The sequence below is a fragment of the Dendropsophus ebraccatus genome, chromosome 1, assembly GCF_027789765.1.
Source record: "Dendropsophus ebraccatus isolate aDenEbr1 chromosome 1, aDenEbr1.pat, whole genome shotgun sequence".
Lineage (NCBI taxonomy): Eukaryota > Metazoa > Chordata > Amphibia > Anura > Hylidae > Dendropsophus > Dendropsophus ebraccatus.
The window spans coordinates 55,935,008-56,055,702 of record NC_091454.1 but is presented as its reverse complement, the minus strand read 5'-3'; the positions used below and the strand labels follow the sequence as shown (position 1 = coordinate 56,055,702).

General features: G+C 44.3%; 1 protein-coding gene across 5 annotated transcripts; it reads right to left on the bottom strand.

The window, feature by feature from the left end:
- Window positions 1–40,929: 40,929 nt before the first annotated feature.
- Window positions 40,930–118,846, bottom strand: DBN1 (drebrin 1). 5 transcript variants are annotated; one of them, XM_069971255.1, is made up of 13 exons: window positions 118,688–118,846; window positions 62,422–62,477; window positions 61,760–61,872; window positions 60,338–60,412; window positions 58,418–58,561; window positions 56,958–57,035; window positions 53,540–53,691; window positions 53,003–53,066; window positions 52,845–52,928; window positions 52,480–52,585; window positions 50,581–51,221; window positions 46,622–46,724; window positions 40,930–41,897 (listed from the first exon to the last, which is right to left on the bottom strand). In XM_069971255.1, exons 1-13 carry the CDS (start codon window positions 118,771–118,773, stop codon window positions 41,809–41,811), a joined length of 1,791 nt encoding a protein of 596 aa, XP_069827356.1. In that variant the 5' UTR covers window positions 118,774–118,846; the 3' UTR covers window positions 40,930–41,808. The 5 variants fall into 5 exon arrangements, with proteins under 5 accessions (XP_069827356.1, XP_069827366.1, XP_069827338.1 ...); XM_069971265.1 differs by having other exon boundaries at window positions 52,845–52,904; XM_069971237.1 differs by having other exon boundaries at window positions 52,845–52,904; window positions 53,003–53,063; window positions 118,688–118,842.
- Window positions 118,847–120,695: the final 1,849 nt, after the last annotated feature.

The following is a 120,695-nucleotide window of genomic DNA, read 5'->3' as shown; positions in this document are numbered from 1 at the left end:
CAGATTGTTACCAATTTTGCTACTAGTTTTCCTTTATGGGAAAGCCTCTTTAAGGTCTTGCCACAACATCTCAATGGTAGAAAAGTCTGGACTTAAACTCTAAAACCTTAAATAGTATGCTGGTACTTTTGCTGCCTTTTCTTTTAGCCTATTCTTACCTAACCACTCTCCCCCTGGGTCGTCTTCCTGTGTCTTCAGGTCCCCTGCTTGGTAGTGACTGTCCGCTGAGTCAATCACTGGATGTGGCGCTGTTCTGTCTTAAACAGTCATTGCAAGACTAATCCATCTCAGAGGTGGCAAGAAGTGCGTTCAGCGAGGGACAGCAATATATAAAAAAAATTTAAAAGGCTGGAGTATGTTTTTATTTTTGTTTCTTTTGAGCCATTAAGGAGTCAGCTTACTTCTGTTCTTCAGATCATTGTCCTCCAGAACTGTGCATCAGCTTTAGGTCACAAAATGTGGGTGTACATTCTCTTCCAGGATTAAACGGTAGAGGAGAATTGATGGTTCTATAAGATTTACTCCAGTCTTTCTAAAAGGTTCCACCTTGAGGCTGGGTTTACACTACGTATATTTCAGTCAGTATTGTGGTCCTCATATTGCAACCAAAACCAGGAGTGGATTAAAAACACAGAAAGGATCTGTTCACACAATGTTGAAATTGAGTGGATGACCGCCATATAACAGTAAATAACGGCCATTATTTCAATATAACAGCCGTTGTTCTAAAATAACAGCAAATATTTGCCATTAAATGGCGGCCATCCACTCAATTTCAACATTGTGTGAACAGATCCTTTCTGTGTTTTCAATCCACTCCTGGTTTTGGTTGCAATATGAGGACCACAATACTGACTGAAATATATGTAGTGTGAACCCAGCCTAAGGGTATGTGCACAGTAAGGAATTTGTGCAGATTTTGCCTCTCGTGCCTGAGCGCATCTGCGCCTGTGCCATTCTATGTACAGGTAGATTCTGCCGTCGACCCACAGAATTGACAAGGTTATCCACGCAGATTCCGTAGTGTGCACATACCCCTATATCTCAGGGTCATATAGAGCAATATGGGCCTTTGTGTTTTTTGGGGTCAGTAATGGTTTACATCTTGCTACTCTCCCACAGATACAATTTTTACCCAGTGTGTTTCTAATTATGGAATCATGTACACACAACAGTATCCTAATGTGCACAGACAATACTGCCGGGCTTGCAGCAGAAAGACATACAAAGGCTTTAAGAAGATGCCCAGATTTTGTGACCTCCTGTAGTAATCATCAGTGCACTCTTAGCCACTCCTGGAAAGGTTCATCAGTGTTTCTCCATTTGTGGATAATGACTTTCACTGTGGTTTTCTCAGGAATCCTCAAGCCTTAAGGCCCTATTCCACGGAACGATTATCTTTCGTCGCTACGGACGATAATCGTCCGGTGGAATAGAGTGCAACGATCCGCCGACATCGTTCATGTTGGCTGATCGTTGCAGTCGCTTGTTTTTCAACATGTTGAAAAACAAGCGACTGATATAGCAGCGATCTCCTGCCGTCGCTCCGTTGAATAGGAGCGTCGGCAGCAGACGCTGCTATATTCTATGGGCTGCCCGGATGATCAGCGATCCCCCGGGCAGCCCCCCCCCCGCAGCTCCCCGCCGCCCCCTCCCGCACTCACCCGCTCGCTGCCGCCGCGTTGAATAGCGGCAGCAGCGAGCGGGGAACGAGGAGCAAACGAGCGCTGAGAGCACTCGTTTGCTCCTCTAAACGACCTGTGGAATAGGGGCATTAGTATATGTGCGGAATGTCAAGAGGAATCCGTTTGAAATTCTGCCTGTAAAATATTAACATTTCTATTTTCTGTTGTGCATAATGAGTATTCCGCTCATTTATGCACACCGCAGAATTTCCATCTGAAAAATTCCAATGCAGATCCGTGTTCCGCCTCAAGAATTGACATGTCAATTCTTTGGGCGGATTCCGCTAGATGTCAATGAGGCTTGAACTCTTGCATTCTGCTTGAATTCTGCTCAAGTTTTGCTCAAATTCTGCTATTCTGCCAGAACTGAATAGGTGAGGAATTTCAAGCAGAAAACTCCTCGCCTATTCCTCAGTGTGAACATACCTTTAGGGTGGGTTCACACTGAGGAATTTTCGCGGATGTCAATTCTTTCGGCGGAATGCGGAATCAGCCGGCCCATAGAATGGTGTCTATGGAGCCAGCAGAAAGGCGCACGTCCATGAGCGCGGAGTTTATCCGCGAGAATTCCTCAGTGTGCACCCACCCTTAGGGGGCATTCACACGTTCCATGCATGGCCAGGAATCCTGGACCTCTCAGCATCATGTATCATTAGGATGCTAGGACTTCCAAGACAGCTGCGCGGCTGTATCTGTACAGTAGCATGAACATTTAAACAGTTTCTGGTAATGCTGACAGTGTTAGGAGAGGTAAGTACAGAGGTATTAGTTATGTGGGTAGAGAACAAAGCAAAAGCTTGGTAAAATACTTAACCAGAGTTTGGTACACAGGTGTTAGTATCAGGTCCGTGGAGTAATCTGTTTCAACAAGGCAGGAAGCATAATGATCTCACAAAGAGTAAATGCCCTATTACATGAAACGATTATCGGCCGCTACAGCCGATAATCATCTTGTGTAATAGAAGGCAACGATCAGTCGACATGAACGGTTTCAGCTGATGGTTGTCAGTTGTTGTCTTGCAACATGTTGAAAGACAAACGACCTAGATGGCAGTGATATGCTGCCGTCGCTCTTTGGAAAAGGGGCGGTGGCAGCAGACCGCTGCTATATTCTATGGGCTACCTTGACGATTTAGCGATCAGGCAGCCTCACTCCCGCTCCTTGCACTCACCCGCTCGCTGTAGCCGCGTGTAATAGCGATGGCAGCGAACGCTAAATGAGGAGCAAGCGAGTGCAGACAGAGCTAGTATTCTACTCTGCATCGCCCTATGTAACAGGGCCTTAAGACTCAGTTTACACACACACAGGCCTTATTCATGCGTCCTGTAAAATTGTCAGTGGTCGCAGATCCACAACCACAGACAATTTTAGAGCCCATGAAATCTTATGTGGGCATTCACACCATTCGTGCCATCATCTGTGCCGTGATCCTTGCAGTGAAAATAAGTCAGGTCACCGCTTCTGGCTCCCAATTCCCCCACTGCTGTCCCCCCCTCCTGGCTCCGAACTCCCCCAATGCTCTTCCTCCGCTCCTAGCTCCCATCTCCCCCGCTCCCGGCTCTTTTTTCTGTTTATAGTCTATTTCTGGCTTTGGCTGCAAAAATCTGTGAGATAATCTGTGTGTGTAAAGGGACCTTTAGTGAAAGGCAGTGGTTTTATAGAAAGTCCAGGGGTGGAGCCAGCCAAAAAAGCAAGACTCAGGAGCAGTAACCTAGTAACCATGTTCAGCACAGGGGATGTCCAGTAGCTCAGCAAGAGAAGCTACTGCCTGTAACACGAGTTTTTTGGTTCAAATTATGAAATGGCAGCAGGTAGATGAATTAAGTTACATAATAGCTAACATTGTAGACAGGAGGGATGGAGAGAAACCTTGGAGGACAGCTCACGTAGGCTGCAGAGAGAGAAGAGCAAATAGTACAACATGCAGTGGAGAATCATATTGGCTGTGAACAAGTATAGAGAGAAAATAGAGCCAATAAAGAGAGTAAAAATTGCGCTTGAAAATCACATTTTGTGTTTATCTGGGTTGCCTTCGTGTAATATTAAAAAGTAATTTGATGATCTGAAACATGAAACATTCGAGGAGGCAGGTCTTTTGTGGTGGGAAATAGATAGTACCTACTAAAAGTGTCCCAAAGCATTAAAAATAGCATTATGGCCACCGGTGCCTTAGGATTATTGGTGTACATGGGGAGGAAAGGTTTTATCCCACAAATGTGATACTGTAGGACAGTTTGCTGAAGAACTTGCTGCTGGTTACGATGGACCATGGAGCAGTACAACAATGTGGGCAGGTCTGATGAATCATGTTTTCCTTTATATCATGTGAATCGCATGAGGAAAAAGGCAGGCCTGTAGAGATAGTGGGATCTTCTGGGCAACATCATTCATGTGTAGGTTAATTTACCAGATACCACCTGCTTAAACATTGTTACAGACCAAGTAGCTTCCTTCAGAGGAGCAGTATTCTGTAATGGCTGTGGCCACCCTGTAAAAATAGTTCAGGAATGGCTTGAGAATTACTTTAATGACTTTCAGTTTCCCAGATCTCAGTTTGTTCAAGCATTTGTAGGATATGCTAAAAAAGCAGACTCGACAGGACACCTTCAGAGGTTTTGTGTAGCACATCCCTTTTTAGTGCATCAAGAGTATGCTTGTCTTCAGAATATTCAGAATATTCACTGCTGATAATCAAGCCTCATGTTCTTGTGCACCTCATGTTCTGATCCCTAACACATTATGCTGATCCCCTCACATTAGTTCTTAATCCCCAACCTCTGATGCTTTATAGCAGGGGTGGGGAACCTCCGGCCCGCGGGCCGCATCCGGCCCCTGACACCTCCGGATGCGGCCCGCGGCACCCCTGTGACATGCGCTGCTCTGGAGGAGAAGGAGCCGGCATTCACAGCTTCCTCCTGTGTCTGTGACAGTTACCAGACACAGGAGGATGCTGTGTATGCCGGCTCCTTCTCCTCCAGAGCGGCACACGTCTTCTGCGGTTTGCGGCTCTCCTGTCATGTGCGCCGCGGTGGTGAGGCAGGAGCCGGCATACACAGCATCTTCCTGTGTCTGTGCCGGCTCCTTCCCCAGCAGAGCGGCGCAAGTCTTGTGACTCCTGCTGGCCGCGCGCGATGACGTCATTTCACCGCGCGCCGCCTGCAGGAGAAGACCGGCACAGAAGAGAGGAGGGAGAAGAGGACCTGGACAGCGTGGGAGCGGAGGAAAGGTGAGTGGGATGTTTATTTTTTTTTTTATTTGGGGCAGGCACTGGGGATTAACTAGGCCACCAGGGACATGACTGGGGGGGGGGGGTTAAGAAGGCCACCAGGGACCTGACTGGGGGGTTAAGAAGGCCACCAGGGACCTGACTGGGGGGTTAACTAGGCCACCAGGGACATGACTGAGGGGGTTAAGAAGGCCTCCAGGGACATGACTGAGGGGGTTAAGAAGGCCACCAGGGACATGACTGAGGGGGTTAAGAAGGCCACCAGGGACATGACTGAGGGGGTTAAGAAGGCCACCAGGGACATGACTGAGGGGGTTAAGAAGGCCACCAGGGACATGACTGAGGGGGTTAAGAAGGCCACCAGGGACATGACTGAGGGGGTTAAGAAGGCCACCAGGGACATGACTGGGGGTTAACTAGGCTTCCAGGGACATGACTGGGGGGTTAACTATGCTACCAGGGACATGACTGGGGGGTTAACTAGGCTACCAGGGACATGACGGGGGGCTGACTAAGCTACCAGGGACATGACTGTGGGGTTATCTAGGCTACCACGGACATCACAGAGGGGCTTAACTAGGCTACCAGGGACATGACTGGGGGTATTAACTAGGCTAGCAGGGACATGACTGGGGGTATTAACTAGGCTAGCAGGGACATGACTGGGGGGATTAACTAGGCCTACCAGAGGCATCATTGGGTGGGGGGGGGGGGGGTAATTAGGCTACCAGGGACATGACTGGGGGGTTAACTCAGGCTACAGGGTATCACTAAGGATTCACATCAGGTACAAGGGGCATCACAGAGGGTTAACTACAATAGCAGGGGCATTAGGGGAACAATACTTTGCCTTGCCCCGGGTGCTGCAAACCAACGCTACCCTGCTGTGCACGGTATGCGGCCCTCGAATGATTTTATAAATGCCCGACCGGCCCTCGACATGGAAAAGGTTCCCCACCCCTGCTTTATAGGCAGATCACCCTTCTATAACTCTTTGGAGGACATTTATGAAAAGTACTGCTGTATACGCCTCTTAGTGATTTCGGCTGGGGAAAAGGGGGCGGGCCCAAGTTAAGACCGGCATACGAGTACGCCAGTCTTCATAAATCCCCCCCTTTGTGCTGAAATTGTGCTGAAATTGAGCATGCTTGACCATCATCTGAGGCTGAAATACAGGTCATAACCCAAGTCACAAGCTAAAAATACCACTCTTCGGCCAAATAATTGCTGAACTGCTGAAAAGATTACTATATACTAAAAATTTTTTACTGTTTACCACGTACTGTATATTCCATAAATGCCCTTGGTGGGAATACCTCATTAAGCTGGCCGTTGACATGCAATATCAACCACAACCCTAAACATCAACTTTTTAAGGCTGCTTTGCAGTTTTCGCTTTTCCTAAAGAGGTTAGGGAGTTGCATAAACAGCCTAGCAGAGCTACACCGAGTTATGTGCACAGCATAGCTCATAGTGCAACTACCATTATTTGGATAAAACAGCCTTGAGATAGATGGCCTGCGTGATGGAGATGCACTTTTCAAAGGGGAGACCCACACCTAACAGAGATTTATGAGATATCCTGTGGCTATGCAGTAAGTGTCCCAGATGGCAATTAAGTGGTACTTCCATTAAAATAAGTTGTTATTTCTATGATGCGACTGCAGTTTTATTGTATGGCAAAAGTGAATAGATTGTCTCAAATATTGTATACAGTATATAGTTCAGCATGAAGTGTATTTTCCAACGCACTTGCATCTCCAGATGTACACAGGGCTGAGCGCTATATGTGGCTTAAATTCAGCAAAGCTTTTAGGATTCTGGTTTTGCAGGTTATCACCTGTTTTCCAGCAACAATGCAGCATGTGCCTTGAAGCGACACCACAAACAAGTTGTTTAATGCAAATTCCTATATTCAGAGCTCACACATGAACTGGCCATTAAAGGAAATGTAATATTTCTGTCAAAGGTAACCTCATACATATACATCTAATCAATGTCTTCATACAAGCTGCAGCATTACGTATGTTGAGATGCAATGGTAAATAGAGCGAATCTGAGAAAGTGCCATATATTTTGAGTTATTACGATTGTTCTTAGCAGAAGTCCTTAAAACTGTGCTGTTCCATCACATGACATCCACCACTAATGCCCAACTATCCCTAAAGACTAATAATGGGGTCCACTAGGATAAACTAATATGAACATCACATGGAGCATTACTTTTCCAGGTATTAAAAAATGACAGAATCTGCAAGGGAAGGAGCCTCCGAAGAGAATGTGAATGGAGCCCTAGTGTATTTCTGGATATTATTCATAATAATGATTAGATCATGGTAAGTAGTGACACGCATATAGAAGAATGCTGAAGAACATCCCCACAGTTATTGCAGCATGATTTGTTATATAGCAAAGGTTGCATTTAGCATCTTTAGTGACAGATCTGATCATTGCCAAGACCCATCAGGGTGCATCAGCAACAGTGGAAATTCACTTCAAGCATTGCTCTTTTTGAAATTAGTGGCCTTTAAGGGCCTATGTCTAAGGGTCCTATTACATGGGCTGATGAAGGCCTAATCAATATTGTAAATGAGTGCTGATCTGCTAGATTGGCGCTCGTTTACTGGGCCTATTACACAGTGCAATTGTTTAGCAAGTGCTGCACAGACATCCTTAGCGATGTCCATGCAGCCCCTACCCAAATATGTCCACAAACCAGCTTTAGGTCCATTTACACAGAAAGATTATCTGCCAAACATTTGAAGCCAAAGCCAGAAACAGACTATAAACAGAGATCAGGTCATAAAGGAAAGCCTGACATGTCTCCTCTTTTTAAATCCATTCCTGGCATTGGCTTCAAATCTTTGGCAGATAATCTGTCAGATAATCTTTCTGTGTAAAAGGACCCTAAGGCTGGGTTCACACTACGTTTTTGCAATTCCTTTTATTTTTTATCCTTTTTTTTTTTTTTTTTTTCAAAAAACGAATGAAAAACTGATGAAAAAAAGGGATGCAATTGTGTGCATCCATTTTGATCCGTTTTTCTATTGACTTCCATTGTAAAAAAAAAATGGATCAAAACGGATCAGTTTTTTTAACACAAAAATCGACCACGTTTTTGTGCACGCTAAAAAAAAAGGATCCCTTTTGATCCGTTTTTTTTTTTAATATTGGAAGTCAATGGAAAAGCGGATCAAAACGGATGCACACAAATGCATGTTTATTTCATCAGTTTTTCATCCATTTTTTGCAAAAAACGGATGAAAAAAACACATTGCAAGAACGTTGTGTGAGCCCAGCCTAAGAGACAGTGAACCTAACCCTAGCTATTTCATCTCTTTTTGCTATTAAAAGGTGGCCTGTGTTGGAACAGGGACCTGTCCCTAAGGTGAAGATAAAAACAAGTCAGGCGCCATATTGAGGGGTCCACTGATGGCTCATTGTAATTTTTGGTAGTCCCACATATTTTTGTTGACCACTTTTCTCATGATAAGAATCAGTATACAGCTCGATTTAGATACAACATGGCTGATGGCAAACACATATGGCTATGTATTAGTAATTACTCACAGTCCTTTTGTCTGCTATGATATCTTGTTTAAGGATTAACCATTCAGTGTGACACATATGCAGTGAAATCCAGACTGCTATGACCCATTCTATTGCAGAACCCTATACATGAAAACCAGGGGCAGCAAATACACAGTTAACTGGGGATTCATGGCTTATTTTGCATCTTTATTACTGTGGATTTTAGAAGACTTTGATATGAAACCCACACCATTGCTCAGTGACTCATTACAAAGAAACAAAAATAAAAGACTGTTTTGCCTGCTCATCTTGGAGAACACATCTGAAAGGTCTTTGTGAGCAATTGGTAAGTGGCATAATGTAGAAGATGGGAACAGGAAACTAAATGTCTTTGCGCGAATGTGGCTGACACATCATAGTTTTGGGCTCTCTAAATACATTGTGAGAAGTCATTTGGAGCGCAGCAATAAAAAACATCACAAACTCCCAATCCAAGATTTGTAATAACAACATAATGTGTTTCTCTCTCAAAAACTTCAGTTTCTTACATAAGTTTTCATCTCTATAAAATCAATAAAAAGAAATCTTATATACTGGCAAAAGATTAAATTACTTGAACAACAAAGGTTTGAAGACAAACTGATTAGGGTATGTATCCAAGGGTGTCCAACAAAACTGTGTGTTAAATAATCCTTAGTTGTTTCTTTTATTAAATGTAATATGGAAAAGGATTTAGCATTACTAGATATGTAATCAAAGCAATGGAACATGCAGTTCAATGTTTCCAAATGTAAAATAATGCACTTGGGGAGGAGGAATCCTCTATCCGAATATCATATTGGCAGTTCTCTAATAGCAAGGACTGCAGAAGAGAAGGATTTAGGGGTAGTGATTTCTGATGGTCTTAAGATGAGTGTCCAGTGCAACCAGGCGGTAGGGAAAGCTAATAGTATGCTGGGTGCTCTGTCAGACAAACAGCACACTTAACTTAGAAATAGAAAGAGAGAGACAGAGTGAACACCTGTGGGAGGAGGGAGGCCAAGGGGCGCTCCAGCAGGCAAGTGGCACACTTGACTTAAAAATAGAAGTTTCTAAGTTAGATGTGCTCTCCATCTCCCAGAGTGTCCCTTAACTGGCTGCCTACTCTACTTCCCTAGTGGTTCATTCGGAGCGCTCCAACAGACAGACCGCACATCTAACTTAGAAACTTCTATTTCTAAGTTAAGTGTGCCGCTTGCCTGTCGGAGTGCCCCTGGCCGCCCTCCTCCCACAAGGGTTCACTCTCTCTGCAACTGCACGTTGTCTTCCCCCTGTGTTCCCCTGCGCTCTAGTAAGAACCAATGGGGGCAGGGGCTCAGGTAGTTGTCCGTGGAGCTGAGGAGGGGGGGGTACTTAGCTGAGGGGCTGTTACTGAGCTGGTGGGGGGTTTGCTGGGGTGAGCTGAGGGGCTGTTGGGGAGGTTTGCTGGACTGAGGGGCTGGTTGGGGGGACTGGCTGGGCTGAGGGGCTGGTGGGGGGGAGTTGGGCTGAGGGGCTAGTGGGAGGGGTTGGCTGGGCTGAGCTGAGGGGGGTTGTTTGGCTGGGCTTAGCTGAGGGGCTGATGAAGGGGTGGCTAGGCTGAGCTGAGGGGTTGTTGGGGGGGGGGTTGACTGGTTGGGGGGGGAAATTCATCAAAGTGGCATATGAGTATGATGGTCTAATAAATTTTACTACCCCGTGCACGGCACCAAGACTCTGGCCAGGTGCAAAAAAATCTAGCAGGCATAATTCATGATAAATTAGGCCTTGCCAAATCATATGTGCAAGATTTCACAGCACAAGCACCCATTCATCAGGCTTCCTTTATTCTCCAGCTAGATAAGCCACTGACTCGACATACTGACCCGTGAGACATACTGCCAGTAAATTAGCACAGTACTGCCTGAGATATATTACATACCCAATAGGAAGATCTCTTTTTAGTCACCTTAAAATTCCTATTATTATTTTTCATGAGGTTACTCCATGTAAGTTTATAATGTGGAAACAAGTTAGCGGCACCTTGGAAAACAACCAATAGCCAGCAGGACGCTTCGCTTCCAAGCTGACAGGTGACACAACAATGATCTCACACTGGGAAACTGTTTCGTAACACACTATTAGTCATTTCACATAGATCTCCTATTTGGATACAGCTATATTTGAAACAAGCATTATTTTCTTCTGCAGCTCCAAATAATGCACTACATTTATTTTTTATACGCAGCCCATGATTTTTTTTACAGTTTTTATATACAGTATGTCAGAATAAGTCGTGTCCACCCGGAACAGCTGGTAAACCTTTGTTCTGATGTCGGCCCAGAATTATAAGCCTGCCTGAAGCTAAAACTATCTGGTTTTGTTAACAGCAACCAATCACAGCTCAGCTTTTATAGCCTAACCAGCTCTAGTAAAAGAAAAGCTGAGCTCTGATTAGTTGCTGTCAGGTAAACAAAAATCCGCATAGTTTCATTATCATTATTTTTACTATGTAACAGTTTATTAAAGTGTTACTGTTGTTATAAAAAAAAAACTTTTGACATGTCAAACAAAAAGTTTTCATCGGCCCGGATCTCAGTATTCAGATCCTGAGTGATTGTGAGATAGACTGTCCACCTCATAATGAAAGTCTAAAACAGCAAAAAAATGAAAAACAAAAAAAATGGCTAGCACTCCAAAAAGAGTAGAAAACAAACAGGATGATCCTGTGAGAGAATCAAAACATCCTGTTTGTTTCCTACACCATTTTTCCACCTGAATGCTGGTGTGCTGCCGATTTCCACTCCATGTTCTTGGAATCCCCTGCCAAGGGACATTCTCCTTCAGCAACTGCAACACTACTTTGGAAGTGCACAAAACTGTAAATATGCCCTGACCTTTGGTGACCCCAGCAATCTCCCTGGCTGCAGGTGCTAAATTACTAGGTTTCTTAAAAGGAATCTATCACCAGGGTTATGTTGTATTATTTGAATTACAAAACAGTGATAGCACTTGATGAACCTCTGGCCTGTTATGAGACAAGTGGAGTTGATACTAATGTCTGTTATACTAAGATAAAAGGGATGCAACAGCTCACTGCCAATGGCAAGACATAAACCCCATACAGATATGAAAATCACTAAAAGCAGCCCCCCCCCCCCCCAACTGCTAAAGAAGATCTCTATAAAAATAATGAGGCTCGTTGTTACTATTTGCAAATAGTGTGCACCATCCCACCATGGTAAGGTGGTCTCATGCCCAGGATGGACCCTACACTCTCCATGGCTAATAATAGGCCTATGCTCTAGGCATGCAGGATCTGACCCCCAGAGTGGGATGGGTGGTGTGCATGACCAAGTAGAAGCAGCCACTTCCCCCATCTGGAACTAAGCCCAGAGGATAGGCTTATGGCCCTATTCCACGGGTCGTTTTAGAGGAGCAAACGAGCGCTATTAGCGCTCGTTTGCTCCTCGTTCGCCGCCGCTATTCGACGCGGCTGCAGCGAGCGGGTGAGTGCGGGAGGGGCGGCGGAGAGCTGCGGGGGGGCTGCTCGGAGGATCGCTAATCGTCCGGGCAGCCCATAGGATATAGCAGCGTCTGCTGCCGATGCTCCTATTCAACGGAGCGACGGCAGCAGATCGCTGCTATATCAGTCGCTTGTTTTTCAACATGTTGAATAACAAGCGACTGCAACGATCAGCCGACATGAACGATGTCGGCTGATCGTTGCACTCTATTCCACGGAACGATTATCGTCCGTAGCGGTCGATATCGTCCGAAAACGAACGATAATCGTTCCGTGGAATAGGGCCATTATTATTAGCCAAGAAGATGCCACAGTTAAGAGTAGGGTTCATCCCGGGCATGAGGCCACTTTACCATGGTGATATGGTACACACTATTCGTAAATGGTATGCCATTATTTTATGGAGATTTTTTTAAGCAGTTGGCGGGCTGCTTTTAGTGATTTTCATATCTGTATTGGGTTTATGTCTTGCCATTAGCAGTCAGCTGTTATATTTTTTGTGGGGGTTTTTGTGTCTGCAATATCAGCCATGGCAAAGTGCCCCTGCTTTTTGTACTTTATTTAAAACTAACCCCACACTGATGATGTGCGGATACTCTGTAGTCTGGCATATTTAGGAGCAACCGCTGCATAGAACAACAGAAAGATAGCCGCTCACCACCATCTGCAGGGAGGGTCACACCTGTGCATTGCTGTATGGCAGGATCAGCCCCAATGAACACAATAGAAGAAAGACTGCCGGAGCCTTTCTTCTCATGCAGCCGCTGCCTAGACGCTGTTTATTGCAAGGTTTCTATATTGCCTTTGAAATTGTTAATCCCATATACCGTGATTAGGAAAAGAAACTACAACCTATTAAATTCTAGGGTTTTAGTCATCAGGACCCAGTGAAAAAACATCTGGCCCTTAGAAGGTCTTAAAATGAGGTATGAAGAAAACACAACAGCTTGTATCATGTGATTATTTATTGCACAAATATGAAGAAAAAATGTGGGTATTGGTTTATGCACAGCTCTCTTAAAGGGGTAGTTCAGGAAAAAAAAATATTTTAAATTTCTCCAGTATTTATCAGCTGCTGTATGTCCTGCAGTAAGTGGTATTATTTCCAGTCTGGAGAGCGGTAGAGGTTTTCTATAGGGATTCGCTACTGCTCTGGACAGTTCCTAAGATGAACAGTAGTGGCAGGAGAGAGCACTGTGTCAGACAGGAAAGAATACACCACTTACTGCAGGACATACAGCAGCTGATAAGTCCTAGAAGACTTGAGATTTTTTTCATAGAAGTAAATTACAAATTTCTGGCACTGTCTGGTACCAGTTAATTTAAAATATATATATATTTTTTTGCTGAACTACCCCTTTAAACTATGAGCAGGTGTGACAAATCTAACCCGCTGATATGTCCCTATTGCACAGGAGACGCTGAGGAGGAAGGTATGTCTCTTACCTTTCTTCTCTGGGCTGTTCCGGTACAGATAATCATGCTCCCCTCAGTCTGGTGAGACTGTTAAGAGTACTGTCCGCCCCCCATAGCTCTGATCCGCCCCGGCTGGCCCGCGCCATTCTAATGATAATGAACCCATATTCTCTCCATTTGATTATTGGTGGCTAAAGAAGTTGAACGCAGGCCTAGGGCTGCCTGGAAAACATGGATACAGCCATAGGCTGTATTCATGACTCCCTAGGGCTGCATTCAACTTCTTCAGCCACTAGTAATCAAATGCTGAGAGTTTGGGTTTGGATGAACCCGAACATGCTCGAGGTTAACGCATCTCTAATCAGCATATATGACCACCTTCATAAAAGCAGAAATGTTGGCAGTTTGTCCTATGTTAGACCTTCTAAGGGTGAGATTTTTTTTTATTAATATTATGTCCTGATGTCCTGTCCATAAAATGAGAGAGAATGTAGTTTCTTGTACTCATGACTATAGGTTGCTGTATTTGCAGAGATGCATTCCCTTTTATGCTAAAGATGTTGTGCCTAGATAACAACATGCTGAAGCCCAATTATACTGGTTTGTATACAATGAATGCATTGATTGTCTTTCCTCTACATGTAACATACGTGATTGTTCACCTGCTGTCTGCTAATCAAAACAGTTTTTCTTCCTCTTGGATTCTGCTTAATCCATGATCTGTCCTGCTGATTGCCTGATTTTCATTTCCATTCATTTAAGGGTTTGCTAACATTTCTACAGGCCACAGTGAATTTCATTACATGAAACAAACAACAATCCCTGGGGTTTTTCCCTAGGAATAATTGACTGCACGTGGAATAAAGAGAACAGTATACCACAGATAAAGGATAGGCGACATTATGGGCATATAAAGCAATCACACATATAGAAACAGAGTTGATAGGGTTGAAATAAAGATAAGCGACCATCAGGTCTAAATTATAACTCTACTGTGTTGATCCAGAGAAAAGCAAAAATTGGGTTGGACGTCAAACATGTAGAGGAATTCCTTCCCGACTCCAGGTATATATATGTCTGGATCAACATCCAATCTCCAGAAATCTAGTAGCAACAACTTCTAAAATTAAAGGGGTACTCCGGGCTAGGGGACTTTTCTGGCTATGGCCGGGAAGGAGGTGGGTGAGGCCAACGACATCCACTTACCTCCCCGTGCCAGTCCGCACTGCCCTGCCGCGGGCTTGAGATCTGATGTTTCAAGCCTGCTCAGCCAGTCAGTGGCAGAGGCGGGATCTCTGCCATTGACTGGCTGGCTGGGCTTGAAATGTTACATCTCAAGCCCACATCAGAGACCAGGAAATGGGTAGGAAGTGTCCAGGCAGCGTGGACCGGAGCAACGCATCCAGGACCCAGCGCTGGAAACAGGGAGGTAAGTGGCCGTCGTTGCCTTCATCCACCTCCTCCCCGGCTATAGCCAGAAAAGCCCCCTAGCCCAGAGTACCCCTCGAATGTCAAGAAGAAACCATCATAACATCCCATAATCTTACTGCCCTTACAGTAAAGAACCCCTGTCTGCGATGATGGTAAAACCTTCTTTTCTTTAGACCACAGGATGATTGTCCGTATGTGGAAGTTTTGGCAGAGAAGACAGTTCTATGTTAGTTCCAGTTTCTTTACTTAAGGTGACATTTTCAATAACAGTTGGCAGAACAGTTATCTCTATAGATGAGCAAAGTCTTCAGCTACCTCCAGCCCACTCAGTCAATTATTGACTGCCAAGTCCGGTGATTGGCTGAGCGGGCTGTCCAGAAAGCTTTGCTCATCTCTATTTATCTCTGCTGACCTCCCTATGCCATGGCCTGGGTTGCTGGAACTGATGTTGGGCCTGCTGGAGAGTTAGGTTTTTTGGGGGCTACTTGTCACGGTGGCCAGGAGCGGTAACACCCACTAAGGCGAGGTACAAGGTTTAGGTGCAAGTGCGGTACAAATTACAAATTGTAAACTTTATTTAAAAAAAGGTATCTTAGTGCAAATAATTACAAACAGTGCTCAGGTACATAGTGCAAAAATAATCAATACAATAGTCCAACAGGTAGATAAGTGAGTTGATAGAAGAAAAAAATGATAACAGAAGATAGGGACCGGATAGGAGGGCCCTTGCCTAGTGTACTATGTACTCTGCCGGCATGTGGTGAAGTGTTGAGAAGTGCTTGAAGAAATCCTCGTATACACATATGGATGAGTCTTAGTTATCTCACCTAACCGCCTTTTGCCCCACTGTGTCAGGTTTCTGTCCTATTGGGGTAGTACGAGTCTCAGGTCTCTGCTTGGGTAGAGCTGGCTTGTAGTGTCCTTCCTACAAAGCTGAGCGTCTTGTCAGTAAAGAGTGGTTAAACTTGCACTGTGCTCTACTGCAGATCCAGTCTTGCGTTTGACCGTCAGTTTTCTAAGGTGGTTGACTGTCCTGTTTTAGCTAGTCTGTCCTCAGCGTAGGCAAGGGTGAGGTCTCCCATGTCTCCGGTTTCCCTAGGGGTCTTGTCTAGGAACCCATGAAGGTTGGGAAGCTAGCTGCAGTAACAATTATTTACACGTCCTGCCTGGCCCATAGCCAGACGCTCACTAACTGACTAAAGAAAGTAGTTACTAGAGAAAAAGAAGTGTATGTGTAGCCAGACCTAAGTGTTAGCTGCAGCTGTGCTGTGTGAGAGTGACATCTAGTGGTTGGAGTAAGGAACAGCTGCCAACTTGTCCTAACCTGTGACACTATAGACTAGAGTGATACAGTTTTACTATGGTGTAAGAAGAGAAAAAAAACATGTAGTGGGACACTACACCTATACACATAAACATTCAGTATGACAGTAGTAATAGGCAGGCTAGACAGCCCTTCTTCTGCCACCAATCGCTGTGCCACCAACTGCAGGGCTGTGTCACTATTGCTGCAGATATGGCACAGTAAAGCAGAGAATGTGGTTGACAGTAATGCCAACTCTCTCTGAAATACAATGCTGCAGCGCTACTGACACAGACTGCTTCCCCAACTTTAATGTCTATTTTAACGCTAATATGCATTAAGAAAAAATATAAGGGGAGGCTCAGTATTGGTAATGCTGCATGTGTTTATTTTTTTTTACATTTATACATTAAAAAAATGTTTTCAGATAAACTGGTGTCAGAAAGTTATACATATTAGTAAATTACTTCTATTAAAAAAAACCTCAAGTCTTCCAGTACTTATCAGCTGCTGTACATCCTGCAGGAAGTGGTGTATTCTTTCCAGTCTGACACAATGCTTTCTACTACCACCTCCGTCCATGTAAGGAATTATCCAAAACAGGAGCATATCCCTATAGAAAACCTCTCCTGTTTTTATTAATAGAAGTCATTTACAAGTTTGTATGCCTTTCTGACACGAGTACCCATTTAACGTACGAATGTTAAAAATAAAAAAAAAATACATTTTTCTTGTTAAAAAAGTTATTTAAAATAATATGTAAAATTATGAAAGAACCGTAAAAAATGTAATTGTCAGAATAGCACTTTAATAAGGTAATGAAGGGGAGAATACTGTTTCACCAGTCACACATAACTTAGAATTGACTCTCCTCCATTGATAGTCTTGAAAATTCCTAAATCTTTTCCATGGATTTTTCATGTAGCACAATGTTAATTAATAGAAAGATGCTTACATTACCATGTGATAAATCATTCCCTTAGTAGCCAAATATCATTGTAAGCATTTCAAGAACAGCCATTCTGACAATACAAAGGCATTTGCCTGATAGGAAGTGTAAAGTGTACGACCGATTTTACATGGGAAAATGATTGTGCGTCGCTGGGAAGGTCGAAGGAAGTGATATTGGCAAAGCTACAATAACAGGTGTCTAAACTGAAATACATAAATGTATATGTATTAGAAACCCAGGTATGTCACCTAGGGGTAATATCCCCCCCCCCCCTTTCCCCTTCTTTTTCCATCTCAAGATGTTGACACATCTAAATACTGCCTGAGAACATTCTGTACCAGGAGACACACTGGCACGTACAGCTCTGCTCCGGGATTGGTAGACATAGCAGAGTGACACACACTGGCTCACTGCATGTGGTACTGCTGCTTCGTGACACAGGTCCTGTCCAGCATACGCTCAGAATTAACCTCTGCAGGGAAACAGCACTGCACCCTGCAGCAGCTTGTGAGTGATCATTACAGGAGCATTACATCCATCTCTAGCATACGTATCAAAGCATCCATTATGTTATTTCACCTTAGCTTGTACTGTCCGGCTTGTGCTTCCTATAGTAGTTGAAGAGAATGTCCTGTGTTATAATTAAAATATTGTTAATATCCACAGTAATGCTGCGTTTCCACCGAACGATTGTCGCAATAATTTTCGCAATAATGGTCACATTTGAGCGATAATCGTTCCGTGTAAACACAGCAAACGATCAATCGACGAGCAGGAAATCGTTCATTTTGATCTTTCAACATGTTCCTATTTTTGTTACGAATCTTCTAAGGGTTTTTCTAACAATTTATTTGTCCAAACGCTGTTTGTTATAAAAAATCAAATCGTTGCTTCAAAATCGTTAAACGATCGATATGGCGAATTATCGCTTCGTGTAACGCAGCATTAGGCTTCCATCTTCAGTATAGTTCTCAACGTCAGATACTTAGGTTCTACATTACCAGGACAGATACGCAGTAAACACGATCTAAAATACAGAAATATACAGGAAAACTAACTTACACATTCTAGACTGATACGGGAACTGTCAGTAGAAAATTAGGGGTGTAAATAAGCATAGGCTGGATAGGACTAGTCATCAGTAGTCTTGAATGAACTCACCATTAGTGTCCTGGTGGCTGGAGAAGTTGGATGCAGCCATAGGGCTGCCAGGAAAATGTGGATACAACCTATGGCTGTATCCATGTTTTCCAGGACTCCCTCAAGTTGCATCCAACTTCTCCAGCTGCTGAGCGTTCGGGCTCAGACTAACCCAAATGTTTGGCAAGATTGCTCATCACTGGTCATCAGGATTCCACGCATTAGTTTCATCATTCAATAGAAAATTAGGGGCGTTCCCCAATACAGCAAAAGCCCAGGTAAGTCCAGTCCAGGTCCTCTTTATCACTGCTCACCAGCCCACTTGGTCCACCTTCCCCGTTGGACTCAAACCACTAGATAAACAGGACATGAGCTGGACTCACCTGGGTGCACAGCACAGGTTCATCTTAAATAGCTGACTAATGATGGCACTGCATTAACCCCGACTGCCTAGGGCGTACAGGTACACCCTGGACGCCAGTCACCAGACAAGCCAGGACGTACCCATAGTTGCTGATGTGCTATGTTCATAGTTCATAGCAGGTGAGGGCCGTCTGCAATCAGCAGCTGGGTCCTCACCATTAATGACAGCTCCTGTCACTTACCGATCAGGACCCCTGCAGTGTCATTGTGCTTTCACGCACCGCCGGAGATTTCTTATCTTTCTCCGTGCAGTCCGAACGGTATTCTGCTCATAGAGTCTGCCACAAGTTAAAATCTAATTGCCACCTAATGTACCTATGTGCTAAATTTGAGGTCAAATGGTTGAGGCATTTGGATGTCTAAAGAATACAGACTATAAAAGGACGGATGGACTGTAATAATGACTGATAACAGAGAACAACAATGAGCAAGTGCAGTACTGTAAGGCTCTATTCATACGTCCTGTTCATGTCCTTAATTGCGGATCCGCAATAATATAGGACCAATGTATTTCAATGGACCTATACACACATCCGTGTTGTGTACTGGGCTGCAATCCGTTCCGCAAAAAAAAAAGGACAGACCCTAGTACGGACAGTAACTGACACATCCAATACAACTCTATGGGGTCTGTATTTTACTGAAGCAATACGGATGCAATACGGATGCAATACGGATGCAATACGGACTGAATTTGCGGATTGTATACTGACTGAAATTTGTGGATTGGAAAAATATACTGACGTGTGAATAGACCCTAAATGTCTAGCAAGTTCAGGACCTTTATGACAACCTTCCAGACGCCCATTGTACAGTACCTAAGTGCCAAATTTGGGGTCAATGGTCCTGGTGTGTGAATGCTGGAGAGGTTGTTATAAGGGCCAATAATAGAGCTGTATATGTGTGTCAAGGTGGCACTTTTGTAAAAACCTTCCTGTACACCAAATTTTCCTTCATGTCAAAAATGGGGCCAAAGGGGAAAGTCTATTAACCCATCTTATTACGTAAGATTTTCTTTGTTTCCCATGGAAACCAAACAGTGCTTTGCTTAAAATGTCCTTTCATTCTCATAAAAAACAATGTGTCTTCATGGTAATAGACTACAAACAAATCATGTGTAGATGGATCCTGCAGTCATACTTCTATCCATCCCCTGCTTCTTGCTAAAGCTCTGTTCACATTGACATTACTTAACATTTTCCTGCCAGAATCTCTGATGAAGAAGTTTTACAGCAAAATGAAAAGAGCTTAAAGAGATTTTGTGAGTAGGTATATGCTGTCCTATCTAAAGGTAGCATAAACTAGTGACAGAGAAGCTGAACAGAATGATGTATCACTTACACTGTTCTGTGCAGCTGATGCAGAGATATCTTCCTGAATAACATGGACAATAAATAGTCCTCTCCATTATGTGCATGAGCCCAGTAGTCCTGGATATTCATGAGAAGCAGAAAACTCCACCCACCAGCTGCTGATTGGCAGTTATCTCTCCATGCTATGTATAGGCAGACAGCTGTCAATTAGCAGCTCGAGGGCGGGGGATAGGGGTGTGGCAAGAATCCTATTCTTCTGCATATTAGAAGAACGGCTGAACAGAGTGAGGTAAGAAATACACCGATCTGTTCAGCATTTCTGTCACTAGTTTATGCTGCCCTCATTTATGGCAACATAAATCTAGTGACAGATTCCCTTCAAAGGGGTGAACTGGAGACAAGAGTCGTGTTGTCTCTGGAAGAAAGTGGCCATGTTTTTGTAGTGCTGGATAACCCCTTTAATATGTGTTTAGCAAGATGGCAAAAACTAGTGGACAGATGAAAGCCAGTATAGATGCAGGATCAAACTATGCTGGGTTTGTTTGTTGTCTATGGAGATGCATAGATCTGCTTAGGAAGGGTAGACACACGATGAAAGGGAATCTTTAATGAACATAATATGAAAAGTTTTTTTTTCATATCAGAGACATTACAGCAATAACAAATTCAAATATTCATCTGTCTGTGTTGTACCAGAGGTTAGGAAGGTTACGTTTATAGTGCAGCACAATGTTGGCTTGTTGCCCAATGATGAATTTAAAAGGGAATATGTCATCAGAAAATGTTCTATAGATTAAATCAAAATATTATGTTTTTCATAATTATTCATTGTGCTGTCTATATTTAACCTTCTAGTGACCGGCCTATTTTGGGCTTTAGTGACCAAGCCATTTTTATACCTTTTTTTAATTTTTAGCCGACCTAGTCATACGAAGGCTTGATTTTTGTGGAACAAATTTAACTTTGTATTAGTGTTATTTTTAGAGATGAGCGAACCTGGAGCATGCTTGAGTCGATCCGAACCCGAACTTTCGGCATTTGATTAGCGGTGGCTGCTGAAGTTGGATAAAGCCCTAAGGCTATCTGGAAATCATGGATATAGTCATTGGCTGTATCCATGTTTTCCAGACAACCTTAGAGCTTTATCCAAGTTCAGCAGCCCCAGCTAATCAAATGCCGAAAGTTCAGGTTCGGATCGACTCGAGCATGCTTGAGGTTCGCTTATCTCTAGTTATTTTGGGATTCATGTAACATATTAATTAACTTTTATTAACCCTTTTTGTTGGGGATAAAGGTGAAAAAAAGTCATTTATTTTTCTCTTATTTTTCACTACTATTACAGCGATACTAAATTTGTGTATTTTTTTTCTATTATCACTTTGGCAAATTTTTATTAAAGTATTGTATTGCCCCCCAAAAGTTATACAAATCACCAATATACACTTATTATGGGAAATGCTTATAAAGTGCTTTTTTCCCTGCACTTACTACTGCATCAAGGCTTCACTTCCTGGATAAAATGGTGATGTCACGACCCGACTCCCAGAGCTGTGCGGGCTGTGGCTGCTGGCGAGGATGAAGGCAGAGGGATGCTCAGTGTCCCTCAAATGCCCTGTGTCCCTCAGTGCCCCCCTGCCATCATCCTCTCCAGCAGCCACAGCTCGCACAGCTCTGGGAATCGGGTCGTCACATCAACATGTTATCCAGGAAGTGAAGCCTTGATGCAGTAGTAAGTGCAGGGAAAAAAGCACTTTATAAGCATTTTTCCGTAATAACAGTATATTGGGGATTTGTATAACTTTTGGGGGGGCAATACAATTTTTTTTTTTTTACAATATTGGATTGTGTTGTGTTTTATTGGTGATTGTGACTTAAGTGGGGGTGAGGTAATATGTGTACCCCTAGTCTAAGTAACACTAATACCCTTGCATGGTCGGGGTGCAGATGTAAAAGATTGCTGCCTACTTAGGACCTGTAGATGTCACTGTTGCTTATGCCTCCTGTGATTATATACACTATATGTAATGGTTGCAAAAAGTACAAAGTATAATAAATGCTGCGTCACCCAGTTATAGCCCATCCCAAAAAGGGGACAACAAAGGTTATCATACAATATTATTGGACTTCACTTACCTTGTAGGGATAGAATGAAGATAAGGGAACCGCTAACCCTGAGTATGAAGTTGGTAGCAAGCACGCATTGGAGTAGAAAAGATCATGAAGACCAATATAAGAAATGTATAATATGCACAATGGTTCTGAAGGAATTATGTTATTTCATATGACCAGCACTGAATTTACTGTAGCATCACACAGATTTATATGGATTTGTCTTGAATAACTGAAAGTATTACCACCTGGTGCTTTCTAAACATTGAGCTCCTTTGGGTGTTTCTTCTATTCTGTAGCATTACTTTACATTGTACATATGTCTGAATTGTGCATGTGCAATACAGTTTCCTCCATTACGTTGTTCTCCTTTTAACCAAGCCATTGAGTTTGTTGTTTTTCTAAGCATTTTCATATGCACAGCTCATAAATCCAGCATTAAACCAGATTAGAACATTATTCTTTAATACAGTACATTGAAATATGTTATTTAAAGGGAACCTGTCACCCCCCGTACCGGGGTGACAGGTTCCCGACCCCCCGTTAGAGACCCCTATACTTACCTCATCCCGCCGGGTCCCGCTTCTGGATTCGGTCGGGTCCCGGAGATCTCAGCCGCTGCAGCCCGGCGCGCGCGCTGAGAGATGAGTCCAACACCCATAGAGAATGACGGGAGAGTCCAGCGCTCCGTCATTCTCTATGAGCGTTGGACTCATCTGTCAGCGCGCGCGCCGGGCTGCAGCGGCTGAGATCTCCGGGACCCGACCGAATCCAGAAGCGGGACCCGGCGGGATGAGGTAAGTATAGGGGTCTCTAACCGGGGGTCGGGAGCCTGTCACCCCGGCACGGGGGGTGACAGGTTCCCTTTAAAGGACTGAGCCCTAGGCCTCTCTCTCCGGAGAAGAAAACCAGTGAGGGCACACAATACAAAGCAAGTGAGCCGCCTCCTCAATTTTGTGGTCGCCATAGTAACAGTACAATTTAAGAGCACCACTACATTTATAAATATTTATAGTCATCTGATTTCTTAAAGGTAATCGTCGATTACACCTATTATGTCATTTCATGGGGGCTGGATGCAGGCCAGGACCAAGCTAATCACTCGGAAACCACTTGACAAACTGTGTTTCCTTTATGTCTGTAAATGTTCAAAATTATTATAAAAATAATAAAAAAATAAAGAAATCACAGCAGTTTAGATGGACTGAAAGTCCATGTTGTGTCTTAATGAGCACAAGGACTCCATTTATTTTTTTCTTTAATAGTAGGGTACAACACGCTTTGTTCCTGGTCTGGAAAATAAAGAATCCAAATTCCTGAACATTTTATTCTTTTTTCTTTATCATTTTAGAGAAAAAAAAGTATTATGAATTGTCAATGATTATGCCATCATGTGGCCAATAGAAAGGCAGACACATTACCGGTAATACGTTTGGAGACACCTTTTCATTCCTTGTTTTTGTTTTTTGTTTCTTACATTCTAGATTTATATTATAATGTGAAAACAATGCAAAAACACGCAAAAAAGATTCCAGATTTTTTGTCACACACAAAGGGCACCAAAGAATTGTCCATTGAGGACACTGTAATTTTTAGAAAAGTGGGTGTTCTAGTGGGAAGGAGGAAGAAAACACCAAATGTATGTGTATTTCCCACAAATATTCGCCACATCCACTGGTGGAAAAAAAAACCCCATTCAAAATGGGTATAAAATCATTGTAAGTTTCTCGTTCATTTTTAAATGTACTTTTATGTGGATATTTCAATGCAAACGATATTGAAAATATGTTTAAACCCCTTTACCATTGTGAAAAGTTAATTTTGGTTGAGTGCTGGACTCCCAAATGACCAAGTATTCCAGCCACAAACACCAGAGCCCACCTCCCGTATAACACCCTCAGCACCCCCGGCCACAGCACTTCCCTATACTCGGTCATTGGCTTGTCAGCCTGCTTCCCCTCTGGAAGTTCTCCAGAACTGCATCCAGCTTTTCCAGGCACCCGGAGCAGAGGGGAGCAAAGTGCAAAGGCAGCCGCCTGATAGGCCGATGGCTGTAAATTTGTTCATCTCTAACTCTGTCCCATCTGTGTAATTAGAAAGGGTTGTACTTCTCTCACTATTTGTGCATGCAACTCAGCCACCACATGGGCGACAACCCCACTTAGGGTCCTTAAAATGAAATGCATTCTCAGCACATGGCGGCATACCAAAATATTCCTCAGATTTTTTGATCTCTTATACATATTACATACAATATAGGATTGGTCTGATGAGTCTGGTTTTATCAGCTATATCTCTGTGAGAAGGATGGTGTGGCTCTACATGTGTGGTTCCCACTGTGAAGTGTGGAGGAGGAGGTGTGATGGTGTGGGGTTCCTTTACCGATGACACGGTCGGTGATTTATTCAAAATTAAAAGCACTCTAAACCAGCCTGTCTACCACAGCATTCTTTAATGACATGCAATCCCATCTGGTTTGTGGTTACTGGACCCATAATCTGTTTTTCAACCGGACAATGACCTCATACACCCAGAGGCTATGTATAGGAGAGTAAAGGCCCTATTCCACCAACAGATCTGACGACAGATTATCTGCCAAAGATTTGAAGCCAAACCCAGGAGTGGATTTGAAAAGAAGAGAAATCCAGCCTTTCCTTTATGACCTGTTCTCTGATTATAGTCTGTTCCTGGGTTTGGCTTCAAATCTTTGGCAGATAATCTGTCGTCAGATCTGTTGGTGGAATAGGGCCTTCATGGAGTGCAGCATTAGATTACATGGCCTTCACAATCACTGAGTTAGACCAGAGAGCGAAGGAAACAATAACAAACTCTCAGTACTTTTAGCAACTTCCTCAAGCCTGTTGGAAAACCATTCCAGGTCTCATAAGCTTATTGAGAGAATGACAAGATCGTCCTAAGCTGTTGTCAAAGCAAAATGGGTTAATTTAATCTAAACTCTAATACATATTTGCAAGAATAAAATGTCTGCAGCACTCAACATTCCATTTGTTGTGTTTATTAAAGCCCACAAAATGCTTTTGCTATTGATTACATGAAGTTCCCATCAGTCCGACTATGCACAATCGGTAAAGGGGGGGGGGGGGGGGGGGGGGGGGTTGCTGCAATCATCCAAGCAGTGCCAGCTCACTTTGTACTTTGTGGTTTATAAGACATATTGGCCCAAATTAATTAAGATCATTGCGCCTTTCCATGGTGGAGAAGTGTTTTTTGGAACTATCCCTATGGATTTATTAATGTAGCAAAGAAATGTTTAGGGAGGGCACCAGCTTCAGTACTGCAGTATATATGGGTGCTACAGGTGCCTAAACAATCCAACTATGTACAAAAAAAGGAAAAGAACCATTGATGGAGCACACCAAATAATGTACGTTTAGTAAAGCTAATCTATATTAACACAAACATTTTAAAAACAAACTCAAAGCACAACCTCTATAGTGTGTGCTAAGTAGATCTGCCCACATCTATATGTCATGCACATAAATTGAATTGGTCCCTAGTAATGGGATACAAAGAAGGGGTATACCAAATGAATCAAACATGCTGCACAAAATGCATGATAAGCAGTCATGTATAGTATAAAGCAACGCCCCTCCATATATTGCCCATTCAATGAAGAGTATATACAAAGTACCATACAACCTGCGATGCAAAATCAATATGGATGGGCAGAAATACAGGATGGCCCAAGGCAGCTTTGTCAGGAGAGACTGTATAATGTACATGGATTATATGTTAGTTTACTTACATGGTAACTCGCTTGCCAGCCATGAATTATAATGTTAAGTAAGCTTACAATCCTCCTACATTATACAGTATAATGTGCATTGGCATTGGGCCATTCTGTATCTCTGCCCATCCATATTGACTTTGAATCGCAGGTTGTATGGTTCTCCATATATACTCTTCATTGAATGGGCGATGTATGTAGTGGGTGTTGCTTTATACTGTCCTTACCTAGCTGTTATCATGTGTTTTATGCAGCATGTTTGATTTATTTGGTACACCCCTTCTTTGTATCCCATTACTAGGGACCAATTAAATATCTGTGCATGACATATGGATGTGGGCAGATCTACTTAGCAAACACTATAGAGGATTTATTAATGTGGCACATGGGTGTAATAATTTGGCCCACAGCCACATTTGTGGCTCATTTACTAATATTCATCTGCAGAACACTGACATGAAATAAATCTCTTGAACTAGGGCAAGTGCTTGATTCCCAGTTAATGAGCAAGTGCAAAGTGAATAATAGGAGCAATTGGCTCCCGGCTCTGGGCCCCACTGGAGGACAGGGCCCTGGGAGGTAGCCCATTTTGTCTTTATTATAATCCACCCCTGCAAACATATCTCTCTCTCTCTCTATATATATATATATATATATATATATTATATTAAGGTAGAAATGTACTCAGCTATGATCAGTGTGGAGAATAGTAGAGAAGAAGAAGACTACTTGTACTCATGTATATACAGAGTTATCTGACCGCCTTCTGTTCAACCAGATTAGAGAGTGCCACTTTGGGTAGTACAAACACCAGGCCTAAACACCAGACCAGACCACTGGATGTAGCAGACTTCCCAAGGCCTCCCAGGATAGCCGCGCGAAAACCAGTAAGATACTTCAGCTCAGCTGCGCTTTGTCTTACTGAGAATCAGTCCTGTACCTTCTTTAGACTGTCCTGACTTGTAATGAAGGATCCCTGGCATGGACAAGGTGGTTCCTAGAGAATGGTTACCCCTCCTTTGGGTTTAGCAGTGCACGTCTAGGGTATCTTTGCCCACAGAAAGAATCTGTGGCTTTTCTGTAGTCCCCGACAAGGGCCTTGCCTGGGCCAGGCCCCGCTTTCACTGCAGCAGGAACTCTCTCTCTCTGTCTCACAATCTACTAACCAACTAAGCCCTCCCACCAGGAACCAACTGCGCTTTAATAGGGGTGACCAGGTCTAACCTCCTATTGGTGGGTTGTATCAGAGAAAGGAAAAGGAAGAAATGTAGTTGGTGGAAAGCTGTATGTGACATCTGCACCTATAATTGGTCAAAACAGTAGGCAAAACTGTGCTTTAGTTAACTCTTTACTTTGAGCGGTCCTCATACAAACAGTTTAGGGGAAAGTGAGACACCTAGTGGTGAAGATACAAACAGCAGCTTTATCCCCTCTGTGTGACACCTGACAGAGTTACCTTTTACCTGGGTGATATAAAACTTAGTGGACTACCCGTATCAGGACACTACAGAAGTGCTTCACAAATATTGTAAATTTGCTCTAGACAGAGTACAAGATTACCCATTTAGTCACATGTCAGATACCTGGGGAGATAAACTGTGCCATTAAACCTTAAATATGCTGGCCTTATATGTTAAACAGTGCAGAGTCCTTATATACAGTACCTAGGGGAGAGGAAACAATTGTGTCAGGCAGCCCCTCCCCAGTGTACTGTATACAATAATATACAGTACGAGGCCGGGGGGGGGGGGGGGGGGGGCGTTGGGTAGAGCCATGTGGCAGCATTTGTTTAGAGCAGGGGATTGTGAATTGCAGGTTCACCTAAATCCTCTATTACCTACACCCTTTGTAATAGCTTTATATTCAGGGAATTAAAAAAAAAAGTTTGTATATATTTAATTGCTAATCACAGTTAGGATCCTATTAAAACTTAACCTTTATTACTCAAGTATTAAAATATACCAACACCTATAGCAGTGATGGGCAACCTTTTGAGCTTGGTGTGTCAGTTTTCGGCAAAAAAACGCGTATAACTAGGTTGGTGTGTCACTTCGCGAAAAAACACCATAATTTTGCGATATTTATAGTTTAAATAACTATTATTAATAATTATTACTAATATTATAATAATTACTGTGTGAAATAAACTAAAAAACACAAACACATACTACCCCACCTGACCTCCATCCTTCCACATACACTACCCCACCTGACCTCCATCCTTCCACATACACTACCCCACCTGACCTCCACCCCTCCCCATACACTACCCTACCTGGCCTCCATCCCTCCCCATACACTACCCCACCTGAACCCCATCACTCCCCATACACTACCCCACCTGACCCCCATCCCTCCCCATACACTACCCCACCTGACCCCCATCCCTCCCCATACACTACCCCACCTGACCCCCATCCCTCCCCATACACTACCCCACCTGACCCCCATCCCTCCCCATACACTACCCCACCTGACCCTCATACACTACCCCACCTGACCCCCATCCCTCCCCATACACTACCCCACCTGACCCTCATACACTACCCCACCTGAACCCCATCCCTCCCCATACACTACCCCACCTGACCCCCATCCCTCCCCATACACTACCCCACCTGACCCTCATACACTACCCCACCTGAACCCCATCCCTCCCTATACACTACCCCCCCTGACCCCCATCCCTCCCCATACACTACCCCACCTGACCCCCATCCCTCCCCATACACTACCCCACCTGAACTCCATCCCTCCCCATACACTACCCCACCTGACCCCCATCCCTCCCCATACACTACCCCACCTGAACTCCATCCCTCCCCATACACTACCCCACCTGACCCCCATCCCTCCCCATACACTACCCCACCTGAACTCCATCCCTCCCCATACACTACCCCACCTGACCCCCATCCCTCCCCATACACTACCCCACCTGAACTCCATCCCTCCCCATACACTACCCCACCTGACCCCCATCCCTCCCCATACACTACCCCACCTGAACCCCATCCCTCCCCATACACTACCCCACCTGACCTCCATCCCTCCCCATACACTACACACCTGACCCCCATCCCTCCCCATACACTACCACATCTGACCCCCATCCCCACACACACTACCCCACCTGACCCTCATACCTCCCCATACACTACCCCACCTGACCATTATTACTGTACAGTCTATATGTGTATATAGAGGGGGATGTGATGAGATGTGGGGGGACACTGCAGGGTCTGTGATACATAGATGGAGATCTATCATTAGTTTTATAAGATACAGGGAGGTATAAGGCAGAGATTATGGCGCCTGCAGTGTATGTGGTGCAGCTCATTAGGCATGTTACACACATTTCTCTCCTTACACCTCCTCATGGCTGATATACACACAGACAAGGTATAATAACTGCCCCTCTCCATACTCACTAGAATACACTGCAGACAGGGGAAGGAGAAGCACAATGGGGGGAACATCTTCCTCACCCTGCGGCTGATAGATTGCAGGCTCCGAGGGAGAAGAACAGCAGACATCCCCCAGCAGTAACAGAGGCTCCCAGCCAGTGCTCTGTATACTGGGGGCGGAGCTCAGCTCTGATTGGACACCACTTACAGCTTCCTCCAATAGGAAAATGACTCTGCAGCTGGTCAGCAGTTACCGGGCAGAGTGAGGCTGGAGAAGTTAGACGCAGAGAAATTGAAAGTAAAAGCGGGAGATTTCCTGTATGCGGCCGCGTGTCAGCAACCAAGGGAACGCGTGTCAGCGCTGACACGCGTGTCATAGGTTCGCCATCACTGACCTATAGTGTGCAAGAACAAACCTCCACCATCTAAAACTCTGGACCTGAAGTCCACACGCCTTTATTCACAAAATAATATCAGCTTGCACCGACGCCGGTCAAATTTTTCAAAATAGACAGTTCAGATAATAAATAAATATACCATGTAAACCAACTCCATAAAGTGCATACGTCTGTAAACTCGCCAATAAATAGAGGAGCAGATCAGTGTATATGAATAGGTGGTGGGAGTAACAATCCCTATAGCTCCCTATAGGTGCACCACACTACCCCTGCTCGCTCAGGGTGTAGCGGAGTGATCGCCCTAAGAAGGACGGCCCCTACCCCGTACTACCCCTAACGCCACTCACCCTATAATATCCCTTCCTAAATACACTCCCGACACCAGTGTTTCGTACTGATACTTATCAGGGGGGTCTCAGCATTAGGATAGGGTGGAAACAAACAAATAAATAATGTGGCATACGCAGTGAAGCCCAAATAGGTTAGGGCCACTGCACTCACATGGCCCAATGGCCTCCGGTAACGGGCGGCGAGAAGTATGCGGCTCCTGTCCAACTAACCTTAGTATGGAGATTCAAATCTCCATATTCTCCATACTAAGGTTAGTTGGACAGGAGCCGCATACTTATCGCCGCCCGTTACCGGAGGCCACTGGGCCACGTGAGTGCAGTGGCCCTAACCTATTTGGGCTTCACTGCGTATGCCACATTATTTATTTGTTTGTTTCCACCCTATCCTAATGCTGAGACCCCCCTGATGAGTATCAGTACGAAACACTGGTGTCGGGAGTGTATTTAGAAAGGGATATTATAGGGTGAGTGGCGTTAGGGGTAGTACGGGGTAGGGGCCGTCCTTCTTAGGGTGATCACTCCGCTACACCCTGAGCGAGCAGGGGTAGTGTGGTGCACCTATAGGGATCTATAGGGATTGTTACTCCCACCACCTATTCATATACACTGATCTGCTCCTCTATTTATTGGCGAGTTTACAGACGTTTGCACTTTATGGAGTTGGTTTACATGGTATATTTATTTATTATCTAAACCGTCTATTTTGAAAAATTTGACCGGCGTCGGTGCAAGCTGATATTATTTTGTGAATAAAGGCGTGTGGACTTCAGGTCCAGAGTTTTAGATGGTGGAGGTTTGTTCTTGCACACTATAGGTGTTGGTATATTTTAATACTTGAGTAATAAAGGTTAAGTTTTAATAGGATCCTAACTGTGATTAATGTTTAATTGAGGACTCCCTATTAGTCAGATTGATTATCTGCACTATAGTCTGTGATTATATATATTTAATTGCTATTGAAAGTTTAATTAAAGGATAGTTTTGTACATTATCTATAATTGACAAGCTCTGCTGTGGATTTGGTTGTCACTGTACAAATAAAAGCATTACCGTGTGGAGTGTATAGATTTTATGTAGGTACTATCATCAGACCCAAATACAGTTTCCACTGGTCTAATGTCTTTTTTATGTTTTTCCTTGAGTTAAGAAATTCTCTTTCTTCTTTGCAGCAATTTGATCATTGAGGCCTGAATCTGTAGTCTCTTCTGAACAGTTGATGTTGAGATGGGTCTGGTACTTGATCACTGTGAAGCTAAAATTATTATGTTAATTTGTTTTCCCTAAGACCCATTGGCATCACAACATATGGGGTAAATTCGCCCCTGCGAGCCCCTGGGACGAAGGAATATTTAATGAAAAAATAACAATTAAATTTTAATCCCCTCCTCCATGAGGTATAAATAGGCTCCACCTCCCCCTAGACCTCAGTCTAATTATAAAGAAACATAAAACACAGGGAGGGAGTCTTGTGATGCCAATGGGTCTTAGGGAAAACAAATTAACATAATAATTTTAGCTTCCCTTACGTCCCATTGGCATCACAACATATGGGGAATTAGCAAGCATTATCCCCAATGGGCGGGTTATTTATTACGTCCGCATTAAGAACAGATCTTGCAAAGGTTGTTCTTGACAAGAAAGAAGTATCCAGCCCGAAATATCTCACAAAGGTTGTCAAAGACGACCAGGTAGCTGCCTGGCATATGTCCTCAAGTGGCACAGCGGCACGCTCTGCCCAAGTGGAGGCCACAGCTCTAGTAGAGTGAGCCCTGGTAAATTCTGGTGGATCCAGATCAGCAGAAGAGTAACATAAGGCAATGGAGTCACAGATCCATCTGGATATTAAAGGTTTTGAAGCCTTTCTCCCCTTGTTCTTTCCTGCGAAAGGGATAAAGAAATTCTCGTCTTTACGAAAATCACCTACTCTATGTAGATAGATCTTGATAGCTCTGGATACGTCCAATAAAGAAAGATCCAAGTCTTCTTTAGATGATCCAGTAGGAGAAAATACAGGCAATACTATTGGCTGGTTGATGTTGGCAAATGAAGCCACCATAGGCAGGAATCCTGGAAGGAACCTAAGGATAACTTTGTCTTGGGAAAAAGTCACGTATGGAGGTGCGGAGCCAAGGGCTTGAAGTTCTCCAACTCTCTTAGCAGAGGTAATGGCTAGTAAAAGAGAAACTTTCAATGTTAACTTGAAGTCTACTTCCTCCCAAGGCTTAAAGGGAGGAAGACACAGGCGTCTCAACACAAAGGATAAGTCCCATGGGTCTACCTGCTTTACCAGGTTAGGCCTAGTCTAGCCTTAACAAAATTCTTTACCTCCAAGATCTGAAAGAAACGTGAGTTTAGGTGTGCAGAGAGGGCTGCTATCTGCACCTTGATGGAACTAGGTTTTAATCCTTTATAGAAGCCTTCCTGTAAAAACTCCAATGACTGTGGAGTAGAAGGTTTAAGTCCATCAATACTCCTGCTTACACACCAATCTTGAAAATCTTCCAAATCCGTGCATAAGATTTATTTGTAGTGCAACTACGAGCGTGAGAAAGGGTATACTATACCTTCTCAGAAAAACTAGAGTCCAATACGGTCCTCTCAGTCTCCGAGCTGTCAAGCTGAGGCTGGAAAGATTCCTGCACAGATGTTGACCCTGGAATATTAGATCCGGATGCAGAGGTAATCTCCAAAATTCCCCTCTGCTCATATTCATGGGCAGGATGAACCATGCCCTCTTCGGCCAGAAGGAAGTTATTATTATCACTGACAACTGATCTTCATCAAACTCTGGGAATCATGGCTATGGGAGGAAAGATATACGCCAGCTGGTATGTCCATGGTATTGTCATTGAGTCCACTACCGTGGGATTGTCTGCCCTGTAAAGGGAACAGAAATTCCTCAGTTTGGCATTGCTTGCTGATGCCATGAGGTCTCTCTGAGGAAGCCCCCACCTCTGGGTTAACTGAATGAACACTCTCCTTGAGAGAGACCATTCCCCCGGTAATGTCAGGCCTCGACTCAGTCAATCCGCCAATATATTGTCGACACCCCTGATATGAATCGCAGAGAGTCTGGTTATTCTGGTTTCTGCCCAACAGAAAAATCTTCTCTACTTCCCTGAGGAGAGAAGGGGATCTGGTACCTCCCTGTTTAGGTACGCCACACAGGTCATGTCGTTCATCCGGATTCTGACTGCTCTCTGTAAAATAGGAGGAGAAAAATGAAGAAGAGCTAGGTAAATCGCTCTAAGCTCCCTCACGTTGGAGGGCAGAGCGGATTCCTGTTGACTCCAAGATCCTGCAGTCGTGATGACTGTCAGATGAGCTCCCCAACCTGTTCCTGAAGCATCCGTCGTGATGGTTATCCAGTGTGGTTCTGAAAATAAACTCCATGTTTGACTTGTCTCCACCACATTAGAGAATGTCTTGTTTGAGTCGATAGAACATCATCGCATCCAAGTCCTTCAGTCCTCGGTTCCATACTGTTAGTGCTTCTCTCTGAAGAAATCTCATGTGCCATAACGCCCATGGCACCGCGTCCGCAGCTGAGGCAAGGAGCCCTAAAAAGCGCATTTATGTTCTTATGGATACCTGACGAGGAGGAATTAGGAATTAAGTCTGATTTCTCTATGTTGATAAGCCAACCTAATTGTTGAAGTATGTCCTGGACATAGTTCAACTGAACTCTCAGAAGATCCTGAGTCTGAGTCATAATCAACCAATCATCCAGGTAAGGGATAACTTTATCCCCTGTAAACGGAAGCGAACCATCATGGTGACACTACCTTTGTGAAAACAAAGGGTGCGGAGGTATTCCGGGTGGAAGGACTTTGAATTGTAAGTGTCTTACCTTCCCCTGGATTTGGATGGCGAAGGCTCTCCTGTGAGCCTTCAGAATCGGTACATGAAGATATGCATCCGGTAGATCTATGGTGACCATAAAATCTCCCTCCTGGAGGATAGATTTTACCGATCTTATGTTCTCCATGTGGAAAGTCTTCTTTACGATGCATCTGTTGAGATATCGCAAATCTATAATAAGCCTCCAATTTCCGGATGGCTTCAGCACTAGTAACACTGGGGAGTAAAACTCCCTGACCGATCTCAGATAGAGGAACATCCTCTAGAGCCTCAATGGAAAGGAGGCGAAGAATTTCTGTCTCTAGGACTAAGTGTCTTTCTGGCTTAAGATTTCTTGACAGAAGAAATCTTGGAGGAGGAAGAGATGATAAATGAAGGACATAACCATTTTGAATAATATTTAACACCCAGTGATCTTTTCTTAATTCTTCCCAGGCAGGGAGAAACAAACTCAGACGTGTTCCCACTGGACAGCTTCTGCGTCAGAAGTCTGGTTTCTTGTTGGTGTCCTTATTCTGCTGCTTCCCGGAACCTCTTCTGGAATAGTTTCTTCCTCGACCTCTGTACTGGTATCTCCCTTTGCCTCGCTGAGGAGATTTTGCTCTGCGAAAGGAATCACCGCTCTTATAGGACAATGGTAGGGACTTCCCCTCCTTGTCAGACAATTCCTCCATTAATTTATCCAGCTCAGAGCCAAACAGCCTACCTGGCTGGAACTCCATATTACAGAGCTGAATTTTGGAGTTAGCATCTCCAACCCAGGGTTTTAACCATAGCGCCCTTCGGCAGCGGTTGAGAGCGTACTAGTTTTTTTACGCTAACCTGGTTCCCTGAGATGCATCATCGCAGAGGAAGTCAATGGCCATAATGACCTTTTTTAAGGAGCGAAGGACCTTGTCCCTGCTAGCTCTACCTTCCAATTTTCCTGGACCTTGGTCAGCCATCTTCTTAGGCTTCTAGAAACCTCAAAAGAAGAAATGGAGACTGCCCCTTGGGCTGCCGCTGCCGTATATGATCTCTTGAGGGCTACCTCCACCCTTCTATCCATCGGATCCTTAAGATTGGATCCGTCCTCCGCAGGCAGCACAGTACATTTTGACAGTTTGGCTATGGCCGGGTCCACCTTTGGAGGCTCAATCCAGTCCTTACATTGTTCTTCCTTGAGAACATATAAGGTCTTAAACCTCTTGCTCAAACCCGGAGCCTTTTCCGGTTCCTTCCATTCCGCCTGTAACATAGACACTGAAGTCTTACCCACAGAAAAAGCCCTAGGCTTTTTTGAGGAGGACCAATCCTATCCTCTTCTATTTCCTCAGGGTGTATTTCAGCTTGCACAGCTTAGCAGAGCTTGTGAATTCTATCAGCTGTGAAATACCCCCTGAATAATTCTTTCTCATCTTCAGAAGTAGAAGAGGTTTCAGAAGAAGATGATGAGTTAACTTCATCAATCACAGTAAAACTGAAAATGACCATAATCCTACAGCCATAAAGTAATATACTCAAAGGCTGGGAGTACAGAGAGAAATACTCCGTTTGGTCTTTAACTTAGGACACGGGCGGCGATTCTCATTAGCCGCTAAAGTCTTTTGCACATAGTCCTTGACCCATACAACTACATCCTGAACATCAGGCTCCTCATAGGTTTAGGTCTGCATGAAGGACAGCGTACTTAGGCATTATAAATATTTTTAGGCATTCATAAATATTTTTATGAAAGAAAGGATGAATCTTATCTGGAAAAAATGATCCTCCTACGGTATCCATAGCCGTCAGGTAGTGGAGTCTCACACTCGGTACATGAAGTGCTTCCTTAGAAGGTCTTTTGCCAGCAGCAGGACTGGTCTCCATTTCAGACATTTTTAAGTATATAGAAGAGAGATCACAGCACTTTGCACTCAGATGTTTTCTATTAGATCCAAATGAGCCACAGAAAATCCTTCCAGAGGAAGACAGCCAGACCTAGAGGTAGCAAGAGCTTACCTTCTGCCTTGGACACACAGCTAATCCGGCATGCAGAGAGTGCGCCGCTGCCGGCCCCCGGAAGTGACATGACGCCGACGCCGCAGTGCTGAGACGCACGCAGCGCCGATGCGTTCCACAGTCGAACGCGACTGGAAGAAAAGCCAGCGGCTCGGGTGACACGCAGAGTGCGTTCCAAGAAGCACTAGGTAAGAAAAACTTAAAAGCTAAGACCTGCAGAAGCAAATATCAGGATACTACCTGGACACCGGCTCCAGCGGCATCCCAGCAATCATTACCTGTAGGGAAAACCTGAATGCAACAGGTTAACAAAGCATAAAAACGGAGGAGGGACAAAGTCCCCTAGGGCTAACAGCAACGAAGTAAAAAAAGACTGAGGTCTAGGGGGAGGTGGAGCCTATTTATACCTCATGGAGGAGGGGATTAAAATTTAATTGTTATTTTTTCATTAAATATTCCTTCGTCCCAGGGGCTCGCAGGGGCGAATTTACCCCATATCTTGTGATGCCAATGGGACGTAAGGGAAGCATTTATGGGAGCGTTAGGTGCAGTAAATCTGCAGTTTCTGAGGCTGGTACCTCTGATCCTCTACAGCAGATGTAACTCTTATGGTGGGATTACACAGCCAGATTTTTGAACCCAAAGCCAGGAACAGACTATAAACAGAGAACAGGTCATAAAAGGAAAGAGATATTTCTCCTAATTTCAAATCCATTCCTGGCTTTGGATTAAAAATCTGTCAGATATATCTGTCTAAACCAGTGCTTCTCAATTCCAGTCCTCAGGCCTCACCAACAGGTCATGTTTTGAGGCTATCCCATACAAAGGACACCTGTGAAATACTAAGGAAATCCTCAAAACATGACCTGTTGGTGAGGCCTAAGGACTGGAATTGAGAAGCACTGGTCTAAACACATTGTTAGGGTCCTTTTAAACACAGATATCTGACAGATTTTTTAAGCCAAAGGCAGGAATGGATTGGAAAAGAGGAGAAATCTCAGTGTTTCTTTTATGACCTGTTCTCTGTTTACAGTCTGTTTCTGGCTTTGGCTTCAAAAATCTGCCAGGTAAATCTGTATGTGTAAAAACACCCTAAGGGCCCTATTCCACAGTAACGATAATCGGCCCCATTTGGCCCGATTCGGCCGATTATCATTCAGTGAAATAGAGAGAACAATCAGCCGATGATCGTGTCATCGGCTGATCGTTCATTTAGGGCCAGACCTAAAATCATCGTTCCCCCACCGCGCATCGCTACGGTTAAATAGTGGTGCGTGGCAGGCGACCGACGATTTGAGAAGCAGTAATACATTACCTGTCAGATCGTCTTCTCCGCTCTGTCTTCCTCCCCGAGTCCCGCGCCATCTAGCTCCAGAATGGCCTGTCAGCTGACGGAGCGCTCAGCCAATCACAGGCCATTCTGAAGCTAGAGCGCGCGGGACCCGGGGAGGAAGACAGAGTGGAGAAGACCACCTGACAGGTAATGTATTACTGCAAGGGCTGCAAGGACATCGCTAACAATGTCCCTGCAGCCCTCGCTCAACGATCATCGGGCCATGGAATAGGCCCAGTAAACGAGCGGCAATCTAGCAGATCGTGCTCGTTTACATCATTGATCGGGCCCTCCTCGGCCGGTGGAATAGTACCCTAAGTCTCCCTTTACTGGTGTAGATACCTTCAAAGTTATTGCAATTTTCTGGACTGACTTACCTTCATGTCTTAAGGTAATAATGTTGTTTCTCTTTACTTTGTTTAGTGGTTCTGGCCATAATGTGAATTATTAGGGCTAAACGCTGTATGGAATTGTGTACCAATGCTACCTCTGCAAAAGACAACTTCATGTTCTCAAACACACTGTTAGGGTACAAACCCACACACCGTATATACAGCAGCAGATACGCGACAAATACGCAGCAGATTTGATGGTGAAGATTTGATGCTGTGTTCAGTTATTTAGATCTAATCTGCTGCGTATTTGCTGTGTGTTTGCTGCGTATCGCAGCAGTAAATACGCTGCGTATACGGTGTGTGGGTTTATACCCTTAAGGAAAGAAATTCCACAAATTAAAGTGAATGTACCATCAACATTTTTTCCCTCACGGAGGGGGAGGCTAATCTCTGAGTTCTAACTATATTATATTCTCTATCTACTGGTGTAATCTAATCTATGCTGACAAAGCATGAATTTCATGTATGAGGCGGAGGTGATTAAACATCCTAATAGCTGTCAGTCAAAGCAAAGAGGTTCCAAGCAGAGTGAAGGGCAATGCTAACAAGAAGATGGGATGAACTTTCTGGAGCTTTTGTGGCTTAGGGTCTAAAGGCCCTATTCCATGGAATGATATTCGGCCGATAATCGCCCCGTGGAATAGAAGGCAACGATCAGCTGACATTGTTCATGTAGGCTGATGGTTGCAGTCGTTTGTGGTTCAAACATGTTGAAAAACAAGCGACTGTGATAGCAGCAATCTGCTGCCGTCGCCATGTGGAATAGGAGGGGTGGCAGCAGACCGCCACTATCCTCTATGGGCTGCCCAGATGATCAGCGGTCACCCAGGCAGCTCCCCCACTCGCTGCTGTCGCGTGTAATAGCAGTGGCAGCGAGCAGGGAATGAGGAGCTGAAAGCGCTCGTTTGCTCCTCACAGTTGGCCCATGGAATAGGGTCTTTAGGCTAAATTTTTTGTCAATTAATACCATGATATCTCGTTGCTGGAGGGGTCAATTATCAAAGCAAAAGTATAATTCAGGGTTAGAACCACTATAAAGCCATGCACCAAGATATTCTTCATAAGACAACACTTTTAAGAAATACGTCAGCATGGGGGAGTTTTTGTGTGTGACGCTTATGTGACATGTTTTCATTGTACATACATTTATTAGTTCCATTAGGTCTTTGGTGGAGGTAGAAAATAAAGTTTTATACTTGTGCAGTAATCCTAGGTAAGCTGCAACTAATCAGTTTTCGTCTGGTCTTCCATCTTCTTTATAATGCTCCTCATGCCCAGGTATTCCTCTTGTATATTTCTTCCTTTGGGAAAGTTTGTCTGTTATATGTTTTGGTGGTTAACACCATTCTGTTAATGCTTCCCAGCTGATTGGCAGACCTGATGGAATTAACTAAGCTTATTCATTATCGGCTTCAGAATATATTTAGAGCTCTTTAAAAAAAATCATGGTGAAACTTTGTTGTATGTGTTTTAACCAGTCCCAGCATATCCAATCCCAAGATTCCTAGAATTAGAACATTCAGTAAGGAACGGCATTTATTGTACTTTATTGGTTCAGAACATATTAATAGATTGATAACCATTCCCCTTGTGCTTATCTCAGGAGGTATTGATGGTTCTTGTGCAGTGTAAAAGCTGGTACAGACAGTATTAGGTTATGTGCATACAACCTTTTTTGTAGGGATTTTAGGCCCCATACTATGCAGCAAAAAAATACATGCAATCTACATGCAAAACTGCAACAAAACGTGGTGAAAATATGAAGTAGCAATCCAAGGTTATTCTTGAAATTTCTTCAGTGTATTTTGTTACATATTTGGGGAGCAGAAAAATAAGTTGAGTGCAAATACTCTTACAGGGAATGCTTCATGGGAAATGGCATGCAAATCTCTGTCAGTAGGAAAACTGCCTATATAGGTATAGCTACCTTGTAAAAAAATATCTGACCAATTAAAGGAGAAATTATCTGCAGGTTAATCCCTATGCTTATTAGGTATTTTGGTGCACTGGGTGCAGGGCTACCACTGTCAGTGCACCATTCTGCCCCGGTTGCCCTACTCCACTGATAATTATTAAAAGGGGTGGGCCGACCAGGGCAGATTGGTGCACTGGGGATGGTAGTCAGACTCTTCTAACCTGCTGATAGCTTCCCTTGCTTGTTTTTTTCTCCAAAGCCAGGTCTTTCCACTCTAAAAGGCTTGGCCCCTGGTCAGTACAGAGCAGGGGGTACTAGTTGGCTTAGTAAAGAGCCATTAACGTAGCTCAATTATGCAAATAATATTTACGTATAAGACTACTTTTTAACCCAGGAAAATCTTCTCAAAGGTCAGGGGTCGTTTTATATGCTGGGTGTCATCTTTTAGGGCGGGGCTGAAAAATGTCAGAATCAGATGAGGATCTGCGGCGACCATATGAAGGGCAGAGCAAGCTGCAGGTGTCCGGGGTATGGAAAAGTGCTGTGCCCAAAAAAAACACACCTCTGTCACCTGTCTGGCCATCCTTGTATCCTGCCTGTATTATTGTACCTCCTTCTCTGCCACTCAGATCTCGCTGCTGCCTGAGCATTTTTATATATTTACATTTGGTGTGTGTTGGAAGAGGGGTAGTCTTATACGGCCAGTACTTTCCAAACTCTATATTTTAATTAGGAAAGTTGGGGGTCGTCTTATACATCCAGTCATCTTATACGTGGGAAAATATGGTACTAAAGAAGACATGTCAGGAGATCAGACCACTACTCTCTGAAGTCTGTTTCTTCTTGCATCTTGCCAATGAGACACTTGACCTAGGTTAACAACTTGTGTATTTTAATACAATGTTAACTGTTTTGCCAGATGCAGTTTGCTCTTGTGATGTTGGGAAGAATAAGTGTCAGTACTTTGTGTTGTGTTCTTACATGAGCTTTGCTACTTAGCACCAGAAATTAGCAAAACTACAGTATGCTTCTACAAACGTGAAACATCTGCAGGGGATTTGTTCTGTCTATAAAAAGTTAACACTTTCTAAGTGATGTCCAAGTGCTTGGACTCTCTAGAAAAGTCATACCAGACATTTCCTGGGGATCAAAACACTAGAAAAGCAGAATATTTTTTCTAGACCCCTAGCAACCAATCAGTTTCCACTTTTCAGTCCTCACAGATTTTTTGAAAAATTAAAGGTGAAATCTGATTGGTTGCTAGGGGCAATTGAGCCAATTCTACTTTACACCAGTTTAATAAATCTCCCCTTAAGTATCTAGACTTCTCAATACTGGACTACAGACTTAACTAACATCTGGCTTCTGTGTTTTTGGGGAGGACGGAAACACCCCCTAAACGTGTCAAAGCGCTGTGTGTGTGTGTGTGTGTGTGTGTGTGTGTGTGCGTGCAATGTCCACCTTATAAAATAACAACAAGAGTTCACACTTGGATCCAGACTCCTTTAATAACACACGAGCACAGTCTGTACAGTGTTGTGCTTTCAGAACGTTACTAAACATGAAAAAGAAAATGAAGCTTCGCTGTAGGTCATGAAATGAGAAGGCGCAAAGGAGTCAAAGAGGTGGTCAACAGAAAAAAATATCTGTGTGCACAACTTCCCTCCATCTTCACAAACCTACCAGCAGGAGCTTATGATCCAAGAACAAGGCATGGCACCCCCGCATCCAGGGAATAAATAGGAGCACAGAGCAAATGAATAATATGAAGGGGGGGATGCTACAGTGGAAAATATGCCCCCCTGGCCTGTGGGGATGTGCAGGGGTATTAAGGGTTAATTATTGCCATAAGTTTCTATTTTGTTTCCTCAAAAAGCTGCAGGAACAAGTTACAAAGATAAAACTACAACAAGAAATCCTCTCTGCATCCTTCAATCCGAATGCAAAAGGCAGTCGGGCACAGGCTGGTCAAAAAAAATAATAAATCCAGCTAATAACACTGAGGGAACCAGGTGCTTGGCTGCTGCTCCTGGATCTGATGCACAAGGTCTGCTCAACCTAGAAGGGTTAATAGCATTCCCCAGAATCGTATCAAATAAAGCAGAGAGATGCCAGCAAGGCTATGACTGGCAGATTAGAATATATAGAAAAGTATAACTGAAAGGTGGAGAAGTAACTGACAACCTGGCTCCTACCCCCCAAAAATCACATATAGTGTTAAAGAGATGGGGGGAAGCAGACAGGGTCTTACTAGCACGGCTCCAGCAGGGCCAGAAGCCTCAGCCATTACTACAATACTTTGCTGTTAAACGGCTGTGTCACATATTTTCGTCACGTGTATCAGCACGTGTAAACGGAGAGGGGATTACTAAGCACGTTCACCAAAGCCGCCTCCTTCTTCATCATCTTCCTCTTCTTCCATGACTGGGTCGGAGTCCCAACAAGTGATGTCAATCTCTGAAATGTATAACAAGAATATGCAGAAGATGACAATTGTCTGGAGTGAATCCTCACAGTTTGAATACTGCATTCTAAGGTGATTTTTTTCATTTCTTAGTTTACCCCAGGGCTGTGGAGTCGGAGTCAGAGTTGGAGCTAGTTTTGGCTGGAGTCGGGAAAAAAAAAAAAAATCTTAAAAAAATGTAGAATTGAATTTTGATATAAACTTTACAAGTTTTGCTCATGAATATATATTATAAGCAACATTCTAATAGGACACTGGCCCTATTACATAAGGGTGGTCGGGGAATATATCAGTAATAGGACACTGGCCCTATTACATAAGGGTGGTCGCGGAATATATCAGTAATAGGACAGTGGCCCTATTACATAAGGGTGGTCGGGGAATATATCAGTAATAGGACACTGGCCCTATTACATAAGGGTGGTCGGGGAATATATCAGTAATAGGACACTGGCCCTATTACATAAGGGTGGTCGGGAAATATATCAGTAATAGGACACTGGCCCTATTACATAAGGGTGGTCGGGGAATATATCAGTAATAGGACACTGGCCCTATTACATAAGGGTGGTCGGAAAATATATCAGTAATAGGACACTGGCCCTATTACATAAGGGTGGTCGGGGAATATATCAGTAATAGGACACTGGCCCTATTACATAAGGGTGGTCGAGGAAAAGTTGTTGGTCACTATTTGGCAGTTTGTTTCTGAACTGGAAGAGTCCATTGTGTGGGGGGAGATCTGTGCTGTTCTCTTCCTGGATGCTGGATGACTGTAATTGAGCAGCAGTGTAATATGAAGATATTCTGTGTAATATAGAGGAGGAGGAGAAGACATAAGTAGTGTAGCAGTAACTTCTGTCCTCAGTGTGGTGTTTTCTCTCTGGGAGAAGATTGTGTGTTTTTCTTCAGTGTTCAATGGCTGCAGCTGTGTGTATGTGTGTGCGTGCTATTGCTGCAGTAGGCTGTGTGTGTGCTATGACTGCAACAGGCTGTGTGTGTGTGTGTGTGTGTGTGTGTGCTATGGCTGCAGCAGGCTGTGTGTATGTGTGCTATGGCTGCAGCAAGCTGTGTGTGTGTGTGCACACTATGGCTGCAGCAGGCTGTGTGTATGTGTGCTATGGCCGCAGCAGGCTGTGTGTGGTGTGCACTATGGCTGCAGCAAGCTGTGTGTATGTGCTATGGCTGCAGCAAGCTGTGTGTGGTGTGTGCTATGGCTGCAGCAGGCTGTGTGTGGTGTGTGCTATGGCTGCAGCAGGCTGTGTGTGGTGTGTGCTATGGCTGCAGCAGGCTGTGTGTGGTGTGCACTATGGCTGCAGCAAGCTGTGTATGGGTGCTATGGCTGCAGCAAGCTGTGTGTGTGTGTGTGTGTGCTGTGGCTGCAGCAGGCTGTTTGTGGTGTCCGCTATGGCTGCAGAAAGCTGTGTGTGTGTGTGTGTGTGTGTGTGTATGCTATGGCTGCAGCAAGCTGTGTGTGTGGGTGTGTGTATGCTATGGCTGCAGCAGGCTGTGTTTGTGTGTGCGTGCTATTGCGTGCCCCCACAGTGACCTTCTATATCACTGTGGGACCTCTATATCACTATGTGTGACCCCCTGTGTATCACTATGGCTGACCTCTATATCACATGTACAGTATCTGGCATTGTTAGCAGTGTTTCTTTGTGTATGGTGAATAATTAGTCAGAAACATAGAAGATTGTCACCAGGAAAAGACCACCTGCTCCATCTAGTGTAGTTGTGAGTAGTTCAGGACATGGAGGCTGGAGACTGGCTGCATCCACTGCACGCACAGGAGAAGCTGCTTTATACGTTTCCTTATTCCCTCAGAAATTGCCCCAGGATCATGTAGGACATTAGGGAGAAGCTGCTGAGCCAGTGTGATAAATAACTCCCCTGGTATATGACTGGCCATTTATGAAGGAGCAGGAGTCGGAGTCGGTCCTGATAAAATTCAGGAGTCGGAGTTGGAGCTGCAGCTTACCGACTCCACAGCACTGGTTTACCGATATGTTTTATTTATTTATTTTTCGCAGGACATAGACTAAAATATTTAAAGGTAACCTGTTATAACTTTCATAATAACAGAACCTGGACCACAAGTCATTGAGAAGTACCATTGGCCTTGACTAGAGCTTTCCTTGTTTGGGTATAGGGAGAGATTGGAGGGGCAAGTTGCTAAAACTGTCCAGTGACTCATGGTTCAGGCTGCATGAAAATGGTAACAGGCTCCCTTTATGTGTAGGTGTTATATCATGGGGAAAAAAATGCTATTTCTTATGAGGTTTGATTCTTATGAGGTATGCATTTTCCCCATTTAATCTTCATAGTAAGATGAATTGTTAATATTGACCCCAAAATGAACCTTCCAATTCTCCTATGCACAGTAATCCCAAATATATGTACACTGTTTAATTTATGGCATCAGAGAGTGTAAGAAGAACAAGGACATAACACGGAGAGGAGAGAGAGTGAGAGCTAGGATAGATATTCAATCCATTGTTGTACAGTACAGGATTGGGGTGTCTGACTAACAGCATGATCCAGCCGATGGCTGTGTGAACCGGAATATGCAGTTTTCTCAAACAGGGCAAAAAAAAAGGGCAGGTCATTTTACATTAGGTAAGTGAATAAAATAAAAAGGATTGAGGTACTCACGGTCAGCGCTGTCCACATAGAGAAGTGGCCGAAAGATTTAGAGGTCAGTAGGTACTGACCTCTAAATCTTTCGGCCACTTCTCTATGTGGACAGCGCTGACCGTGAGTACCTCAATCCTTTTTATTTTATTCACTTATTCTCTCCACGGGCCCCATTATTTTGGGAGTATCCTGTGTTTTGGTATAGTCAGCTTAGCAGTCCCTAGAGGTAGTAGGCCCCTATACAGTGGACTGTCACCTAACAAGACCCTGGATTTGGAGTTGTACCCTGTTGAGGGGTGATATGCACAAAGCCCAAGTGGCATCCAGGTGAGCACCTTCTCACATAATCCTTATCCTTGGTGTATTGAGGTATCACACGAGGCGCCGGTGCCCGCTTTCTTCTTTTTCTCTCCCTTATTTTACATTAGGTGGATAGGAAGGGGAACAGCTCCAAAATTAGAACTTCCTATCTTATGTCAATACTAGGAGAGAGGCCTTTGAACTGTATTTTCAATGCAACAGGTTCCCTTAAGGGTAAATATGTTTTCCACATCAATCTGTAGGCATAGTGTTATAGAACAGAATAAACTGAGTAGATTGATATACATAACTAGTAATCTATTCATCTACATCCCTGATTGTTCCCATTTTAGGAGTCCAGTGGAAAATCATCATCAGTGACTAACGGTTATCTTTGTATACACAGTCAGTCATACAGGGAAGTCTGTCAGTCACTGAGCAGGGCCACCCACTGGACTCCTAAGCCCAGAATTAGCAGAGGTTCCCAAAAGGAAATTATACAACAACTTGCTCAGCTCCTTCTTTATAAAATACTATCTACACTTTAGATTGCACTTTCAGCTGGACAGGTTCCCTTAAAATAAGGGCCTTCATAGATAACATATGCTGAGTGAAACCACTGACAGTAAGCTTACTGGACATGTTTTTTCCAGCAGTTTTATATGCTGAATGGCATGCAAATCGCCATTATTAACATTAGTCTCAGATTTTGCAGTAGTTGTTTCTTCACACTCATCTACAAGAAAGCTCAGAGTGAATAGTTTGTCCATATCAAAGGGAGGATTATAGGACATAAAAAGAGTGATTTAGTGTGTATAGAGTGTATTATTATGTTTTGTTTATGAAGTCTAAAATAATTTTTTCATTATTATGTTTTCTATTTATGAATAATTTATATTAAAAAATCAGGCATCATACACAGACAGCCTTAAAGGGAACATGTCAAAACACCCAGGTCGAAACCCACCTAACCCCCCTACACTTACCGACTCCTGCCGATCCTGCTCCTGCTGCAGATCCCACTGCAGAGAAATCGACGCCCGCTCGTCCAATATGCAAATCAGAAGAGATAAGTTCGATGTCCATAGCATATCTCTTCTAATTTGCATATTAGGCACGTAGACTGCAATTTCTCAGTGGGAGGACTGCTATCAGGAATGGGACCGGCAGGAGGCGGTGAGTATAGGGGGCTCTATCGAGGGGGGTCAGGTGGGTTCCAACCCGGGTGCGGAGGTGACTGGTTCCCTTTAAGATTCTTCAATCGATTCGAAAATGTACATCCAATATAAGTTGTAAGTACGGTTAAATATAGGTTAAAGGACAGAAATCCGCCATAAAAATAGAAAAGCGGCTATGAAATACAAACTAGGAATGCCTCTGTAATCAGTGTGCTGGAATAGTATGAAGACTCCGCATAGTACTGTCATAATGCTGTACAATGTCAAGGGTGTCAAATTCAGGCCCTCCAGCTGTTGCAAAACTACAATTTCTATCTTTCTTTATGGTGCGTTTACACAGAGATTTCACTGACAGATTTTTGAAACCAAAACCAGGAACAGACTTTAAACAGAACAGGTTATAAAGGAAAGACTGAGATTTCTTCTCTTTTCAAATCCATTCCTGGCTTTGGCTTCCAAAATCTGTCAGATAAATCTGTCTGTGTAAACGCACCATTAGCTTTGGTTGTCCAGGCATGATGGTAATTGTAGTTTTATAACAGCTGGAGGACCTGAGTTTGACACCAGTGTTTTGCTTAGGAAAAACAATGTGATTATTTTACCTGGTGGTTTGTTGTAAAACACGGGTGGTGGAGCTTTAGCAGACAGGTCATCGGACTGAGCAAAATCTTCATCTTGTGACTGGCTGAAGTAACCTTCACTTGCCTGGAAAGCATGAAAGACAGGATCATCTATTAGTCCATTTTACATAGTCCATTTTACCCAAGAGAAAAGGCATCCCTGACATTTTATATGAAGGCTGCGGAGTAACCAGACTACGACTACATGCTCACCTTTGTTCCTGGTACACTACATACCCACCACTGATGTGCACATAGTCCAAGTCTCTGACTAATCATAACTTGCATTCCGGAACACGTCACCAAATTATTATCAGATAAAATATCAGGTAAAAATCCTTAACAGTCTAAAAAAAATCAGATCTCACCACTGGTAAGCATCTGTGTGACACACCAATATTCTATGGATGTGTATGAATATATATTATGTTAGTATCGTTCATAAACATGGATGTTTTTGGAACAGGGGATGAAATCTATATAATAAAGCAAAGTATGATGACTCAAGCTTAGCTGGAAACACCAGGCTATTCAACCCATAGGCATTAGATCATCATCAGATACCAAAGGCGAACAGTGTATTAAAACGCCCACGCTACTCCAAATAGAGATACAACCGTATCAAGCTGCGTGCTACAACCGGTGGTTACCTGCTCCCACCTATAGGATACCGGCAGGTTATCCTCAAATATGAATGACTAATAAATAGCTGTGCCTCGCTACTAGAAAACAAAAAGCCAAGAGGCAGGTTAAGTTACCGCAATCGCCAGCATTAACCACTCTGTTAGTATAATGATCCTGTAGATATACAAATATTTCACTCACAGATACACTTTAGTTGTTATTCTTAGATTTGTAGTCCTTCATATTGGGGAGTATTTCAATGAAGCTGTCCTGGTAGGTATCCCACGAAGACAGTTTAATTTGCTACTGTTCGCAAGGCACGTGTCCCGGCTAATGGCGTGTATTGCACTTGCAGTGATGGTCCCGAGCCAGAGTACTCTGTGACGTCACAAGAGCTACGGATCACTGTATGAGGCAAACTTTCTCAACGCATTTCAAAGGTTCAAGTTAAATTGTCTTTGTGGGATACCTACCAGGACAGCTTTGTTTAACTACTCACCAATATGAAAGACTACAAATCTAAGAATAGCAACTAAAGTGTATCGGTGAGAAAAAAATTTTGTATATCTACAGGATGGTTAAACTAACAGAGTGTTAATGCTGGCTATTGTGGTACCTTAACCCGCCTCTTGGCTGTTTGTTTTCTAGTAGCCCGGCACAACTATTTATTAGACATTCATATTTCAAGATACCAAAGGCGACTGTGGAATACTCTGGAACACTGTAGGGTAGGTGGCCATACAATTAAAAGGGATTAGCCAGAATTAGAAAAGGAGTAGCTATTTTCTTGTGTAAACAGCACCACCCCGTCTTCAGGTTGTGTGTGGTATTACAATTCAGCTCCACTGACTTCAAAGGAATTGAGTTGCAAAACCACACCCAACTGGAGGACAAGAGAACAAGAACTGTTTCTGGAAGAAAGCAACCATGTTTTTTCAAAGCCTGGATAACCCCTGTTGGACAAATGGTCATACAGCTAACAGCTATTCCTCTCAAGTCACCAATAATCATGCATGCTTGGCTGGGCTGGCTTGGCCTAGCAGGTATATTATTTTTATTGGTTATAAGAAAATAACAAAAGAGCAGACATGCTGAAATGCAACTCCAGCTCCTAGTGGGAGACAGTATGGAGACCACTATACACATTACAAAGTTACCTAAACCTGCTGAAATCTATAGGTCCACATTTATCATGGCCACCTTTAGGCCATGCTCACATAGCGTAAGACACTGGGGGGGGGGGGGGGTTCGGGGGAGAGATTTATCAAAGGGTGTAAAATTTAGACTGGTGCAAACTGCCCACAGCAATCAATCACAGCTCAGCTTTTCTTTCACCAGAGCTGGAAGCTGAGCTGTGATTGGTTGCTGTGGGCAGTTTGTACCAGTCTAAATTTTACACCCTTTGATAAATCTCCCCCCCCTGGGTGTTCTGTGACCCGGCTGGTGTCAGAAAAGATCATTGCGGCCGCTACTGCAGTACCGGCCAGATGATCTTAATTTCTGATTAATTGGAATGCGGGCGCACCCGTATGCGCCCGCATCCCAATTCACTGCTGCACACAATGGAGTGTGCGGCCGGAGCCGCACGCTCCATTGTGTGAACTGACAGGTCTGTGCGTCCGTTATTTAATGAATAGTGGCAGCAGAAAACTGACATGTAAGTTTTTTCGTGCTGTCGGATGGAATCCTGACGGGATCGTATACTATGTGTATACACTCCGGTCGGGATTCCATTAATTCAAATGAAACATATGTTTTGCATAAATCACGGCCGTTGTTGCAAATTGCAACAACGGCTGTGATTTATGTAAAACATACGTTGTGTGAAAACGGCCTTAGAATCACATGACACAGAGTCTCACTCTAGCTATAGGTTTTATGAGGAGGCTTCATCTCCTAATGCATAGTCACAAGTAGTGAGGACAACGGGTGCTCCGTACACATATTCCACACACTAACAGTCCTTAAAAAGATTAGGGACATACAGCTATACATTTTGGGGGTGATTTATCAAAGTGTGTAAAGTTAAGACTGGTGCAAACTGCCCACAGCAACCAATCACAGCTCAGCTTTCATTTTACCAGAGCTGAAAGCTGAGCTGTGATTGGTTGCTGTGGCCAGTTTGCACCAGTCTAAACTTTACACCCTTTGATAAATCTCCTCATTTGAGTTTCCTATCCCATGAAGGTATCCCCTATCCACAGAATAAAGGCTAACAGGCTGATCTGTGGGAATCAAACGCTGGGACCCCCACTGGTCAGGAGAACACAAATTGTCCCTGAATTCTGTACACGATGCAAAGACCACAGGCCACACACATGCTTTAACTCATCCAAGTGAGACTTTCTGTGACATACTGTACTAGGTTAGTGGTACATTTTATCCAATATCCTTACAATTTTCTTGTGAAAAACTCCAATTTTTTTTATTAAAAAAGGCAAAATTAGCATTTTCTCGCTTATGGATGTAGCGATACCAAAAATGTGTACTTTTTTTTATTCTTCCAAATTGATAAAATTGCACATTAAGGGACATGTGTAATAGGAAATTGTGTGTTTATTTTATTATTTTTTTCTTGGGGCTCTACCCTCCACCTAAAAAGTGAAGTACCAAGAAGGGGTTCACCCTGTATGTTGTCCTTAGCCCTAAAATGGGTGGTCCTCACATTATAACACAAAAATTATGAAAGAAGGGATTAAAGTAGTGTACAGACTAGAAAACTATACTGTGAGTACAAGATCAGAATCTTAAGGCGATCTCTTAAACCCATAACTTTTGCAAAGTTGAAGGGATGATCAAAAATCATGACTAATCAAAGCTTAATTGCTGGAACGAACAACTATTTTCTATCACTTGAGACTATAACAGAAAACTCTGAATTTCTAGATTGTAAGTGTAAGTAATCGTACTGCAGTGATGGGAAACCAAAGAAATGTTCTTCATCCCTGTCATATTGGATGGTCAACATTATCCATCTCCCCTAAGGGAACGGGGGCACAATACAGTTTAGTGGTGTTCTGTGGTATCGGAATAAAAATGGAAAAAATGTCAAGACACTTTATTTATTTTTTATACTCTTCCTGATAACAAAAAATATATAAATATGGCATAACAATTTTAAGCCATTGAATCATGGGAAAAACACTAGTAGTTTAAATATCTAAACTAGAAAAAAAAATCATTCCTGTTAAATACACTGGAAAAAAAAAAGAAACCTGGTCATTATCAGGAGACATGGCCTGGTCTTGAATTGGTTAAGCATTGCACATATATTTTAAACAAACATTGTAGAAATTATATTAAGATTTCTGGCACACCTGAGTTCCTTCTCTTTGAGATGTCTCCCCATTTGTGAGAGGAGAGTCTGTAAGCTCTGGCTGATGACAAGAAGCTTCCTGCAATGCGTGCTGATAGCTCAGAGTCATCTGATGAGGACCCTCAATGTGAATGATACTCTGGGGATCCTCCTCTGCCTCCATGTCACAGAAGGTAGGTGGTGGTTGTGGTAGCTCCTCAAAGTTCAGAAGGTTATCCTCAGGAACAGGAGGACATGCCTCAGTTTCCCCAGTAAGGTTTTGCTCAGTTTGGATGTCCTCATGGGATGTCATCAAATTGCCATCTGTCCAGGTGGATTCCTGAGGCTGGTCATTCTGCCACAGATCAAGAAGACTAGGAGCCTCTTGTGTTGGAGGGGGGTGAGAATCTGACAGCAGGTCAACCTCTCCTAGCTCCATAGCAGCTTCTTCCTCACTACCTGTCAACTGAGGAGCAGCTGGAAATCCACCATCTTCATCTCTTGTCTCCATAAAAACATCTTCTGTAAGCCCTTGTGGCTCCCATGCACCATCCTGGACAGTCTGCTCTGAACTCAGGGCTTTGTTCCACTCTTCACCCAAGCTACTACGACGTTCCTTCTCAGGAGTACGTGGTGGTCCGGCTTCTGAGGAACTTCTCCCCGCTGTAGGCAAAGGAAGAAAAAAAAAATTAATAAAGAGAAACAAAAGAACCAAGAATGCTGCAAAGTATCTATCCATTTCCTTTAAAATGCTAAGAACAAAAACATTAAAAATGTAAGAGACGTTTAACTTAAAATGCTAATACAGACCATTAGGGAAACACTGGTATTTGCATACAAAATCTAGAATTCTATAGGGAAGGAGCTTTGCAAAAGTTTAGCTCCGGAACTGAATACAGCAATAAAGAATATGAACAAAGTAGAGATCACAATGGTTATTGTGCAAAATATTAAAATGCAAAGTAAACATGGCATCCTGTAGCTGGTTGCCAAGGTGTATCCAAAAGACGGCAGATGGAAGGTGCTGTGCCATTATACACTGCAGGGAGCATAGATCTGATTTTTTATGCTGTCTAACAGTAAAGCTTACAGATTGAAAAAGCGTCTATTCTTTCAGAAACAGACGTGCAATACTGTTATACATTTACTCTATTATACACTTTGATATTTGTCACTTTGTAAGACATACATATTATAGTGTCTCGTAAAAAAAGGTTTTTTTTTAGAAGATCCCTCACCAATGACCTACTAGGGCATTATGGGCCAAAATGTTGGGGACTCACCATCAGATAAGACCCAACGCGGCAAATATCGCCCATGTAATAGGCCCAATGTTCCTTCAATGCTGATCTTTCACATGTCAAAAAGTAATATGTTGTGGGCACATCTCCCAGTGTAATAAATGTGTAGCCAACGGCTGATTAACAATGCGCCAAACAACCTGGCACTTGTTTGCACAGCCCTGGCCGCATGATTTACAGCATGGCATAGGCCAGGGTCTCCAAACTGCGGCCCTCCAGCTGTTGCAATACTACATTTCCCATCATGCCTGGACAGCCAAATCCAAAGCTTTAGCTGTCGAGTCATGATGGGATTTGTAGTTATGAAACAGCTGGAGGGCCGTAGTTTAGAGACCCTTGGTCTAACACCACTATTAGGCCTTATTCTTGCGCTCCATGAGGAGTGTGATGCCGGGAGAGCTGACCGTGTTTAAATCTTCATGGGACTTTACCGGGCTCTGTAAGTTCCCTGGATTACGGAGCATGAGAATAAGGCCTTAGAGCTGCCACCAGCACACAGCATACAAAGCAATTCACCAAATTCAGTGCGCCATATTTTGGCCGTGACAGCTAGCCGTGTCAGTTAGCTGCAGAAAGGGGACCATGAACTTAATAGCATTTTTTTTTTTGTCTGAACTCACCAGTCCGTGGAGTTAGCAATGAAACATTTCCATCTAAAGCCTTCTCTTGCTGCTTGAAAAATTCCCTAGGGTTCTCTGTACGCTGGGCAATAATGGCAGCAGCCTCCTGTAGAGGAAAAAAAAAAGGAAAGGACACAAGAAAAGGTTATAAAGTATGGAACTTCATCGTATACAAAAAGGGCAAATGTGTTAGGAATGATGCACTGAAATGCTACTAAACAATACAAGGAAAAGAAAAGCTGAGTCAGCAGTGGAAGGTCACTATTTTGACCGTTAGATGACAGTAATGTCATCTGCACCAGACAAAAGCCTATACAACATGTCAAAACAGTAGTGCCATACTGTATGCAGAGAGAAAAAACTACCTCCACTTCACTTTCTGTCCTCTTTTGTTCTGCTGCCTCATCGTCGTCCCTCTGGTCCATCTGGCAGGGTATGAACAGACAGTTCTATTAACAATAATAAAGCACTGCTGGCTAAATACAGGGGATGGAAAGGGGCTTTATGTTTGAGTTTAACTCACAAATATGGAATTGGTTTGTGATCTTCTCTTTGCCTCTTCTGCTTCTTCATCTTGCAGTTTCCTTCTAACAGCAAAACAAAGAGCAGGTGTATAAATGATAGAGGTCTTCCATTTGTATATTGAGATTTTATGCATATGTTCTAGTATATTGGCCTATATTACTCAAAGGAGTTTGCCCACAAAACAGACTCATCACTTATAAACAGGATAAGTGTCTGATCCCAACAGATGGGACACCCACTGATCTAGAAAACAGCAGTCCTGTGACACCTCTGGAACGGCAGTCGGGCACGCCTGCTGACGATTCATTTAACTATATGGGCCGCACAAAGATAGTGAAGCATTGTATGCTACTATCTTTATGTGGCCTATAGTGCTGAATGAATAAAGACCAGCAGGGACACAGGACTCCCGTTGTCGTGGTCACTGATGTCCTATGCCATGGTTAGAAATATGTCTGTTTCATGGAAAAATCCCTTTAAGAAAACCAATCTTTCTTATTAAACAATTTAGATGCCTTGCACAGAGAGCTGGTACCTGTGTTCCTCTATTTGCTGCTCTCTTTCCTGGTAACGTTTCTCGCGTTCTTCCTGTTCTTTTTTTTCTTGTTCCATGCGTTCCTGCTCAAAGCGTAATCTTTCCTCAATAGCCTTCTGCCTTTCTTCTTGCTTCCTTTCCTCCTCTTCTCTCTGGCAAAAACATATCAATCAGTCAGTAACAGTGGCGGATTAAATGTACCCTGGGCCCCGGGCTGTCCACCCAACCTGGGCCCCCCCCCCCAGTCAATTCGCCCACATTATAATCTGCTACTGCGTCCCCCCCCCACTGTCCCCAATAAACACTGCCTGCCTCCCCTCCCTGCTGGCCCCAATAAACATAATGTTTGGTCCCTTGCTGCTACCCCCAGTAAGCATTGCCCACCCCACCTCCACTGCCCCCAATAAACATATCGCCACCTCACCTGGTCCCCTGATGTTGCCCCCCCCCAAGGTCACAGCAGCACAGAGGATGTCAGGAGAAGAGGGTGCTGATCTTATAGGAGAGGTCCAAGCAGCACAGAGGATGTCAGGAGAGGAGGGTGCTAATCCTATAGGAGATAGTCCCCCTTTATAGATGGTCTCCCTCTTTCCCCCTTATAGATGGTCCCCCTCTTCCCCCCTTATAGATGGTCCCCCTCTTTCCCCCCTATAGCTCGTCCCCCTCTTCCCTGTCCCCCCTTATAGCTGGTCCCCCTCTTCCCTCTCCCCCCTTATAGCTGGTCCTCCTTTTCCCCCTTATAGATGGTCCCCCTCTCCCCCCTCCCTCATAGATGGTCCCCCTCTCCCCCCTCCCTCATAGATGGTCCCCCTCTCCCCCCTCCCTTATAGATGGTCCCCCTCTCCCCCTCCCTTTATAGATGGTCCCCCTCTCCGCCCTCCCTTATAGATGGTCCCCCTCTCCCCCCCCTTATAGATGGTCCCCCTCTTCCCCCCCTTATAGATGGTCCCCCTCTTTCCCCCCCTTATAGATGGTCCCCCTCTTCCCCCCCTTATAGATGGTCCCCCTCTCCCCCTCCCTTTATAGATGGTCCCCCTCTCCCCCTCCCTTTATAGATGGTCCCCCTCTCTCCCCCCCTTATAGCTGGTCCTCCTTTCCCCCCCTTATAGATGGTCCCCCTCTCCCCTCTCCCTTATAGATGGTCCTCCTTTCCCCCCCTTATAGATGGTCCCCCTCTTTCCCCCCCTTATAGATGGTCCCCCTCTCCCCCCCCTCCCTTATAGATAGTCCCCCTCTCCCCCCCTCCCTTATAGATAGTCCCCCTCTCCCCCCCTCCCTTATAGATTCTCCCCCCCTCCCTTATAGATGGTCCCCCTCTCCCCCCCTCCCTTATAGATGGTCCCCCTCTCCCCCCCTCCCTTATAGATGGTCCCCCTCTCCCCCTCCCTTTATAGATGGTCCCCCTCTCCCCCCCCCCTCCCTTATAGATGGTCCCCCTCTCCCCCCCTCCCTTATAGATGGCCCCCCTCTCCCCCTCCCTTTATAGATGGTCCCCCTCTCCCCCTCCCTTATAGATGGTCCCCCTCTCCCCCCTCCCTTTATAGATGGTCCCCCTCTCCCCCCTCCCTTATAGATGGTCCCCCTCTTCCCCCCCTTATAGATGATCCCCCTCTTCCCCCCCCCTTATAGATGGTCCCCCTCTCCCCCCCCCCTTATAGATGGTCCCCCTCTTCCACCCCCCTTATAGATGGTCCCCCTCTTCCACCCCCCTTATAGATGGTCCCCCTCTTCCACCCCCCTTATAGATGGTCCCCCTCTCTCCCCCCCCTTATAGATGGTCCCCCTCTTCCCCCCCCCCCCTTATAGATGGTCCCCCTCTCTCCCCCCTTATAGATGGTCCCCCTCTCTCCCCCCTTATAGATGGTCCCCCTCTTTCCCCCCCTTATAGATGGTCCCCCTCTCTCCCCCCCTTATAGATGGTCCCCCTCTCTCCCCCCTTATAGATGGTCCCCCTCTTCCCCCCCTTATAGATGGTCCCCCTCTTCCCCCCCTTATAGATGGTCCCCCTCTTCCCCCCCTTATAGATGGTCCCCCTCTCCCCCCTCCCTTATAGATGGTCCCCCTCTCCCCCCTCCCTTATAGATGGTCCCCCTCTCCCCCCTCCCTTATAGATGGTCCCCCTCTTTCCCCCCCTCCCCTTATAGATGCCCCCCAGTGAGTAAATAACACAAAAATAACAAAATACAACTCACCTACCCTGCGTTCCCCCTGTCGATCCTCTCTCCGTCTGATGCGCGGCTGCCGGGGGTGTCCGGTCCTCTCCCCGGCAGCGCGCGCGTCACACAGCTCCTAGTGCCGCCTGGGCCCTGACTTCCGGTACGTGCGCTCCCAGTACCAGAAGTCAGGGCCCAGGCGGCACTAGGAGCTGTGTGACGCGCGCGCTGCCGGGGAGAGGACAGGACACCCCCAGCAGCCGCGCATCAGACGGAGGCAGCCGGAGACTCTTGTGACCGCAAGCGAAACAATGCTTGCGGTCACAAGAGTGCAGTGGCGGGCCGGGCCTCCCGGGCGGCATTATAATGTGGGCGGCAAGGCATGGGCCCCCCGGAGCCTCGGGCCCCGGGCGGCCGCCCAAACCGCCTACATTATAATCCGCCATTGGTCAGTAACCAATACTATACATGAAAGACAAAGCCAAGTAAAGCAGAAAAGGTAAGCAAAGAAATATCTAATCAATAATAGAAAGTTTGGGGTCAATTATATGCATAGGACTAGAAGTCAACACTGTGTTACAAATATCATACACAGCAGATAATTAGGAGTAGGGATGGTCAGAACCTGCCAAGCGCTCGGCAGCAGATTCCCGCTGTCTGCCCGCTCCGTGGAGCGTGCGGATCCAACAGGAGTAACGCCTGGAAAACTGGGATACAGGCTATGGCTGTATCCCAGTTTTCCAGGCGGTCCTCCCGCTGGATCAGCGGGAATCATTACCGGAAATCATTACCGAGGGTTCGGGTTCGTACGAACCCGAACCGAACTCTGTTAGGACCATCCCTAATTTGGAGTTAGAAATACATCAAGCAGCCATGACATTTTGTTTGCACATTATTTTCCTTGACACAAAGTTTTGAAACCTATTCTGTAAATGAGTTACCCATCAAAAACCCCAAGCACTATACTAGCAAAATCTATGTTCAAGCAGAGATTTTTTATGTAGATCAGAAGTCCCAAGAATACAAAACAGAAGAACATTGGGGAAAATGTGGTGAGCATTTACTGAAGATTAAAGGGGTTATCCAGAAACAGTGCCACTCTTGTCATTAGATTTGGTGTGATTTTGCAGGTCAGTCACTTTAAAGTGAATGAAGCTGAATTGAAATACTACACAGGACCTGAGGAAATGGGTGTCACTGATTTTGCGGAAAAAGAAGCTGTGCTTTTTAGATAACGCCTTTAAGGCGTGGGGGGCGGTATTTACTTTTGCTTGCTCCCAGAACTGTTCCCTGTTGAGACGTTTCATCTCCACCGCTGCGTCTGTCTTTTGGTAATTGGTTCCCTGTGAAGGAGAAGAAAATGCAAACAGTGATAAGTGTGAGGATACCACCAGAGATAAAAACACTGAAAAGTAACTGAAACACCAGTAGAAGAAGAGCGTATTTCAAAGGCTCTATTTGTACAACAAAGGCAACCATTTGGTCATGCAACCACATTATGCTGTGATTCCCCCACTTAAAGGGAATGTGCCATCAGAAAATTATTTATTGTTTAAATAATGTTTTTGCGTTAAACTTATTTTAAGAACTTTTAATGATTTTTTTTTTTTTACTAATTTTCTTTTTTTATCTATTATATGAACTAATCCTAAAATCTTGCAGTTTTCCTTTTCACTACTGGAGCTAAAACTAAGGGTACTATTACACGGAACAATAATCGTCCCTATCCGGACGATTGGCAGGCCACTGAGCCAATCACAGGCCGGGACCACCGTAGCCAGTGATTGGCTGAGCACCCTGCCAGCTGAGACAGGCCGCTCTGAAGCTGGAGTGCGCGGACATGGGGAGAAGCACAGAGGAAGAGAAGCCCTGCAACCTGGACAGGTAATGTATACAGTTTAAACAAGGGCTACAAGGACATCGGTAACAATGTCCATGCAGTCCTTGTTAAACGATTATCAGGCTGTGTAATAGGCCCAGTAAACGAGCGCCGATCTAGCAGGTATTATCGGGCTCCATCAGCCCGTGTAATACCACCCTAAGCTGAGACTTCCTGTTGTGTCTGTAGTGATAAGAGGAGACTGCTGTAAAGTGATCTGAACAGCATTACAGCATCATGTGACACCAGTAGATAATAGCAGCTCCCTGTGGAATGACCTCTTTAAACGTCTGTTGTCATCTAGGTCCATGAGTCTTGCTATTCTACTAAATGCTGTTAAAAACAGCTCAGGCAAGATGGCAGCCCCCATAACAATGTACAAAAAGTGAAATAAAAATAAATAAATACATTCAGAAAATAGAAACAGACTGAAATAAAAGTTTATGTTCCATTTAAGCTGGCCACAGATGCCATTATACGTGAAGTTTTAGGCTTTAATAGAAGCAGACTCAATAGGATCGGCCAATCAAATGATTGTATAGATTGAGACTGTTAACAATAATCCCTGCCGGCTTTACCATAAGGTGCACGCCCCTTAGTAAATTCTGCAGATCTGTGGCTGCCGAATGGCAGGAGCAGAAATCTATGTGCTGAAAGAGGCCATGCGTCCTTCCATCTTGTCACACCCCCTGCTCGACCATCAGATGAGCAGGGCATACATCAGAGAAAAGGATCAGAGCATAGATTTTTGCACAAACTGAGTGAATTGCATATAAATAAGTGCCTTTTCTATGTAATTCACCAGGCATGTAAATGGGTGTCTCCCCCCCCTTTTAGTTTGCTTACCACAGGATCATTTCCTTCGTCTTTAACCTGCAGTCTTTGTAACACTGGACTTGCCAGCCGCCCAGAACCATTAGATAGGCGCTGATTTATGGCCAAAGGATCTATGTCCTCTACACTGCTCGCATTCACTATTACGTCCACACCCTATAAAATAAGGAGAAAAAATTTGTCTGAATGTAGACTTTTGCATAATATGGTAAAGTAAGAAGTGAAATCCAAGCCATAAAGGTTATTGGGCAAAACAACACAATAACCCAAGTGTTCGATCAGGCAAACGACAAGGCAATGGTCACAGAACAAGCAGCACTCAAAGTGGAAAAACACAAAGTTAAGACACTGTGAAAACACACCATAACACCAACACATACACAGCAAACCCTGCCCTACCATCTCCAGAATAAGCAAATGTTACAAACATTTTGAAGAAAATTTAAAAACTGAAATTGTTATTATGCAGGCTTTCAACGTCAAGCCATGCGCTGAAAAGTTGCATACTGCATATGTACCATGGTTTATTTTGAATTTTTATAAGTTGTTTTGTATTTCCTTTTCTTCAGGTTTCCTTAAATTGAAAACTTTAGTAAAAATAAAAAAACAACAAAATAAGCAAAAACAAAAAGAAGCAAAAAAAAGAAGCGTATACAGAAAGAATTGCTAGAAAAAACAGTGATCTCCCAAGAAAGACTTAGTAATCAGAGCCCTTGATTAGCTGTCCTGTAACTTACCACCGATACATCGCTTTCCTGATATCTACATGGATAGAGCATCGCCAACGCGGGGATGCCACAGCTGTGGTCCTTTTTTGAACCGTGGCCCAGTTCCCGCGTATGCGCTGTTCTACTCCCGGGCAATAGAATCAATAGAGCCACATCATAGAGGGGAGGGGGTCTCCTTCTACTGGGGGCGGGCCAGCCCGCCTCCAGTGCTTCACCCCCGTCCAGGGCCCGAGAATAAAACAGCGATGTATGCGGGAACCGGCCGCGGTTCAAAAAAGGACTGCGGCATCGGTATCCCTGCACCTGTGCGGATCTATGTAATTATCAAAAAAGCGAAATACCGGTGGTACATTGTACCTCTACTGGGAGAAAAAAAAAATTCACATTGTTCTTAGAACCTCATGTACAGCACAGTTTTGATGCCTTAACATTCAAAGTTTGCCTATTTACGCTGCAGACTTCTTTTCTCCTTAAAGGGGTTGTCCAGGCATATAATAATTTATGAGCCTATAATAAAACACCTAACCCCACAACTCCTAGTATAACATCATCTGGTCCTCCACTTGTCACTCTTCTTCCTATGTCCGAGATGGACTAGCTTCAACAGGGGCAGCCCGCTGTGCCAATGCCTGACTGAGATAGGACACCATCTCAGAAGTAGGGTCAGCGACAAGTAGGTCCATGGTATGTATTTTTTTTTTTTTTTTTTATATATATGAATAAAGTGATTTTCATTGTCTGCCATGTAACAGATACAGTAGAGATGTGGCACAATCATGATCACTCTCAGCAAGCCTGCTAGCTTATATTACCCTCCCTTCTCCCTCTGCACAGAGAGATTGTATCAGAGCAGAGGATGATTCAGTAAGAACAAGGTTTTATTGGCTTGCAAGTTATCTCTGCAGACATGCAAACAGCTTGTAATGTCCAGTTTGGATAAAGAAAATTCAAATTATTTTTCTCATTTTGGATCCATCTAGCTGTCTCTTCTGTTTTCCCTAATACTGAAATGAATGTGTGTTTAGCCTACAGGTGGATAGAGCTAATAAACAGCACAGTGTGCTCAATTATTCCTAATTCTAGATCACAAAATGCTACAATCACTAGAGGTACATAGCAGGAATATAGGAGCAATAGCACACAATTGTGGGAATCAACTAAACTCAACCAATCTATCCAAGTACAGATACATAACAATTCTCACCTGGAAAAAGTCTGCCACCTGTGCCACGTGACTAGCACATGCACACTTCCTGGCATCAGGAACATCTTCACCAACCTAATAAGAAGAATACACATCGGTAATGTATAAGAACTACATAGAACATTTATGGATTTTAGCGAATTCCAATGGATTTGTGATTGACGTAATAAGTAGTGGTATACACAAAAGATCAACTCAATGGGAATCTATTATGGACGTTAGAGCAGACTAAACTGGTTGTATGGTGTTGTAGCCTGGATCACAATGTGTGCTTTCCTTATGAAAAGCCACTTGGATCCATATGAATATTTTGACGGTAATAACATCTCCTATAAGAGGAAGACGTATTCACATATGCGTTTTCTTATAAGTGCCAAAGATCACACACAATGATGGTTTGGCCCTTGGGCTCTTTAAAGATGTATTCACATCATAGGTATACTGCATATCAACACAGGCCGTTTGCGCTTAGCCCTCTCACTTAGGTCTGTTATCATGCCACGCTGCAGAACTGAACCCCAACGTGTAAAATAACAAATAATAGTAAGGTCTTACTTACACCTTCAGTGTTTTTCCCCATCCGCACTATTTTTACTCCCTGATTCATGCAATTTGGTCCATAATTGCACCTCATTGCATCTGTATCCACATCGGCATGGGCATAAAATGCTTAGGCTGGGTTCACACTGTGTTTTCAGCATACCTTTAACGGATCCGTTTTTTTAACAGACAAAAAAATAGTGTCAGCAACGTTTTTGTGTCCGTCAAAAAAAAACTGATCTGTTTTTTTTTTTATAATGGAAGTCAATGGACATCTGTGACGTCACTGAAAAACATGGATCAAATGATAGCAAACTTGGTCTTTTTTTGCCTGCTAAGGCTGGGTTCACACTGCGTTTCTGCAATCCGTTTTTGCAAAAAATGGATGAAAAACAGATTGCAAAAAACGGATGCATTTGTGTGCATCCGTTTTGATCCGTTTTTCCACTGACTTCCATTAAAAAAAATGGATCAAAACGAATGCACACAAATGCATCTGTTTTTTGCAATCCGTTTTTCATTCTTTTTTTGAAAAAATGGATTGCAAAAACGCAGTGTGAACCCAGCCTTAGCTGGTAAAAAAAAAAAAAAGACCAAGTTTGCAACCATTTGATCCATGTTTTTCACTGACGTCACAGATGTGACATCTGCGGAAAAAGACAGATCCCATTTCTATCGGCTAATCCATGCCCTGATCACGTCTGAGTTATGACATGACCTATTTTTTTACGGATCAGGGAGCGGATCGTCTGAATAGGATTTAATGGCCCCTGTGGTTGCGGATCCGTGATTACACGGAACGTGTGAATGCAGTCTAACTATTACAGTAACTATAGCACTTGTGCCCTCTCAGCTGAAGAAAACAAATGGCAATCTCCTCACCCAGTTGATGAGCACATAGCGAGCTAGCATGGCATGGGGCTCCTTCACACTGCAGAAGCCATACATTATTTTCTGGTTCTCAAAGTGGGTGGAAAGGTCAGGTAATCCGCCGCCTAGAAAAAAGTTCAAATAAAAGAAACATGAAAAGTCACAAAAGTGTTATGGTCCTATCTGCAACCGGCAAACAGTGCACTGGATCTCTGCAAATCATGGTGGGAATGTATTCAGGCCCCCATACAGAGGATTCAATACTGTCAATGACTACTTGCTGACAAGCAGGGGATTATATATCCATTTTAACTTAGTGAAGCTTATGTATAGATATTTACCAGTGTTTTGGTTATGTCATCTTCTATAGTTGTATATACAGACTGTATGTTTACAAACAATATAACCTTCAAACATTTTTAAATGTCAACATCCTCAAAAATTACAAATAATACAAAGCAACCTGCATCAATACATTGCTAGATCCATTATTAATGCTTTCTAAAAGATACACATATAGTCTTCCAATCCCAGGGATAATGGGCCACAAAACAGCAGAATAGTGTTTTCATAGTACACTAATTGAATTGGCTTTTCACAGTTTTGAATGTGACCTTCCCGGCAATGTATATATACTTGTATAAATTATATTTATAGGGCACTTTAGTACTTACTTCCTGACGCTGCCAAGGTGAGGTTATCTGTGCCATCCTCGTATGTGTACAATGCCCTGCAAAACAATAAAAAACCTTTATTCAAAGTAAGATAGAACTAATAGGATAGAACTAGTTGTATAGTTGGTAATAACATCTAACGCACTCTTTAGGTTCAGGACGCCTCTCATCTCAAAATAAACATAGGACCTAGAGCAGCAAATTACATGAATTCTAAACTATTTTACTATGTGCCAACCTCATGGAAATCATTTATCCACTGACATAGATCTGTCATTCCTATCAGATTGGAAACACAACACAATCAGTCAATGTCACTGAGAGGGCAAAGAAAGGTAACACAATGTATAAAAACAGCATGAAAAGATAAAGGAAGGAAGAAAACTTGAATGAGAGGTTCTGGTGACATTAAAAGAGTTGTGCAAATGATTATTTATTTTCCTATAGTATACCTTTTGTCTTTGTTACTTCCCTGCAGCAATGATTGGCACACAAGGCAGCCAATCACTGGCCTCAGAAGTGTCGTGCAGACTACTGCAAGGCCAGTGAATGGTGGCAATGTGTTTGGGCATATCATCGCTGCAGGAAAGTATACAAGGTCAGCAGAAAGGACTGGGGCAGCGTTGTTGGACAAAGCGGGGTGAAGCAGGTGAGTATACAGTATTTTTTATTTTATCACAAAAACACGCAAAATAATAATTCAGACAATCCCCTAGAAAAGTGTGCACCACGGACACACACATAAGACACCTTGTGTAAAGTTCATGTTTATGATCTTTGTCTTCATTATATGGGGAATTGCGGAGGGGGATTAGCTGACTATGTCCATCTTCTGACATTTGAAGGAACCAACAACATGAAATTAATTTTGGACTGTCAGGTTGTGGCCAGTTGTATTTCACCTCGTTTCTCTATTCAACGATCTTTGTTGCAATGCAGAATGGTTTTGGTCATGTGACCCCTGTAGTGGCCAAAACTGCTTTGTAGCCCTAGCCTTAAGGGCCTTATTACACCAAATGATTATCGGCCATACTTGGCTGATTACCTGCCATTCCTGCCGATATCGCTTAGTGTAATAGGTCATGTTAAGAGGCAATCAATCAGTAGACATGTGCGTTGTATCAAAACAATGGGGGAGATTTATCAAACATGGTGTAAAGTGAAACTGGCTCAGTTGTCCCTAGTAACCAATCAGATTCCACCTTTCATTCCTCACAGACTCTTTGGAAAATGAAAGGTGGAATCTGATTGGTTGCAAGGGGCAACTGAGCCACTTTCACTTTACACCATGTTTGGTAAATCTCCACCTATATCTATATACCTAGACTATGCTTCAGGGACTATCTATCAAAACAATAATGATAGTGACGGTCTGCTGCCCATCTCTCCGCCTAATAGCAGTGGTGGCAGCAGTGACTAAAGCTTTCATAAATGGGCCACCTGGACAACTAAGGATCGTCCGGGCAGCCCCTCCTGCAGCTCCCCGCATCACTGCCCCCCCTCTCCCTCCATGCTCCACGCCTGTGCGTGCGAACAGACAGCAAGCAGGGAACGAGGAGGAAGCGAGCGATGACCTGACCTCAACTCTGAACTGACCTCAACTCAATACCGTGTAATACGACCCTTAGGCTCCCTAATTACTACACTGCATCATTCTAAAAGGTTAATTTAGCAATAGACTAAAGGGGTTATCTAGGATTAGAAAGCAGTTAAATTCTTCAAAAAACAGCACCGCACCTGTCCTACGGCGGTACGTGGTATTACAACCCCATGTGTTCCAGCAATACCACGCACAAAGTGAGGACAAAGATGGTGCGGTTTCTGGAAGAAAGCAGCCATGTGCTATATTGCAACTCCTAGATAACCCATTTAAAAGACTATGCTTACTCTGTGTAGGGCACTGCAGACAAAATTCAGCCTCAAAAAATCCACCCAAGCAAACGGAACCTCTTTCATGTATTAGGAAGCGGAATGTGATTACCCTAAGCATATTTCTATAATAACAGACTACACATTTTTGTCGTTATGAAGACGACTTCCTAGCTTAATGGTCAAACTGGGTGAGTAATAAAAGCGCTGCATCTTAGCAGAGCACCAGTCCATCCCCCAGCATCCTATTAGTGTGACTGCCAGATGATTTCCCCCACAGGCCATTACTTGTGGCCACCTAATCAGCTGTACTTACATATACTACATGGCTGCCAGAGATGAAAATGCTAAGCAAAAGTATATTTAGAAGAGCTCCCTCCCGTCACTATCCTGCTTTTGCCCCTGGGCACGCATAATTGATTATCCATGTCATACTACTTTCTGGGGCTTGGGCATGTGAAAATCTATAGGTTCCAGAATGCATTTCGGCAGAATAGGACAAACCAGGCGATATCTGTATGAGAGAAACTGAAGAGCTATTCCATGTAATACAAAATCAGGAGTTAAGAGGCTTGTTGTTATTGCTGTTAGGCGTTTAATAGAGACATCAATGATAGAGGAAATGGAGTCTTCGGTGTGTAATTTCAGTGCATTGGGAGAACTAAATGATAATTACACATTTACCAGCACACGAGCAACCTACCTCCAGTACTACAAAGACGACCAGCTAGATTAGGACTAGACTAGAACCAGTGTCTAGCAGTTCCACATCACACCCAGCATCCTCTAGTCTACATTACCATTTACCACCACAATCACCCACTCTCATACGGGTGAGAATGGGTGCAGCTGCTGTTAATCCACTGCCAGGCGGTTCATCAGTGCCTGAGCCATTACTATTGATTTCCCCCTTTGCCTTCCTTGAATAGGGGGTCACTGGACCTGAAGCTCATGTACTCTGTATCACTGATAATTTTGCCCTGGGTTGTACAACAGTGATCCTCTGTGTTTACTGTACATCAATTACAAGCGTCATCTTTATAATATCAGGAAGGAAAAAAAATCTTATTTTTGGCACTAGAGAAGATTCAAATTGTCAAGCTATACGTCTGCATCCATTGTTATGCCTACATATAGCTTGCACAAATAATTATTATAAAAAAAATAATATTGGTAATATTGCTCAAAGTACAGGGAATTTTTAAGAGGTCCTAAAAATACTAACCAATCTTGTAACCGCTAAGCTCCCCCTTAAAACACTAAATCTAGCTTGAGTGACCCCCTTTTTCCCCACTGTCTACTCTAGGGAGGTGGGTATTTCTGCTTATATTATGTATATGTGACACATAGCTAATGCAAAGCATGATGTAATACAACACTTATGTAATTTCATTGCCTGTAACAGTTTTTACATTATATATAATAATAATAATATTAATAATAATTTTTATTTATATAGCGCCAACAGATTCCGCAGCACTTTACAATTCTGGGGTGCATACATAGACAAAAAAAATCAACATTACAGAGATACATATAATTATCCATACATGAGGAGTGAGGTCCCTGCTCGCATGCATGAGCTTACACACTATCAGGAGGGGGTGCGAGACAAAATGGCAGAGGGGCAAAGTGCATCATTGTTACTATGGTCCGGCCATCTTTATGAATAAGGCAGTGCGGGTAAGGGGGGGTGAACCTGTCACCAGCCAATGCCTGCATGCACAGGTCTAAGTGCTTAAATGCTTGGTGTGTGTGTGTGCGCGTGTATGTATGTGTCTGTGTGTGTGTGTGTGTGTGTGTGTGTGTGTGTGGAGGGGGGGTTGAGGGTTGAGTCAAAATTAGGGAACCTGGTAAGCCTGTTTGAACAGATGTGTTTTGAGGGCATGTTTGAAGCTTTGTGTATTGGTGGTGAGTCTGACAGTCTTGGGTAATGCATTCCATAGAACTGGTGCAGCTCAAGGTGGATGTTAATCGTAAGTCATTAGAAGAGCGTAGGGCACGGGTAGGACGGTAGACAGAGATGAGGGAGGAGATGTATGGAGGTGCAGCACTGTGGAGAGCCTTGTGGGTGAGCAGGAGGACTTTATATTGTATCCTGTGTTTAACAGGGAGCCAGTGTAGTGACTGGCACAGGGGGGAGGCATCAGTATAGCGGCTGGACATGGGGATGAGCCTGGCCGCTGTATTGAGAATGGACTGGAGAAAGGAGAGTTTAGAGGAAGGAAGGCCGGTTAGTAAGGAATTGCAGTAGTCAAGACGGGAATGAATCAGAGCGATAATGAGAGTTTTAGCAGATTCGACAGGAAGGAAGGGACGGATTTTAGAGATGTTTTTTAGATGCAGATTACAGGAACGTGAAAGAGATTTAATGTGAGGAGTGAAGGACAGATCTGAGTCAAACATAACCCCAAGGCAGCGGGCTTGCTGTGTAGGGGCTATGGTCGCACCACAGACAGAGATGGAGATGTCAGGTGGAGGGTGTTTAGCAGAGGGAGGGAAGACAAGAAGCTCAGTCTTAGCAAGGTTTAGTTTTAGGAATAGGGAGGACATAGCGTTAGAGACGGCAGACAGACAGTTACTGGTGTTCTGTAGAAGAGCAGGGGTGATATCACGGGAGGCGGTATATAGCTGGGAATCATCAGCATAGAGATGGTACTGAAAACCAAACTTGATGATGATTTGTCCGATGGGTAAAGTGTAAAGTGAGAAAAGGAGAGGGCCCAGGACTGATCCCTGAGGAACCCCGACTGTAAGGGGAAGAGAAGATGACGTGGAGCCAGAAAGTGATACACTAAAGGAGCGGTCGGAGAGATAGGAGGAGAACCAGGAAAGAGCAGAGTCCTTGAGGCCGATAGAGCGGAGCGTGGAGAGGAGGAGCTGGTGGTCTACAGTGTCAAAAGCTGCAGATAGGTCCAGGAGGATGAGAAGTGAATGGTCACCTTTAGATTTGGCGGAGAGGAGATCGTTAGAGACTTTAGTAAGGGCAGTTTCTGTAGAGTGGTGAGGACGGAAACCGGACTGAAGGGGGTCAAGGAGAGAGTTGTCAGAGAGGTAGCGGGTTAGGCGGGAATAGACCAGACGTTCCAACAGTTTGGAGATAAAAGGAAGATTAGAGACAGGTCGATAGTTGGCAGCACAGGAGGGGTCTAGAGAGGGTTTTTTCAGTAATGGAGTGATAATGGAGTGTTTGAAAGCCGAGGGGAAGATGCCAGAGGAGAGGGAGAGGTTGAAGATTTTAGTAAGGTAAGTAGTGACAACAGGAGAGAGAGACTGGACAAGGTGTGAGGGAATAGGGTCACTAGGGCAGGTGGTGGGACGAGAGGAGGAGAGGAGTCTGGAGACTTCCTCCTCTGTTACAGGTTCAAATACTGAGAGGGAAGAGGAGGAAATACAAGAGGGAATGGGATCAACACTTCTTTGGGACTGGGAGGTGATCTCCTGACGGATGGTATCTATCTTTTCCTTGAAGTAGGATGCTAGGTCTTCAGCACAGAGGTTAGTTACGGGTGTCTGAACTTTGGGTTTGAGGATGGAGTTGAGGGTATCAAAGAGACGTTTTGGGTTATGGGATAGAGAAGAGATGAGAGAGGTAAAGTAAGATTGTTTAGCAGAATGAAGAGCGGAGTAGTAGCTTCTAAGCACAAATTTGTAATGTAGGAGGTTTGCATCAGTTTTAGACTTCCTCCACGAACGTTCAGCACACCTAGAACACTGTCTAATATATATATATATATATATATATATATATATATATATATATATGTTAAAAATGTATGTTTGTTCTATAAAGTCTTTGTTCATATTTAAGGTTGTAGAATTCAATTAAAATCCTGTTACTCTACATGCCTGAGAAGAAAAAAAAAAAAACAGATATATTGAAGCGACTATGTACCCACAATCTGTCCCCCCCCAAACCCCTTGTACCTTCGGATAGCTGCTTTTAATCCAAGATCTGTCCTGCGGTCCGTTTGGCAGGTAATGCAGTTATTGTCCAAAAAACAACTTTTAAACTTACAATCCCCGTGCCCTACTGGAGTATCTGCGCCCTAACTTTGCACCACCCCTCCGTCCCTCCTCCCCACCCTCTTCATCATTAGGAATGCCACTGAAACATTTTCTCCATGCTGAACATTACACAGGTCCTTAACGATCCAGCCCATGTGCCGGGCTGCAACAGGTGGGGAATAGTAGGCAATCTGCCTGGAGCATTCCTGATGATAAGGAGGGTGGGGAGGAGGGACGGAGAGGTTTTGCCAGCCTAATGCATACACAATCCAGGCCACTCCCGTAGGGCATGGGGCTGCCAGTTTAAAAGTAAATTTTTAGCATAATAACTGCATCACCTGCCAAACGGACCGCAGGAAAGATCTTGGATTAAAAGCAGCCATCCAAAGGTACAAGCGGTTTGGGGGGGGGGGGGGGGGGGGTCAGATTGTGGGTAAAGAGTCGCTTTAAACATATGGATACGAAAGGCTTTACCTTTCCACATGTCTACTATAGACCCTAATACTAAAAATAAATAAATAAAAAAATGATACGTAGGATAAACGTGTTTCATGAGTGATAGAAAAGCATTGTATGTATTCAGCCCCAAGGGAACAATGCATATAAGTGTAAGCACGGCAAAAGTAACTAAATCTATCAGTACAGGATGAAGCTGAAACATGAAACATGGGTGGAACATACAAATTTAGACATGTAGTCATTGATCAGATTCAAATCCAGGGCCCCAACCCAGAACATAGCTCCAACGTAAGTATGAGCTCAGCCTAATATATCTTATATTTAAACATACACTCTCGAACATGCTGAAAAAACATGATGTGAAGAAGCAGGGGCGTAGCTAGGATTCATGGGGCCCCCCCTCCCCTATACACTAATATATACACACACACACACACGAGAAAGCCAATGTCTGCTTCTTCTGTCCATCCACTGTATTTAACTATAAACAGCCTATTAGGAGCCTCATGGTTATATACTAGGTGCAGGAGCAGACTACCATTTACTAATTAGCAAATTTACTGCAGTGTGTAAGTGACCCAGTGTTCTCTTACATGCTGCAACACAAAAAAAGGGTTAATACAGAAGACAATTAGCTCTCTCCTTCACTACTCCTGCACTGATAACCCCTGACCTCTGCAGGAGCTCAGAGAACAGGTTATCAGAGGTTATCAAAGTAGTGAGGCAGAGAGCTAATTGTCTTTAGCAAATTAACCCTTTTTTGTGTTGCAGCATGTAAGAGAACACTGGGTCACTTACACACTGCAGTACATAGAGGTTAAGCAAAAGGACACAGGAGGCTTCCCTGTGCATCCCCGGGCCCCCTCCCTCCACAGGCCCCATAGCAACCGCCTTTCCTGCCTCTATGGTAGCTATGCCACTGTGAAGAGGCATTTTTTTTGGCTGGTGCTCAGATACTTGTATTGTATGGTGCCACATATCAGTCAATGGGGAAAAATTGTGGGTCCCACTAAGGGATTTTCATTTTATGGGTATAACCACACAAATTACATTACTATGAATCATTTACTTTTGATCATCCCGAGTCTGATTACATATAACACTATATATAGCCAACCTGAGTGTGATAGAAGCCTCTCCATGTTTCTAGCACACTACATGGCATATGCATGATAGGCTTAGGAGAGAAGCTGAATGGCAGGAGGCAAGCAGCACAAGAAGCGAGTTGGAAGCGTGGGAGGAATATGAACATAATTGCATTATACATATATATGAACACTTCATTGTTTAGAAATAAAAATAAATTCACTTGACGTTAATTTTCCTGCAGTTACTGTGCAAAAGCAGGCCTTCCGAAGGAACGCTTCATCCTCCTCTTACATTGCGAACATTCCAGAGTGGTATGTTAAAAAAAGAAAAAAAAAAAAAAAAAAGCCCAGGACACAGAGGTCTAACACAATGAAAAGACTAGTCCTGTAAGTTGCAATGTGTGGCCTCCATAGATCAGACTTATTTTCCCAGCACATCCTACCGGACTGAGATCTACGGAATCTGGAGGCCAGGTCAACACCTTGAACTCCCTGTCGGATTCCTTGAACAAGTACTGAACATTTTTTTGCCGTGTGGCAGGGAATGAGAGCCTGAAATTAGGGAAACTAGCTACTATACTTGGGAAATAGACTGAACAGATAACAAGTATGGAAGGAATTGTCTCAGCATGGGCAGCAACCTATCAAAAGTTATGTTTGAGTGGAATATCCCTTTAAGAGTAGGGGGGGGGGGGCGTGAACAGAATTGAAAAACACAAGACAAGTTCTCAGTCTTTCTATCCAATGTATGTCCCAACATTCCATGTATGTTAAAGGGATATTGGTTAAAATGGCTCCCTTATCTCTATATACAATTGAGTTTACATTTTAGTACTTTAGACCTTCACAGTAAATGCAGTGTTGCAACATATCAATTTTTTTTACATTAAACAAAGATGGAGACATAACCGTGAGTCATCTATCTGTAGGGATCCCAGGAACTTCTCATAGTACTCTTACTAAACTCCCCTACAAAAAAACAGCAGCTTAGAAAATAACCCTATGAAACCCCATGTGCCTGGCAGATAATACAGTGCATATCATATTCAATGGCCGCGTGAAATTAACGGCTTGCACTATGGTTACAACAACAAACATTGCTTCAATAGCCATTTGCATTAAAACCAGAAGCATTTTGATAATGAAGATGAAGCTCACGCCATTCTGATAGAATAGTAGGACATTTGCATAAATGTTATGCAAATTGTATTTCTCTACATTATGGGCACTTTCTTTATAAGACTATTCATGCTGAAAGGGAACATTCTGAACACATCTATAAAAATAATAATAAGCCAATTTATCACCTTTTCGGATGGTTTTAATGAAAAAAACAAACAAACAAAGAATACATTAGAGTCACGCATAACACAATTTAAATGACATATGGTATTACAAAATACTGGGTAAAATGCCCCAAAAACAATTAAAAATAAGTTAAATATTTAAGTTTGAAAGTCTCTTTAAATAGTCACTAACATTTTAACAAATTCTGCAAAGTCCCCATACACTTTACACTAGTGTCACAGTACACACTGCTGTATGGTGGTCTCCTGTGTCTCCATATGGGTCAGGCGTGATGCAACTTCTCTGCCTGACCTATTTGTTCTCAGAGAGATGAGCCGCCGCCAGAGCAGTTTGGCTGCTGCTTAGAGGAAAAAGTAAGAAAACAGATAATCAAGTTTTATATCTCCCCAGTGCTATATTCACAGCATACAACGCTCTACAATGCTCTCCATGCTGCTTGTGCTATTACAAGTTCTGAGGATGTGCTATGGAGAGATCAAAGAGCAGTATCTTTTCTCCTGTGTACATTATATCATAGACATTATAGAGGTTAGGTCCCACCCACTAGCTAGGGGACGACTGGAAATGAGAGGTGGAGCCTTCAGAGGGGGGAAAATGGTGATAAGAGTCATATACAGGTTATATAAAGGCCAAAAATAGCACTATTCCTCAAGTTCACATATGTCCTTAAAAGAATTGTATTGTGAAAAATAGTCTTTATTTTTTCATTGTGATTTTTTTCTCATTTCCAGGTCATTATCTATATCTAACTACAATTCCTAAAATCGTGCAGTTCTCTTAGCACCACAATACCCTAAAACTTCTGTAGAGATCATTTCATAGCAACTTCCATCATCATCTTAATACTACAATGGGAGGTAACACTTCTAAGTTTAGGAATTCTCATAGGAAGTACAGGGTTTCCTATATTCATGTGGCTGCTGTAATGAAGATTTGTGAATTGCTATTAAAAGAGCAGCAGCTCAGACAAGATGGCTGCCCCTATTGTTATGCACTGAAAAGGAGACTTAAAAAAAATTGTAAAGTTTTATTAGATGAAATTTGTTTAAAAAAATGGTGAGTTTAGAGAAATGGTGTTTACTGTGCCCCAGGGGCCACATAAACCTGGAAAAGGTCCTGTTTGCTTTTATGTAGATAGCGACAATAAACATAATCCCTATTTAAGAACTCCATTAAGAAACCTTTGATAAGGTGAACCCTGAGACTTTAATTTTTAATGAGAGAAGTATCAAGTACTATTGCTAAGTGTTTTAATGCCTTACTGCTCTGAAACCTTAAAAATCTAAGTTTTACTTACAGTGAACCAAAAATCCCTTGACTCTCACATCAGTCTATTAATGTTTTTTACTACATTTATCACATACCAACAAGGCAGATGGATAGCTCATAGATCGCTGGCTCAATCAGCTTCTGCTTTACACTGTAAACAAAATATCTATCTATCTATGCATCTTCATAGATAGATTAGAAAGAGAGCGATAGATGAAACAAATGTATTTCATTTTCCCTACACTGCTCAGGAGGCTGTCACTGTTTTGTTGTTTCCCCTCTTCTTGGCCAGGTGCTCACAGAATAGGTGTTACAGCTTGCCTGGCAACAGAGGAGACAGATCATGTGACTATGGTCTCAGAAGGAAGGGGGGGGACAGAGGATTGGAGACCGCAAAGTGGACCAGTTGGACCAGGAAGTGAGGATTTTCTGCAGCTTCAGGGTGTAAGTCAGACAAACAGCCCAATTCATGTAATAGAAACCCATTACAAACAAGCTTAGATTATGGGTAGGAATTCAACAGGGTTAACTTTTCTTTAAAAAGAATTGTATTAACAAGAATACAAGGATAGAAAATTTACATTAATTTTGCTTTATTTTACCATTTCTTCTTGTGCTTGGGGAATTTATCAGATATTGCGCATGGCTGAAAAACTTAATTTTATAATTGTGCACAGCATTTGTCTAAGAAACAAGAGAAAAGTATTCACCTGATGAAGATCAGATGCAGTCTTGCACTAGTAGATGTGCAAACCCCATATTATGCCAATGTATAGGTGTGTACACAAAACAGACAGATTATAAAAAAAATTCCATCCAATAATTATTCGCATGTAAAATACTGGTTATATAAAAATATAAAATAGTCACCCTGACCCCTGTAACTGTTGCAGAAATTTAGCAGTTTGCTATTTTTTTCACGTTCATACCATTGACTGTGTGGTATCACCAATGTTATTATTGATTTATTGGACAAGTCAACACACAGCAATACCACATGTTTATATTTTTTATATGGAAAAATGTGGTGCGATTTATATGGAAAAGGAGTGCGATCTGAACTTTTATTACAGGAAGTTTTTTAAAATTAATATTATTATTAAAAAATACACCAGATTTCTTATATCGATCAATGCTATGATATTGCATAGCATTGATCAGTTAGGGTCCTTTTACACACAGATTTATCTGACAGATTATTAAAGCCAAAGCCAGGAAAAGACTATAAACAGAGAACAGTTCATAAAGGAAAGATTGAGATTTCTCCTCTTTTCAAATCTATTCCTGGCTTCGGCTTCAATAATCTGTCAGATACTTCTGTGTGTAAAAGGACCCTCAGATTGGTGCTCTGCTGCTTAAGTGTGTCTCAGACACACTTAGTCCAACAAAGGCCTAGTACAGGCCTCTGACTGCCATAGTAACTCTGCAATTGCGTTGAGGGGGTGCCAATTGCTATTACACAAGCTCATCTCATTTCATGGCAGTATGTCACATATTTACATCATTCCTTGGGGCAGGGCCAGCTCCAAACTCTATTTATGGCATGCCCCTTTGTGACTTGCAGCAATGCATCTTTTTGGTCGGTATTGATTGGCTAAACCTCCAAAAAATGATTGCGCTCTGTGAGTGGGAGGGGTTTAGGGGAAGGATATTTGGAGTATGGGCATGCTCTAGCTAATGTGTGCAATGGAGCTTAGGGAACATAGTATATGCCCCTTTAATATTAAGATGTTTCTTCCAATGAAATGTTGTTAGTTAAATAACCTGTACAAGAGTTAAAAATATTAGGGGCATGTCAACTTTTTTTTTTTTTTTTTACAGAAGGTAGAAAAAAAATTACCCAGTTTTTACAAACTGCCCAGTAACTTACAGGCAACCCTGGTAGTGAGCGTGGCAGCAACCACATTCAGTACTAGGTGAACCTACTGCGTGTTGAAGAGTAGCAGATCCCTGTACAGCTGCAGCAGGTCACCAATACCAAGCAGGCAAATGAGGGATGAGGAAGTTTATATCTCTCAAATGTGACATTTTTGGGTATGTTTCATTGTTAGATCAGTTTTCTTAAGACGCTGGGAGTCATGTACAAAGTGGAAGAAGTTCGGTATACACCCACAGATTAACCAGAAGACAGGATGGATGACTGCCCTGAGGACTACTGCAACACCCCAAACTCCAAGCTTACCAGTGTGAATAAAATGATGAAAAATAGGGGACATTTCCTAGAGTAGAATTCCTCCTCCTGTGCACCAAGGAGAAACAAGAAGTTCACGTTTCTTAGCAATGTGGATGTCTGCAGCTCAAAGTCATTAGGGAATGCCTGAAAGCTGGCAGAAAAGCAAGAAAAAGTAGAACATTTCCCATTACCAGTGATTGGCGTGTACCCATTCGTTTTTACGTTACCTAGTCAGCACTGGTGCAGACATCCCAACAGGGCGGTGCATTTTTCAAAACAACGCCCAGTCCCCATAATCGGCGTTGGTTTCACAATGTGCAGTTCGGCTCACTCTATAAAGTCTATATAATAATGTTCCCTCCCCTTAGGGAAACGGCCAGACTTAATTCTAATGGAGGCGCATCACAGAGGGACAGGGATATTGTTAAACTGGGGGCTAAGAGCAGACAGTCACCAACTTGGTGAGTTCTCTGTCAAAGGCCTAGTATATAGACTGCACTCAGGAAGGCCATGCATTTGCTTGAATCCTTTATTTTGCTACTTTCCATTGGCAGCCATGTATGGGGACAGATTTTCATAGTTTGATCTCTTCCCTTCGAATACAATATCTTGAAATCTGTAGACGTCATTTGCAAAATATAGTTACAACCGTTTCAGTATTACTGTTGTTTATTTTGGCTAGCTACCGGCTTGAGGACCCTTCCTAAGCAACTCCTCATATTTCAGCTTCTTGCAGGTGATATGTGAAGGGAGTGTGATGCTAGAGTAAAGTGCACTTAAAGGTTTTGTGTCATAGCGTTTACAGTAGTCATTGAACTATCCCACTTTATTAAGCTGGTCCAGGCAATTGGCAACCTTGATGGAGTTCACCAACCCGTCAGCACGTAGACTGTGATAATTCAATGTTTGACACTAGGCTGAGCTAGCGGATCGCTTTACCATCACAGCTACCCAAGGGCAATCTCAGCACCAACCAGTATGTGGGACATAAGCTTTCTGTCGGTGCATTGCAGCCACTGTTGTGAACTGGAGCACAGCCATGCTCCGCAGCTACAGAGAGTCTCTCCTCATAGAGTACAGCTCACACATCAATGCTGTACAAGTTTATTAAGCAGCTGAAGAGCGGCCATTATTATTCCTCCCTGTTACTGAACAATTAAGAGGATGAGAATGAAGAGAAGATGAGGGGGTAGAAAAGAAGAAAGAAAAACTGGGGGAGGGGGGTAAAAGACATAAACATGTAATGAAAGAGGTGCCCAAGATTCTGGGGCAGTGCCCAGAGATCCTCACATCCCCTCCTCCTCCATAATACACCCAGACAAAAGCCGACCCCTCAGTTCTCATTTAAACAGGGGTCTACAAGCTGTTGCCATGGCAGCAGACTGAGGAATCCTACGATGGAAAAAATTCACGAAGCGCGGAGATGAAGGCAGAGCTACCTGTTAATAAACATGTCATACGCTGCTGCTGTAGGCACAGAGGGAAATGGAGGAAGCCGCTGATGACCTCTAGACATGAAGGGAAAGACATTAACCAGAGATGGGGGATGAGGAGGCATTTATAGGAACATTATGATGGAAGATTATTTTAACCACATGACGAGGTAAAATAAATGCACAATCCAGATGAGCCTAATACGGCATTCCGGCCAAAACCAGAAATTCTGTTTTGGCTACATATTTATCTCATAGTCAGCAAAAATAAAGGGGGTCAAAAAGTATATTGTGGAATTTCTTAAAGGGGGATTTTTTTCTACACACATTTTACTGAAACTAAACAATAATGATAATAATAATAATAATAATAATTTTTATTTATATATTGCCAACAGATTCCGCAGCACTTTACAATTCTGGGGGTACATACATAGATAAAAATCAGACATTACAGAGATCTACATATAATTATCCATACATGAGGAGTGAGGGACCTGATCGCATGCATGAGCTTACAGACTATTAGACAAACAGAGCCAGTTTCATGTCATGCGTTACACTTCTAAGCAGCAGCACGATTAACAAAAAAAAAACAAAACACACAGACCATGAACGTCAACCCCATCGCATTTTCATCCTTTAGCTTTGGAGCTGTGACTTACAATATATACCACAAAAAAAGTCTTCCTATAGCAAAGAGTACTTAAAGGGGTTATCCAGCATGAGAAAAATATGGCCACTTTCTTCCAGAGACAGCACCACTCTTGTCTCCAGTTTGGGTGCAGGTTTTGCAACTCCATTCCACTGAAGTGAATGGAGCTTAATTGCAAACCCCATCTAAACTGAACAAGTGTCTCATGGAACTAAGCTCTGTTTATTTAGCTGTCTCTGAAAGAAAACGGAAATTACTCACCGATAATGATGTTTCCCGAAGTACATGACAGCACCAACCAGAGAGGGACTCCGCCCCCCAGGAACAGGAAACCTGAAGATATAAAAGAACAGGCCCTCCTCTTCCTCCTCAGTGAATTTCAGAGACCAAAGAAAGCCTGAATCATTAGTAATAACATATTCATAGAACAACAACACATCCACCACCAAACCTTCAAGAGTGATTTGAAAAACACCCCCGTGATTACACCAGTGGCGAAGAGAAAAAATAAAAAGGGTGGGTTATACCTTGGTGCTGTCATGTACTCCGGGAAACATTACCGGTGAGTAATTTTCGTTTTCCCCCTCGACATGACAGCACCAACCAGAGAGGATACCAGAGATGGAAATTAGGGAGGGACCACCGCTTGTAACACCTTTCTCCCAAAAGCAAGCTCAGAGGCAGAAGAAGGATCCAAACGATAGTGATGGAAAAAAGTGTGGGGAGAAGACCATACTGCCGCTTTACATATTTGTTCTAAAGAGGTGTCCCCTCTTTCCGCCCAGGAGGTAGTCACTGCCCGTGTCGAGTGTGCCTTAACAGAGAGAGGAGGAGAAAGACCAGAGGACGAGTAACAAAGACATATAGCCTGCCTAATCCACCTGGCTAATGTCCCCCTAGATACTTTACTACCTCTGTTAGGACCTGCAAACTGTATAAACAGGAAATCTGCCTTTCTGAAAGGTTTAGTCATCTCTAAGTACTTAATCACTACTCTTCTCACGTCCAGTAAGTGATACTCTCTCTCTCTATATCGTTCTTGGGGTTTTCACAAAAAGATGGGAGTACTATTTATTGTACTCTGTGGAAATTTGAGACTACCACTTCCCTGGACAACACAATGGTCCTATCCAGATCCCGCAGGGACTCATCCCAAAGACTCAGGAGATATGTCTGCAGGGGCCTAAATGTGTCTGCGCCCATGGGACTGCTGGAATAGCTGCAGTGAATAACCCAAATAAGGACATATCCCTTCTGATTGTGAGTCTGGGATTTCCTACAGCCAGCGACACAGCGGATTGAATTTTCTGAACTTTTTCGTCTGGTAGAAAAGACTTTTGCACAGAAGAGTCTAAATGATCCCCAGGAATTTTTTCCTTTGAGCTGGAGAAATAAAAGATTTTTTAGAGTTTACAATCCAACCTAATCTATCTAAGATGGCTAAGGTTCTATCTACTAGCGACTGTAATGCTCCCGCTGATTCTGCTTACTAGAAGGAACTTTCTAAGTAGGGAATGAACAAACCTGGCCCTTCCCTGACATGCGCCGCCATCTCTGCCACGATTTGGTAAACACCCTGGGCGCTATGGCTATGCCAAAGGGTAGAGCCTGAAATTGGAAATGAAATAATGAGCCATCTAAAAAAATAGCAATGCGCAGATATTTTGGAAACTCTGTGAATAGGGACATGAAGGTAAGCATCCTTTAAGTCAATGGATGCCATGAAACAATTCTCAGTAAGCAAATTTACTGTTGACCTGATCGTCTCCATCTTAAATCTTAGGTATCTATTTAATGGTTTTAAATTAATAATTACTCTATATGATTGATCCGGTTTCTGGATCAAAAAAAGATTGAAGTAAAAACCATGACACCTTTCAGTCTCTGGTACTGGGACCAGGACATTTTTATTTAACAAAGAAATAACTTCACCTATTAAGGTCTTCTGACCTAATATCCCCCTATGGCTTCTTGTCACCAAAAACCGGGTAGGGGGTAGTGATATAAAATCAAAAGTAACTCCTTCTTGGATATAACTCAAAACCCATGTACTTCCACAGATTTTTGACCACTCATTAACAAAAAAACGTAACCTGCCTCCCACCTGACTACCTGGATTACTGGGAGGTTGGCTTTTTTCCTGTGTCAGACTTCTGGTTGAAGTGGTAACCTCTGGATCTGCTTGCCCCTCTTCCTTTTCCTCTGTCTAAGCCTCTGCCCCTTGTACACAAACGGACTGAAACTTTCCAGGCTGATAAGTAGAGGGAAACCCTTTCTTCTTGTCCCCTGTTTTCTCTAGAAGATCTTCTAACACTGAGCCAAACAAAATATTACCCTCACAGGAAATGTTACATAGCTTTGTCTTGGCTGCTGTGTCCCCTGACCAATTTTTTAGCCATATAGCACGCCTGGCTGAATTGGACAAGGCTGCCGACCTAGCGGAAAACCATAAGGCATCTGCAGAGGCATCTGCTAAAAAGGATGGCAGGGCTGCTAACAGGTTAGCTCTAGATTCCCTAGACTGCAACCCCTCCTCTAGTTGTGACAACCATACCAACATAGCCATGGCCACACAAGTGCTTGCTATATTCGGTCTGAAGGACTCTACTGAGGCTTTAGGGTGCCCAAGTCCTCAAATGGAAGTGATCCCTTCTTTGATACCTTTGCGATAGCAACGTCTACTTTTGGGGGATGGCCTTTTGGGGTATTTCCTCTTAACCGCCCTCGGTACAAACCCATTCCAATCAGATTTGGACCATTCCCTTTTAATAAGAGCTGAAATGTTCCTGTGGACTGGAAAGACTGTTTTCTTTCTCTTTTTCAGCCCCCCAAACATAATATCTTGCACTGATTTTTCTACTATTTGTTCCTCCAGCTGCACAGTAGATCGGACTTCTTTTACCAAAAAGTCCACATCCTCTAAGGGGCATAATGGCTTTCCTGACATATCTTCCTCTGGAACATTAGACTCCGATTCCGAGGCATTATTCTCCGCTCCTCCCTCTGATTCATGATCAGATTGTGCCACACCTGAATGCGAAGCACCTGCTGCCTCCACCGGAGGAGCTGAAATAGCGGGAATCACTTTAGTTCTGGATCTCTTCCTTAATCATTTCCCTATAACAGGGAGAAAAAAAAAATAAATATATATATATACACACACAGTATATGCATATATATATTTATTTATTTAGTTATCTGCTGCCTATTTAAAAGGGTCAGCAACCACAACCAGCAATACACAGGGCTGTTAATAGGGAACACTCACTTCATGGATCATAGTAGAGAAGACATGTTAGGAACTTCTACTGCCACCATCTTGCTTACACAGGAGTCACATGTAGGAAGATCAGTTTCAGAAGGCAATCTGACCTTACACATCCTACATTCCTTTTTTGTACTCTTTGAGGACCTTCTAGACTCCTCTTCCTAAGAATACAATACATCAGTCTCCCATACACCTTGTCTTACCTCAAAGGAAGACCCTCAGCCCGCTGGTACCCTGGGTTTTTCTGCTGGCCCCGCTATTTCTCTTTTCTCATTTATCGCAGCAATCGCCAGTGTCCAGCCTCCTCACCACCAAACCGCCGACGCCTGACACCTGGAGCGCTCCTCACTGAAGAGCCTCCGGTGTCCTGCGTCATATCCGGCATGTGACGTGGCTTTCGGGACCTCCTGACGCGTCACCGCACCTCACTTCCGGAAGTTCCGATGCTCAGCCGCTCCCCGCTCGTTCCGGCCTCCAGAACTTCCCGACGCGTCACCTCCGGAAGCTCCAAAGTTATGCCGCAACCTCCTAAGCCTTCGGCCTGCCGACTGACATGTCGATGTGCCTCCAGTCACAGTGGTGAACAGGTCTTAGGCTGAACTACAGCCTCTAGAGCATCCCCCTCAGCCTCAGAACGGCCCCAGGGAATAGAGGGAGCTCCGGTCCAATACCTTGCCGACGTCTGCGGGCTTCCCACAGGGACAAAAAAACACTGAGGAGGAAGAGGAGGGCCTGCTCTTTTATATCTTCAGGTTTCCTGTCGCTGGGGGGCGGAGTCCTCTCTGGTTGGTGCTGTCATGTCGAGGAGGAAAGTGGCCATGTTTTGTTTTTGTTTGTTTTTTTAACGTTGGATTCAACGTTGCCATTTACTTTAATTGGAGCCGAGGTTCAGTAACCCAGAAAGGTCACTACATATGTAGCTGGCTGCTTCACTATTTACTGTATATGTGGGCGCCATGGCTTTGACAATCATCTGATCAGTGAAGGTGCAGTTAGAAATTAATGGCCTGTTGTGCATTAAAGAAAACCCTTTAAAATTCCAAGGAATTTTGCATACCATGACAGCAATCTGGGGAATTTCACAAGCCCTACAATTCTGTCTATGGTCAATGGAGAAACCACTGGAATTGTAATGTTTGTGCCCATAAAAGCAGCACAACCGACAGGAGTTTTTGTATGGATGATACATCACAATAGGAACATTTGTCTAGTACAATCATTTTTGCATGGCTTTTTCCCAAGGTTGTCAGCGGATGTGGTCACCTGTTCATTACAAAACTCACAGAATCAGAATGTATTTTGTAATGGTATTAGAAAAATAAAAAATACAGGAAAAAAAGTATCCTTTTCATTGTACTACAGCCCTGCCAATGTCTGCTTTGCAGAAACAGCTTCCGTCCTTCTCTTGGCATTACATGCTGTGTATCATTATCTGTGTTACATTCACTGGTCTCTAGCTAGGTACTTAAATGTGTTTTTGCAAATGTGGAAACTGCAGCATACTCAGGCAAGCGGCATCCCTCTGTAACCATGGCAATGCTGCGGCTGCCGAGCTGGGCAGCTGACATGTTCTTTAGTAGGGAAGGAACAAAACGCCTCGACCCACCATTCTCCTTGCTAAAAAAAAAAAAAAAAAAAAAAAAAAAAAATCAAGCGTTGAAGAAACCCCCACTAATAATTACAGACTATCTAGAGCAGCTGGGGGGGGGGGGGGGGGGGGGGGGGAGGATGGGTTGTCTTTTGTCTGAAAGGAGCTAAAGATGAAATGCATCCATCCAACTCGGCAGCCCTAATGTGTCATCAGACACTCGTACGGGAAGTAGATATGACAATTTCTCTAGGCTTGGGAAAAGCAAAATGATATGTAGGAAGGGGGGGCAGAGCCCACAAAAAGAGTGATGGGACAATGAGGTCATATCCTGAAGAGGGAATAGCAAGTGATCTGACCTTCCATCCTTACAAAGAACAAAGAACTTCCCTTGAAGTTGGGGAATGCAGAACACAGACATAAGAATATCTTCCAAAGCTTGAGTCACGGCAAAGCATCTACAGACAAACTAACCTGTAATGGAGCGTACGCTAATGTTCATCAAATATTGTTATATCCCACAAAAAGAAAAAAAAAGCATATAAGTGTGTGTATTTTTAGGTTGTTTAAAGGCAATTTATCACAAGGACTGGGTGTGCTAAGCTGCTGGTATGGTAAAGTAGCACTGGTCACCCTGAACAAAATGTTTATTTTTTTTCTTTCCTGATCTGCAGTGCCATTCTCAAGGTATGGGCAAAAAATAAGACTATGCGAATGACCTGGTGTGGTGCACAGAGGGCAGTCCCAAACCCATAAGTGCCCCACTTTGCCTGCCTGGTAGCTTCACAAACAATGCCCCTCTTTGAATGTAGCTCTGAGGCTGCCTTGCAGGGGAGGTGACTGAAAGAGACGAGTGCTGCGACGTCACCAGGGCAACAAACCAGGTCATCTGCATAATCCTATTTTTCTCAACATCTTGGGAGTTGTGCAATAGATTGGGAAACAGAAAAAAATATTTTGACTGGGGTGACCTGAACTACTTCACCATACCAACAGGATAGTATGCCCAGACCTCATGACAAATTCCCTTTATTGACATATTATTGTAAATGGTATTATTTAAGCAAAAAAAAAAAAAAAAGGCTTATAATGAAACTCATGGAACGTGAAATTTTGTGTGTGGTTGCAGACATTGTCTAGTTTAGAAAGGCCATCTACCCCTTTAATGCTGCGTTTACACGGAACGATTATCGCTCGAATTTTCGCAATAACGATCGCATTTGAGCGATAACACTGGCCAACAAATTTTCAAAAGTTGTTTGGTTCCGAAATAAAATTAGCCATTTCTTAATGATTTTTATGTGCTGAATTCAAATATCACAAGGAGAAATGTGAATTGGCTCTAGTTTCTATAAAATAGAAGATTTCTCATGTTATTGTTTTGTGAATTGTATAGAATACAGTATAATAGCTGACATATTTATTACTTCTGCAATCATAAGGAAGCAAGTTTACTGTTCATAAACTTTTGAAATATATTCATAGGAAACTTAGTTCTATCTGAAATCAACTACAATTTATAGGCATATCTAAGAATTTTTACAAATTAATTATGTTTATGGAACTCTGGAATGTCGCTCCTTATTCAATGGCTTCTCGGTGCATTTACACGTGTCTTTTGTATTCATACATGGGATTGTCTCTGATAACTGTCCAACAGTAATCTGCAAGCATTGATGGGTTCTATTGAGGCTAGGTTTACACTGCGTTTTTGCAATCCAGTTATTTTTTTTAAATTTTTTGCAAAAAACGGATGAAAAAAACGGATGCATTTGTGTGCATCTGTTTTGATCCATTTTTCCATTGACTTCCATTGTAAAAAAAAAAAAAACGGATCCGTTTTTTTTAACGAACACAAAAACGTAGCTGACACTACTTTTGTGTTTGTCAAAAAAATGGATCCGTTTTGATCAGTTTTATTTTTTATAATGGAAGTCAATGGAGGAAAGGATGCACACAAATGCATACGTTTTTTGCAAAAAAACGGATTTCAAAAATGCAGTGTGAACCTAGCCTTACCCTGATACCTTTTTTCCATATTGGTCACTCTAAGATGATGCAATATACCAGTTGATGATGCAATACTGATGATGCAAACTTTTCCCAGTATTGTATCACAGGCTGTGAGAAATATAGAAAGTATGTCTATTTCTTGAAAACTAGAGCCAATTTCAAAATTTGAACATCATTTTCGATTTCAGCACCCCAAAATTAGTTAAGATCAACTGTTTTCATGTCGGAACCGTTTTGGCCGTTGACCAGTGATAATCGTTCAGTGTAAACACAGCAAATGATCAAGCGATGAGCGAAAAATCGTTTATTTTGATCTTTCAACATGTTCTCAAATCGTCGTTCATCGTTCGCTAAAAATTCGCAGATCGTTTTGTGTAAACAGTCTTTCAAAGATTCACCCTATGTAAAAGATGGGCTTAAGCGATCTTAAAAACGATCGCATTAACGATCTTTCTTCCGAATTTTCTTAAGATTTTTTAAACTATTTATTCGTCTAAACGCTGTTCGTTCTAAAAACCAAATCGTTGCTTCAAAATCCATTGGGCAAATTATTGCTCCGTGTAAACCCAGCATAAGAGTCTCTAATTTAATAGAGCGGGCCTCTGTCCAGGACCATCATCTCTTGGTCAGAGTGGAGAGTGCCTCTAAAGGTCTTATTACGTGGAGAAATCAGGCAGATCTCTCTCTGTGTAATATCAGCGTATGACCAATCGAAAAGCTCATCAGCTGATCGCCGAGTTAAAGGCCTTATTACACGGAAAGATTATCTCGGCCGTTATGGCTGATAATTGTCCCGTGTAATAGAAGGCAACGTTTAGCCAACATTAACGATGTAAGCTGATCGTTGCTGTTGTTTGTGTTTCAACATGTTGAAAGACAAACGACTGTTATAGCAGCGATCTGCTGCCGTCGTTCCGTGGAATAGGAGCGACGGCAGCAGACCACCGCTATCCTCTATGGGCTGCCCAAACGATCTAGCGATCATCTGGGCAGCCATCCCCCCCCCTCCCGCAGCTCCCTGTTGCCTCCCCTGCACTTACCCTCTTGCTGCCAACGAGTGTAATAGCTGCGGCGGCGAGCGGGAAACGAGGAGCAAACAACCGCTGACAGCACATCGTTTGCTCCTCTATGTCGCCCCACGTAATAGGGGCTTAAAACACGTCAAAAGATAATCAGCTGTGGGCTGCACATCTCTACATGCAATAACAGATGTGCGACCAAGGGGTGATTAACGGAAAGGGCTGCACGAACATCGCTGGCACTGTGCAATGCTTAATCTCACCTAAGGTAGCACTACAGGAAAGATGACAAATTTCAGATTACTTATACAATGGTACAGTCAGTCAATGGAGCCCTCAAAAAAGCAGACAACAGTCTAACCAATAAAGGAAAATATATACCAGTTGCCAAACAGAGATAAAAGATGGTGAAGTTTTATGAACATCGTCTGCCGACCACACATCTGTAATGCGGGGGGGGGGGGGGGGGGAATAATGGAACCAATGCAGAAGCAATCCATGACAGTAAGGCCTTTTAATAGGAATATTGATGTAGTGGGTACTACAAAAGCCAGCTGAATCTGACTAATATGTATGGGGGTCTTCCAAGTGGGTTTAAATTGAGTTTTATTTGTTCTTGGTCAAACAACTTGAGAGAAGTTGCTGGCAGTGAAGCCATGTTTATGGATGTTTATGGCCAACCTTACTCTGCTTATATGTCAGGATTATATGCTTTTTTTAATATAGCTAGCTCTGCTAAGTGTTCTTAGGTCTCTGTTGTGCTCTGGGTCTAGATGGGTCTTCACTTATTTTGAACATTTCTGGACAATTGGATGGATGGCAGATTAAATAGAAATTACTAACTGCAGATTAACCCAGCAAAATATCATAAATCTGATCTCTTACTGCATGTCCTGATGTCCTGTTGTCCCAGAGTTATCTGTAAGGGAAGTGTTTTCACCCATCCATCCATACACCATCCTGTGAGTGTCAGATGAGGGAGGGGGAAGGAAATCTGAACTTTACAGGCTACCAAAATCTGGTAGCAGACAGAGGGGAAGGAATGCTTCAGTGGAAATAAAAGGACACTTGGCAACAGGAACCAAACACACAGCTAGGAACTGGCAGCTACAAGTAAATGTTAATCTTACCGTACATGATTTCAGGAAAGGCTAATTCAAGCATTACATGGGACGAGGGAAGTGTACGGAAATCTGCAACAATTCGGTGTTCCTTCTCCACAATACATTATAACATGCACGTGGTTAAACGTTGTCCTTGTGACCCAATTGTTGCCTGTGCATTAGCAGGTTCACGCATGATCAATCACAGTGACAATTACTTGTAAATGGGAAGCCATGATTGTAAAGTATAAGATTCAGAGGAAGCATTTCATGTGAGGGTTTAAATGACACAAGTTATAGGTAACAAAAAATTGGCTACACTGTACAGAGGTGAATAGACTACATATGTCTTCAAAACCCTAGTGCCTTTGGATCAGAATGCTATAAACCAATAAAATCCAAAAGGGGTCACCTACAAATGGGTGTAAAGCTGGATTCACACACACAGTTTTTGGATCTTATTGTGGTTATTAGCTTCACCAAAACCAGACCAAAAAATGGAAAAAAAAAACACAGAAAAAATATTATGGAAAGTTTTAACCTTTATCTGTGTTCTAAAGCCTCTCCTGGCATTGACCATAAATTATAGCCCACAATACTTTGTGTAAGCCCAGCCTAAGGCCTTATATACCTGGCAGTATTATGGATCCAGATTATGACACCCATAGCTTGCCTTCAGCTTTACATGTTTTTTTTTTTTAAAGATGAGTGAACCTCAAGCATGCTTATGTTTGTCCAAACCCGAACACTCAAGGGTGGCAGACAACTTTTTCAGCCACTGGTAATCATATGCCAAGCATTCGGACAACGCTCATCTTTACTTTTTACCTATAAATTCCGACATAAATAACTTATCCCCGTCCTCTATGGGAGCTGCTGAAGGCAGTTGAGTGTTGTGATTGGAGTGACAGCCAATCTGCCACTAAGGGCCATATAACACAGGACAATTATCAGTCGAAAAATTGGTAGATGGTTCAGATTTAAACAAAAATCGGTTCATGTAATAGCAAGCAACGACTAAACATCGTTGATCTTCCCAAATTGTTCGAACGGCATTTGGTGTAACACGTCGTTCGGTCGTTTACTTGGTCTATCAGCCAGGAAAGGACGAGCGCAGGAACAACCGTAAGTAACAATCATCGCCCTGTATAATAGGGTGATTGATTTAAGATAGTTTATTGCCATAAATCCTCCCATGTAATAGCACCCTAAGTAGTTTTAAGTCAGAATACTCCTTTAAATACAGTCATTAGGTATCCTCTTCTCATATGGCAACATACAGAGTGCTAGACCCATAGCTATTACACTACTGTGCAGGGTTCATGCACAAGCCATGAGTGCTAAGGAGCTTTTTTCTAGAAAAAGTGACAAACCTGCAACGGACAAACATTCAGGACAGCTAGACATTTTGCAATTCCTAATTAAATGGACTGTTAAATAAGTATTCTATACAAAAAGGAGGAATATGCATCAGTGACAAAAGAGGGGAAGTGTGAAAACCTGCCAATACAGGTGCATTGTTATAATGTACAGTCCTGCAGTGGAAAAGGAGTTAAGTTATAATTGTCACAAAGAGTCTGCTTGATGGCTTTATGGAAAACTACTGATATAAAGCATAATTATTCCTGGAGGTGGGATATATTGTGCCTTATATGAAAAATAAATTCTGCTGCCATTTCAATCCGATACCTTGTATATGATCTAGCCCACACTGGCACTCTGTCATTACAGAGAAATGTTGCACTGCCAGCACAACTATTGTCATCCGAGTGCTTGGCACAAGCGTTGTAAATCGGACAGACTGTCAGCATCAAACGCTGCCAAGAGAAAGGTGGGAGGCTAACTCAGCTCTCCCTATATACAAGGATTGGCTAATATGTATAACAATGCAGAGAGACCCTGAATATACATTGTGGCAAGGTTCTACAGCAGAGAGTCATCTCTACGGCTGCACATGCTGCCCCCTTGTATTAAGCAAATACATGCAATTATCACTTCTAAAGAAATGGGAAAGGGAGGAGCTGAACGAACGCCTGGCATCTGCGCCAGTGCATAATACTAGGTCCAGCATGACACATTACAAGCATAGTCTCCATATTTTCCCAAGATGTAATTATTAAAGAAATGTCAGTCGACACTAAAAATGAATCATAGACATTATCGTGTAGCTGGCCATACAATGATACATTGGAATATGTTTACAATGTGTCACTGACAATACTAAATTGGCTGACAGGATATTTAATGTTCTTAGAAAATAAAATGTATAATGAATGCAACCAAAATCTTCAGAGACAAACCTAATGAAAACACAAAATCCAAATTGTTAGGCCCCATTCACACGTCAGTGTCAGGAAATCCTGATCAGGAGGTCACAAATGTCATCAGAAAAGTATCAGAATTTTCTGACAGTAATCTGTTTTTACCATCAGGAAACCATCAGGAAAAACCTTCAGGATTTCCTGATGAGAAAAAAAAAGTGATCCCAATATGGTCTAGTATGCCAACACACAGCCCCTAGTGTATCTGGATGGCCACAGGCTGCAGACCTACAACTCCCATCATGACCTTGCTGGATGCTGGAATTTCAGCGGCGACATCATCAGCCGATGTCTGCTCCGGTACAACCCCGGGGGGGTGGGGGGCTGTAGTTTTAGCGCGGTGGGCAGCCGATGTCATGTCCGTTCGGGTCGGGTCCCGTACCGCGGGGGCGCAGGGATGACATTGGACGGCGCGGCGGGGTGATCGGGCACAGGGGGGGATGTCGCACAGCGCGGGGTGATGACCGGGCGCGGGGGTGGGGGGGGTGGGGGTGTCGGACGGTGCGGCGGGGTGATTGGGCGGCGGCAGGGTGCCAGTGGTTGCGGGGGACGGCAAGCTCTCAATCGATCATGTAAATCAGGAAAGTGCCCGTGATTCCGGCGCTCTCCGAGACTTCTATGGGGGTGTCCGGTCCGGATTTCCATGTCCTATTTTTTCCGGATCATTTTACCGGAACGGACACCATTCCGGAAAAATCCGGAAGGGTGTCCGTGCCTAATTAAAGTGAATGGGTCTGGAAATCCGTCCGGATTTCCTGATAAGAAATCCAGGTGTTTTTTTCCGGACGTGTGAAGGGGGCCTTAGAGAAAAGCAATGTGAAAGTATTCATATAAAGTGAAGGATTGCCCTATGTAATTCTTAAGGACCTGTGCCTGTGTCCTGCTCTTACCACTAGAGGCAGCTGGTACAATAACATTGTTTTCTTAATAGGTTTTCATCTATATTACTCAACTTACTGATGAACATAAAAATAAGTTATTCCTGTTATACCTTTATAATGCTGTAAATGCGGTTGTGGTACTACTGAAAGCTAAACTGTATATTGCATTGTAAGTGTTTTCAGCATATTCCTCTAGAAAAACACAGTACAACAACAAAACTCTTTTTGGCATACACTGCAGTTCAACAGATAACTTTCAATGTCTGTGTCTTGGGAGCCCCACCTTACATCAGGGTAGAAGTTAGAGATGAGTAAAGCAGGATTCCATTAGATTCATATGAAGCAGTAGCATCGGCTCCATGTATCCATGTTTTCCAGCTGGTCCTCGGGCTGGGACCACCTTTTCCATGGAGATTCTGCTAAACAAATCCCACTTCGCTCATCTCTAGTGGAAATGATAATCTAAAAGTGGCACCTTAAATAAAATTTTCAGTTTTTCAACAAGAATTTTTGGAGACAAATTTGATACAGAACAACCTTTGTGCACCCTGCTCTGTTTTGTTCAAGTTAGATATTAGGCCCTACAGCAGTGCTAGTACTTTCCACACAAAAAAAGCGTATAAAGTTATTTATTAACAAGTATTGGGTAAAGAATTTACCAGTGCTAAAACGCTATCTAATACAAACAGGTACAAGCCGTGACGCATGTTTTAGATGTCCTTGTAAGATTTTTGGAATAGAACTTAGGAACGGCCTGACCACTAAGTGTTAATAGAGGCAAATTCCCTTCCGTTATCAGGAGTTTTTGGCCAAGGGTGCATGTATTCTAGGGGAGAGGGGAGACAGTTTCTGCCAAACACCTCTGGCAGTCGCTTATCTCCCCAAGAAGAAGCGGATTGGGAAAGTTGAAATCTAGTATGCTGTACAGTTTTCTCGCCTAACATCTGCCACTGAGGGACAGCCAGGAAGCTCCTATACACATTAGAAGGGTAACATCAGCAGGCTGGGCTGACCTTAATTTAACATTAAGGCTTAATTTAAAGGGGTTGTATAAAAGGAGTACACATGCTGTATTAAAGCAACATACATCACTATACTGTTTTTTTTTCTCCACCGGACTGAACAATGTCCTTGTTTCCTGCCTGAACTGTGACCCTGCTGTTACCATGTAACAATGCACGCTTTCTCACAATGCCTCTTGCTTACGGGTTTAATGAAGACCAGCTGCCAGCATCATCTGAAGATTGCAGTACCTTCTTGAGAACTAAGCATGCCTAGTTCACCTTAGTGGGTTATATCCCAGGGCAACAGGTTATCAACACAATGCAGGCACATTGGGGGGGGGGGGGGGGGGGGGGGGGGAGTCTATAGCTCTCATTCATTACAGCTCCAGAAATGCTTGTACATTTAATATACAGTGGTGCCTTGGAATACGAGCATAATTGGTTCCGGGACCGTGCTTGTAATCCAAATCCACTCTTAAACCAAAGCAAATTTTCCCATAAGAAATCATAGAAACGCAGACAATTGGTTCCACACCCCAAAAATAATGATTTATTATTCTGAATAACATGTAAAACAAATAAAACAACATTCAGAAACAGCAGAATATGTCATATTATAAGTTACTGTAAAGTAATGGAGATGATGGGAAACACAAGGGCGGAAAGAGACTGCAGGGAGCATGAAGGAATGAGCAGGGCAGATGTGGGCACATACATGCAGCGCTCTCTGTCCGGGGAGAGAGGGGTTACAGCTATGGAGAGATTACCTCCATAGTTCTGTCCTCTGATGTAAGCCCCAGCCTGAAGTGGATCCGCTATGATTTGGAAGGTGAGGGAAAGGTCCTGGGTCAGAGTACAGTGCTGTAGACCCCGCTATGCAGACCATGCCCCTCCCCTACTCGCGCCCCCCCACCCAGTACAGGGAGCTCTTAAACCAAAGCAATGCTCTTAAACCAAGTCACAATTTTGAAAAATTGTGAGCTCTTAAACCAAAACACTCTTAAACCAAGTTACTCTTAAACCAAGGTACCACTGTACCTTTAGTTTCACATAATGCATCAGTTTAGACACAGGTTTTCTTCTTTCAAATGATACAACCCCTTTTCTGGTGACAGGTGCCCTTTAAGAGAACGGGATAAATGTGGGATGTAAATAAAATAAAATATATTTGCTGTGTATGTGATTCCATAATATAATTGCCTCCAAACACAAAAAGGACACGCAGCACAGGTATAGCCAGCGCACTGATGCTATTTAAAGGAAAGACGGTTACTATTCGCCTCCACAGCAGAAATATTAGATTAAATATAGCATTACCAGTTACTGTCTATTAGAATAGACCTTTTCCCCAAAAAATGCCACAAAAAAGCGCCAAAATTGGTGCATGGCTTTTTTAGGTCAAAATCGCTGCGGACAGATGTTTGATATGTCTGTATGCATATTACACAAGGTAATAATAATCATGTATGGCCACTAATCAACCCATGTAAAAGGTCTGTTACGTGATTGGTGGATCAGCATTTCCAGCATCTCATCACTAGGAAGCACTGACCAGCAGGGGCCCTCTGGACAAAAGCAGCAACAGGGGATAGACTTTGTATCATTTATATTATGTGTGCACCGGGGCATAGCTGTGATTTACCAATAGCAAAAACCGAAATCCCCCCCAACCATCCCCCCGCCCATATTCACTTGGCCCGAAGCAGTCCCCTGGCATTTCTTCTTTCTCCCAGCTCCCCGATGCACAGGCCAGGTGAGTATGCATGTGAGGGTGATAGGTGCTACTGGGATCATCTGTGGGTGCTGTCTGGGGCATACCATGAAGGCAGACCATGCTTCACCGGGCCCTGTAGCAGTTGCAAGGTCTGCCTTCATGCACATCTGAAGAACAACATCATCACAGGGAACTTTTTTTTTTTCCCCCTCAATGACCTTCTTCATACAAAGCAAGTATAAGCTATCCAAGGTTAGGGTCCCTGGCTGATATAGATTCAGTAACAGATATACAAGGGGTACTCCACTGGGGAAAAAAAAAAGTTTTTTTTAAAAAAATCAACTGTTGCCAGAAAATTATACAGCTTTGGAAATTACTTCTATTTAAAAAACAAACACTAAAAAAAACTTCATCCAGTACTTATCAACTGCTGTATGTCTTACAGGAAGTGGTGTATTCTTTCCAGACTGCCTTTTAGTCTGTCCAGTCTTTGCTGCCACCCGTGTCCATGACAGGAAATGTTCAGAGCAGCAGCAAATTCCCATAGAAATCCTCTACTGCTCTGGACAGTTCCTGTCATGGACAGAGGTGGCAACAGAGAGCTCTGTGTCAGACTGAAGAAAATACACCACTTCCGTCAGGGCATACAGCAGCTGATAAGTACTTAAAAACTAGAGAGTTTTAAATAGAAGCAATTTCTAAATCTGTATACACCTTTCTGACATCAGTTGATTTGAATACTTTTTTTTTTCTCTGAAGAACCCCTTTAATAAAGGAAAAAATTAGCCATAATTACTAAAAGAAAGAAAGTTATAAGTTTCATATGAATAGGGCAGATTGACATAGTAGTGTTCAGTAGTGTGGGCACTACATGTGCTTGGTTATTAGAGTAATATTTAATAAAATCCACACTTTCTAAGAATAATGTCAAAATAAAGTATACAATTATTTAAAACCTCATGGTGAATAAACTGCATCAAAATCAATAAGGATCAGTAACACAAAGACACAGTGTACCTCTCCCAGAAGGCACATCATACAAAGCAGGAAGAAAAGGTGCCATACAAGCTTACAGGCTGCTCCAATGTCATAGTGCCCTCATTCCTATTCTTTGAGGAATTTCTTCATGACGTAGTAGTTCTGGAATTGTTCAGGGCTTTGAGCCCCTGTTGAAACAGTAGAGCTATACATGGTATGAAAATAATTCTTCCGTAATGCATTCAGTTCCATAAATCACAAGCATGTGAGTATTGCAGAAAAATACAAAGGCCAGATTGCTGTAGGAGTACCCATCATTTTATAAGATTTTATCTTTAGGACAAGATTTTATTTTAAAAAATCTTGCGGGGCTCTGTTACATTAACCTTTCAGAGTGGTGACAAGGTGATTTTAGTGCTGTTATTGAGCCCCTAAATGTTCCCTACAGAGTGCAAAGCTATTTCTCATTTTTTTCATCAGAGCTATTAGTAGTACACCCATAGGACTTCCTTTCCCTTACTTGTCTGGCTAGTCACAGCACAGCCCTTACTCCTCTCTGCATTGCCATGGCATGGTGCTAGTAGAAGTGCACTATACTTATCTACAGTACAGCACTATAAATAGTATGTAGAGGGACAGGTAATAACTGATGCACTGGTGTTGCAAGGTGCTATGTGAGCAGAAATCAAAGAAACCATAGAACAACAAGGCAAGGGTGAAGCTAAGCCCCAAAATGCTGCTGCTGCTGATAACTACCACCTAAAGGAAAGCGTGGTTGGGATATAGGATTACATTCAGGATGCAACACTATCTACATACAGCAATAGGTGCACAATGAACCTTTTGGGAACAGTGTGGATATTCTACAAAAGGCAGAATGGTTCAGCTTGCTTGTACACAGCCCAGGCTCTTCCTCTCTCTCCTGCACACCACTGGCTAAGCCCAACCACCACTTCTTCTGTTCCGTCCTGGTCGCTCTGTTAGTTAAGATGGACAGAGCCTAACAACATGCAGTGGACAACAGACTGCAAGAAAGCGAGACATCTAGTGGCCAAGATGTAAAAAGATTTATTTCTGGGTATGGAGTCATTTGTTGTAAATGATGATTTACAAATCTTTTAGGATTAACGTTAGAGATGAGCGAACCGGGTTCGAGTCGATCCGAATCGGAACGTTCGGTATTTGATTAGCGGTGGCTGCTGAACTTGGATAAAGCTCTAAGGTTGTCTGGAAAACATGGATACAGCCAATGACTATATCCATGATTTCCACATAGCCTTAGGGCTTTATCCAACTTCAGCAGCCACCGCTAATCAAATGCCAAAAGTTCGGGTTCGGATCGACTAGAGCATGCTCATCGAGAGTTCGCTCATCTCTAATTAACGTAGGTTATCAAATGAAGAGCTATAACAATAGTGACTATATAAGTCACTGATTACTCTACTACTCCCACAGTACATACGTAAACCATGGTAATGCAGCAGATTGCCAGTACTGGCTTTCTTTGAACATTTCACCCCTGCCTTGTATCCACCTTGAACATGGTATCTATAGCAACATCTGTATATTTAATTCCACCATGACATACTTAGAATTCAGACTGTGACCTCTGCACATAGCAGATAGCCAAGCATTTGTCTTTAACATAAACAAGGAGCCTAAACCTGTTAAGAATTAGCACTCCCCCATGTTATAAAACCTTTATATGTTAACACAACAGAGCATCTAGCATGGTCCTGTTATACCATCCACACATCACCTATAAATAACAACATAAAACACCACAGATCCACCCACAGAACATGCCATAAGCACGAGATCTGCCAAAATAGTATCAGTAAGCCTCTATGAACTACTATTGGGTCTGGTCTATAGACTAAGCTAATGTACTGTTTGTTTGCTTGTATAGGGAACCCTGGTGTAAGTAATTGTACGGTCCACAAAACTGCTGCTTCCAAGTATGGTCCAAAGCAATTACCTACCAATCCTGTTCACATCACACAATAATTGGTGGTAATTGCTTATGATAATACACAAATGATTCAGGGTGCAAGGCTCTTTACATGCAAAGCAATTAAAAAAATAAATATAAAATTATATATATATATATATATATATATATATATATATATATATATATATATATATATATATATAGAAAAGTCACTCCACTGCAGGCCTAAGGCCATGTTCCCACATGCCAATGAAAGCATGTATCCAAAACTACATCCCCAATGGCCGTGCAATGTTGACAGGATTATCACAAACATTTTGTGGCCACTAGTGAACATATACAGGGAATGGTTTCGACCACATGCCCCAATGACAGAGCTAAACAATGAGAGGAGTACTGCAGGTGTGAATCCAGCCTTAGTAGGTCACTTTAAAGCCAATCTGTCAATAGTAATTTCACAATCACTTTCCAAACTGCTGACACTGTTAGATGCTTTTAGGACAAGGAGACACATTGGGGGACATCTATCAAACATTGTGTAAAGTAAAACTGGCTCAGTTGCCCCTAGCAACCAATCAGATGCCACCTCTAATTTTCCAAAGAGTCTGAGAGAAATGAAAGGTGGAATCTGATTGGTTGCTAGGGGCAACTGAGCCAGTTTCACTTTACACCGTGTTTGATAAATCTCCCCCATGGTACCTTTCATATATCTATCTGTGCTTTCATATTGTAGAAACATGCGTTTATTCTCTGGTAGAAAAAGTCAAAGAGGCTTCCCCAAGCTCCTTATCTGCTACAAGTTGTAAAGCCTCCTCTATTCCCCCTCCCTGCTTGATTGACACCTGGAAGCTGAATCCCAGAATGGTCAGGGAAGGGGGGGAAGGTGTTACAGCAGGGTCAGGGATAGGAGGGGGGGGGGGGGAGGTGTTACAGCAGGGTCAGGGATAGGATGAAAGGGGGGGAGGTTTTACAGCAGAGTCAGGGATAGGAAGAAAGGGGGAAGTGTTACAGAAGGGTCAGGGATAGGATGAAAGGGGGGAGGTTTTACAGCAGGGTCAGGGATAGGTTGAAAGGGGGGGAAGGTGTTACAGCAGGGTCAGGGATAGGATGAAAGGGGGGGAGGTTTTACAGCAGGGTCAGGGATAGAATGAAAGGGGGGGGGAAGGTGTTACAGCAGGGTCAGGGATAGGATGAAAGGGGGGGAGGTTTTACAGCAGGGTCAGTGATAGGAGGAAAGGGGGAAGTGTTACAGCAGGGTCAGGGATAGCATGAAAGGGGGGGAGGTTTTACAGCAGGGTCAGGGATAGGATGAAAGGGGGGGAGGTGTTACAGCAGGGTCAGGGATGGGAGGGGAAGGGGGGAGGTGTTACAGCAGGGTCAGGGATGGGAGGGGAAGGGGGAGGTGTTACAGCTTGCTGCACATCAGGAGCTCAGGAAAGCCTCTTTCACACTTTGTACTATAGAAAAGATTTTTTTCTATATTCTGGAAGAACAGACAGACACATGACAGGTACCAGGTATCTTCTTGTCCTAACAGCTATCTAACAGTGTCAGCAATGTGAAGTGCAACAGACAGATTCCCTTTAAGGGTATAAACCCACACACCGTATACACAGCGTATTTACTGCTGCGATACGCAGCGAATACGCAGCAAAAACGCAACAAATACGCAACAAAAACGCAGCAGATTAGATCTAAATAACTGAACTCAGCATTAAATCTTCACCATCAAACTGCTGCGTATTTGCTGCGTATTTTTTGCGTATTTGCTGCGTATACGGTGTGTGGGTTTGTACCCTTAATCGAAATCGGAGGGTAGGCCTGAAACCAATTTCATTGCTATATTAATATTGCATTTCAGCATCCATGCTGTTGTTTTCCGTGGTGGGTCACACATTTTGTGTGTGCATCCACATGTAGATCTTGACCGCATTGTCTTAGTTTCTGCTGAACAGTGTGTGGCTGAGACACAGTAGTTTAAATAAAGTTTCCAATTTAAATACAGCTTAGAGCAACAACAGGCATGTATTAAAAAAACGCAGGCTAACATCAGCATTTCAAAAAACGTTAGTGGATGCGGCCAACCGCAGCACAACCTGATTGTGTGGTTTCACCCTACAGAAAATACATACGAGTATTATAAAAATAAATTCAATGTGCAAGCCTGTTCTCTTTTGCCAATATATTTACCTTCTTTTTACTATCCAGTCCTTGCTTTGGCTCAGAAAAATGCGTCAAAACTGAACATGTGCCCACCCTATTGCACCAAGCAGCTGAGCACTAGATTCTGCACCATCCTAGCACTTATTCCTCTCTCCAGGGAGCGAGCACAGCCATGTGCAGTGATTGTGGTTAATCACAAGCAACCAGCTCAGTCATCTGTTCTTTGGTCATCTGTTGCACTGGTAGCTTTTCTGTCAATTAATTGTAGCAGACAACTGAAGTTCACTAAGCATCTGTGTACTATGGGCTATGAATGTCGGCTAAGATCACTTTAAGAAAGCCAAACAGCTGACTCTCACCCAATCTGATTGCCGAGGCAGGTATGTCTGCCTGACTAGTGGGATGTAGTGGTCACCGGTGGTCTTCAACCATACCACACAAAAGGGTAAAGGAAATAGCTTTCCATTCAGCTTCTAACAAATTGATTCCTCCATCCAAAAGTATGTGTGCTCACCAAATGTCCTCATAGGAAGAAGAATCCGTTCAATGCAATATGATTTCATAGATAGAAAATCACCATTGTTTTTAATTGTTAAGATGGTATTGACTATGTTACCTGCCTCTCCTGCCCTCAGGTTTGTATAAACCTCCCCAACGATGAGACAAATAATATATCTACATTCTTATTATTGCATATGGCAGAAGCAAAGGAAAACTTATATTTATTCAATCAACCATGGCACAGGTACATCTGGTTCGCCCACCTACAAACTACAGGGTCAGATGTTACTGGGGACGACAGATGTCTTGAGTTTTTACACATCTTCATTACAATGAGAATGCTGACAAAACAGTCAACAAGTACTGTGTATCTTCTGAGAAATGTATCCATTGTACCCTTTGAATTGTATCCATTGTATCTTTCTTTGTAAATACAAGAACTGTCAAGTTCAGCTGGCCAGAATGCAGTTAAGGTGGGAGAATAACCTGACATCCCAGCTGATAATACAAGTGACAGACATACAGTAAATTTTATAACAGTAAATTTTATATATATATATATATATATATATATATATATATATATATATATATATATATATATATATATATATAAGCTGGCTTTGTGAAGGTCAGTTTCTTTGTTCAGAGCAGACGTTGTGGTTATCTGACAGATGGTGTAACAAAACAACATATAAATGTAAAAGGAAATGTAGATCTTCCTGCTCTTTCAGCAGAAGATGTCCCACAGACTGCAATCAATGACATGACAGCTGTTTGGCAGCTCCAAAAAACAAAGGGAGTAAGTGGGGAAATGCTGATAATCCCTGCAGGGATCTGTCTCATCAAACCCTTTACCAAAGATATCACCCATTCTAGTCAAATCCAGCGCTGTCATCACACCTTCCCAATCATTCAGCATCATGTCATACAATCCACAACATCCCAGTGCTTGGGAGATAAAAGAGCAAGACTTATAAAGAGTCTGTGAACTATATAGTACATTTTGAAGCCTGAACACCATGTTACAGTCTAGATATTGGAAAAGTCATTTGGTGAGGCCATACATGCATAGACTATGGAACAGTGCCCCACAGGGTTGCGGAATACTTTAAATGCATTCACATTTTAGAATAGTTGTGTAATGGTGCATTTACACAGACAGATTTATCTGACATATTTTGGAAGCCAAAGCCAGGAATGGATTTGAAAAGAGGATAGATCCCAGTCTTTCCTTTATGACCTGATCCCTGTTTATAGTCCGTTCCTGGTTTTGGCTTTAAAGATCTGTCAGATAAATCTGGCTGTGTAAACGCACCATAAGGTCCAGTTCACATCTGTGTTGGAGGTTCTATGCACACAGCCCCATTTTTTTAAATCAAAGCTATAGACACTTGGGCAGAACATGATGGATCGTATAATAATTCAATGACTCTGACTCTGATAACACTGAGGCACTTAGGGTCCGTTTACACACACAGATTATCTGACAAATTTTTGCAGCCAAAGCCAGGAATGGACTATAAACAGGGAACAGGTCATAAAGGAAAGACTGAGATTTCTCTTTTTTTTCAAATCCATTTCTGGTTTTGGCTGCAAAAATCAGGCAGATATCTGTCAGATAATCTGTGTGTGTAAACGGACCCTTAGGTGAACTCATCAATATTAGATCCCTGATCTAATGCTTGAAGGCGCAACAATGCTTATGCAAGTGCAATAATGAAGAATTAAACTGTGTCCATAGATTTCACTGTACCAGCAGAGTAAAGGGCCTTTTATCTGCAAGGAGCGTGGCTAGAAATGCTCCTTTGGCCAATTATCGGCACATGTAAAAGTAACGGCAACCAGCTGAGGAGTGGGAAAACACCTGATCCTTGGCTGACTGCATGTATTGGTCAGACTTCAAAATTTATCGTTATCGGACATACATTTTCCTGTGTAAACAGATGATGTGCAGGCGATAGCAAAGCAAAACTGACAGCGCAGATACATGCGACATAGGGCCGTGCAAGGACGCAAATCAGTGCAGATCTCCAAGAACGATGCTCGTTTGCAGTTCCTTTACACAGCACAACAAATTGAGTGGTCAGGCTGCACGAATGATCTTTGCAGTTTGTGCCGTTCATATCATTCGTACAGCTAAGGAAAATGACAGCTCTGACAGCAGTATGCACTGCTTGTTATCTGGAAACTATATGCATATCTGTGCTGTCATTTGCCATGGCCGCACAAACGATACAAGGACCATTCATGCAGCCTGACCGCTCTCCTCCCCCCCCCTCCCCCTTTTCCTGTTACGGCATCTCCAGTGTTCCCCGCTGACACTTTAAACCTAGTCTTGTGAGTAACAGCCTGCTCAGCCAATCAGTGGACGCAACACTGTCCTGTCTCAGTCAGTGATTGGCTGAGTGGGCTGTCAATCCCGATACATAACATTAATTATGTTCTCAAGCAGGGCATTATATAAAAAAATTAAAAAAAACTAAAACTGGATAACCTCTTTAAGGCAAAATTTTACCTCTGCTACATTAAATGGGATGGATGTTGCTTAAAAAAAAAAAAAAATCTGCAGTATTGGCAACTTTTTTTGTGAAATCAAATTTGGAAACCATCTTCCATTTACCCGCTACCTGAACCCACTGTGGATCTTACCTGTGCAATCCACAGTATTTCTGTCCTGTCCAAAATTCAACTTTAGGCCAGTTTCAGAGAAAGGTAATTTAACGCTACATGTGAACATAGCCTCAGGCCAATATATCTACATCCTGCACTATATAATACCACTAGTTATGATTCTGCAAAGCTTGGCACACTGGATTATTCTTTTCAGCTCAGACTCCACTTATCTACATCAGCACCTTCAGGCAACTTCACTTTTAAAGGTCAAAGTGATATTGGTCTACAGTCCATTTTCATTGGGTGCTAATGATGCAAGTAACAGAAGACATGAGCTTCATATATTGAGGATTTCCAGGCATTTTTCTGAAAACTGTTTATATACAAGTAAATCTCTAACTAAAAGGATGAAGAATCCTTCCCCTTATAAGGAGTAGGGATCGTCTAATTCTTTTCTACAGCCATGGAGAGATAGGATAAACTCTGATGTGCAGAAAACATTATTGTGAACAAGACACAGGGCAACTACATGCGCCATCTACCCCAGGTACACGTTATTGTGCATTTACACAGAGATTTATCTGACAGATTTTTGAAGCCAAAGCCAGGAAAATACTGAGGAGAAATCTCAGTCTCTCAGTCTCTTCTTTTCCTGTTTCCTGTTTATAGTCTGTTCCTGGCTTTGGCTTCAATGATCTGTCAGATAAATTAAATCTTATCGTCATCATCTGTTCAGACAGACAGCGAGATGTGTGGATGATTACAATGCACTTAGGCTGCATTTACACGTCTGCAGATTTTGTGGACCTACGGATGGTGAATACCTGTCCTGGATGGTTTCCCTGCACGGCATGATGTATCAATATCATGCTGGCAGGGTGGAAACTGTTTGAATCTCTGCAGCACTGTAGTGAGAGCAACACGGCTCTGCCATCATGGTGCTGCAGATTCCCCGCTATTGAGATTCATGCCTCGCTATTGATACATCGTGGCGGCAGCGGGGAAACAGTTTGAATCTCTGCAGCACTGTAGTGAGAGCAACACGGCTCTGCCATCATGGTGCTGCAGATTCCCACTATTGAGATTCATGCCCCGCTATTGATACATCATGCCGGCAGCGGGGAAACTGTTTGAATCTCTGCAGCACTGTAGTGAGAGTGACACGGCTCTGCCATCATGGTGCTGCAGATTCCCCACTATTGATTCATCATGCCGGGCAGGGGGGAAACCATACAGGACAGGTATTTACCGCAAAATTTGCGGATGTGTGAATGCTGCCTTAAATTGTTTATATGTATGTTTCAAAGGAGATGTCTAAAATTAGAAAAGCTTGGCTGGTTTCTTACAAAATAAAGAAATGAACCCAAGCGTGTAGCATTTGATTACCAGTTGTTGAAATTGGATGCAGCCCTAATGGTGCGTTTACACAGGCAGATTTATCTGACCAATTTTGGAAGCCAAAGTCAGGAATGGACTTGAAAAGACAGGGAATCTCAGTCTTTCCTTTATGACCTGCACTCTGTTTATAGTCTGTTCCTGGTTTTGACTTTAGAAATCTGTCAGATAAATCTCTCTGTGTAAACGCACCATGGGGCTGGGTTCACACTACGTATATTTCAGGCAGTATTTGGTCCTCTTGTCAGGTCCTCATAGCAACCAAAACCAGGAGTGGATTAAAAACACAGAAAGGATATGTTCACACAATGTTGAAACTGAGTGGATGGCCGCCATACAACAGTAAATAACGGCCATTATTTCAATACAACAGCCGTTGTTTTAAAATAACAGCAAATATTTGTCATTAAATGACGGCCATCCACTCAATTACAACATTATGTGAACATAGCCTTTCTGTGTTTTCAATCCACTCCTGGTTTTGGTTCCTATAAAGCCTCAAAAATACAGCCTCAAAAATACGTAGTGTGAACCCAGCCTAAGGCTGTATGGAAAATACAGATACAGCCTCAGGCTGGGTTCCCACTACGTATATTTCAGTCAGTATTGTGGTCCTCCTATTGCAACCAAAACCAGGAGTGGATTAAAAACACAGAAAGGATCTGATCACACAATGTTGAAATTGAGTGGATGGCTGTCATTTAATGGCAAACATTTGCTGTTATTTTAAAACAACGGCTGTTATCTTGAAATAATGGCCATTATTTACTGTTATATGGCGGCCATCCACTCAATTTCAACATTGTGTGAACAGATCCTTTCTGTGTTTTTAATCCACTCCTGGTTTTGGTTGCAATATGAGGAACACAATACTGACTGAAATATACGTAGTGTGAACCCAGCCTCAGACTGTATCCATGTCTTCTAGGACTCCCTAGGGCTGCATCCTACATCTTCAGGTTGTGAATAGTATTGCAGTTTACCATAAAAAGGGGGGGGGGGAGGGATAGCAAATTCAGGAATCTGCTGTCCTTGGCCAAGACATGCTCAGTTTAACTGGAATCTCCACAAAGTACTGGCAGTTTGTCTATGCTAAACCTGCCAGCAAGGTTGGACTGTTGTGGAAAAGTGTATGCAACAGCAGGATCACAAAGTTCAGATGGGAAACCAGGAAGTGACTGTACTATGTTTCTCCCCCATGGAACCAGTTATAAAAGTTACTTATCTTAAAGAAAAAACATTTGTACTTTTACATATTTGTATGTGGTACACATTTGATTTTATCAACTTTGATATATGCTACAACCCCACATAAGCCAAACCGCAGCAAAAACTACCCCAGAATCTGCACATGTGACAAGTAATGGTGCGTTTACACAGGCAGATTTATCTGACAAAGCCAGAAATGGATTTGAAAAAAGGAGAAAGCTCAGTCTTTCCTTTATGACCTGCTCCCTGTTTATGGTCTGTTCCTGGCTTTGGCTTCAGAAATCGGTCAGATAAATCTGCCTGTGTAAACGCACCATAATGCTAAGTTTACACGAGGCAATTATTGGCCAGATCGCATGATTAACAATTTCGAAGTAACGATTTTTTTTTTATAACGATCAGCGTTTAGACGGTACAATATATTGTACGGAAAAATAGTTTTGCGATCGCGCGCCTGCAGCCCGGCCCGCCCGCAGCCCGCCCCCCCGCTCAACCGCCGCCCCCCCGCTGCCGCTCCGATCGCCACCCCCTGCTCCGATCACCGCCACTACGATCGCGACCGCTGGCCCGGCCACAAGCATACGTTACCTGCTCCACGTAGCAAGTCTTCAAATCCTCGGCTCCCCTCTTCAGCGCATTGATTGGCTGAAGAGGGGAGCCGGGAATTTCAAACAGCCGTCTTCAGCCAATCAGTGCTCCTCTTCTGCACTGATTAGCTGAAAAGGAGCCGTTTGAAATTCCCAACTCCCCTTTTCAGCCAATCAGTGCGCTGAAGAGGGGAGTCGGGGATGTGGAAGACCTGCTACGCGGAGCTGGTAAAGTATGGTCGCGGCCGGGCCAGCGGGGGCGATCGGAGCAGCGGTGGGGGTGGCGATCGGAGCGGCGGCGGGGGTAGCGATCGAGCCGGCGCAGGGGGCTGTGGATGAGCGGGGGGCCGGGCTGCAAGCGGGGGGCTGCAGGCGGCCGGACTATCGTGCGACGACGGTTTACACGGAATGATCGGAGAATTTTGTGCGAATGACGAACGACGATTTAAGAACCTGTTAAAAGATCAAAATGAACGATTTCTCGCTCGTCGTTCGATCGTTCGCCGCGTTTACCCGTACAATTATCGTTCAAATTTGATCGTAAGGGCGGGTTCACACTACGGGATTCTTGCGGAATTCCATCAGCTGTCCGCCCGCACGGGCACGCGCTTTTCCGCCGGCTCCATAGACACCATTCTATGGGCCGGCGTATTCCGCGATCCGCTAAAAGAAGTGACATGACACTTCTTTCAGCGTATAGCGGAATACACCGGCCCATAGAATGGTGTCTATGGAGCCAGCGGAAAGGCGCCCAGATGTGTGGGCGGACAGCTGACGGAATTCCGCAGAGAATTGTCTGCGAGAATTCCGTAGTGTGAACCCGCCCTTATCGTGCAAATTTGCACGATAATCGTTCCGTGTAAACCCAGCATAAGGGTACAAACACACACAGCAGATACGCAGCAGATACGCAGCAGATACGCAGCAGATTTGATACTGTGTTCAGTTATTTAGATCTAATCTGCTGCGTATCTGCTGCGTATCGCAGCAGTAAATACGCAGTTTATGAGCTGTGTGTGTTTGTACCCTAAGTCTTTCATTTAACACTAGTCAAGTACCTGCAGAACAGGTGATATGTTATCATTGATTGTCTAATGGCTGGGAAGTTTACCGATCAGGAGATTGGATGTTCTGAGTTCCCCTGGTTGAATTACACAGGGATTTTCTAGCATGTGTTTGGTCATCTTAATTAAGACAAAGGGTTAAATAGAGTGGGAACATGCATATCTGACCACCAGTCCATTTAACCAGCTTGCATGACAGCCATGGCCCCTTCAAACTGCAGATCAGTGGGGAGTACCAGGAGTTGCCACCAACCAATCTAGTATCAATGGCCTATGCAAAGGCAAGGTCATCAGTTTTAAAAGGCTGGATAGGCCCTTGACAAGGCAGAATGTGACCATAGATATGTTACAATTTTGGGCGGATTTAATGTCTTGAAGGGTTTGTGACATAATGGCAACTTACTGACCAGCCGCAAGGCAGCCAATAGTGTCTAAGGGTAGCTTCACACGTTCTGTATTGCAGGGGATTTTCTGCTGCGTATCGGCAGCGGATCCACAGCAGAGTTGACTAAATGAATGAACAAAGCATCAAATCTGCTGCGAACTTGCAACAGAAAATCTGCTGCGATACGGTACGTGTGAAGCTACCCTAATAGGCTGGAATCCAACTACTGGGCACCCCCATAATAAAAAAAACAGGGGTCTCAACTGACTTTGTGTGAATGCAGTAGCGATTAAATATGTGCAGTGCCATCCCGACATAAACCTACACTGCAAAAACACAGCGTGAAAAATCATCTAAATGTTGCTGCCTAGGCCAACGAAGATTGATATTCTAATCCTTGTACAACTGCTCTAATGCTCTCATGTACATACCTGGCTACCATGCTTATGATGAAGCAGTACATCAACCTTTCCATACTATTGCTACCACTGCTTACCTAAGCAAAATTCACACTCAAGAGCCTGGCATGCTGGTTTTTCACAGTTTTTATTGGAACTTATTGCAAACTTTAGTTAAATGGCATCTTGACAGAAGAGGACAACTCAAGGACTTATAACTAGTGGTCATTTTTTATGTAGAAACTGTCTTTAAGGGGTTTTACAGAGCTTAGTGATTACTGGTAGCATCTCCGACGCCCAGCTGTTCAGCAGAGTCACAGCACCCAGATGTAAGCAGATACAGGCACTAAAATAAGTAGGTTTATATTAAAGAGGCTGCTTTCTTTCTTAAACCCCACCACACCGGTCCTAAGGTAATGCATAATATTACAACTCTGCTCCATTCTCTTCAATGGAACTGAGCTTCAATGCCACACAATGACTGTAGACAAGAATTCAAACGATAATCGTACGTCTAAACGCATCGAACGATCGAACGACGAGCGAGAAATCATTCATTTTGATCTTTTAACATGTTCTTAAATCGTCGTTCGCAAAAAATTCGCAGATCATTCCGTATAAACAGTCGTTCACCGATTTTACCTATGTGCGAGATAGGCTTAAGCGATCACAAAACGAATTTTCCCTACAATATATCATTCCATCTAAACGCTGATCGTTTTAAAAAAAAATCGTTACTTCGAAATCGTTAATCGCACGATCGGGCGAATTATCGTTCCATGTAAACGCAGCATGGGTCACTAAAATTAATGGATTATATTTTATCTTTTTGATATGCAGATTTTGTATAACAGAAAGCTCCATTATAGGGCATGATAGTCATGATCAAACACCAGCTGTTCCTGCCAATGATCAGTTGTCAGGACAATGCAGTGGTACAAGACACAGCTGTATCCCTTACTCAGTATAGCCAAACGTGTAATGCAGTGAAGCCAAGCTCTGCGTCCATCCCAGCAGTTACTCAATGCAGGCAGGGCCGTTTTAATACATTGGTGGGCCCAGTGCACAGCCCTCAAGAGTGGGCCCCCCCTTCCCTTTCGGCACATTGTATAATGTACTGAATTTGCCCCCACACTGTATCAAGAGCCCCAATACATACAGTAGTTACCTTATAACACTATTTCCACCATACAGTGATTACATATTACATAAAAACTGCACTGAACAAAACAGAAAGATATCACCAATTATACCATTACATAATACCGCCACATCATGACCCCTAACACTACAACCCTATAACAGAGTGCAGTTACATCCAGTGACTCACCGGGGGCGTCTTCTCCGATCAGAGTCTGTCACCTTTTCTTTTTCTCTCCATCCAGCCTGGGCCACCTTGAAGTCTTCCCCTGGCTGTGAATCTTCTCTCCAGAATCTGCCAGACAAATATTTTAGGCTCCAACACATACAGTAGTTAGGTCCCTTGTACCCCTATACAGTAGTTACACCCCTCTGTGCCTCCATAGTTTTAAGGTGTCCCTGTAGTATATAGACCCTCATGTGCTCCTCCAGTTATATACAGCCCTCCTGTGCGCTCCCCCATTTTATATAGCCCCCCTGTGCACTCTCCCCAGTAGTATAGCCCCCTGTGCTCCCCCATAGTAGCCCCCCTGTGCTCTCCCACAATAGTATATAGCCCCCCTGTGCTCTCCCACAATAGTATATAGCCCCCCTGTGCTCTCCAATAGTATATAGACCCCTATGCTCTCCCACAATAGTATATAGCCCCCCTGTGCTCTCCCCCAATAGTATATAGCCCCCCTGTGCTCCCCCAATAGTATATAGCCCCCCTGTGCTCTCCAATAGTATATAGACCCCTATGCTCTCCCACAATAGTATATAGCCCCCCTGTGCTCTCCCCCAATAGTATATAGCCCCCCTGTGCTCTCCCAATAGTATATAGCCCCCCTGTGCTCTCCATAATATATAGCCCCCCTGTGCTCTCCCCCATAGTATATAGACCCCTGTGCTCTCCCACAATAGTATATAGCCCCCCTGTGCTCTCCCACAATAGTATATAGCCCCCCTGTGCTCTCCCCCAATAGTATATAGCCCCCCTGTGCTCTCCAATAGTATATAGACCCCTATGCTCTCCCACAATAGTATATAGCCCCCCTGTGCTCTCCCCCAATAGTATATAGCCCCCCTGTGCTCTCCCTCATAGTATATAGACCCCTGTGCTCCTCAATAGTATATAGCTCCCTGTGCTCCCCAATAGTATATAGCTCCCCTGTGCTCCCCAGTAGTATATAGCCCCCTGTGCTCCCCAGTAGTATATAGCTCCCCTGTGCTCCCCAGTAGTATATAGCCCCCCTGTGCTCTCCATAATATATAGCCCCCCTGTGCTCTCCCCCATAGTATATAGACCCCTGTGCTCCTCAATAGTATATAGCTCCCTGTGCTCCCCAATAGTATATAGCTCCCTGTGCTCCCCAATAGTATATAGCTCCCCTGTGCTCCCCCATAGTATATAGCTCCCCTGTGCTCCCCCATAGTATATAGCCCCCTGTGCTCCCCCATAGTATATAGCCCCTGTGCTCCCCAGTAGTATATAGCTCCCCTGTGCTCCCCCATAGTATATAGCCCCCTGTGCTCCCCAGTAGTATATAGTCCCCTGTGCTCCCCAGTAGTATATAGCCCCCTGTGCTCCCCCATAGTATATAGCCCCCTGTGCTCCCCAATAGTATATAGCTCCCCTGTGTTCCCCCATAGTATATAGCTCCCCTGTGCTCCCCCATAGTATATAGCCCCCTGTCCTCCCCCATAGTATATAGCCCCCTGTGCCCCCCATAGTATATAGAACCCTGTGCCCCCCCCCCCCCCATAGTATATAGCTCCCCCTCCCATATAACATTGAAAAAAACAAACACTGTTACTCACCTGGGTCCACGCGTTCCTCTTCTCTTCCCTCCTGTGGCCGCACTTCCTGCGATCACAAGAGGCTGCACTCCCCTTACCCTCGCGCCGACGCTCCAGTGACGTCGGGCGCTAGAGGGAGAGTGCGGCCTCTTGTGACCGCAGGAAGTGCGGCCACAAGAGTGACTGACAGGGAGGGAGCCAATGGCTCTCTCTCTGTCAGTGTCGCTGCTGCTGCAGCGCTGAAGCGCCGCAGCAGCAGCGGACGGGGGCAGCGGCGAACGCCGGGGGGGCCCTGCAGGGGGCGCCATGGAGGGGTAAGTAGATTACCCATCCATGGCGCTCCCCCTGACAGGCTGGTGGCCGCAGCGCTGTGCGACCGCATTGGTCGCACATAGCAACGGCCGGCCTGCTCGGGGGGGCCCCCTTTAACCAGTGGGCCCGGTGCACGTGCACCATGTGCCCTCTGGTTAAAGCGGCCCTGAATGCAGGACTCACATTACATTAGTCAACTAAAAAGAAAAGGGAAAGGTGCCAGAAAATGCATCACGGTATTCCTGACTTCTTCCATGAAATTGAAACCTATGAAGTTCTCCGAGAAACTCATAAACAGTATTTATTTAGAAATACAAGAAACTCACACAAGTGAACTGAAGAAGGTGTAGACAAAGACAAGGTGGGGTCTGGCAGAGACAAGAAACATGAATGGCCAACTGAGATATTCCATAAAGTGGGTCAAAGATAGGGCTGGGTGATATTGGCCTTAATCAATTTCACAGTTAATCTTATATGTAGCCTCAGTAACAATAATTGAACGATAATTATGACACATCCCTTTTGTAAGCCACACCTATTTGGCACATACGGATAGGGGTGTATGACTATAAGGGGGCACATAGGGATAGCAGTGTATGACTATACAGGGGGCACTGGACTGCCCCCTGTAAGTGCTGCGGAATCTGTTGGCTCTATACAAACAAATATTAATATTATTATTACTATGGACTATAACACAGACACACTGCATGCTGGGACCTGTAGTCCATTAAGTAACAATACAGGACTTAATAGGAGGAATGAATGGGCTGCAGCAGGCAGAACTCTGTACCAAGTAGTGCTGGGGGCGCTGTAACACGCCGGCCCGTTCTGTGCTGGGGGAGGGTTGGGGGAGCTCCGACACGCCAGCGGCCCTGCACATGCAGTGCTCACAGCTCAGACCAAAGATAGGCACACAGAAATACCGCAAATACCGTCCTGGCAAAGTTGAGGTTGGTTCACCAATGCCAGAGACGATATAGGTATTTTCATGGTATATCGCCCAGCCCTAGTCAAAGACATTACAAATTAGTTGCCCCATCTTTTTACTTATGGCCAACCACGTAAGGTAGCAGGTCCCACCAGAACTGCCTAAATCACCACAGAAAGAGGTCACAGTCTAGTAGAACTGTACATTATAACAAAAGAAAAAGATCTTGTGGTGAACACAGGTAAGGCCCAAGTAAAGTATTTGGATAACTATACATGAAAGTGAAAGCATACAGCTTCAATTCACATCAGAATTCACATGACTTGGTGCAGAGTTGCTTTGAAAAATTCCTGCAGCGAATCCCTCCTACATGCAAGGGAACAGGAGGAACAAGAGGTGGGATCTAGAGTAAAGAAGACTTCAGTACCACTTCTCTGCAGCCCTGACAACAACTTTGTAGTCAGGTGGTGAGGGCTCTTTGGGCCAAACTGAACACATCCTGCCACGTCAACTTACTTAAGAGGTAATTCAGCACTGCAACTTGTGCCCCTATATGTTTACAACAGTCTAAGCTTGGGTGCCTGCAACCCCCATTGGATCAGAGTGGTGGCTGTGGAAATCACAGTCTCACGCATATTTGTAGCCATGGAAACTCAAACGTCCGCTGGCATTCACCTCTGATCTGGCAGTAGCCCTCATGGGCTACTGCCAGGTACAATTTAAATGGGAAATCGCGATACGCACAATGCTGCCACTATGAAAGTATGGCACTGGCAAAGTAAAACCAGTCTAATGCGAACAATAAAGTGGCTGCAATGATCATACATGCACCATAGTCCCTTCAAACAGCCAATAATCAGGCATGCCAGGAATCAGACCCCCACAGTCTTAAAGGGGTTATCCAAAGAGCAGAAAAGATCCTACCTATTCTGCTCTATAGCGTTCCACCTATTCCATCTGGCTCGAAAGAAGAGAGGGGGGCAGGTGCATGTTACAAGGGGGCGAAACCACGCATCCAATAGCTGGCTGACTCACCGCAACATTGGTAACATTGGACAGCCATTGAACATTGCCTGTAACATCCAAGACAGACGGAGACAGGAAGTGGAGCACCAGAGAGCAAAACAAGTAGGATCTTTTCTGCTCTTGAATATAACCACTTTAAGGGTACAAACCCACACACCGTATACGCAGCAGATACGCAACAAATACGCAGCAGATTTGATGGTTTAGATTTGATGCTGTGTTCAGTTATTTAGATCTAATCTGCTGCGTATTTGCTGCGTATCGCAGCAGTAAATACGCTGTGTATACGGTGTGTGGGTTTATACCCTTAGTGTACAAACCCACTTGCCGGATCCGCAGCGAGTCCCCTTGCTGAGTATTTGCACAAGACTCGCTGCAGATCCGGCCCCTATTCTTTCAATGGAAGACAAAATCGCAGCAGGGATGTACATCCCTGCTGCGATTTTGTCTGCAGCCCGCCCCATTAACCCCCCGGCCGCCGGACATTATACATGACTGGGTCCCCGTTTCTGTTTGCTTCGGGGCTCCCGGTGTCTCCACGGCCCGCCCGGCCAATCAGTGCGCTGCGGAGGGGCAGCGCACTGATTGGCCGGGCAGAACGTGCCGGGAGCCGCCGAAGCACGCAGGAGCCGGGATCAGGTAATGTATATCCTGCCCGCCCCCCTGCAGTCCCGATCGCCCCCAGCCGCACCATTGCCCCTGGCCGCACGATCGGCCCCAGTAGCCCCCCCCCCCCCCCCCGCAAGGCGATCGTGCGGCCAGGGGCTGCGGGGCTGGGGGCGATCGTGCGGCTGGGGGCTGCGAGGCTGAGGGCGATCGTGCGGCCGGGGGCTGCGGGGCGATCGTGCGGACGGGGGCGATCGGGGCTGCAGGGTGGCGGGCAGGCAGTGTCGGACTGGAGTCCTTGGGCCCACCAGGGGAAATCCTTCTTGGGGCCCACCCTTCTGCCACTATACTTATCTATGGTAACATTAATAAGGGTCCAGTTACACGGCGTGATAGGGGGCAGTATATAGAGATGTGCGGCCGACAGCAATGATTATTACACCCGCACAAAAGATCTAATCAGCCGACTATGGGGCATTTGTCAGCTGATCTCTGGCACTGTTACATGGGGCTTCCTAGGATCGCTTGTTACCGATAATTGGCCGATGTAATTGGGCTATAAGACAATTTTCTTTGCATGATAACACTGTATACTACTGTATGCTACCAATAACACCAGTATATAAAGAGCAAACATCCCCACACATATTACTGCCATACTGTTACTGACCAGATCCTGTATACCAATATTACCAATTATACCAGTATATAGGAGGGAAATATCACCATACATATTACTGCCATACTATTACTGACCAGATCCTGTATATTGAGACCAATATTACCAATAATAACAGTATACAAGGGGGAAATATTACCGTCACACCACAACCAATACCATCTCCACCATATTGTTACTGACCAAATCCAGTATACTGAGACCAATGAACACTGCACCAGATTACAAGTAACAAATACCACCACATACTGACTAATACCATCACATACTGACTAACACCACCACATACTGACTAATACCATCACATACTGACTAATACCATCACATACTGACTAACACCACCACATACTGACTAACCCCACCGCTGCTACTGACTAACACCACCACATACTGACTCACATCACCACTGCTACTGACTAACACCACCGCTGCTACTGACCTCATCCAGTCATATAGAGGTAGACGCAGCTCTACACAGGCTCTGTACACCATATACATTACAGTGCAGTTATAGCAGGTGACTCACAGGGGACGTCTTCTCTAATCAGAGTTCTTCCCTCTTCTTCTTCTTCTCCATCTGTCCTGGGCCGTTATGAGAACTTCTATGAGCCACGAATCCACAGAATCTGCCAGAGAAATATATTAGGTTCCTCACTCTGTCACCATCCTCATCTCTATACACACTGCACATCTGTATTAGCCCCTTTATGCCCTCATTTAGTGGGTAGCCCTGACTCTATGTGTATATATCTCCCTTATAGTATATAGTCCCCTCTGTGTAGGCACCTTATAGATGGTCCTTTGTTCAGTCCCCCATATAGACAACTTACAGTGTTGTCCATGCCCCATATAGGTAGACTCCTTATGTTGTCCATCCCCATATATATAGCCCCTCCATGTTGTCCTTCTTCAATATAGATACCCCCCTTATGTAGTCCATTCCCCATATAGCCCCCTCATGTTGTCCATTCCCCCCTATAGCCCCTCATGTTGTCCATTCCCCCATATAGCCCCCTCATGTTGTCCATCCCCCCTAAAGCCCCCCTTATGTTGTCTATCCCCCCATAGCCCCCTTATGTTGTCCATCCCCCCCATAGCCCCCTTATGTTGTCTATCCCCCCCATAGCCCCCTTATGTTGTCCATCCCCCCTATAGCCCCCCTTATGTTGTCCATCCCCCCCTATAGCCCCCCTTATGTTGTCTATCCCCCCCATAGCCCCCTTATGTTGCCCATCCCCCCCATAGCCCCCCTTATGTTTTCCATCCCCCCTATAGCCCCCCTTATGTTGTCCACCCCCCCTATAGCCCCCCTTATGTTGTCCATCCCCCCCTATAGCCCCCTTATGTTGTCCATCCCCCCCTATAGCCCCCCTTATGTTGTCCATCCCCCCCTATAGCCCCCAGTGCTGGCCATCCCCCCTATAGCCCCCAGTGCTGGCCATCCCCCCTATAGCCCCCAGTGCTGGCCATCCCCCTCCCTCCCCTATAGCTCCCAGTGCTGGCCATCCACCCCCTCTCCCTCCCCTATAGCCCCCAGTGCTGGCCATCCCCCCTATAGCCCCCAGTGCTGGCCATCCCCTCCCTCCCCTATAGCCCCCAGTGCTGGCCATCCACCCCCTCTCCCTCCCCTATAGCCCCCAGTGCTGGCCATCCACCCCCCCTCCCTCCCCTATAGCCCCCAGTGCTGGCCATCCCCCTCCCTCCCCTATAGCCCCCAGTGCTGGCCATCCACCCCCCTCCCTCCCCTATAGCCCCCAGTGCTGGCCATCCACCCCCCTCCCTCCCCTATAGCCCCCAGTGCTGGCCATCCACCCCTCTCCCTCCCCTATAGCCCCCAGTGCTGGCCATCCCCCTCCCTCCCCTATAGCCCCCAGTGCTGGCCATCCCCCTCCCTCCCCTATAGCCCCCAGTGCTGGCCATCCACCCCCCTCCCTCCCCTATAGCCCCCAGTGCTGGCCATCCACCCCTCTCCCTCCCCTATAGCCCCAGTGCTGGCCATCCCCCTCCCTCCCCTATAGCCCCCAGTGCTGGCCATCCACCCCTCTCCCTCACCTATAGCCCCCAGTGCTGGCCATCCACCCCCCCCCTCCCTCCCCTATAGCCCCCAGTGCTGGCCATCCACCCCCCCCTCCCTCCCCTATAGCCCCCAGTGCTGGCCATCCACCCCCCCCTCCCTCCCCTATAGCCCCCAGTGCTGGCCATCCACCCCCCCCCCTCCCTCCCCTATAGCCCCCAGTGCTGGCCATCAGCCCCCCTCCCTCCCCTATAGCCCCCAGTGCTGGCCATCCACCCCTCTCCCTCCCCTATAGCCCCCAGTGCTGGCCATCCCCCTCCCTCCCCTATAACCCCCAGTGCTGGTAAAAAAAAACAACAAAACCCAACTCACCTGTCACCACGCTCCCCCAACGGTCGCGGGCCCCTTCTTCTCTTCCCCGACAGACGAGCAGCTCCTGGTCCTGGCAGCATCACCACCAGAGAGCTTTGTGTGCACCGCAGCGGCTGGGACTTCCGGTATGCGTTTACGTGAACCGGAAGTCCCCGCTGCCGCACTGCGCACGGAGCTCTCTGGTGATGACGCTGCCCGGGACCAGCAGCTGCTCATCTGTCAGGGGAGGCGGCGGCAGCACCACGCTTGTGACCGCAAGCAAGAAGCTGCTTGCGGTCACAAGAGTGATTGACAGGGTGGGAAGCCAATGGCTTCTCGCCCTTTCAATCGGAACACTGCTACATTTAACTGGAAGCGATCGTTTCGATCGCTTCCAATTAAAAGGGAAGGTGCGGCAATCGGCGGCTCAGTGGGCCCCCTAGGAGCATGGGGGCCCCCGCTGGGCTTACTGGGTGGAGACCACATTCTTGTGGTCTCCAGCCCTGTGTCCCCTGACTGGGGGGCGGGGCCTACTCCTGCTCGGGGCCCACCGGGGAATTCCCCGGTCCCCCGGTGGCCCAGTCCGACACTGCGGGCAGGATATACATTACCTGATTCCCGTTCCTGCTTGCTTCGGCGGCTCCCGGCACATTCCGCCCGGCCAATCAGTGCGCTGCCCCTCCGCAGCGCACTGATTGGCCGGGCGGGCCGCGAAGACACCGGGAGCCCCGAAGCAAGCAGGAATGGGGACCCGGTAATGTATAATGTCTGGCGGCCGGGGGGTTAATGGGGCGGGCTGCAGACAAAATCGCAGCAGGGATGTACATCCCTACTGCGATTTTGTCTTCCATTGAATGAATAGGGCCGGATCCGCAGCGAGTCTCTATGCAAATACGCAGCAAGGGGACTCGCTGCGGATCCGGCAAGTGGGTTTGTAGCCTTAATGAAATCTGTCAAGTCCCTACCAAGTACAGCTGCAGACAGGTGTGGCACTTCAGCTTACAAGGATAATACTACAGAGAGATAGCTGTGGCACTTCAGCTTCTGATGAAAAATGCAGTTTTATAACTTTCCAAATGGCCATCAGGAAAGACAAAAGCATCATTTGTTTCATCTCCCTACCACCTATCTGCCTGTGTCTGCAGCTCTGTACCTGGTACGGACCTGACAGATTCCCTATAAATTGATGGCCTTTCCTAAGCAAAGGATGCTGCAGATAAACTGTGGAGATCCTGCAGTTTTGTTGTGGCTTTTTACGTCCCTAAGGGCTAGTTCACACGCATCAGATTGGTTGCAGAAATTTATGCAAATTAAAATTAGGCTAGGTTCAATATACATATGTGTTGTGTTTTTGTTGACAACCTGTCAAAAAAGGGATGCCAACATATACTGCCTCGTACAGTAAGTGGGCCTATTGCGTTTAATGGGTCGAATGTAGTCAATAAGTGACATGTTTGGCCCCTTTTCCAAATGTACATATTTATTTAGTGGGACTGAATAATGCAGGCAGCCACCCTTTTATATCCTGCAACATAAACTTATGCATTCAGGAAATGGGCCTAATGAGCTACTAGCTGACTACATTAAACACAATTGGGGGAGATTTATCAAACATGGTGTAAAGTGAAACTGGCTCAGTTGCCCCTAGCAACCAATCAGATTCCACCTTTCATTTTCCAAAGAGTCTCTGAGGAATGAAAAGTGGAATCTGATTGGTTTCTAGGGGCAACTGAGACAGTTTCACTTTACACCATGTTTGATAAATCTCCCCCAAAGGGCCTACTGACTGAACTCCACAGTATACATGGCATCCTTTATAAAATGTTGACAATGTATACTCTGAACTAACATGGTTAATGTGGTATGAAATTATCCATCTGGAATTCAGATCAATGGCACAGCTGCAGAAACCTCTACAAGAACTCTTGCCACGTGTGATTTTACCCTAAACAAATGAATTGGGAAAATCCTCAAAAAATCTGCAGCATGTCAGTCCTGTGTGAAAACACCCTTAGGGGTATTCCAGTGACTAAAAATGTATTCCCTGTTCACAGGATAAGGAATAAGTGATCACATTGAATCCAACGTCCTGGACCTTCTGCAATTCTTTGAATGGGGACCCAATTCTGCCAGCTGAAGTCGAAATGCGCACCATTTTTTTTCTCTATGGAGTTGTTGGAGATAGTTAAAGTGACTGTACCACCAGGCCCAGGCTAAAGCACTGGAGGCGGGCCGACTCACCCTTAGTGGGAGGAAACCATAGCCCCTCCATGACGTGACTCCATTAGAATCAATGGAACCCTGTCATAGAGGGGCAGGGGTTTCCTCCCACTAAGAGTGGGTCGGCCCGCCTCCAGTGCTTCTGCCTGGGCCTGCTGGTACAGTCATAAGTACAGTACTCAGCCATCTCCAGCGAATTGAGAATGAATGGTGTACGAGCCAACCCACAACTCTCATTATTCTCAATATCGCTGGTGATCCCCAGGTCAGGCCCTCCCAGTTAGACACTTATACGTTTTAGTACTTAGAATACCCCTTTAAAAAGGCAGAATAACCCTGTTAATTTACATTTACTAAAACAATGAAATAGCACATTCTGTAAAGTAAAAATTAATTATGTAGAATTTACCGATCAATCAATATATATATATATATACACACACACACACACACACACACATACAGTATATAGTCACAAAGTTGAGGGGTAAAATTCCTGACTCCAAATATGAAACCACGTAAAGTATGTGAACAAGGATAAGGATAAGAAAGACAGCAGGAGGACTGGGCTTAGGAATGCCGAAAAATAGGGAAGAGAATCTAAAAGTACCATAGAGAAATACTGCAACAAGTTGTTAAGAGATACAAGACAAAGGCAATAAAACATGTGAGGTGGGTGGGTGCAGCAACCTAAAAAAAGAGGAGGACTAGGCTCTAGAATGAACACCATATACTGCTATGTATCTATATTGTGGCCGGGATGATCAGTTCAATAGGATTCAATACCAAAACCCTCAGGGGTATAAAATGGTTACCCAGCACATCCAGCTTACAGGTTATAATAAGATTGTGACATGTTGCAAATTGACAAAATAAAGATACATATACTGAAAATAACAAAAGTAAAACAGAAATCTACAGACCAAAACAAACAAGCAGAGAACAAAGAAGTAGTAAAGAAATCGGATGAGGTAATACACAGTATTAGGATTGTGAGCCAAGAGGACAATTCAATAGACAGAGCTGGCCCAGAGCTTTGTAATGGAGCCGCATCATCATCCCCACCACCCACAGGTTTCCTCTATGCCTCAATCCCAGGGTACACACATCTACCTCCATAAAAGGTGAATTAACCCCTGACGCCACCATCCCCATAGGAAGGGCCAGCAATCCTAGGAGCTGATCTCAACCATTTTTTTCACATGCTGTAATGATTTGTCTGATCTCACACCCCTCCTCCCCCCTCCATCCCTTCCCCACCCAAATCTAAGTTCTCAATGTCTCCCCAAGGTCCCCTCCCACACAGTCCCCCCTAAATCATCTCAGATAACAGAGCAGAGAATTGGAGTCTGCTATGTTGTGACCCACCCACCCTGTTCTCCAGCAATGTCCTCCAATTCCCTTTCTGCTGTTCAGCAGACACAAAGAGGCAGATCTAATAGAGCAGCCCCCATCCAGAGCCTGTGTATGATGCCATCTGCCTGCCAATGCAGCATCCGACCCTGCCATCCTAGCTGCACATCCAGGGGATCAGATGAGACAATGAAGGGGAATCTATAGCTGCAGCAGCCCCCAAAGCAGTCCAGGGATCAATGTAGGGGGCATCTATAGCTGCAGCAGCCCCCAAAGCATTCCTGGGATCAATGAAGGGGGCATTTATAGCTGCAGCAGCCCCCAAAGCAGTCCAGGGATCAATGTAGGGGGCATCTATAGCTGCAGCAGCCCCCAAAGCAGTCCAGGGATCAATGTAGGGGGCATCTATAGCTGCAGCAGCCCCCAAAGCAGTCCAGGGATCAATGTAGGGGGCATCTATAGCTGCAGCAGCCCCCAAAGCAGTCCAGGGATCAATGAAAGGGGCATCTATAGCTGCAGCAGCCCCCAAAGCAGTCAGGGATCAATGAAGGGGGGCATCTATAGCTGCAGCAGCCCCCAAAGCAGTCCAGGGATCAATGAAAGGGTCATCTATAGCTGCAGCAGCCCCCAAAGCAGTCAGGGATCAATGAAGGGGGAGTCTATAGCTGCAGCAGCCCCCAAAGCAGTCCAGGGATCAATGAAAGGGTCATCTATAGCTGCAGCAGCCCCCAAAGCAGTCAGGGATCAATGAAGGGGGAGTCTATAGCTGCAGCAGCCCCCAAAGCAGTCAGGGATCAATGAAGGGGGAGTCTATAGCTGCAGCAGCCCCCAAAGCAGTCAGGGATCAATGAAGGGGGAGTCTATAGCTGCAGCAGCCCCCAAAGCAGTCAAGGATCAATGACAGCTGCACAATGCAATCCAATCAGGCCTGCAGCCCTGGAATAGGGGTACACAAATCTGCCAGTGTGCCCACCTGCAGCTGGTGTACCTGACAGGTGGCATACAGAAGATGGCCCAATGCTGCACCCCACCCCTCATGTGCCAGCCATCACTAGGAATATGCCAGCTGCTGGCACCATTATGAGCCATCACCACATTTGTCTTTGTAGTTGTGCCCTATATGCTACAGTCACAAGCCACCCCAATCCCTGCAGGGATGAAGGCCCCTCCTCCAGCCCTGCCCTATCCCTCCACATTACCTTATGTACTGCACCATTTTAGCAACTGCCCCCCACTCACCCAACAGCCAGTGCAATGGACCCTAAGGATGCCTTGGCAATGCCCTACAAAGGCTGGCAATGTCACTCCAGCCCAGCAGTGCCCTCCTCATCCTGCAGCACAATGCAGTGCCTGTACACGTGCAGCTAGCCACATCACAGTGCCAGGTGCCCCACATGGACCCCGGGCACAGCACGCTCCCAGTGCCACTCACCAGTCTACGGGGGTCTGCTCCTGGATGACGTCCTGGTAGGCGGCCAGCAGCTCCAGGCGATGGGGTTTGAAGCTAACAGAGGCCATGCCGGCTGCAGGCTGACTGTGTGCCGGGGGATGGAGAGACAAGGCAGAGGACTGAGGGAGGGATGAGGAGGAGAGAGATGGAGAGAGGTGGAGGCAGGAACTGCAGCGAGGGGAGGGCCGGCTGAGGGAGCTGCGGGGTCCTAGTGCACACCCGGCTATAGCTCCTGCCCCACTCACTGGAGGATTGGGGGGGGGGGGGGGGTCGTCAGTGTACTGGGACTGTACATCACATAACGTTATGAAAGCAGTGGAGCTGTTATATCCTCAGAAACCATCATAATACTGGGATTGTTATATCCTATACTTGTAATAATATTAAACAGGGTAGTGGAGAGATATGGAAGTGTAAAGTATTTTCATTAGGTGTTGTATTACATTTATTATTATCATCTGGTCCCTTTCTTCATGCACTTTCTGAAGTATCATTCAGCTTGTCCCCAGACAATAGAAAGTGCAGTAAGACACTGTGGCTGACACCACTGAGCAATAGCTTGTAGTATATTTGATACTGTGATTGAGACTGAACCTGGTGTGGTGTATGCAGGCTTTTCTCATTCTATTCTAACTTTTTTTTTTTTTTAAGACATAGGAATCTGGCTAAACATGACCCAAAATTGCAGATACCAGTGTGTTCCCACAGTTTGGTCCACAGGTCTAGACCCAGTGAATAGCTCAGCTGATTCAGTTTACTTAAAGGGGTTGTCTGGGGAGTAGAAGATGGCTGAGGCCACACCCACATGATGTCCAATACATGTAGGAAGCAGCGACATGGGGCAGCTACTTGACATTGGGCACATACCGTATGGAAGGCTTACTCCTGAGATGAGAAATCACTGGAAGTGAGCCCCGGGGAGCAAAAGGCTTCAACCATCTTCTGCTTCCTGGCCACCCTCCATTAACAGGTTTGTCTGGGACTAGTGTTGAGAGGATCTGTCAAAGTTTATCCGAACCTGCGTCTGGCTGTATCCATGTTTTCCACTACTCCTAAAGGCCCTATTCCACGGGTCGTTTAGAGGAGCAATTTCGTTCGTATTCGGCTGATATCGGCCGCTACGAACGATATTCGTCCCGTGGAATAGAGTGCAACGATCAGCCGACATCGTTCATGTCGGCTGATCTTTGCAGTCGCTTGTTTTTAAACATGTTGAAAAGCAAGCGACTGATATAGCAGCGATCTGCTGCCGTCGCTCCGTTGAATAGGAGCATCGGCAGCAGGCACTGCTGTATCCTATGGGCTGCCCGAACGATCAGCGATCCCCCGGGCAGCTCCCCGCCGCCCTCCCGCACTCACCCGCTCGCTCAGATAATGTTGCTGAACCCGAACACTCTGACTAGGGAATGGCGAAGGAGTAGCGAAGTGCTTAGTTAGGCTCAGCATTTAGCTTGTTAGCCTGGCAGCCAGCTGCCTTCCAACTTCGTGCTGCTCCGGGTGCTTGGAAAAGCTGGATCCAGTCCTGGGAAATGTCTCCCAGTTTCCCAGGACTGGATCCATCTTTCCCAGGCACCAGGAGCTAAGCGGCACAGCGTTCAAAGGCAGCCGGCTGATAATAATAAACCACACCTAGCAAAGCGCTTTGCTAGTACTGTAAATTCGCTCATCTGTAACTTTGACAGATCCGCTCAACACTATCCAGGACTCTTACATAAACTAGCATTGCTTTAAAAGGGGGACAATTTTTAGCGTTCGGGTATGTTCCCACAAGAGATGAGCGAATCTACAGTAGGAACGAAGCAAAGCACTTTGGGGGACATTTATTAAGGAGTCTAATTTGTGCCACTATTCTAATGGGGATTGGTGTGTATTTTGTTCCAATATCTTGTGACTGACTTATTTAAGGGAACCAATCACTTAAAAAACGCCTGTAACGCTATGGGAATGTGCTGTAGCAGCACCCAGCACACTTCCCAAACATGCTTCTCCC

Bases quoted from the DNA above. Each gene is read 5' to 3' on its own strand.
- DBN1 (XM_069971255.1), bottom strand. From the start codon at position 118,773: ATGGCCTCTGTTAGCTTCAAACCCCATCGCCTGGAGCTGCTGGCCGCC. The intron at 52,586-52,844 runs GTAGTTTTTTCT...TTTCCTCTACAG, and splicing joins GGACAGAAAGTGAAGTGGAG to GAGGCTGCTGCCATTATTGC. The intron at 46,725-50,580 runs GTGTGCCAGAAA...CATGCTTTCCAG, and splicing joins CTCAAAGAGAAGGAACTCAG to GCAAGTGAAGGTTACTTCAG.